Raw genomic sequence first — 142,454 nt, forward strand, 5'->3', positions numbered from 1 at the left:
TGCAGTCCAATGAGTGCTGAGGCATGTAGTGGATATCGTTATGTTCTTACTTCACAGATGATTTGAGTAGATACTGAGTATATTTACTTGATGAAACATAAGTCTGAATTATTGAAAGGTTCAAGTAATTTCAGAGTGAAGTGGAACATCGTCGTGACAAGAGGATAAAATGTCTATTATATGATCGTAGAGATGAATATCTGAATTACGAGTTTGGCACAGAATTAAGACATTGTGGAAATTGTTTCACAACTAATACAGCCTGGAACACCATAGTGTGATGGTGTGTCCGAACATCATAATTGCACCCTATTGGATATGATGCATACCATGATGTCTCTTATCGAATTACCACGATAGTTTATGGGTTAGGCATTAGAGACAACCACATTCACTTTAAATAGGGCACCACGTAATTCCGATGAGATGACACCGTATGAACTATGGTTTAGAGAAACCTAAGCTGTCATTTCTTAAAAGTTTGAGGGCAGCTTATGTGAAAAAGTTTAAATAGGCTGATAAGTTCCGATGAGATGACACCGTATAACTATGGTTTAGAGAAACCTAAGCTGTCATTTCTTAGAAGTTTGGGGCTGCGACGCTTATGTGAAAAAGTTTCAGGCTGATAAGCTCGAACCCAAAGCGGATAAATGCATCTTCATAGGACACCCAAAACAGTTGGGTATACCTCCTGTCTCAGATCCGAAAGCAATAAGGGATTGTTTCTAGGAATCGGGTCCTTTCTCGAGGAAAAGTTTCTCTCGAAAGAATTGAGTGGGAGGATGGTGGAGACTTGATGAGGTTATTGAACCGTCTCTTCAACTAGTGTGTGGCAGGGCACAGGAAGTTGTTCCTGTGGCACCTACACCAATTGAAGTGGAAGCTTATGATAGTGATCATGAAACTTCAGATCAAGTCACTACCAAACCTTGTAGGATGACAAGGATGCGTACTACTTCAGAGTGGTACGTAATCCTGTCTTGGAAGTCATGTTGCTAGACAACAATGAACCTACGAGCTATGGAGAAGCGATGGTGGGCCTGGATTCCATAAATGGCTCGAGGCCATATAATCCGAGAGAGGATCCATATATGAAAACAAAGTGTAGACTTTGGAAGAACTACTTGATGGTCGTAAGGCTGTTAGGATATGGGATTTAAAAGGAAGACGGACAATGATGGTAAGTATCCACCATTAAGAAAGCTCGACTTGTCGTTAAGATGTTTTCCGACAAGTTCAAGGAGTTGACTACGATGAGACTTTCTCACTCGTAGCGATGCTAAGAGTCTGTTGGAATTATATTAGCGATTACTGCATTATTTATGAAATCTTGCAGATAGGATGTCAAAACATTGTTTCCTCGACGATTTTCTTGAGGAAAGGTTGTATGTGATACAACCGGAAGGTTTTTGTCAATCCTGAAAGATGCTAAAAAGTATGCAAAGCACCAGCAATCCTTCTAAGGACTGGAGTAAGCATCTCGGAGTTGGAACGTATGCTTTGATGAGATGATCAAAGTTTTGGGTGTATACAAAGTTTATGTGAAACTTGTATTTCCAAAGAAGTGAGTGGGAGCACTATAGAATTTTCGATGAGTATATGTTGTTAACATATTATTGATCGGAAATGATGTAGAATTTCTGGAGAGCATGCAGAGTTATTTGGAAAGTGTTTTTCAATGGAAAACCTGGATTAGGCTACTTGAGTATTGAGCATTAAGATCTATAAGGATAGATCAAAACGCTTAATAGTACTTTCAAATGAATACATACCGTGACAAGATTTTGAAGGAGTTCAAAATGGATCGGCAAAGAAGGAGTTCTTGGCTGTGTTATAAGGTGTGAACATTGAGTAAGACTCGAAACCTGACCGCGGCAGAATAGAGAGAAAGGACGAAGGTCGTCCCCTATGCTTTAGACGTAGGCTCTACAGTATGCTATGCTGTGTACCGCACCTGAAGTGTGCCTTGCCATGAGTCAGTCAAGGGGTACAAGAGTGATCCAAGAATGGATCACAGGACAGCGGTCAAAGTTATCCTTAGTAACTAGTGGACTAAGGAATTTTCTCGATTATGGAGGTGGTAAAAGAGTTCGTCGTAAAGGGTTACGCCGATGCAAACTTTGACACTAATCCAGATTATTCTGAGTAGTAAACTGGATTCGTATAGTAGAACAGTTATTTGGAATAGCTCCAAATAGAACGTGGTAGGTACATCTAGGAGATGACATAGAGATTTGTAAAGCACACAGATCTGAAAGATTCAGACCCGTTGACTATAACATCTCTCACAAGCATAACATGATCAAACCCAGAACTCATCGAGTGTTAATCACATGGTAATGTGAACTAGATTATTGACTCTAGTAAACTCTTTGGGTGTTAGTCACATGGGGATGTGACCTTGAGTGTTAATCACATATCGATGTGAACTGGATTATTGACTCTAGTGCAAGTGGGAGACTGTTGGAAATATGCCCTAGAGGCAATAATAAATTGGTTATTATTATATTTCCTTGTTCATGATAATCGTTTATTATCCATGCTAGAATTGTATTGATAGGAAACTCAGATACATGTGTGGATACATAGACAACACCATGTCCCTAGTAAGCCTCTAGTTGACTAGCTCGTTGATCAATAGATGGTTACGGTTTCCTGACCATGGACATTGGATGTCGTTGATAACGGGATCACATCATTAGGAGAATGATGTGATGGACAAGACCCAATCCTAAGCGTGGAACTCCCGGATACCGTAGGGGTGCTTTGGGTGTGCCAAACGTCACAACGTAACTGGGTGGCTATAAAGGTACACTACGGGTATCTCCGAAAGTGTCTGTTGGGTTGGCACGAATCGAGACTGGGATTTGTCACTCCGTGTGACGGAGAGGTATCTCTGGGCCCACTCGGTAGGACATCATCATAATGTGCACAATGTGAACAAGGAGTTGATCATGGGATGATGTGTTATGGAATGAGTAAAGAGACTTGCCGGTAACGAGATTGAACAAGGTATCGGGATACCGACGATCGAATCTCGGGCAAGTATCGTACCGCTAGACAAAGGGAATTGTATACGGGATTGATTAAGTCCTTGACATCGTGGTTCATCCGATGAGATCATGGTGGAACATGTGGGAGACAACATGGGTATCCAGATCCCGCTGTTGGTTATTGACCGGAGAACGTCTCGGTCATGTCTGCATGTCTCCCGAACCCGTAGGGTCTACACACTTAAGGTTCGATGACGCTAGGGTTATAAAGGAAGTTTGTATGTGGTTACCGAATGTTGTTCGGAGTCCCGGATGAGATCCCGGACGTCAGGAGGAGTTCCGGAATGGTCCGGAGGTAAAGATTTATATATAGGAAGTCCTATTTCGGCCATCGGGACAAGTTTCGGGGTCATCGGTATTGTACCGGGACCACCGGAAGGGTCCCGGGGGTCCACCGGGTGGGGCCACCTATCCCGGAGGGCCCCATGGGCTGAAGTGGGAAGGGATCCAGCCCAAAGTGGACTGGGGCGCCACTTCCCCCTAGGGCCCATGCGCCTGGGGTGGGAAACCCTAAAAGGAAGAGTCCTAGGAGGGGAAGGCACCTCCTAGGTGCCTTGGGGGGGGGAGGGAAACCTCCCCTGGCCGCCGCCCCCTCCTCAGATGGGATCTGAAGGGGCCGGCCCCCTCCCCTTGGGCTCCCTATATATAGTGGGGAAGGAGGGCCTCTCAAGACACACCTTTGCCTTTGGTGCAGCCCTCTCCCCTCTCCCAAGTACTTCTCCTCTCCCGTGGTGCTTGGCGAAGCCCTGCAGGATTGCCACGCTCCTCCATCACCACCACGCCGTTGTGCTGCTGCTGGATGGAGTCTTCCTCAACCTCTCCCTCTCTCCTTGCTGGATCAAGGCATGGGAGACATCGTCGGGCTGTACGTGTGTTGAACGCGGAGGTGCCATCCGTTCGGCACTAGGATCTCCGGTGATTTGGATCACGACGAGTACGACTCCATCAACCCCGTTCACTTGAACGCTTCCGCTTAGTGATCTACAAGGGTATGTAGATGCACTCTCCTTCCCCTCGTTGCTGGTTTCTCCATAGATAGATCTTGGTGATACGTAGGAAAATTTTGAATTTATGCTACGTTCCCCAACATTGACGACACCACTCGGGTCCACCCGGAGGAGGTCACCGACGAGATGGTGGAGGGGTGGCTGTCGAGCATCACGGGGAACAAAGACAACCCCCGAGGAGCCAGGAGGGTAATCCTACTCGACAACTCGTATGAGGTGGACCAGGTATGTCTTTGTGCTCCCGACTGATATCTTGTCTTCTGCATTGGTCTTCTTTGAATAAGTCGATTGACTTTCGTCTTGTCTGTTGTTTTCCAGGCGAGCACCGAGATGTACTCGACGCCCAACCGGGCACAGGGGTCGACTGAGGAAGGGGAGGCGAGCGGAGGCGAGAGCGGGGACGACCAAGGCGAGTGGGAGTCCGACGGTGAGGGAGAGGGAGGCGACGACATCTTCTCCAGCGAAGGGGAGGAGGAGGTTGAACCCCCCCGCCTGGAGGGGCGATCCAAGCTCACCCACGATCCAGCACGGGAACGTGGCAAGGCGACTGCTCCTGTTGGGCAGTCGTCGAAACGCCCTCGGACCTCTTCTCCTCCGCCGACTGGGAAGGCTCCCAAGCATCCACGAGCGACGCCATCCAAGCCGCCCAAGGCTCTGCCCAAGATGAAGATAGTTGTTCCTACCATTTCCGGGTAATAATAAGACTTGCTTTCCTTTGTCGACCGTGGACGGATCCTTGGTCGATTCACTGAGCCAACTGATTGACTTTCGAGATTTGCAGCGGTGCTACTTCTGAGGTCTCCGCCAGGAACGACGACCAAGAGATGGAGGACGCTGTTACCTCCAACCCTGGTACAATTGCTGACGTCCTGCCTTTGAGTCGACTGAACCTTTATTGCAACTCTGGTCGATTGAATGTTTTCCTTGTAGCTCCTCCTCATGTTATCGACCTCCCAGACGATGAAGACAACGAACCGCTGAGAGTGAAGAGGAAGAAGAGGGCGTCGGCTGGCGAGACCTCACCATCCACTCCGGCGCCTGAGGCCGTAGCTCGGGACGATGGCGAACCCACTCGGGCTTCCGTAACTTTCGCCATTCCTCTGACGAGTGTGCAGCCTTCGGCGTCGACTGCGGATCCGTCTTCGCTTTTTGCTGCGTACCCCGTCCCTGAGGACCAAGCGGCTGCTGCGAAGGAGGCTGTTCGCCAGGCGGGGATCATGATGGAACAAGTGAAAGTGGCTCGGGAGGCTTGCCAGGCGGCTTACGACGCAAGCTCGGCTCTTCAGAGCAACGTCCAGGTCAGTCGACTTCAACACTTGGTCTGTTACGAGATGTTCTTTGAAGAATCTCTTTTTCGAAGATCTTTATATCTGTACACCCACTGGGTGTCAATTCTTGGACGAGTGGGGACACGCTACGTGCACCCACTGGGTGTAGTCCCCGAGACTACGGTGGACTGCTGGCAGTCGACTGTAGTCTTTATATTGAATTGTTGTAGCTGTATTTCTTCACTCGGTCTGATCGGGCCATATCGAATGGAACGGTATCTTGTCGACTGCGGGCAGTCGACTTTTTTTTTACAGTGGGGGCACGCTGAGTGCACCCACTGGGTGTAGTCCCCGAGACTACTGTCGAATGTTTTTGCTTCGGCTGTAGTCTTAGAAACGCCATCATTGTCTCTTAGTTACTCGGAAGCAACTTGTCTTGGACTCGACTTCGGGGGTCGGTCGAGTGGGATAGGAACCGGTGGGGGCACGCTAAGTGCACCCACTGGGTGTAGTCCCCGAGACTATGGTGGACTGCTGGCAGTCGACCGTAGTCTTACTATTTATTGCCTTTGTTGTTTTTTACTGAAATGATAACTTCTCCCCTTTGACTTCAGAAATCTTGTGATCTTGGAGCCCGCTTGGCTGACTTGGAGAAGCAGCAAATTCAGCTGAACCTTGATCTGGAGCTGGCCAGAACAGAGCTGCAGAGGGTCAGAGACGGCGCTGCAGGTAAGACGCCTTTGTCGACTGGTTAGTTTTTAGGCTTGAGTATCTTTCTGCTATTTCCGACTCGATCATCATTTCTTTGCAGACAAACTGAAAGAAGCTCTGGCGAAGAAGGATCAGGACTTGGCTGCTGCCCGTAAGGAGGCTGATGATAAGACCGCTCTGGCCACGCAGAAGCTGGCTTCGATCGACCAATTAGAAGGAGAGAATACCAGGTTGAAGACCGCTCTGAATGAAGCCAACAGGCAGACTTCACGTTGGAAGAAGGAGAACCTCATCTTGAGCGAGAAGATGGAAGGCATCGCTCGCAGGAGGGATGACCTGGAGAGCTACTTGAGGAGCTTTGCCAAGAAGTTGTACATCAAGCTCGAAGGTGCACATTCAGTTCCGACTGTTTTTTTTGTGTCGACTCAGCCTTATGAAAATTGACTCATCCCTGGATCGTGTATGCAGAGCTTTGCCAGAACTTTGAAGAGGAGACTGGGCGGATTGAAACAGGTTTGGATCCAATCAACTCTCCGGTGAAAGATGAAGCTGCCATGAATCTGCTCCGACTGGAATCTCGCATTGACGGTGTCGTGGATTACTTGGCTCGACTGAAGGTCGCCATGTCGCGGATCGACCCGGCACTTTGGCCAGAGTCTACGCTCCAGAACGATCTCGAGTCTCTGATGACTCGACTTAACGGAATCCCTGACCGAGTGCAGGAGTGGAAAAAGTCTTCTGCTCGGTGTGGCGCTGATGTGGCTCTGTCTCTGGTCCGCGTCCATTGCAAGGAGGCGCGGGAGGAGAAGCTGGCTGCCATCCAAGTTGCCAATACGAGGAAGCACAACTTCCAGGACTTCATGGAGACATTCATTGCTGCTGCCACCCGTATCACGGACGGGATCGACTTGGATGAGTTCGTCGCCCCTTCCAGTCCTCCACCTGAGGAATGAAAAACTTTTTACGCTTCACTTTGAATTTGCCTCGGAATGCCGAGTGTATTTTGTAACCATTAAACTCCGCCTTAAATTTGCCTCGGAATGCCGAGTGGAATTGTAACAGTTAAACTCTGCCGAGTCGAGGGCTCGAATACTTGATTTATCATTGAACATCTCTATGGATGATCCGTCGAGTGTAACTTGGTCTTCGCTCGAAATAACTTTGTATTTGTGGTGCAGCTCCGAAGGAGAAGGTAGCAGTCGATTTGCACCTCGTCGTCCTTGTGGATCGGGCTGCGTTCCGTACTTAGGCGAGCACTGGGCTGCAGCTAAGCCCCCGAGTGGGAGGTTTGCTCTCCACTCGGTAGGATTTTATAAATACTTAGGCGAGTGTCTGACTGCAGCTAAGTCTCTTAGTGGGAGAACTTAGGCGAGTGCTGGACTGCAGCTAAGCCCCCGAGTGGGAGGTTTGCTCTCCACTCGGTGGGATTTTTTCAAACTTAGGCGAGTGCCTGACTGCGGCTAAGTCTCTTAGTGGGAGAACTTAGGCGAGTACTGGACCGCAGCTAAGCCCCCGAGTGGGAGGATTGCTCTCCACTCGGTAGGATTTTTTCGAACTTAGGCGAGTGCCTGACTGCGGCTAAGTCTCTTAGTGGGAGAACTTAGGCGAGTACTGGACTGCAGCTAAGCCCCCGAGTGGGAGGATTGCTCTCCACTCGGTAGGATTTTTTCAAACTTAGGCGAGTGCCTGACTGCGGCTAAGTCTCTTAGTGGGAGAACTTAGGCGAGTACTGGACTGCAGCTAAGCCCCCGAGTGGGAGGATTGCTCTCCACTCGGTAGGATTTTTTCAAACTTAGGCGAGTGCCTGACTGCGGCTAAGTCTCTTAGTGGGAGAACTTAGGCGAGTACTGGACTGCAGCTAAGCCCCCGAGTGGGAGGATTGCTCTCCACTCGGTAGGATTTTTTCAAACTTAGGCGAGTGCCTGACTGCGGCTAAGTCTCTTAGTGGGAGAACTTAGGCGAGTACTGGACTGCAGCTAAGCCCCCGAGTGGGAGGATTGCTCTCCACTCGGTAGGATTTTTTCAAACTTAGGCGAGTGCCTGACTGCAGCTAAGTCTCTACGTGGGAGAACTTAGGCGAGTACTAGACTGCCGCTAAGCCCCCGAGTGGGAGGATTGCTCTCCACTCGGTAGGATTTTTTCAAACTTAGGCGAGTGCCTAACTGCAGCTAAGTCTCTACGTGGGAGAACTTAGGCGAGTACTGGACTGCAGCTAAGCCCCCGAGTGGGAGGATTGCTCTCCACTCGGTAGGATTTTTTCAAACTTAGGCGAGTGCCTGACTGCAGCTAAGTCTCTACGTGGGAGAACTTAGGCGAGTACTGGACTGCAGCTAAGCCCCCGAGTGGGGGGATTGCTCTCCACTCGGTAGGATTTTTTCAAACTTAGGCGAGTGCCTGACTGCAGCTAAGTCTCTACGTGGGAGAACTTAGGCGAGTACTGGACCGTAGCTAAGCTCCCGAGTGGGAGGATTGCTCTCCACTCGGTAGGATTTTTTCAAACTTAGGCGAAACGGATTCGCGGCTAAGTCACCCACTGGGGGATTTCGTATGCAAACAAAAGTGACAGCAATCATTGGAACACTCTTGTCTTTGATGAACTACAGAAGTTTCTCTTATTACATCTTTAGAGGAAGGAACTCAAGTGTAAAAGTGGCGGATCAGCTCCGCGTTCCAAGCTCGCGGCTCGTCGATTTGGCGATCAACATTGTAGAGGTGATACGCTCCGTTGTGGAGGACTCTAGTGACGATGAAGGGACCTTCCCAAGTAGGAGCAAGCTTGTGTGGTTTCTGTTGATCCACTCGGAGGACCAAATCTCCTTCTTGGAAGGCTCGACTCTTCACATGCCGGGCATGGAATCGACGCAAGTCTTGTTGATAGATGGTCAATCTGATCATGGCCATCTCCCTTTCTTCTTCTAGGAGGTTGACTGCGTCTTGCCAGGCTTGTTCTGCTTCATCTTCAGTGTAGAGTTCGACTCGGGGTGCGTTGTGAAGAAGATCAGTCAGCAGAACTGCTTCGGCTCCATAGACCAGAAAGAATGGAGTTCTTCCAGTCGACCGGTTAGGGGTGGTCCTCAATCCCCACAGAACTGACGGAAGTTCGTCGACCCAAGCGCCCGCTGCGTGCTTGAGATCACGCATCAGTCGAGGCTTTAGTCCTTTGAGAATCAGACCATTTGCTCTCTCGGCTTGTCCATTCGACTGGGGATGGGCGACCGATGCGTAGTCGACTCGTGTGCCTTGAGAGGCGCAAAAAGCTCTGAACTGGTCCGAATCGAAGTTTGACCCATTGTCAGTGATGATGCTATGAGGGACTCCATATCTGAATATTAGTCCTCTGACGAAACTGATAGCAGTGCCAGCATCGAGGTTCTTGATGGGCTTGGCTTTAATCCATTTGGTAAACTTGTCGACTGCCACCAGCACATGAGTGAAACCGCTCCTGCCTGTTCTCAGTGGACCAACCATGTCTAGTCCCCAGACAGCAAAGGGCCAGACGAGTGGAATGGTCTTCAGGGCTGATGCAGGCTTGTGTGACATGTTGGAGTAGAACTGGCACCCCTCACACTTGTCGACTATCTCCTTTGCCATCTCATTTGCTCTTGGCCAGTAAAATCCCGCTCGGTATGCTTTAGCCACAATGGTCCGAGAGGACGCATGGTGACCACAGGTTCCCGAGTGGATATCATCAAGGAGTATCCGACCCTCTTCTGGTGTTATACACTTCTGACCGATTCCAGTCGCGCTTTCTCTATACAACTGTCCCTTTATGACTGTGAAGGCCTTGGATTGGCGGATGATCTGTCGAGCCTCTTCTTCGTCCTCTGGGAGTTCTTTCCTTAGGATATACGCGATGTACGATATCGTCCAGTCGGGGGTGATAGCCAAGACTTCCATGATCAGGTCGACCACAGCAGGAACTTCGACTTCAGTCGGATCCGTGGCACTTTTCGGCTGCGGGGCTTCTTCTGTAAAGGGATCTTCTTGGACTGACGGCGAGTGAATGTGTTCCAGGAACACGTTGCTGGGAATGGCTTCTCTCTTGGAGCCTATCTTTGCCAAATCGTCAGCTGCCTGATTTTTCAGTCGGGGGATGTGATGAAGTTCTAACCCCTCGAATTTCTTTTCTAGCTTTCTCACTGCATTGCAATAACCAGTCATAGCCGGAATTCTGACGTCCCACTCCTTCATCACCTGATTGACCACCAAATCTGAGTCGCCATAGACCATGAGGCGACGGACGCCGAGTGAAATGGCCATGCGCAACCCATATAAAAGTGCTTCATATTCTGCTTCATTATTGGAGGAATCGAAGTGAATCTGGAGAACGTATCTGAGCTTATCTCCTCGGGGGGGGAGACTAATACTACCCCAGCACCGGAACCATTCAGCATCTTAGATCCATCGAAGAACATGGTCCAGTGCTCCGAGTGAACTTGAGTCGGAAGTTGCTGCTCAATCCACTCGGCGATGAAATCTACGATTGCTTGGGACTTGATAGCCTTCTTTGCTTCAAACTTGATATCTAGGGGAAGGAGTTCAATCGCCCACTTGGCCACTCGACCAGTTGCATCTCTGTTATGCAGAATCTCTGACAGTGGGGCGTCGCTGACGACTGTAATGGAGTGGTCAGAGAAGTAATGCGCAACCTTCTTCGTGGTCATATAAATCCCATATACAAGCTTCTGGTAGTGAGGGTATCTTTGTTTTGAAGGTGTCAAAACTTCAGACACATAATAGACTGGGCGCTGAACTCTGAAGGCCTTTCCTTCTTCTTCCCGCTCGACCGTAAGTACTGTGCTGACAACTTGCCCTGTGGCTGCAATGTAAAGCAGCAGAGGCTCTTTGCTGATTGGGGCAGCAAGCACCGGCTGGGTGGAGAGCAGAGCTTTGAGCTCTGCAAATGCTGCATCAACTTCTGGAGTCCACTCGAACTTGTCAGACTTCTTCATCAGTCGGTAAAGGGGCAACGCCTTTTCACCGAGACGAGAAATGAATCGATTTAGGGCGGCCAAGCAGCCTGTAAGCTTTTGGACATCGTGCACGCGAACGGGACGCTTCATCCGGAGTATGGTGCCAACTTTTTCAGGATTGGCGTCGATCCCCCGTTCGGAAACGAGAAAACCGAGTAACTTTCCACCTGGAACTCCAAATGTGCACTTTGATGGATTGAGCTTGATATCATACCTCCTGAGGTTGGCAAAGGTTTCGGCAAGGTCAGCTCGCAGGTCGGAACCTTTGCGTGACTTGACCACAATATCATCCATGTATGCCTCCACATTCCGACTGATTTGAGTGAGTAAACACTTCTGAATCATTCCCATGAACGTGGCTCCGGCGTTCTTGAGGCCGAACGGCATGGTGACATAACAGAAGCATCCGAATGGGGTGATGAAAGCTGTTTTGATTTCGTCGGGTCCATACAGACGGATCTGATGGTACCCGGAATAAGCATCTAGAAAAGACAACCTCTCGCATCCCGCAGTTGAGTCGACTATTTGGTCGATGCGAGGGAGAGGAAAATGATCTTTCGGGCAGGCCCGATTGATATGTTTGAAATCAATGCACATACGAAGTGACTTGTCTTTCTTGGGGACCATGACGACATTAGCGAGCCACTCGGAGTGGTAAATTTCTCGGATGAACTCTGCTGCTAAGAGCCGAGCCACCTCCTCGCCAATGGCTTGCTTCTTCTGGACGGCGGACCGTCGAAGATGTTCCTTCACAGGCTTGAATTTTGGGTCGACTCGTAGACGGTGCTCAGCCAGCCCCCTGGGAACTCCAGGCATGTCAGAGGGTTTCCATGCGAAGATGTCCCAGTTCTCACGGAGGAGCTGGATGAGCGCTTCTTCCTATTTGGAGTCAAGCGTCGTTGAGATGTGAGTTGGGGCAGCATCGGGGTCGGTCGGGTGAATGTGGACTGTCTTTGTTTCACCGGACGACTGAAAAGCTGATTCTGAAGCAGGCTTCTTGGCTCGTAGCAACTCGCTTGGATCGGCAGTCTTTTGGTACTCTTGCAGCTCGACCACTGCCATCTGAGCATCTGCAATCTTTGAGCCCTTCTGAAAGGACTCTTCCGCCTTCTTCCGATTGCCCGTAACAGTGATCACACCTTTGGGGCCAGGCATCTTCAGTTTGAGATACACATAACATGGCCGGGCCATGAAGCGTGCGTAAGCTGGCCTGCCTAAATGGCGTGATAAGCACTTTGGAAGTCCACAACCTCCAATGTCAACTTTTCCTTGCGGTAATTCTTTGAATCACCGAAAACCACATCAAGAGCGATCTGGCCGAGTGATTGGGCTTTCTTCCCAGGAATGACTCCGTGGAAACTCATGTTACTGGTACTGAGCCTGGACATCGGAATGCCCATTCCTTTCAATGTTTCAGCATACAGTATGTTCAGGCCACTGCCACCATCCATCAGGACTTTAGTCAGTCGAGTGCCTTCAACAATTGGGTCGACCACCAAAGCTTGCCTCCCAGGGGTGGCAATGTGCGTCGGGTGATCAGACTGGTCGAATGTGATGGCAGTCTGAGATCACTTCAGGTAACTGGGTGTTGCCGGGGCAACCATGTTCACCTCTCGGTTAATGACTTTCAGTCGACTTTTGCTTTCGACATCGGGAAAAATCATCAGGGTGGAATTGACTTGGGGGTATCCATCGTCACTGTCTTTCTTGTCCTCAACTCTGTCCGACTCTTTTTCCTTGTCCTTGGACTGCTTGCCTTGAAACTGCTGGATTAGGAGCCAGCACTGCCGAGTGGTATGTTTTGGGTAAATAAAATTACCCTCTTCATCTTTCTTAGTGTGGATGTGACATGGCAGATCCAAAACATCGTTCCCATCCTGATCCTTGACTTTCTTGGGCTTCCAGGTGCCCTTGGGTTTTCCCTTGAAGTTTCCCTGGGCTACGGCCAGGGCCTCCCAGGGGCAGCGGGCTCGGCCTTCCGCTTCTGTTTCTGACTGGAGTTCCCTCCGGTTTCTTGGGCGACTGCCTTGTGCTTGCCGCTCCGGAGTCGGTCCTCGTCTTCACCATTAGCGTACTTGGTGGCAATCTTCATCATCCGATTCAGAGACATCTCTCCAGTTCGACCGAACTTTAGATTCAACTCTCTGTATTTAACGCCTTCCTTGAAACCACAAACTGCTTGATGGTCTGGCACATTCTCAACCGAGTGATGCAGTGTGATCCACCTTTGGATGTACTCCCTCAGAGTTTCATTCGGCTTATGCACGCAAGACCGCAACTCTGTAAGGCCTGCAGGCCGCTTGCATGTCCCTTCAAAGGTTGTGACAAACACTCGGGAGAGGTCCTCCCAAGTGTAGATGCTGCTGGGTGCCAACTGATTTAGCCATGCTCTGGCTGAGCCCTCTAACATGAGAGGCAAATGCTTCATGGCCACCTCATCATTGCCACCGCCAATTTGAATGGCCACTCGGTAATCTTCAAGCCAAGTGTCCGGCTTAGACTCACCGGTGAACTTGCTGATTCCAGTCGCCAGCCTAAAGTTGGGAGGAATTACTACAGCTCTGATGGCTCGACTGAAACACTCTGGCCCTGAAGCATGTACTCTGCTGCTGCTGGCAGGCGCATCTCTGTTGTGGCCTTCCCGATGAGCTCTGTTTCTGTCAACCAATCCTTGAACGAGGATAGATCTCGCATCAAAGCCTGGGTCCCTGGGGTCGACTGGAATCCTTTGCCCAACACTGTGAGGGCGTCTGTCATCTTGCCGTTGAGGCGCATACGACCCACTCCTCGGGGGAGGGGTTGGCACTCGACGTCGATCATCACGATAGAATCGGTGATCATACTACTCATTTCTTCTGTACTGATCCTGCCGGTCACCACGTCCCTCATGCCTCGGGGGCGATCTCGGGCTGTGAGCCGACTGGACTGTATCCGTTGCAACGGATCGACTGTGGATCCTATCCCGTGACTGAGAAACAGCGGAATTCTGGTTTCCCGCCGCCCGGAGCAGCGCTCTGATCTGCAACAAGCCCCTGCCAGCCTCTGACTGGGAGGGCTGAATTGATTCTGCTATACGGGCTGCAGCGGCCAAATTCTGAACTGGGGTTCGATATACCTGAGGCGGCGAGAAGAGCCGACGCCGACTGGACTCGGGAGCTTGCTGACGTCGACTGGACTCGGGAGCTCGCTGACGCGTTTGCTCGTCGAGTATTCGCTGGAGATTCTCCAGTCGAGTGTGCTCGGCCAGATTAGCCAGGCGCGCGTCCTCCAAGGCCCGGGCCTCGGGGGTTTCTCCAACAATAGGAGTGTGGAGCGCGTCCATGTTCCGGCGGCGAAGCTCCTCTCGCTGTAATGACGTGAGAGGTTCGGGGAGATACTCGTCGTGGGGACGCGACGGGTCGCCCCCACCCGCGCCTCCGTCAGTGCGAGGGAAACCGGGGGGACTGTGTGTTCCATCGACCGCCAGAACCTCAGCCGCTGGGTCGCTGCTGTCGCACTCGGATGCGGTCTCCACGGAGCCAGTCGACAGGTCGAACAGGCCGTAGAGGGATTCGACGGGCTCGATTGCCGCGACTTGTGGGGCTGCCGACTGGTGGGCCACGGCATGCCTCACCCACCGCTGAAGTCTTGACCGACCGGAGCGCTTGCGCTGGTGGGAGACAGGGCGGGGAGACGACGCAGGGGTCGACCGATACTGGGTCGATGGCTGCCGCAGGAGGACGCCACGAATGCATGCGCGGAAGTGCGTCGCACCGCGGACGGGGAGCGCGTCGATGTCGAGTGGTGCCTCCTGAAGCCAGGCGGAGTCATCGACGATGAAGGTGAGCGCGCCGAGACGGATCTCGCGGTCCTCCAACAAAACTCTGCAAGAAAACATGATCAAAGGGATCGAAAAAGATCGCAACTTCTCCAACTAAGCGCTAAGATTCCTGCCCCACGGTGGGCGCCAACTGTCGTGGTTCTAACTCTGACAGTGATGTAGGGGGGTGAATATGGAGAGGCTAGATCTTAGCTATTGGGAAGTTGTTACACGCGAGGTTTACGAGTTCAGGCCCTTCTCAGAGGAAGTAATAGCCCTACGTCTCGGAGCCCGGAGGCGGTCGACTAGATTATGCGTGTATGGATTACAGGGGTGCGAACCCTTCATACTGAGGAGGGGGTGGCTTATATAGAGTTCGCCGGCCCCCTCCTGCCCTTAGTAATGCAGGGTTTAAGGTACATTTAAGGTTGGATGTTACTGGTAACGCCCCTAATAAAGTGCTATAATGATCATAAAGACTACTTAACAGCCGACCATTTGCCTGCGGAGTGACTTTAGGTCTCCTGGCAGTCGAGTGGTTGGCTTCATGATCGAGTGATAGCTTCTTGGTCGAGTGTCTTGAACCCGTCGAGTGGGATACCTTCAAGTCGATTGAAAGGTGACTTCTTCTAGGGATGTCCTTGGGTAGGGCTCTTTGGACGGGTCCGTGCCCCTACCCTAGGTACATAGCTTCATCAAGTAGCCCCAATAAATGGTGATTTGTGCAATGCCCTCCTTTATTAGTACATAATACTAGCATGTATTTTTACTGGCATGCCGGTGTGCATCAGTGCATGCATGCGTGGTGAGCTTGTGTTGTACGTGGTGTGCCTGTGAAGTCCGTGCGCGTGCCGCGGACCGCTGTCAGCGCTTGCCGCCAACTGCATCGGCTTCCGTTTGTTGAGGAACGTAGTAATTTTAAAAAATTTCCTACGCACACGCAAGATCATGGTGATGCATAGCAACGAGAGGGCAGAGTGTGTCCACGTACCCTCGTAGACCGAAAGCGGAAGCGTTAGCACAACGCGGTTGATGTAGTCGTACGTCTTCACGATCCGACCGATCAAGTACCGAACGCATGGCACCTCCGAGTTCTGCACACGTTCAACTCGATGACGTCCCTCGAACTCCGATCCAGCTGAGCTTTGAGGGAGAGTTCCGTCAGCACGACGGCATGGTGACGATATTGATGTTCTACTATCGTAGGGCTTCGCCTAAGCACCGCTACAATATTATCGAGGTGGACTATGGTGGAGAGGGGCACCGCACATGGCTAAAAGATCCAAGAGATCAATTGTTGTCTATGGGGTGCCCCTTTCCTCCGTATATCAAGGAGGGGAGGAGAGGGCCGGCCAAGGGGAGAAGGCACGCCCAAGGGGGGAGTCCTACTCCCACCGGGAGTAGGACTCCTCCTTTTTCTATTTGGAGAGGGAAAGGGAAGGAAGAGAAAGGAGGGAGGAAGGAAGGGGGGGCGGCCCCCTTCCCAATTCGGATTGGGCTTGGGGGGCGCGCCCCTCCCTTGCTCCTTTCCCCTCCTTTCCACTAAAGCCCATTAAGGCCCATATACCTCCCGGGGGTTCCGATAACCTCCCGGTGCTCCAGTATTATCCCGATCTCACCCGGAACCATTCCGGTATCAAAATATAGTCTTCCAATATATCGATCTTTACTTCTCGAACATTTCGAGACTCCTCGTCATGTCCGTGATCAAATCCGGAACTCCGACCTTCGGTACATCAAAAACTATAAACTCATAATATAACCATCATCGAACTTTAACCGTGCGGACCCTACGGGTTCGAGAACTATGTAGACATGACCGAGACACGTCTCCGGTCAATAACCAATAGCGGAACCTGGATGCTCATATTGGCTCCTACATATTCTACAAAGATCTTTATCGGTCAAACCGCATAACAACATACGTTGTTCCCTTTGTCATCGGTATGTTACTTGCCCGAGATTCGATCGTCGGTATCCAATACCTAGTTCAATCTCGTTACCGGCAAGTCTCTTTACTCGTTCCGTAATACATCATCTCGCAACTAACTAATTAGTTGCAATGCTTGCAAGGCTTATGTGATGTGCATTACCGAGAGGGCCCAGAGATACCTCTCCGACAATCGGAGTGACAAATACTAATCTCGAAATACGCCAACCCAACATCTACCTTTGGAGACACCTGTAATGCTCCTTTATAATCACCCAGTTACGTTGTGACGTTTGGTAGCACCCAAAGTGTTCCTCCGGCAAACAGGAGTTGCATAATCTCATAGTCATAGGAACATGTATATGTTATGAAGGAAGCAATAGCAACATACTAAACGATCGTGTGCTAAGCTAATGGAATGGGTCATGTCAATCAGATCATTCAACTAATGATGTGACCTCGTTGATCAAATAACAACACTTTGTTCATGGTTAGGAAACATAACCATCTTTGATTAACGAGCTAGTCAAGTAGAGGCATACTAGTGACACTCTGTTTGTCTATGTATTCACACATGTATTATGTTTCCGGTTAATACAATTCTAGCATGAATAATAAACATTTATCATGATATAAGGAAATAAATAATAACTTTATTATTGCCTCTAGGGCATATTTCCTTCAGTCTCCCACTTGCACTAGAGTCAATAATCTAGATCACATCACCATGTGATTAACATCGATAGTTCACATCATCATGTGATTAACACCCATAGTTCACATCGCCATGTTACCAACACCCAAAGGGTTTACTAGATTCAGTAATCTAGTTCACATCGCTATGTGATTAACACCCAAGGAGTACTAAGGTGTGATCATGTTTTGCTTGTGAGAGAATCTTAGTCAACGGGTCTGCCACATTCAGATCCGCATGTATTTTGCAAATTTCTATGTCAACAATGCTCTGCATGGAGCTACTCTAGCTAATTGCTCCCACTTTCAATATTTATCTAGACCGAGACTTAGAGTCATCTAGATTAGTGTCAAAACTTGCATCGGCGTAACCCTTTACGACGAACCTTTTTTTTCGCTTCCATAATCGAGAAACATATCCTTATTCCACTAAGGATAATTTTGACCGCTGTCCAGTGATCTACTCCTAGATCACTATCGTACTCCCTTGCCAAACTCAGTGGTAGGGCATACAATAGATCTGGTATACAGCATGGCATACTTTATAGAACCTATGACTGAGGCATAGGGAATGACTTTCATTCTCTTTCTATCTTCTGCCGTGGTCGGGCTTTGAGTCTTACTCAACTTCACACCTTGTAACGCAGGCAAGAAACCTTTTCTTTGACTGTTCCATTTTGAACTACTTCAAAATCTTGTCAAGGTATGTACTCATTGAAAAAACTTATCAAGTGTCCTGATCTATCTCTATAGATATTGAAGCTCGATATGTAAGCAGCTTTACCGAAGTCTTTCTTTGAAAAACTCTTTTCAAACACTCCTTTATGCTTTACAGAATAATTCTACATTATTTCCGATCAACAATATGTCATTCACATATACTTATCAGAAATGTTGTAGTGCTCCCACTCACTTTCTTGTAAATACAGGCTTCATCGCAAGTCTGTATAAAACTATATGCTTTGATCAACTTATCAAAGCGTATATTCCAACTCCGAGATGCTTGCACCAGTCCATAGATGGATTGCTGGAGCTTGCATATTTTGTTAGCACCTTTAGGATTGACAAAACCTTCTGGTTGTATCATATACAACTCTTCTTTAATAAATCTATTAAGGAATGCAGTTTTGTTTATCCATTTGCCAGATTTCATAAAATGCGGCAATTGCTAACATGATTTGGACAGACTTAAGCATAGATACGAGTGAGAAACTCTCATCGTATTCAACACCTTGAACTTGTCAAAAACCTTTTGCGACAATTCTAGCTTTGTAGATAGTAACACTACTATCATCGTCCATCTTACTCTTGAAGATCCATTTATTTTCTATGGCTTGCCGATCATCGGGCAAGTCAACCAAAGTCCATACTTTGTTCTCATACATGGATCCCATCTCAGATTTCATGGCCTCAAGCCATTTTGCGGAATCTGGGCTCACCATCGCTTCTTCATAGTTCGTAGGTTCATCATGATCTAGTAGCATGACTTCCAGAAAAGGATTATCGTACCACTCTGGCGCGGATCTTACTCTGGTTGATCTACGAGGTTCAGTAGTATCTTATTCTGAAGTTTCATGATCATCATCATTAGCTTCCTCACTAACTGGTGTAGGTGTCACAGAAACAGTTTTCTGTGATGTACTACTTTCCAATAAGGGAGCAGGTACAGTTACCTCGTCAAGTTCTACTTTCCTCCCACTCACTTCTTTTGAGAGAAACTCCTTCTCCAGAAAGTTTCCGAATTTAGCAACAAAAGTCTTGCCTTCGGATCTGTGATAGAAGGTGTATCCAATAGTTTCCTTTGGATATCCTATGAAGACGCACTTCTCCGATTTGAGTTTGAGCTTATCAGGATGAAACTTTTTCATATAAGCATCGCAACCCCAAATTTAAGAAACGACAGCTTAGGTTTCTTGCCAAACCATAGTTCACACGGTGTCGTCTCAACGGATTTAGATGGTGCCCTATTTAACGTGAATGCAGCTGTCTCTAATGCATAACCCCAAAACGATAGTGGTAGATCGGTAAGAGACATCATAGATCGCACCATATCTAATAAAGTACGGTTATGACGTTCGGACACACCATTACACTGTGGTGTTCCAGGTGGCATGAGTAGTGAAACAATTTCACATTGTTTTTAACTGAAGGCCAAACTCGTAACTCAAATACTCTTCTCTACGATCAGATCGTAGAAACTTTATTTTCTTGTTACGATGATTTTTCACTTCACTCTGAAATTCTTTGAACTTTTCAAATGTTTCAGGCTTATGTTTCATCAAGTAGATATACTCATATCTGCTCAAATCATCTGTGAAGATCAGAAAATAATGATACCTGTCGCGAGCCTCAATATTCATCGGACCACATACATCAGTATGTATGATTTCCAACAAATCTGTTGCTCGCTTCATTGTTCCGAAGAACAGAGTCTTAGTCATCTTGCCCATGAGGCATGGTTCGCAAGCATCAACTGATTCACAATCAAGTGATTCCAAAAGCCCATCAGTATGGAGTTTCTTCATGCGCTTTACACCAATATGACCTAAACGGCAGTGCTACAAACAAGTTGCACTTATCATTATTAACTTTGCATCTTTTGGTTTCAATATTATGTGTATCACTACGATCGAGATCCAACGAACTATTTTCATTGGGTGCGTAACCATATAAGGTTTTATTCATGTAAACAGAACAACAATTTATTCTCTTACTTAAATGAATAACCGTATTACAATAAACATGATCAAATCATATTCATGCTTAACGCAAACACCAAATAACACTTATTCAGGTTCAACACTAATCCCGAAAGTATAGGGAGTGTGCGATGATGATCATATCAATCTTGGAACCACCTCCAACACACATCGTCACTTCACCCTTAACTAGTCTCTGTTTATTCTGCAACTCCCATTTCGAGTTACTAATCTTAGCAACTGAACTAGTATCAAATACTAAGGGGTTGCTATAAACACTAGTAAAGTACACATCAATAACATGTATATCAAATATACTTATGTTCACTTTGCCATCCTTCTTATCTGCCAATCACTTGGGGTAGTTCCGCTTCCAGTGACCAGTCCCTTTGCAGTAGAAGCACTTAGTCTCAGGCTTAGGATCAGACTTGGGCTTCTTCACTTGAGCAGCAACTTGCTTGCTGTTCTTCTTGAAGTTCCCCTTCTTCCCTCTGCCCTTTTCTTGAAACTAGTGGTCTTGTCTACCATCAACACTTGATGTTTTTCTCGATTTCTACCTTCGTCAATTTCCGCATTACGAAGAGCTTGGGAATCGTTTCCGTTATCCCTTGCATATCATAGTTCATCACGAAGTTCTACTAACTTGGTGATGGTGACTAGAGAATTCTGTCAATCACTATCTATCTGGAAGATTAACTCCCACTTGATTCAAGCGATTGTAGTACCCAGACAATCTGAGCACATGCTCACTAGTTGAGCGATTCTCCTCCATCTTTTAGCTATAGAACTTGTTGGAGACTTCATATCTATCAACTCGGGTATTTGCTTGAAATATTAACTTCAACTCCTGGAACATCTCATATGCTCCATGACGTTCAAAACGTCTTTGAAGTCCCGATTCTAAGCCATTAAGTATGGTGCACTAAACTATCAAGTAGCCATCATATTGAGCTAGCCAAACGTTCATAACGTCTGCATCTACTCCTGCAATAGGTCCGTCACCTAGCGGTGCATCAAGGACATAATTCTTCTATGCAGCAATGAGGATAAACCTCAGATCACGGATCCAATCCGCATCATTGCTACTAACATCTTTCAACACAATTTTCTCTAGGAACATATCAAAACAAACACAGGGAAGCAACAACGCGAGCTATTGATCTACAACATAATTTGCAAAATACTACCAGGACTAAGTTCATGATAAAATTAAGTTCAATTTAATCATATTACTTAAGAACTTCCACTTAGATAGACATCCCTCTAATCCTCTAAGTGATCACGTGATCCAAATCAACTAAACCATGTCCGATCATCACGTGAGATGGAGCAGTTTCATTGGTGAACATCACTATGTTGATCATATCTACTATATGATTCACGCTCGACCTTTCGGTCTCCGTATTCCGAGGCCATATCTGTATATGCTTGGCTCGTCAAGTATAACCTGAGTATTCCGCGTGTGCAACTGTTTTGCACCCGTTGTATTTGAACGTAGAGCCTATCACACCCGATCATCACGTGGTGTCTCAGCACGAAGAACTTTCGCAACGGTGCATACTCAGGGAGAACACTTCTTGATAATTAGTGAGAGATCATCTTATAATGCTACCGTCAAACTAAGCAAAATAAGATGTATAAAATATAAACATCATATGCAATCAAAATATGTGACATGATATGGCCATCATCATCTTGCGCCTTTGATCTCCATCTCCAAAGTACTGTCATGATCTCTATCGTCACTGGCATGACACCATGATCTCCATCATCTTGATCTATATCAATGTGTCGTCACACGGTCGTCTCGCCAACTATTGCTCTTGCAACTATTGCTATCGCATAGCGATAAAGTAAAGCAATTATTGGATGCTTGCATCTCAAGCAATAGAGAGACGACCATAAGGCGTTTGCCAGTTGCCGATAACTTCCACAAAACATGATCATCTCATACAACAACTTATATCTCATCACGTCTTGACCATATCACATCACAACATGCCCCCTGCAAAAACAAGTTAGACGTCCTCTACTTTGTTGTTGCAAGTTTTACGTGGCTGCTACGGGCTTAAGCAAGAACCAATCTCACCTACGCATCAAAACCACAACGATAGTTTGTCAAATAGACTCCGTTTTAACCTTCGCAAGGACCGGGCGTAGCCACACTTGGTTCAACTAAAGTTGGAGAGACAGTCGCCCGCAAGCCATCTATGTGCAAAGCACGTCGAGGGATCCGGTCTCGCGTAAGCGTACGCGTAAGGTTGGTCCAGGTCGTCTCGTCCAACAATACCGCCGAACCAAAGTATGACATGCTGGTAGGCAGTATGACTTGTATCGTCCACAACTCACTTGTGTTCTACTCGTGCATATAACATCAAACCATAAAACCTAGGCTCGGATGCCACTGTTGGGGAACGTAGTAATTTCAAAAAAAATTCCTACGCACACGCAAGAAAACGAAGGAAACAGAAGATCGTCATGAACATATATGCATACAGAGAGAAGTGATATCGACCGCCTCTCCTTCTTCGAGAGATTGGTCGAACAACAAGTTCTCGTATATCTATCCGACACTACTGGCTACATATATACAATAATTATCTCTTACAAATATAATCTCCTAAATTACGGATGCATGGTCCACATAGTATTCTCCGTCTTCAGCGATCACGTGGTCAAGAAAGAATGCCGCCAATTCCTCTTGAATTGCTCGCATGCGATCTGGTGCTAGGAGTTCATCCCGCATCCGGAACATCTAATTTGAAGAAGGGGTCAATACATATATATATATATATATGAATGAATGAAACTCAACACAAATGATGATAAATAAAATAAAATTGTGAATATTGTTATTTACGCACTTCATATTGTTCGGCAGGGTAGCCCCGCTCACAGGTCGTGTGGCGGATGGACTCGCAAACGTAGTATCCACAGAAATCATTCCCTTGGTCCTGCCACAACCACTTTACAAGAAATGGAGGTCAATCAAACAGATAAGTAAGAATGCCAAATGGTATTGATGAAACTAGCGCTTGAATCAATAGTTAGGAGATGCGCGGAACATGCTACTATAGTACTTACTTTCGGGTGTCTAAATTGCAGCTCCTTCGGCAGTCCCAGAGCTTTTTTGGTGAATTTTCTCCAAACCCTGCCAGACAAAGAAAATAATTACTTGATATCAGAAATGAACAAAGTTGCTGATATGGTGGATAATGATCGATTTAACTTACTTCTGGAGTATTTGAGCCATGTCCGCATACTCCTGGGGATCTTTTCGTTTAGAGTCCAAGACAGTTACTACTCCCTGCTCAAGCCTAATCTCTAGGAGAATATAGTGGTATCTGCGCACGCATGCATAACTCATCAATTACATTACTATAACCTGGACTAATATATAAGGGAAACCGAATATGCACAAGACAGTAACACTCACTTGAAGTTGTAAGGAAAGAGTATTATATCTTTGTTTTCATTTATTTTGAATGATCGTAGCAAGTTGGCCTCGGTATCTGCGGCATGAAATTCTGTTGGGGAACGTAGTAATTTCAAAAAAAATTCCTACGCACACGCAAGATCATGGTGATGCATAGCAACGAGAGGGGAGAGTATGATCTACGTACCCTTGTAGATCAACAACGGAAGCGTTGACACAACGTAGAGGAAGTAGTCGTACGTCTTCCCGATCCGACCGATCCAAGCACCGTTACTCCGGCACCTCCGAGTTCTTAGCACACGTACAGCTCGATGACGATCCCCGGGCTCCGATCCAGCAAAGCTTCCGGGAGGAGTTCCGTCAGCACGACGGCGTGGTGACGATCTTGATGTTCTACTGTCGCAGGGCTTCGCCTAAGCACCGCTACAATATGACCGAGTTGGAATATGGTGGCAGGGGGCACCGCACACGGCTAAGGAACGACCACGTGGATCAACTTGTGTGTCTATGGGGTGCCCCCTGCCCCTGTATATAAAGGATGGAGGAGGAGGAGGCCGGCCAAGGCTAGGCGCGGCCAGGGTGTGGAGTCCTACTAGGACTCCAAGTCCTAGTAGGAGTCCACCAAGAGGGGAGGAAGGGAGAAGGAAGTGGAGGAGTAGGAAAGGTGGCCGGCCCCCTTTTCCCTAGTCCAATTCGGACTAGAGGGGAGGGGGGGCGCAGCAGCCTTTTTCCTCTTCCCACTAAAGCCCATCAAGGCCCATTACTTCTCCCGTAACTACCCGGTACTCCGAAAAATACCCGAATCACTAGGAACCTTTCCGATGTCCGAATATAGTCGTCCAATATATCGATCTTTACGTCTCGACCATTTCGAGACTCCTCGTCATGTCCCCGATCTCATCCGGGACTCTGAACTCCTTCGGTACATCAAAACTCATAATATAACTGTCATCGAAACCTTAAGCGTGCGGACCCTACGGTTCGAGAACAATGTAGACATGACCGAGACACGTCTCCGGTCAATAACCAATAGCGGGACCTGGATGCCCATATTGGCTCCTACATATTCTACGAAGATCTTTATCGGTTAGACCGCATAACAACATACGTTGTTCCCTTTGTCATCGGTATGTTACTTGCCCGAGATTCGATCGTCGGTATCCAATACCTAGTTCAATCTCGTTACCGGAAAGTCTCTTTACTCGTTCTGTAATACATCATCTCGCAACTAACTAATTAGTTGCAATGCTTGCAAGGCTTATGTGATGTGCATTACCGAGAGGGCCCAGAGATACCTCTCCGACAATCGGAGTGACAAATCCTAATCTCAAAATACGCCAACCCAACATCTACCTTTGGAGACACCTGTAATGCTCCTTTATAATCACCTAGTTACGTTGTGACGTTTGGTAGCACCCAAAGTGTTCCTCCGGCAAACAGGAGTTGCATAATCTCATAGTCATAGGAACATGTATAAGTCATGAAGGAAGCAATAGCAACATACTAAACGATCGTGTGCTAAGCTAATGGAATGGGTCATGTCAATCAGATCATTCAACTAATGATGTGACCTCGTTGATCAAATAACAACACTTTGTTCATGGTTAGGAAACATAACCATCTTTGATTAATGAGCTAGTCAAGTAGAGGCATACTAGTGACACTCTGTTTGTCTATGTATTCACACATGTATTATGTTTCCGGTTAATACAATTCTAGCATGAATAATAAACATTTATCATGAAATAAGGAAATAAATAGTAACTTTATTATTGCCTCTAGGGCATATTTCCTTCAAATTCAACCTCAGTTGCATCTATGAGATATGTGTTAATGAACCCAATATGACCGACTTGTCTTTTCTTCAATTCGGCGATCTTCAATCTGCATAATTAATATAGTGAGGATAATTATAAATACATGCAATGAAAGAGCTGAGCTATATGGAGAGACTTAATGACAGAAGTAATAGTACTTACAGACAGTAGCAGGTGACCGTTGGTTTATCGAGGGCCAATTGATTGAAAAACTGATAGAACTCCTCAAATGGAATAGGCAACAGATCAATTCCAACGAGGTCATGCTCCTTTTTAACTCTCACATACAAAGTACTCCTCCCCCCAGACTCTCTGCAGATTTTCAAGTACCAATCATGCAATCTTCGCATCATCGTTGATAGAGATCTTTCATCTTTGACGAGAGGCTTCCCGTACTCGTATCTGTGTATCTGCACGTCCATGAAATCATAATGTACATCGTCGGGCAGGTAATCTCCAAGATTGCTATAACCGGGCACCATCCTCGGATCGACGATGTCGCTAGGCACCTTGAACGGGGGGCACGATTGATTCCCTTGTTCGCCGAGCTGGGCAATTTGTTTCCCAGCTGCTCGTCGTTCTTTCATCCTTTGATCACTGACTGTATTTCCCGACCGCTCCGCTTTGGCTCATGTCTTTCCAATAATGCGCTCATAGTTACCTACTTATACAATGACCTCTCCTTCGGTCACCCAGCGACGGGATTATCGATTCCTCGCGTCGCGCCTACAGCAGCCGCCTGGCCTCTCTTGCTCCGGTCAATCAATTGCACAGATCCATTCGTCGCCACCGCAGCCTCGCCCCACTTCCTCCGCCGCCGCCCTTCTGCTCTGGCCAACCACCACTACTCCACCCACCAACCTCCCCTGACCACGAATTAGTAGTATGGTTTGTTCGCTCGCCGCCGGAACCAACCACCATCCCGATGCTCTGTTTTCGGTAGCCACTCTGTCGCTGGCATGATGAGTATATCAAATCAAACAAACGTCAATTAATTGCATCTTGTTCATGAGCCTGCAGGGCATCGCATAGATCCAGCGGTGCGTTAGGAAAGATATTGGTTTACCCTTTTGAAGAGAAGCATATATGAAGATGCATGTACTCGTTGTAGGAGTCGTCCAAGCCTTGGCACCAGAGGTAGCCCATGAGGCGCCGCTGACGAAGGCGCGCCACGCGCGGATACTCCGGCAGGATGGAGAACTTGTAGGCGGCCACGCCGTTCCCCTCGCCGAAGGCATTTTTTTGGTCCGCCGTGACGGAGCTCTTGTCGCCGGTCTCGCCCTCAGCCTCGTCGGAGAAGACGCAGGAGGCATTCATCATCGCTGGTGATTGGGATGGATAGGGCACAGTTTGGGGGAGTGAGCGGGAAGGGGAATACACAGCGGCGGCGGCGGGATTTTCTGCCTTTCACTCTTTTATGATGCGTTTGGTAGCCCACGTACACCCCAATCAGCCGTGCGCGAAAAAAAATATAACCTGTTTAGTTTTTTTTGTTTAGTTATTTTTTTGAAGGGAAATAGCCTTTATTCATTCAAAAACCACATTGAGTGGGATACAAGATTGGTCATGAGGCTGGCTAAGCCAAACATGACGACCAAAAGCTAAACTTAAAGCAAATCTAGCTAACTTATGAGCTTCTAAATTAACATGACGATCTTTAAAAGAAAAATTACATTGGAACGGTGATGATCTGGACTTTATTTCAGAGATGATCGAACCATAGGAGCCCTTGTGTTCTCTCGTTATGTCACCAATGACCTGCTTGCAATCTGAAGCCACAACCATTCGCTGAATATGAAGATCTTCCGCTAGGGCAATAGCCTCCCGGCATGCAATAGCCTCAAGTGTGGCTGGGTCCCAAATCCCCGCGATGACCAAAGTTGAGCTCCCAAAGAAAACACCATTGTTGTCCTGCAAATAGCTACCGCTGTTCCCCTTCTATGTGTCCGTACAGCTGCATCAACATGGATCTTGGCATAATTTGCTGGAGGAGCCTTCGGTCTCTGCCTGACCGTGTTAGTGTTTACTGTACTTTGGCGGACATGCTTTTGAACTCTAACCTGTTTAGTTATCTAGCTACATCAGATTCTTGCATTGCACGAAACTTAGGCCCAGTTCTTTTGAGTAGTTTATGGAGAATTTTGGTCTGATAAATTTGAAGCCAAAAGAACTAGACTTGACTTCTAAAATCTGGAAAGCATTCTCTAGAACCCTAGTGCAACCAAAAGCTCTCAAAACGCTTGATTTTCCCAGAATCTAAAGATTTTGGCAAGTCCCACCAAAGAAAACCTTTCAAAACAGAAGAGTACCCCTACCCCATCAAGAAATTACACCGGGAATGCCACTGCCCATCCACGCGCTGGACCAGAGAAAACGAGCGAGCGGACCGCTCGACCCCTGTTCGTATCGGGGGAAAGGAGTCCAGACGAAGCGAGGGCTAGGGAGAGAACGGGGATGGGAATACACAGCGGCCGCGGGACGGGGGCCACTCTCGGGAAATTCACTTTTTTTTGCTCCATCGAGAGTGGCGTTTTGGCTCTTAGGTGTAGATACATCTATTATGAAATAAGTATAAAAAACATATTTTAAAATGTTAAAATTTTTTGTGAAAAAATCCCACGTGTATATCCGGACATCCTATGTTCGCACACAAAATTTCGGTGAAAAGGGACATTTTTTGGCATTATAAAAAAGATTAAAAAATGCCTCGTGAATAGCTGTAATCAATCATCAAAAATTTTCTTTTTTACACAAGCCATTGGAAATACATTTTAGGGACATTCCTTGAAATTGCGAACCGTTTTGAAATGCCGTAATTTTTTTTATATTCCAAACTTCTTTCGAAAAGTATACCATTCTTTTCATTCCTATTTTTTTCAAAAAACAGGAATAATTTTAGCAAATCCAAAACAGTTTCCTAAATGCGAACATTTCTTTAAAAAATTGAACATTTTCTGGAAAAATGAATGTATTACTAAAAATGCAATTTTTTTTTGAAATTCCTGAATATTTTCTGAGGTCATGAACAATTTTGGACCAAAACATGGAAACAATAACCTTTTTCAAATCCAGAACATAAATTTATGACACTTTTTTAAATGCGAACAAAATTCATATTTCTATTTTTTTTGGAAATGCAAACAAATTTTGAAACATGTGAACATTCTTTGATATTGTGAATAAAATGTTGAAACCGCAAACATTTTTTTAAGAATGAACATTTTTCAGAAAATTTGTGAACAAATTTTGGAAAGGAGAACATAATTTGAAATTCCTGAATATATTTTGAAACAGAAATATAATTATTTGTAAACGTATTTTGAAAACAGGAACATTTTTTGAAATTTCTGAACTTTTTGAAACACGAACATTTTTTGAACTAGAACATTTTTGGAAATTCTGAAGAAATATTTGAAACATGAACGTTTTCTGAAAATTGTGAACAAATTTTGAAAACAAGAACATTTTTTGAAATTCTGAAGAAATATTTGAAAGTTTCAAACAAAATAAGCAGGGAAAACAAAAAACAAAAAGGAAAGAGAAAAAGAAAAAAAGGGAAAAATACTTAAAGAAAAAAAGAGAAACATGTTCAGGAACCTTCTAGAAGGTTCCCAAAAACAGAAAAAAAAACCTGACCGAAAACCTCTAGAAGGTTTGCAAAACCAGGATCGCTAAAAGGATTTAAATGGGCCGGCCCAAGCGGATCGATTGGTCGATTTCCCTATGCGAACCCCCGACAGTTCGACGCAATGAGCGTCCGCTAGGGAATTCCCTTTCTCGCTGAGTTGGGCCACAGCTGGTTTGTTGGATCAATTGGGCTACCAGTAGACGTCAAATTAGGCCTGGGCATTGCCTAACGGCTCGATCCCGAGAACCCGAAGGTCTAGTCTAAAACCCGAGAAAGCCTAAAATACTTTTTTCATTTTTATTTACTTTGCATATTAGTTTTAGTCAAAGTCAAACTTTATAAACTTTGCCAAAGTCTATAGAGAAAAATATTAACATATACAATAACAAACTTTGGTCAGCATTGGAGCTCTGCTGATGGGGCGGCGGCGGCAGGTGGAGCTCCAGGTAGGCAATGGCGTCCGCCCAGCGGCCTCGCTCCGCGAGCCTGCACAATTGGCGCAGGCTCATGTGCACGGTGGTCTTCAGCGTCACCCTGCACGCACAACTTAGGTTGACGTTAGGAACCAAGGAAGGAAGGATTTAGCTGCCTATTGAGAGGTCGGTCGTTTGATTACTCAGCGTAGGGCTGTGGAAGCTGATAAGTCTCAATCATATCTATAATTTTTTATTGTTTCATGCCAATATTCTATAACTTTTATATACTTTTGGTAACTTTTATACTATTTTTGGGACTAACATATTGATCTAGTGCCCAGTGTCAGTTCCTATTTGTTGCATGTTTTTTTGTTTCGCAGAAAATCCATATCAAACGGAGTTCAAACGGGATAAAAAGTTATGGGGATTTTTTTGGAATATATGTGATTTTTGGGGAAAAAGAATCAACGCGAGATGATGCCCGAGGAGTCCACAAGGCAGGGGGCGCGCCCCGGGGGTAGGGCGCACCCAGGGCACTTGTGGTCACCCTGTAAGGCGGCTGGTGCCCTTCTTTCGTCTCAAGAAAGCTAATATCCGGATAAAAATCGTGTTAAAATTTCAGCCCAATCGGAGTTACGGATCTCCGAAAACTTAAGAAACGATGAAAGAGCAGAATCTGAAGTGCAGAACAGAAGGAAATAGAGAGAGAGATCCAATCTCGGAGTGGCTCCCGCCCCTCCGCCGCTATGGAGGCCATGGACTAGAGGGGAAATCCTCCTCCCATCTAGGGGGGAGGCCAAGGAAGAATAAGGAGGGGGGCTCTCTCCCCCTCTCTCCCGGTGGCACCGGAACACCGCCGGGGCCATCACCGTGACGGCGATCTACACCAACAACTTTGCCGCCGTCATCACCAACTCTCTCCCCCTCTATGCAGTGGTGTAACACATCTTCTCCCCGCTGTAATCTCTACTTAAACATGGTGCTCAACGCTATATTTTTTTTTTCAATGATGTATGACTATCGTATGATGTTTGAGTAGATCTGTTTTGTTCTATGGTTTGATTGATGATCGTGATTGGTTTGAGTTGCATATTTTATTATTGGTGTTGTCCTATGGTGCTCTTCGTGTCGCGCAAGCATGAGGGATCCCCGTTGTAAGGTCTGCAATATGTTCATAATTTGCTTACGATGGGTGGCGTGAGTGACAGAGCACAGATCCGAGTAAGTATGTTGTTTGCGTATGGGAATAAAGAGGACTTGATACTTTAATGCTATGATTGGGTTTTACCTTAATGATTTTTAGTAGTTACGGATGTTTGCTAGAGTTCCAATCATAAGTGCATATGATCCCACAAGAGAAAGTATATTAGCTTATGCCTCTCCATCATATAAAATTGAATAACGATTATCGGTCTAGTTATCGATTGCCTAGGGACAAATAACTTTCTTGTGACAAAAAGCTCTCTACTAAAACTATCTTGATTGTTTCTTTATCTAAACAGCCCCTAAATTTTATTTACGTGCTCTTTATTATCTTGCAAACATATCCTACAACACCTACAAAGTACTTCTAGTTTCATACTTGTTCTAGGTAAAGCGAACATTAAGTGTGCGTACAGTTGTGTCGGTGGTCGATAGAACTTGAGGGATTATTTGTTCTATCTTTAGATTCTCGTTGGGTTCGACACTCTTATTTATCGAGAAAGGCTATAACTGATCCCCTACACTTGTGAATTATCAGAAGTCTTGATCCAAGAGGAAGGCGAGGAGTCGCCGGTGCCGGAGCCGCACCACGCAAGGATGCTCTGCCGAGCAGGAGGGCTTCTCGGCAGCGGAGGAATCCATGAGGACGACGCTGGCAGCGCTGGCGATCTGGGGGTTGGGCTTGGGATGGGGACGATAGGGAAGAAATGATATGTATATATGGACAGCGACCGGATGGGGAAGTTGGACTAGTATAGACCCATTTTACTTCGTGCCAGGGATGTGAATTATCGAATTGGGTCAGTTCGGTTTGGATATTCGGGATTTCACAGCCCGCACACAGGCAGGAGGAGTGAGACGGAAAACACTATAGGACACTCAATGCGTCATAAATGTCGAGGCTTCGCACACGGATATGCAAGCGAGCGACGGAGTGGGCTGGCCCATTAGCTAGCATTTGTATTTTCTGTACAGTTTTTTTCTACCGGTTTTGGGAACCTCTAGAAGGTTCCTGAACTGGTGTTTTGTCTAGTTTGTTTTCTATTGGGTTTTTCTGGTTTTCTCAGGTTTTCATGTATCGTTTGTTCTTATTCTTTATTTTTCACTTTTCCAATTTCCTTTCAAATATTTCAGTTTTTTGATTTTTTTGCTGTTTAGAAAAACTTCCAAATTCGAAAATTTTGTTCATATTTTAAAAAAATTCCGAATAATATTTTGTTCATGTTTTTAAGATTTGTTCAGACTTTTGAAATTTGTTCACAATTTTCAATTAGTGTTTGAAAAGTGAAACACGTTTTAAAAAATGGTTCATGTTTTTCAAAATTTATTCACTTTTTAATAAATTATTCGCCAATTTAATTTTTTTAAATTTTTTAAAATTGTCTGGAATTTCAAAAAAATTGTTCATTTTTTTCAAAAATTAAAAAATGTTCGCTTTGTAAGAAAATGTTCCATGGTGGCGATAAAGAGGTCCGTGTTACACTTCTAATATAAATTATGATTTGGGGCGACGGAGAGGTCGGAGTTCCATGGTGGCACCTCCAAGGAGGAGAATGATATCCGAAGACGCCGCCGCGGATTCGTGGTGTGCTGGTGAGCCACAGATCGAGGACGGCGTCGTGGAGGCGTCGCTCTGGGTTGCCCCGACGTGGGCAGACCTGACGCCGGGTTGCGGGCAGCGGCTCGACAATGTGAGGTGTCGTCCTGGCTGTTATGGTTGCACGGTGAGCTTCCGTTTTTTTTAGTTTGTGAGCTTCAGCTGATGGGATTGGCTCGGCTTGTACGCAGGGATTTGGATGCGGACGCGTCGGGTGTTCGTTGTCTTGTTCCGGATGAAAACCTAGTGCTGACCTCGGTGGCGGCGACTCTTTTTGTTTATCGGCGGTCTCTTTGGTTTATGTTTGTTAAAACACCAGAGTATCTTCTACATGTTGCTTCTTTGGTGCTGATCCGTCGGTTTGTTGCTGGCTTCATGTTTCTCTACATCGTTTCCATTGTTAGGGCATGTATAATGCATAGCCCCAGGGTGATGCCTCGCATGCCATGTAGGATCGGATATAGGTAAAGCAGGTTCGGATAGGGAAGCGGGATCCTTTGCAGGAGGCGGGTGCTTGGAGAGAAAAGTCTTGCCCGGTGTCAAAAGTTGAAAAGATTGGAGTGAAAAGTAGAGATACATGTATACTAGAGTCTTTATTTTCTATTGCTTAACGAGGTCCACTAGTGGTAGCTTACATTGGGGAGAAAAAATAAATATACATGCCTCAAACTACTTTTTATTATGGAACATCTGTATCCATATGCCACCATTGTACATGCCCTTAGAGCATCTCTAGTGGATGGTGTATATGGAGGTGAATGCTAAATATACACGATCAAAATCAAAAAAGCTTTCCCAGTGGATCGTGTATCAGGTCGTGCACCTATACACGTCGCTCCCACGAGCGTACCTGGCATGGGACTAAAGACGACCGAGCCACGCTCGTGGCCTCGCGCTCCCGCTCCCACGACCAAAAAAAGCCTCCCGCTTCCGCTCCCGTTCCTCTCCGGCGGCCTCCCCAAGGTCGCCGTCGCCCCTCTCCGGCCGCCGCCCAAGGTCGCCGTCGCGTCTCCTCTCCGGCCGCTGCCCAAGGTAACCATTTTTCCTTTCTCGCGAGCGGGAGCAGAGGGGCGGCGGCGGCACGCCCTGCAGCCCGATCTGGCGGCGGCGCCGGTGCCGGCGCGCGCCCTGGTGAGAATAGAGGGCGGGGACGGGGGGCTGGGCGACGAGTGGGGGCTGGGCGGCGGAGCGGTGGGGGGAGGGGGGAGATGCAGGGGCGGCGGCTGGGGAGGAGGGAGATGCAGGGACGAGCGGGGCGGTGGTGGGGACGAGCGGGGCGCCGTGGGGAGATGCAGGGACGAGCGGCGCCGGGAGGAGATGCAGGGGAGATGCATAGCTCTTTGGAAGGAGAAGAAAATAATTTTTGCTTATCAATTTGATGCCAGATTGTGGTCTAAAATAGCTGTGCATTGGTTGCTTGCAGATGGATACTGACCAAAGCTTCTTGGACATCCTTGATTTTGGTTACACGCAAACACAACTAGAAAGTCCAATTGAAGAGCAGGCAACCCCATTAACTCAGCATCGTTCTGCAATAACAGAGAAAGGAAAATCCAACAAAAGCAAAATTTGGTCTAGTGATGAGGACAAGGTTCTCATAGCAGCATGGGCAAATACAAGTTTGGATATTGTTGGGACAGATCAAAACCGGGATGCTTATTGGGATAGAATTTCAGAGTACTACAACACACACAAGGAATCATCATGACCGGAGCGGAATGCTAATGCAATCAATTGCCGTTACACAATGATTAACAGAGAGACCTCTAAATTTTGTGGTTGCCTTCAGCAGATTTTAAATAGGCAAGAAAGTGGAAGGACTATACAAGAAAAGGTATGCGCCTTTCTTGTAATTCTGTATGTGATGTGCAATATTCTATATGTGTTGTGCTTATTTTAACAACATATTTATATGTGCAGACAAACGATGCACACATTTTGTTCAAGGAAATGGATCTTAAAAAAAAGAAGCCTTTCACACTGATGCATTGCTATGTAGAGTTTTTGAAGTATCCAAAGTGGCAGACAAGAGAAGTTGAAACTTCTCTTAAGAAACAAAAGAAGACCATTGATGCAAGTCCGGGCACAGCCACCAATGATCCGGCTGATGCATCCTCGGTACGTACTGATGCTACCTCGATACACACTGATGCTCTTGAACATGAGAAAAGACCTGATGGTGTGAAGAGGGACAAGAGAGGTAAAGCTGATGACAGTGCTTGCAAGCTATCATTAGAAACTGTGTGGGCAGCAAAGCTAGAGAAGGATGAGATCAAAGAGGCGGCAAGAAATGCTCGCTATGCACAACAATTGGAATTGCGAAAAGAGGAGATTGCACTCAAAAAGAATGAGGATGCACGAAACGAGAGGGAGGATGCACGGAGACAGTTTGAATTAGATGAGAGGATCATGCTCATCGACACAAGTGGTATGACTGATGTTCAAAAGCAGTTCTACCAAGCTAAGCAGAAGGAGATCCTTGCTCGCGGCCTAGGGTAATGTGAGCTATATGTTGTAGTTGTAAGAACTATTTACTGCTTTCTGCTAGTTGAGGACATGGATTACATCACTCATTGCATAAATATTTTTATTGATAGCTGCATTACAAAGACATGGATTACTCGTTTCCAAACTTTTGCCACACATGGTCAATTAGATCAAGTTTAAGCTGATCATGTTCATCGAAATTTCTAATCCGATGAGTCATCTGAATAAAAGAGCTTAGTTCTTCCGCATGAGTACGAGAGACTGTGACTCTTTCTCCCATTGCCTCAAAAGTGCAGCTTTGCCGACCAGTTTGTCGCTCCTCTTCAACTATCATATTGTGCATTATGACACAAGCTTTCATGACATCAGTGATTTCTTTACGTTTCCATCCTTTAGCAGGTCCACGAACAATGGCAAAACGGGATTGCAGAACTCCAAAGGCTCGTTCCACATCTTTCCTAGCCCCCTCTTGCTTCTTGGCAAAAGTTTTATGCTTTCTGCTAGTTGGAGCTGGTATGCTCTTCACAAATGTTGCCCACCGTGGATAGATACCATCTGCAAGGTAATACCTCATTGTGTACTGATGGCCATTGATGCTATAATTCACTGAAGGAGTTTGGCCTTCGTCTAGCTTTGTAAAAACAGGAGAACGTTGAAGAACATTTATATCATTCAGAGACCCTGGTAAACCAAAATAAGCATGCCAAATCCAAAGATCTTGTGAAGCAACTGCTTCCAAGATCATAGTGGGCTCGCTCACATGGCCTTTAAATATGCCATGCCATTTTTTGGGGCAATTTTTCCACCCCCAGTGCATGCAATCTATGCTCCCTAACATACCGGGAAATCCTCTTTCCTCCCCTATTGCAAGTAACCTAGCAATGTCTTCTTCATTTGGAGATCTCAGGTACTTTTCCCCAAAAACTTCACAAATTTTGATCACAAATTTCTTGCAAGACTCTAAATTAGTAGACTCAGCGGACCGGATGTACTCATCAACATAATCAGCTGCTACTCCATATGTTAGTATCCGCATCGCCGCGGTCATCTTTTGCAAAGGATGTAACCCAAGAGCTCCAGAAGCACTTCTTTTTTGCGTAAAATAATCATCATAGTCATGCTCAAGTATACCATCAGCTATGCGGTTGAACAAAGTACGCGAGATCCTAAATCTGTGCATAAAAATTAAATGAGACAGGGAAATGAAAAAAGGACCAAAGCAGAGAAGTGTACTAATTATGAACCTTCGTCGAAACAAATGTTCGGGAAAGCGAGGAACTTCTTTGAAGTAGTCGTCCCACAGAAGAAGAAATCCGGCATCTCTTCCTCGATCGATTGACTGACGTCCATGCTTGGAACCGCCATGGCGTCGAGCGTTCTTCCTCTCTTCCTCCTCGCGCTCGGCGAATGCTGCAAGTATGAGTTCATCGTCGCCAGACGAAGATGACGAAGAACTCATGTCCCAAGTGGATGTGTTCATTGTGTTGCGTGAGAAACGATAGAAAAATCTAGGTGAGGAGAGAAGTGTGCTGGAAGAGGTGGTAGGAGTGGTTTATATAGATCGGAAATATGGCCGTTGGAAATATAGCCGTTTGAAAATATAGCCGTTGGAATATACACGTCCTAATTTACACGTTCCACTGAAAAACTGGAAGGTGTATAATTTAGCAAGGTGTATATGGACGTGTATATGGAGATATACACGTCCAAATTTACACGTTCCACTAGAGATGCTCTTAGCCCCCTCCACTGATCGATCATCCTCACCATGAGAGGAATCAGAGTCAGTCAAACTTCTTGTGTTTTGTTCAACGATTTGTCAAGGATTTTCTTGGACATGTCATCAAACCCTTTCCCGTCGTAGAACTGCAGATCCCACAAAGTAGTTTTGCATAATAGCAAACTATTCCTAGCCAAAAGCATATTGGCAACTAGCAAGGTACAACCATTTTTCCTTACACAAAGGAAAGCCACATTGCATAATCTATGAATAAATCTTTTGCAAAAAAGATAAAGAAAAAGTACACTAGGAACTGCACATAACCTAGTACAACAAGGTTTCACACACAAGGTATTGCAAGCCATAATTCAGCAAGCCAATATGGCTTAGATGGAAAGCCTGATCGGGTCCTATCCAGAGTCAAGAAGAAACATGTATCCATCTGGTATTTTTGCCAACACGCCTTAACATTTCAATGCGGTAAAATTTCTTTGAAACTCATCTTGAATCAAAACATGTCATCAACAGACAGAAATATTCTGAAGCGCAACAACAGAAGGGAGACAAAAGGCACGCGAGTCATGACACAACCAGTGCAAAATCTGCAGTTTACGAACAGAGTCCCGGTCTACCATAATCTCTAGTTTTACACGCGAGGATTCAACAGTACTGCATGATAAACTGCATCCAGAAACACACAATCACTGTCAGGCGGGCATCCGGTAACAAGCAATCTGGCGTCGATAAGGAACCATGCAAGTCTCCTTGCCCTGTCATTCTGCTCTACTGGCCCGCAGGGCCAACAAGAACACCCTGGGCAGAGGCTTCCTTCATGCTGCCTTCTTCATTGGCGCTGTTGTCGCCCTTCCTGATCCTGATCTTGTACTTGAGCTCAAACTCGGTGATCTCTTGCTTCTTCCTCTCCAGAGCCTCCTTCATGCGGGCGACGACCTCTTCAAGGCCCTCCTTGTTGCGGTGCACGGCGGGCAAGACTTCCCTGATGGTCCTCTCAACCAAGACCCCGCCAATCATCCTGTAGCAACGCCTTGTGGGGTCCAGGGGCTCTATTGCGCCAATCACAAGGGCGTGCTCACTGACTTCCATTTCCAGCTCCGTGATCTTGGTGTAGAGTTGGTTCATTTCAGTGCGCATGTTGGCATAAGTATTTGCGACTACTTGCTCATTTATGGGTTCTTTGCCATCGCCACCTGCTCTGCTTGCCATTTTCCTTGTGATGCGCTAACAGCAAAGAAAGAAACCTGCAGAGAGAAAATGAACATTCTTTTTAGAATCAAAACTAGGTGAAAGTGCATTGCAGCGTCAAACTAACCGAGTGAGAGTGCCTCAAGAGATAATTTTTCAGGAGCCAAAGAAAATAAATAATAGTCCCAAGTCCTAACACACAGTTGGCAATAATCACCATGACTTAACACTCAGAAGACAAATATACTGCTGTAGTAAGAAAATTACCAAGGGCATCACAGGCAAACATATTGCTGAAGCATACCAACTCCGAGCAATCTTGAAAAGTGTACTGAAGCAAACAACCAATGCAGTGTTTCCAGAAATACCACGAGAGAAAGCTGATGTTTGCACAGGAAATATATAAAGAATCCATCCAGTCATAAACTTTCTACACATTCCATACACAATGCTGCCCTGAATAAGTTTGATAGTTTGCTATCAATCTGATTCAACTAAAAGGCAAAACCTAGCTATTTTGGGCTATTTCATCCATTGGAACTATAATTACTTCTGCTGTTCTGCGGTTCTGTTTGGCACAATAAATTATGAGAAAACCTGTTACTGCAGCATAGCAACCCTACCCAGCAACCAGACACCTTGAGCTTCGAAACCCGATCCAGATTTGCGCCCCAATTCGTCTATTTGGGAACATCGGAACGAAATCCTTCTCCCCAAGCGCTAGGATCATATGCCTGACAACAGGGGAGAAGACCTAGCGGCCCGCCCGTCGCGCAACAGCAGCTCTTCCTGCTCGCTGCGGATGCACGCGCGCATCTGAGAGGACTAAGGGGAGAGAGGCCTAAGAGAGGGGAGACGCCGATCCAGGCCCGGCCGCCACCTCTCGCCGTTCCGGGCCAGGGCACGGACCCCTCCTCGTCTCCCCGGAACCGAGCTGCTTGCCGTCAGAGGGGAAGGAAGCAGCGGGCGCGGTACCTTTCGGCCGCGGTCAGAGAGAGGGGGGATATGGACGAGAGAGTACGGGCAACAGCAAGGCGCTCGCCGTCCACGAGCAGCCGTCCGGCCCCGATTCGAGAGAAAGAAAGGAAAGAGGACGAAGAAAGAGAGGAATCACCTTCGCGCGCGCCGCCGCCGATGGGAGATCTCTCAGCCGCCGCCGCCGCCGCCGCCGCCGCCTCCTTTCTGTTCGTGAGTGAGAGAACCCTATTGTTTTCCTCGGCTCAGTGTGTTCTTGTTTTCCTATGTGTTTGGTAACCTTTTTTCTTAGGGGTTCCTATTTTTTTGGTACCTGATCACCGGCCTTTTTCTATTTCGACAATCTATCCAGTGCAGGAATAGAGCTAGGTGTCACATCTATCAGTTCTTCACGGATTATAATTTAGTTGTTGTGTCAGTAAAGAAAAGCAGATGGCTGATTTTTGATGTGGTGACTTGAACATCTTCTTCTGTTTTGTTCCATAATATTGGTTTAGTTTCATCAATCCTTTGAATTGAGGCAATTCTCAACCGATTTTCCTTCAACAGTTATCAAATCTTGTTTTTATTGGTGAGTATCAGTTGTGGTCTTCAGGAGAAGTGCAGCCTTCCACGCAGCGGCAGCTGCATGCAGGGCATCGACGGACAGCGTGGCGTCGCGATTCGAAGCCCTGCCCGCGCTAGTTAGAGTATAGCTAACCTGCTCGAGAGCGAGTTCTCCGTATATTTGCATATTCGATGGCAAGGCTAACACACGGAACTGACACGAGCCGTACTAGCCCAGGCGAGAGGACCAAAAACGACCGCTGCAAGAACACTGTATAACGTTAATACTTTTGCGCCATGCCTGTATTTAACAGCATGCAGCTAGACCGATCGTTGGCAACCTCATTTCCCCAGGACGCAGAAACGCCTCGTCGCACCCATCCATTGCCGTTGTGCCGAGATGTCCCATAGCTCCTCGTCGGTGCGTCGTCTCCGGGCAACCCCCGCTGCCATTGATCTTGTGTCCAAGGTGCCCCGGAACCAGGACGATGTGGTTTGTGTCCAGAACAGACCGGAACCCCGGCATCCAGTTCTACAAATGTTCTAACCAAACAGTAAGTTTGACTGAACTTTTGTAGCATCTCGTTTTTCAGTTTGGCTTAATCATTCAGTCCGCGGGAAAATGCAGGACGGAGGCCCATGCGATTTTTGGTTCTGGGAGGACCAGTACGCCTTCTTCATCACTGGTGTTGGCATCAACCTTCTCATCGAGGCAGCTGGAGGTGGGAGCAACGTCATGCTCGGGATGGGCCGCGCCATGGATGACGCATAGCAGCTAGGAACACGATGATGATATGCCTGTTCATGCTCTTTGTGATGCTTGCCAAGGCAACCGGCGGGCAGTGATGAAGCAGAGCAGATGCCCTGGATGAAGAAGGCGCTGAAGAGTCAGCTGCAGAGTAAAAACTAGTCTTGGAAAAAATTGTAGGTTGTGCACCCAGCCGGCAGAGGGCAGACTTGCTTGTACCGTGTTGTGGAAGAGAACTAATGTAATCATGCTCCGTAATGTAACCTTCAATTAGCGCGTGGATCCCACACGCTGTCATTCACCACCTGCCGATGAGGGTGTAGATAGAGACGTGTACTGCCAGAACTAGCAGCAACCGCGTGGTCAAAAAGTGGCTCGGCCGTGTATCAGAACAGCGTGTTACAGGCGGTACCGACGTAGACCCATCCGCCCACCACGCGTGTGCACCACCCAAAATTAATTGCTGCACCCACACCTCGCCTTCCCCTCCCCTGCGGTCACTACTGTAGAGGGGTCGCCTCCATTGCAGCGATGCTTTCTTCGATCTTCCCAGGCGACGGAGCACGCTGGGATCGCCGAGCAGCGAGGTATTATTCCACCCACTTCTATGCTTGGTTGCTCGTGCGCCAGTCTCTAACAAGCCTAACCCCCAGTACATGCTCCCCATTAGGTCTTGCGGTTTGGCTGATGGAAGAAGGGGAACATCAACCCGGACGGCTGATGCAAACTCCGGCCTCCATGGATAGAGAGGTAGAGCAGATGGGAGACGAAGGAGAAGCAGCAGTTCATACTGGATCAGTTCAGACGGCGTCATCAACCAGGTCCACATCACACACTTCCAGAATTGCTATTCAGAAAGTTATAGATGTGGTTGGTGCATTATGGATTACAAACGATTCTTGGTCGAGGAGATTGGTTTTGATGGTGTGCTGCGCATCCCCATGATTCAAAAAATCAACCTGAAGTTCAGCAAGTTCCTCATGAGCAAGGTCGTCGTGAAAGATCACTGTATTATCTAGAGGGACGGTGGAACGCCGATTACATTCTACCCGGAGGATTTCCACAAAGTTTTCAGCATCCCATGTGGAGAGCAAGACATACACGGAAAGGATGCTGAGATCACACCTGAAGCAATCGAGTTCATCAGGAACTCTATAGGTTGGGCTGACAAATCTGACCGCAGTTTAAGCTCGGTCGAAGTGTTCATCGGGAAGGAAATAACTGAACTATCAAGCCGATTAGAGAAGGACTGCTTCAAGATGGCGTTCGTGGTCTTTGTGATGGGTAATCTGTTTGCCCCGTGCACCAAGCACGACCACTCGACCATCGACTACTGGGGTGCCATCAGTGATACCAACAACATCGCACTATTCAATTGGTGCAAGTATTCATTTGAAGGTTTATTGGAAGCAATTGCTAAACTGAAGTTGGAAACAGATGCAAACATATCTGTCAACAACTTGTCCGGGTGCCACCTTTTTCTGCAGGTAATTGCCTCAAAACAGCCAATAGTCAATACCAAGGAAAACAGAATCACCATGTTCATTTTATGTTTATATACACTGCTAGTACACTGGAAGGGCATTGTTCTCTAACTTTTTTTTTCAAATTTGTCCCCTGAGCAACAGGTTTTTGTACTAGACAATGTAGATCTGGGCATTCTCAACTTGAAGCAGACCAAGATACCACAGATAGAGTTGTTCGACGGGGCGACCCTGAAACGGATGATCCTAATGTGCTCAGTAAGAAAGGACGGGAAAAACATTTACATATTACCTGAGGTAAAAAGAACACCATTCTATGCTTAAACACAACAAAAATATATGCCAAAGGTGCTTGAACACATCATGATCTAATCTTGAAGTGAGCTCTTGCAGGCAAGACACGGGACTGCCGTGTGCTACACCAGACACAACTATGTAAATGTGAAACACGCCAAGAGAGCAATAGAGGACAAGGCAGAAGGTTCAGCAAATATGTATGCAGTGGTGACACACAACCCAGATGTCGGAAAATAGGGGAACTACGTCAATCCTAAATCAGCCATAGGACAACTTGCGCACACCCCAAGCAGCCTCGACACATTCAGTGCAGGTGATTATGCTCGCTGGATCCAGATGCAAAACCCAGAGCTGGTGAGAAGCTTTTTTCCGAAATTCAAATGGTTCAGCAAATATGTATGCACTGGTCACCAGTGTCATGTTTTTAACGACGGACCCCTGGTGTGGAACATTCGCCCGCCGGAATGTTTTCTATATGACATATCGACTTTCTAATTTTGCAGGCCGCGTCTCCCTTAGGATGGGCAATAAAAGAGCACAACGCAAAGTGCGTGCACATCGCAAACGGAATGAAAAGGGACATTGCAAATGAGAACATCCGATTGGTGAAAAAACTGTTGCATCTTTATTCCAGCAAGCCAGATATTGAAACCCCCGCATCAAGTGTAGCAGATCATGCCCCTCCGCCCATCCCTAACGTCGCTGGCGAAGGTACACGGCCCACAACCCCGCCCGCGTTCATCACAAATTCATATATCATTGGGCCGCTCGACTCTGTGCTTCAAGCCTATATATGTGTTATGCAACACGGCACGATGTGAGGGAAGCACCGTCTAGGCTCGGCAAGCATATAGTGGGGAGAAGGCTCGAGTTGTCGACTCCACCCTCAACTATTATTCAGAATGCCAATGTAATGTGCACGTCCAACGTCGGCCAGTCGTCCACAACACCCGTAATGGGCCATAAACGCTCATGGGCAGACCTCGCGCCTGGTAATAGTACTTCTTTTTTGCCGGGTGTAGGTGGTGGTTGTGAGTTTGGGGCGGGTTGGTGTGGTGGTGTTCATTGGGGCACGTGGGGCGCCGGGCAGGCGTGAACATCTTGACATATGTGTAGAAGTGGGGGGGGGGAGGCCGCCTAGGTCATATGCTTCTTTCTGATACTATTTTACAATCATAAGCACAAGATAACGATAAATAACCCATGTCGACAGATGCCCCATCATTCGAGCTGGACACAGATGGCAACGATGAGGCAAGCACACCTATCAAGAAGGATGGAAAGGCCGAGCCGATTTCACCTACTTCGGCAACAAAGATAGGAGACACTGAGGGATACACCGTATTTGGTCAAGTGAATGACACGGATATAACAAAGAAGAATGTGACTCATACTGGGTTCCCCAAAGACCCATGGTCCACGAACCAATTGGTGCGTACACACGGCCCAACTATACGGAAAGCTATCAGAGATTGGATGCGGTCAAGGACGCCCTCCGACCTATCAAGGTAACCACAAACACAATGCAGATCATTTTCAAGAGTCACTAGGTAAGTGCATTGCGACGACCCGGTATGTTGTGCCGATAGACTAAAGTTTTTTGCATCACTCTCACAGGGAATGGGTCTCGCATCCTGACCCGCGGATAATCTCAATCAGTGGCAAAGCAATTAAGTCACAAATATGCGATGGTTATGAAATTGACCACGAGCTCGGGTCATTGGTCATACATCGGATGGGACAAATGGAGGCGCACGCTCACCGTGCAACGCTGAATGAACAATACCGGTTGCTCCTTGAGCCCGACTTCTCGGTACGAAAAGTTTCTCTCCAATTGTAGTCATATTTCGAGCTCGGCCATGAACTAATCCTTTTCGCCTTTTCTCCAATTGTCATGGACCAGTGTCACGCAATTGCAGGGGAAGACACTACGAGAATCATGTCAATACAAATACAATTCACTGGAATCGGAGTCAAGTGCAACATTGCAAACTGCCGGATGGTAATACTATACAACACTGGTCCATTGTACACCCACAATATGGGAATTTGATCAACATGGCACGATCACTCCCCCATGAGAACTGAATCAATCGATTCTTTGACACACCCCCCTCTTGTATTTGAACATGTCGAACAGGTCACGGTCCCTGCAGATATGCAACATGGTTGGTGCTGCTTCAACTGGGACATGGTCAACAAGGTGATAACCATCATGGACCCAATGGCATACCAGACCGAGGATGCATACTGGAAAACATCCCTTATATACGCTGCCGACAAACTTCATGACGCGCTGTTCGATTGCATCGAAGATTTCTTCACCGAGTGGCACTGCAGCTGGATGTTCTGGAGGAAGAAGACCCCCTGCTGTCAACCACAACATTCACCAGGTCCACCACTGCCCCAATAGCATGCCATACTGTATTGACTACTTCTTCTGTCAGTTATGTTGTTAGTTAGCCTTTGACCACGCGGAGGAAGAAGACCTTTTGGCTGACCGTATTTTAATTGGACCACTGAACACACATGCAGGGCTGAGAGTGCCATCTGTGTCATCCACCTACTCAGACATTTTAAAGGGACCTCACTGGCAAAACCACTTACTAAGGTTAATAATTCAGACGCAATCTTTGAACTACACACACTTGACCCTTGGAAACTAATCTAATTCATGATTGCCCATATATACAGGCAACTATTACCGCTGAAAGGGACTCACTCCTCATCGAGATGATACACATGGAAGGGAACACTGCCACGCTCCAGCTTGAAGGTCTAGACACGGTTGCCAATGCGCTAAACGACACGATGAAGGAATCAGAGGCTCAGTAGTAATGTAGCCAGGAAGGTCTTAGAAATAAAACGCTGAGAGCGATAAAATATTTGAACCGCGGTACTAAATGAATATTGGTGGTGGCAAACTGAAATGTGCTCCCTCCAGATTCTTTGCTTTGAGCTGCAATGTTTAATGAACAATTATGGTGGCAATTGTTGGGGAACGTAGTAATTTCAAAAAAATTCCTATGCACACGCAAGATCATGGTGATGCATAGCAACGAGAGGGGAGAGTGTAATCTACGTACCCTTCGACAACGGAAGCGTTTTGTTGATGTAGTCGTACGTCTCCACGGCCCGACCGATCAAGCACCGAAACTACGGCACCTCCGAGTTCTAGCACACGTTCAGCTCGATGACGATCCCCGGGCTCCGATCCAGCAAAGCGTCGGGGAGGAGTTCCGTCAGCACGACGGCGTGGTGACGATCTTGATGTTCTCTTGTCACAGGGCTTCGCCTAAGCACCGCTACAATATGACCGAGGTGGAATATAGTGGAGGGGGGCACCGCACACGGCTAAGGAACGATTACGAAGATCAACTTGTGTGTCTATGGGGTGCCCCCTGCCCCTGTATATAAAGGATGGAGGAGGAAGAGGCCGGCCAAGGCTTGGTGCGGCCAAGATGTGGAGTCCTACTAGGACTCCAAGTCCTAGTAGGAGTCCACCAAGAGGGGAGGAAGGGAGAAGGAAGTGGAGGAGAAGGAAAGGTGGCCGGCCCCCTTTTCCCTAGTCCAATTCGGACCAGAGGGGAGGGGGCGCAGCAGCCCCTTGGCCCTTTCTCCTCTTCCCACTAAAGCCCATCAAGGCCCATTGCTTCTCCCGTAACTACCCGGTACTCCGAAAAATACCCGAATCACTCGAAACCTTTCCGATGTCCGAATATAGTCGTCCAATATATCGATCTTTACGTCTAGACCATTTCGAGACTCCTCGTCATGTCCCCGATCTCATCCGGGACTCCGAACTCCTTCGATACATCAAAACTCATAAACTCATAATATAACTGTCATCGAAACCTTAAGCGTGCGGACCCTACGGGTTCTAGAACAATGTAGACATGACCGAGACACGTCTCCGGTCAATAACCAATAGCGGGACCTGGATGCCCATATTGGCTCCTACATATTCTACGAAGATCTTTATCGGTCAGACCGCATAACAACATACGTTGTTCCCTTTGTCATCGGTATGTTACTTGCCCGAGATTCGATCGTCGCTATCCAATACCTAGTTCAATCTCGTTACCGGCAAGTCTCTTTACTCGTTTCGTAATACATCATCTCGCAACTAACTCATTAGTTGCAATGCTTGCAAGGCTTATGTGATGTGCATTACCGAGAGGGCCCAGAGATACCTCTCCGACAATCGGAGTGACAAATCCTAATCTCGAAATACGCCAACCCAACATTTACCTTTGGAGACACCTGTAATGCTCCTTTATAATCACCCAGTTACGTTGTGACGTTTGGTAGCACACAAAGTGTTCCCCCGGCAAACGGGAGTTGCATAATCTCATAGTCATAGGAACATGTATAAGTCATGAAGAAAGCAATAGCAACATACTAAACGATCGGGTGCTAAGCTAATGAAATGGGTCATGTCAATCAGATCATTTAACTAATGATGTGATCCCGTTAATCAAATGACAACTCTTTGTCTATGGTTAGAAAACATAACCATCTTTGATTAACGAGCTAGTCAAGTAGAGGCATACTAGTGACACTCTGTTTGTCTATGTATCCACACATGTATTATGTTTCCGGTTAATACAATTCTAGCATGAATAATAAACATTTATCATGATATAAGGAAATAAATAATAACTTTATTATTGCCTCTAGGGCATATTTCCTTCAGCAATTACATTTGGCGTAACTATGTGCAAAATAAAAAACCATGTAACTTATGATTTTTATCCGTTTTTCACAATGCAATCAGTCGAGGACATAGAAATAAATCCCCCCCTGGGAGAATGTTTTTCAGATGAGTGGTGGGGCAGTGACTGAATGAACCAGCATTTTCAGCAAAACACTTGGGTTTTGAATATCAGCCACACCTGGGGCCTGACCGAGTTAACCAATATATACTAAATGATCATGTGAATGGAAACGCCCGTGGATCGGGTGTGGCAGTTCTGAATTACGGAAGGAGATGGCCGGTGTGCACATTTCCTCGTTTGTACTGTAGCCCATCCGGCACGATTTTTACTGTGACACATCCAATCCAAAAAGCCCCAGAAGTCCCAAACCTCCCCATCATTTATGCAGAACACTACTAAAAACACCCAACCAGAGCACAATCACACAGCTAAGTTGTGGTAGGATTTTACCCAAAGCTTTTTCTTGTAGGTTTCCTCCCACACAATCTAAAATCTTTTATACTTTTTTAGTTATGATCAGGGGCACAACAAAGAATTGGCACCAGAATGATATACACACGTAGAGATCTCCACACACATCGTCATTCATCTGTTATGCAACCAGAGCACTATCACACAATGAATGCAGTTTCCAAAACCACATGTTTGCAATCCTACCTCCCACATTTGTCAATAGCAAAACAAACGCAGTACCAGTAAAACACAATAATAGCTTCACACAAACTAATGTAGCAGGATTCCCATATACTGACCCATATCATTACAATAATTTAGGTTCAGAAACACTTGCAAGGCAATCACAGGGTGGTCGACAATATGCAGAATATTACAATAATTTATGTCCCTCACACTAGAAGCATGGAGTAGCAGATATGTTCATAGATCGAAGACACGACGACCCCCCTAAGATTAATCATGTGGATTACTGAACCACAACGAAACCATCATGCGCCTACTTGCAAAATACATAGCGCCGGGAGTCTTTTGATTATTTCCAGGATGTCACTTATGGTTCGACACGACAGGGCACACTGCCATCGTTACCCACCATCGTGAGGACAGCCCGAAGGAGCTTCTTCTTCAATGCAACTGAAGCAGTCTGCGGCACATTGAACGAGTTAGTGAGACGACATACTATACACGCACAAGCATGGCTTAGGACAAAACCCCGACACACACCTCAGGGATGTTCTGCGGGTGCTGGCCAGGGACGAAATTGATGATGTGGTGCACCACCTGCATCGCCGTGTCCGTGCTGCACTCGAGAAAAAAGAAAACGGGTTCAGCTAGTTCAGCATAGCACTCGAGAAAAAACAATGATTCTAGTTCAGCTAGCCGAACATACCACTCAAAGGCACATGTAGCATGGAAACAATATGTCCACCCATTCTGCGGCACCTTCCCCTGCCCCTAGAACGTGTCACCACACTTCACAAATGCATCAAGTAGGTCCCCTGCATTTCGCAGGTGTTTAGCTTTCATCTTGCTCTCCCCTGGCTTGCAAATGTTTCGATCAATGATATGGAGGACCCTGCAAAGGATGTCAAAAGCGTAGAGACTCCACCCCTGATCCAGGTAAACAACGACCAGCCCCTGTTTTTTTGGTTAGTCAAACAAGGGGAGCCAAGTCAGTAATGCAAGAGTAATGAGGGTGTACCACATACGAAAGCATCAAAGACGCCAACAATAGCACTAACCAGGACACAGGCCACCCCTAGTGGTAGCTGAGTAAACATAGCATGGACGTCCTCACTCCTCCAGCACGAGTTTGTGTATGCAAATTTGAACTACCCACATGAGAGAATCACATTGAATCAAGAACTGGTATACTCAACGAACCAAAGGAAAAAAAATGTAAATTTGAGTACAGCAACACTCACCGCCCAATCCAGTCCAATGATTAGTCTTCCTGATGCCAGGGGACAGATCCCCAAACGCAGGATTGATTCCAACCCCTTCTTTGCAAGTGTATTATCTATACAGAACTCTTCTATCACTTCCTCCCCAGTCATTTTCAGTAGAGATGGATGCGGATGCTTGAACCACACCCTGCACAAGGAGTTCCATTTTTTGAAAGGGTCATGATATGATATATGGAGGTCCAAAGGGTCACACAAGGTTCAGTCCAGTTAGCATCGAAATCAATGGCGAAACAAATGGAACCCGGTTCACATACCTAGAAAGATCATTGAACGTCGAATCCGTGGCCCTTGCATAGAAACGCTCATCCCTTCTCTTCCCCTCCATCTCAGAAACAGCTACTCCAATTGGGTTTGCAATCGAGTAGTCTGTGGTCATCCTGTAGCATTTAGCTGACGGGCTGCACCAAACCATCCAAGCAAGGTGCTTTGCGCGAGCTCTTGACACATACAAAAAAGGCAATCTTGACACAGTCACCAACAAATCAAATCGATTCAACCAATCACTCATGTATGTCGAAATGTAGCAACAATAGGAACTACAGAATTGTGGTAGGGGGCACATACGGCGGGGGTGCAAATTTGCAGTAGGGGGAACGACCAATTGTTAGGCTCATGTCAACATCCACCGGGGCGACTTGCCCAACAATTGGTGTCCCGTTTATGAAGTCCCGAACATCATTCCCCAAATTTAAATCAAGACGCCTAGCAACATTCCCTACAAAAGAAACAGTGCCACATCCGCAAACAGTGAGATTTTGAGTTGCCATTGTATAAACATTTTTCACACGACCGCGCGGAGAGACTGGTTGATAGGAATCTTACCAAGTCCATTGCTGGCTGAACCACCTTCTCTTAGCGAGTTCCGTCGATTCAAGTCAAGGCTATCTGGGCTTGGGAATGGTCCAAAGAGGTGTCGTGCACTAGGCATCATATCAATGTGCCCACCAGGAGCAAAAGCATTCCCAACATTGTGCTCCACAGCTACAACATAAAAAAAAAAATTCACTCTCCAGACCAAAAACTTGTTCTAATCATGTCTATTCATGGTATGTTAAAAAACAGAGCAATAACTAAGGGACTCACCAGAGGGAGCACCAAAGCTGCCCACTAAGTCCGTGCCAAGTCGCTTCCGAAGAGTTGGGTTCACGAGCCTACTAGTGGATGGCCCTGTGAATATGACCAGATTAGGATATCTGTGTGACCACCCGGCATCAGGTTAACAAACATAACAATGTAGAGGGCATGATGCACAAACCTGCTGCGTAAGGCACATCCGCTTTCCCTTTAACATCATGAGGAACATCCTGACCGCCTGCTGGAATGAATTCGTTAGGCAAGATACGGCGCACAAAATAGATTCAAATGCACATTGGTTAACGAGCCCGCCAACTAACCATGATCAACATTGGTGCCCCTCGCGTCAACATTGCTATCAACGAAGCAAATCTCACCACCAATGACACGCAACTTGACATCTCCAACTTGTGAAATTGCACAACCGAGCATCTCATTGACTGAATTGACATTGTTTTCATTACGATTGTCGATCATCGCAAGCACACTAGTCATACAAGACTCAACGTGGTTCCTCAAATTCATATTCTCCTCACCAACAGAGCACACATGTGCATGCATGATTGCACTCAGATACTCTACCACCTGCACAAGGAAACAGGTCCCATCAGAGGATCAACACGCTGTGAAACGGAAAGACATACAAACAGCAAATTTACAATAGGAACATTTTTAACACAGGACATACCTCAGTTTGCCACCCCGGTAAATCAGACAAGGAAACGACCTTATCAGACACGACGACAGTGGCAGGAGCACCAACATTGAGCCTGGGAGGCAACCCGGGGTTTGTCGATTTGTCAGCATTTTCCCCATCATGGACAGCCCTCAGCTGACAGACACAAGTAAAACAAAAACGGTAAAAGAAAACATCAGACCAAGGGCTGTCAGTCAGTTTGACACATATGCATTTGCAAAGAGGATCAAAATCATCTCATATCAGCCCGATGCTCGACTTACCCCGGCCCTCCCGTACAGCCTGTGCCCTCCAATACTTCGTCCAGAAGCGTCGACACCAGCTAGTAGATTGAAGTCTTCGGCCGTGTACTTCGTTATGCGGGGGTATCCTGGTTCCAGCCCCCGCCCGGCAGCCATCGCGTCAAACGTGATGATCTGGGACATATCATATTTGAAGGTGACAAGAAACAATGTCAGTTGTATTTTTTGTATAGCTATCTTAAGAATAGGAAGGTCAATGGCGCATCAGTGCGTGTACCCGAGGGACCATCAGGAACCCCTGCAAGTGAACCGTCGTTGCACCGGCAGTCAGCTCTTGGCGCATTTTAGCCACACCAGCCATGATAACAGCCTTTATGTACCCACACCAATCAAACTCGAACATCTTGGATGGATCACGCATAGCAACAAACACCTCTGGGCTTATTGGATCATCTCTGCGATTAACTCTTGGGTTGAACAAGCATGCAGTACAGAGAAGTGCTAGAGCAGCACACTGCCTGTTGGCCTCGAAATCAATACTCAAATCGCCAGGTGAACCAAGCACGTCCTCTAGCATTCTTAACGTGATCCTATCGAGTGTTTCGTCAAGGCCCAAGGCGACGCACACGTCCCGCAGGATTTCCCGATCCGCACAGCTCGGCTCGTGCGGGAATGGGATCTCTCTGTCACCTGTCCCCAACCTAACGACATCCCTAACAAAACTAGAAGTCAGCGGACGTGAGCTGCCATCGCCCATTCGCACGGATTTCCTACCAGGTTCTACCCGAGTTGCATTCCAAAAACTGTACATTCACAATTTTTGGGAGCGATAGCATGGCGCCAAAGTCTTTCTCAAGGAAAAGCTTTTTTTGTGACTCGTTCAGGCGAGCAACAACTGCATTGACTGTCCTAGGAGAAAGATAGTTCATAACCCGGATTTTGCCGCAGTTCGCATCAGAGTCGCCGCTCGCATCTTCCTCCACGGGCGCCGGAGGGGCGCGCACCGTATCGTTCGCGCTCGGCAGCGTGGACGAGTTGCTGCCGGTCGTCGCAGCGTCCCGCGGAGCAGGATCTGCAAGCATCCAGCATGAACAAAAGAAAGAGATGCAAAACGACGGCACAACGTTCAAAGGGAAGCATGAACAAAAGAAAAAACCCACACAATGGACGAGGGGATGAGATGGAGTCTGTACCTGGCCTTCGTGATTTGGTCTCGACCAACCAGCGCTAGATCGGCAATGGTATGAACTAGGGGCCGGGGCAGAGCACGAGTGCTACTTGTTGGCGCGGGCTTGGCGAGGACGTAGCGGGACCCAGGACGTCCAATCAGCCGTAGGGGGCGCTCGTAGTATGCGGCGTAGCTCTTGTAGCTGTTTCAGGGGGCAGGAGGAGTGCTGAAAGGTTTAATGACCGCTAGCGCACAGTCCGTCGGGTAGTCTCTCCAGTCAACGCACACGCACACCACCACACGTTTAGCTTTGGTTCACCATTAAGCACCGGTAAAAGTGCTACAACTTTTATTCCAAAAGAAAACGCTTAATACACTGCTTACAACTAACCAACGACATCAATGAGTACACCAACATAAGCAAGCTACGATGTCGCACGCTTTTTAGAGCATTTTTATTGCCAGGACACTACAATGATTCGGTTCTCGCCCCCGTCGATCTGCAGTACCAGGGCGCCATAGAAGCTCGTGAGCCCTTGAGCCAAAGTAAAAACAATGATAAGAGCAGAAATCTACTCACCCAGAGGGCAACGTCGTCGTCGTCGTTCCAGGGGTCGCCATGCTCAGATCCAGCGCCCAATTTCTCGCCGGCACAGCGCGAACAGGGGGGAGGGGATTGGGAGGAGACACAGGACAGGGCCCAGGCGTGGGGGTAAACGCACGCTTTCCAGAAAGCGTGCCCTGCACAGCAGAGTAAAGAAAAGAAGATACGTCACGCCGCTCTACGAAAAGGGCCCGTCCAAGTCAGAGCCGAAACCCACAAGACCAGCCGCTGCATCTCACTTACCGCACTTGAAATGATTTCAGCGCACGGATCACCTCAATTGGACGAGCGGCAGGATATCTACGATCAGCTGCCGCTGCGTCCAGGAAGGCCGCTCTCCGGTCTTCAGAGCCTATTATGACGGGGCATTTGTAAATATCCCGTTGCCTTACCGGTGATTTAGTGCAAATTTCAAGCTTTGCTAAGCAACAATGTAGTCCAAGGAATAAGGTGACAAGTATGCTTTTTGATTTTCTTTTCTGTTAGCTTTGTATCTTGTTGTCATTTCATTATACTAGCAAGTATTCCTTCATAATTATATAAAATGCCTTTTGAATGTTTTGTTTCTTCTAATGTATGGTTTTCATTGGCCTCCTTCTTCTTCGTGATCCCTCTTTCTTCATCATTTAAAAAATTAAAAATCACCCGCTCATCTTAAAGAGAATGTATTTGTTTCTCATTTTGCTCCTCCTTCATTGTGCTCCCCTTCTCCGTAGCCCCATTCCACAACCTAGTTTTGCATTGCTAATTACCTCTCTAAAACCCCAACTGATGGTCTAAGAAAAGACCCACTACTACTCCTAGTAACTAGTTTAGGTAGTAGTTGTGGCCACAAACTCGGTACTTCGGTAGTGCTAGATGGAAAAACTCGGAAGTACCAAGGCAATGAAAAACTGACAAGTTGAGTGGCAATAGTGCAATACATGAGGATTTTGGTTGAGGATCTTATCTTTGGGTTCAAGCACCCCTCATTATTGTACAAAATGTCCTGAACTCAAATATAAATCTTGGCTTAACCAAAAGACTATAAAGTACTCCCTCCGTTCCTAAATATAAGTCCTTGTAGAGATTTTACTATGGACCACATACGGAGCAGGTGGGCAACCACTTGAAGGAACAAAAAGTAGGTGATGTTGCCACTCAAATATGAGAACTGATTTTCTACAATAAATTTGAAAAAATATTGGTACATAATTGGTTTGTTAATTTAGTTAATTACCAAAACCGAATAGAGGTTCATAAGATGCACTCTTGGTTTTTCAATAGTGGATAATATATAAAAAGTCACGAAGGTATCAGTTAGAACTGACATTTGCAACAACGTCAATATATCAAGGATGCATATAATCAAATATTTAGAAACTAAAAGAGAAAAAGCAACGGTGATTTGCAACAAGTAGCAACACCGACCATCCCTTGACGCACATGGATGCAAGAATGATTCTCCAAAAGCAGCACCTTCATGAAATAAACAACGCACAAGCGCTGCCTGTTGCCGAATCCAACCACTTAAAGTTGGATCATAAATTAAAGATCACGTGCGAGCAACATCCAGCCAATGCCTTGAACAAGGGAATAATGTGACACCGTCGTTGCTAATAAACCAATTAAGGCCAAACATAGGTGTTTCATCACAAAGCTCGAGACTAGACACTCAAGAAAGCACCACCAAACACAAAGTCACATGTGTTGTCGCTTTCACTTTCTAATCCAAAAATGATGATGCCGGCGTGCACGACTTTGACGTGGACATTACCAACAAGAGTGGCTTGTGGAGCAAAGGGCACCCAAGTAGCAAATGGGACACTGATCACATATCGTTTAACAAGAGAGGAAGGTCAATAGCACAGCCAACATCCCACATTGGGGATGCTTTGATAGCCTCGCACCCCTATCACAAGTGATAGCAAATATAGATCTAGGAATGACCATTGGCCTAAGGCGGATCAACCACATGGGCCACTTCGCCACAACAACGCCTCACACTACCACGATCTGCCACCGGCAGCTCCGCTAGCACCGCAAAAACAACTCGCATGGACACAAGATAGTCGGATTGAGCCACGAGAAGTCGCGGGGCTCCACACACGAGGCCAAATGAGACCCGCCATGCCATGCCGCTAATTTCTACTAACATCCACTGTTTCCACTTGGGCACCTCCACTGAGAGGATCCCACCGTCCTCTTCACCGGCAGCAACCTCCAAAGGCAGCATATGAGAGGGGAGAGATGATGATGTGTGTGGGGGGGGGGGGGGGGGGGGGGGGGCTAGGGCTTGCCCCTGGAGGGGGCGACACTAGGACGCCGGATCAACACTTATCCATGTGTTAACATAACAAAAAAAAGCACACTAGTGTTTTTCCTTTTGATATGTTTCAAACTTTCAATAATACTATGAACCAAACTAGCGTTGTTACCTCTGACTCTAACTAACAAACATGTTATAACCCAACAAACCAAACACCTAACATTTTCTTGATTTTCTTGCTTTCCAACCTGGCGTAGTGACATTACCGAAAAAGGGTTTCCTCCCACTTTGTATTCCAAAGCAAACCATCATTGTACACATCGCAATGCTGGGGCGAGCAGCACATCACGCCCAAAAGAAAAAGAAGAAGAAACAAATGCCAACAGCGGCAGCTCGACAAAGCGCGGAAGACCCGCGACCACTGCACCCTCCGGAAACAAATCACCACAGCCTGAAGCTCCGATCTACCGCGTACCAAGCAGCACCTCCAAGAAGGGATGCGACGCCAACGACACTGCTGCCCGGACAAGTCCTAGGGTTTCCCACAGTACGCGGAGGGAGGTGGGGGATGGCTACTACCGACACCCTCCAAGAAGGAATAGTGGCACCCGCCGGTGTCACCGCATCGGAGCCGGATGAACCGGCAAGGATTTCTCCTGCACTCCAAACCCCACCGTCCAGCCGGAGCCGACCAACCAAACCACAGCCCAACACCATGCGCCATCACGGTTGCGCCGCCACCCACGTCGTCTCACTGCGAGCACCAACACGAGGCCAAGAGGACCGGAGAGAAGAACCAAGCGATGGGAGCAGCATCACCAAGGCCGAGCGGGAGGGAACCACCTCCACCGCCGTCGTGCCGTCGCGGTAGCCGACTGGACATGGCAGCGGGGCATACCAGACCACCCCTAGCCCGGCCAGGCCCGCTAAACCCCGCCGGCCACGCTGCAGCAGGCTGGCGTCGGCGCCGCCAGCACCCCGCCGTTCATCGCCGCTCCCCCACCTCCCGGGAGTCACGCCGCAGACCCGTCCCGGGCCCAGATCTGGGCCGAGAGCCGCCGCCAGGCCGCACCGCTGTGCCACCCCGCCGCCAACGACGGCGCCACCGCCCAGCCGCCTGCCCACGCGGTGCCGGGGAACCCTGCCGCCAGCCAGACCGCTGCTGCCTAGGAGCACCCCTCGGTGCAGCTCCGCCCCATGCCGGAGAGCCACCGGGAGGGAAGGTCAGGGGGCCGCTGCCACCAGCGTCCCCGGGGCCAGGCCGGCCACAGGTGCCAGCGATGGTGGCGGGGAGGAAGGGGAGAGGGGGGCTGGAGGAGGAGGAGGTCGCGCGCGGCCGGTCGCCCGCCGGGGCGACGCGGTCGCGAGAGGAGAGGGAGGGTTCCTGATACTTTTCACATTAAGAAGATGAAGACGTCGCGTAGTGACATTCAACCAACAAAGAAACATGCTGCTAACTCCAGAGCGCCATTCGTGGAACCCACTTAAGCAAAACAACATAAAGGATAATCAGTAGGGTACAGTACTCGAAGAAGAACACTGCGAATCTCCCATGAACAAACACGTACGTGATCCCTAAGCATGCCTAAACAAGTTCATATACACAACTACATCAACTGTGGCCTACAGTATAAGTATGTCCAGAGTCTGAAACACTCCCAAGGCACCTTTCCTCAGCTGGCATTTTGTGCCTGGTCCTGCTCAATGAAGTCCAGCGCTTGCTCCTTGGATACCACGTCGATGTAGCTCACTCTGCTCTTGTGCGCCACACCGTATATCTTATCCGCAACTTTCAGAATCTCTGGCCTGAATGTGGTTGCGATGAACTGGGTGTCCGCCATGTCAGCCAGACGTCGCACCACATCTACAGCAACACTTAAGGAAAACATCAATAAGCTTCCTCCGAACGCGATGAACATTTGAACAAATATTACAGAGACTTGGTTAGAAAAACAGGCACATCAAGATTCTTCTATGGTGATGATAAACAGTCAAGCCAAAGAAAAAAAATTAAGGATACTGCCGACGGCTGTTCTGTACTGAGAATCCAGAGCGGCGTCGATCTCGTCAAAGAGGTAGAACGGAGCCGGATCACATCGTTGGATGGCAAAGATCAGTGTCAATGCCACCACTGTCTTCTGTCCCCCGGACAACTGTTTCATGGACTGAGTGTCTCCCTTGCCAGTGAAGGAAACCTGAAACGTGATTGAGCACGATCATCCAAACAGGGCGCGATCACCATAATAATTCAGGAATAGCATCACAACATCATCTGGATTTTTATGATGGGGTTAGAATATATTTCATGAATGCATAGAAGACCTCTGCAAAGAACACATGCCTTGACTTTCACGCCAATGTATCTGTCGATTCTCCCTTTAGGATCTGCTTCACGAGGCCCGTCCTCATCATTGTCATCGTCCTCGGCATCACCATCCTACAAAAATCGAGGGGAGTTAGGAAGTCTGAGAATATAATTTATCTTTCAAACACACATGTGAAATAACAAAAATCAGAGTGTTCAGAGAAACCCCAAAAGATTAAGAAGATTCTTCTTATAAAGAAGTATACGTAATGGATAAGAAGCCAAAAGTGCAAGAAATAGAACAAAGGTTGGTGGGCAAACAAAGGAAAAGAAACCTTTTTCTTCATCATAACCAAGGCTCCATGGCCACCTTGCACTAATTCAGAGAACACTTCGCGGAAGTGCCTTGCAACTCCTTTAAATGTGCGTTCGATCAATTCATCCTTTTTTTGGTCTAAAAGCGATATCAAGTCTCGAATTTTCTGCCATTCCAAGCAGCAGATTTTATGAGATTACAGGCTTAGGATGATCATAATGGAAACAGGTTTTACTGATCAAAAAGCTTACCTTGTCACCAAGGGCAAGTTCATCCCGTCTTCTCCGCAGTTGATCGCGTTGTTCATTGAAGTTCACATACTGGTCAAGAGCCTTTTGGTTGACATGACTAAATTGCTTCAACTGCTCATTGCGGTCATGAAGCAGCTTCTGCAGCAGCAGCCTATCTTTTCCCTTGTACCTATATTTTTGCCAGGAAAAAAGATGAGCTAACACGGTATCATCGCACCGCCTTATTTATGTGCTGATAATCACTAGTACATGATAATGAACCATACGAAAAAAAGGGCTCCACATTGTGCAACTGACTCAGCAAGTTTAGCAGCTTAAGAAAAATGGAAACATACTTTTCAAAAGCATCAGCGGGCAACGAGCCCAAATCTCGCATCTTTTTCATACACTCTGCTTGCTTGGCCAGATGCATTCTCCTTCTGTTCATCAACTGTTCCAAGTCGTTCGCTGCATCTTGCACAGTCTGCTCCAAATTAGCTTGAACCACCTGTGTTTCATATGTACACGTTATATAACAAGTCAACATTATACAAATTAAAACCCCGGAAAACAATCTTTCTGTATAAGTTACCTTCAGATCATCCCTTTGTTTTTTCAGTTGCTCCATCTTTCCCATAAAGTCATTAATTGCATCAATATTAGCTGCCCAAATTAAATATCATTTAAGGGTTAAGGCGCATCTCCATCTAGTAAAACACAAAAGTGGAAGAAAAGTCAACCGATGCTGATATACCCTGCAGAAGTGTAGTCAACTCATCAAGATTGCTCTTCGACTGTTTCAGCTGTTGCTCTTTTGATTTGACTTCAAGAGACAAGGCTTCAGAATCTGCAGATGAAATTATCGCTTCCAGCTCTTCTTGACGCCTCGTCAGATTAGTTGATAAATTGGTCTCCAGTTCTTCTTTTCTTGTTTCAATCTGTATTACATAATAATTTTCACTTTTGTTAGAGCTAATAGACTTCTGCTTCTGTACAAGCATGGTTACAAAGCTTCATTAGACAACCTCAATGCGATTGTTTTTACACAAGAGAAACTTCTCCTTCAATGCAGCAATTTCAGGATTCAATCGCGAAAGGAGATCTCTTTCTTCTGATGTTAGCTGGTCAATCAGTTCTGTTCCCATCTCATTATTTTTCGTTGCAATGCCAGATTGGATTTGCTCAATTTGGTTGCGGATGTTGTCGAGTGATTTTTCCTGCAAGGTAGAAACTATAAGGCTAAGGCTACATTCCAGACACAATTACAGCAGGAGTAAATAAGGATTCACATATGTAAGGACATCTAGACCAATACTAATAATACTCCTTAACAAAAAAAGAAGGGGAGTCTACCATCAGCAATGAAGAAACAAAGTAGAACTGATTAAGTACCTTCTTTCCAAGGGCTTTCTCAAGTAATCCTTTTTGCTTCATTGCCCTGGTAATATCATCCTTAAACTGTTCCAACTCCGACTTGGCATGATCACGTTCGGCATCCACTTGTTGATGTTTGGTAACTAAATCCATGATTTTTCTATGTATATGTATGGGAAGTTAAGAAAGAGAACTCGTGGATGTATAAGAGTTTTCTTGCAGATAAACAGTAAACATCTGGAGAACTTATCAAATTTTCTTCACACATTCAAATTATTTTGGACATGGAGCCAACAAAATAGAAGCAACCAACATGAAGTTTATTTTGGACATGGAGCAAACAAAATAGAAGCAAGCAACATGAAGTCGTAAGTTTCAGTAAACTGTGGTGTACTGGTAACTGAGTACGCACACATCCATATGCTTTGATCAAGTGTAAGGCGGCACAAACATCAGATCATTCTGCAATAGTGGTTAAACCTATGTAGGGTTCATACTTATTTCTATGTAAATAGTGACAATGAGCTCCAATGCAAGCAACGAATCTCAGATTAAAATGTGGAATGAAAAACCTGAACTATTTTGCCCGCCAGGCCTGCGGTAAGAAGCACTAGCAGATGTATATTTAGCTGCAGCGGACGTACTACAAGGAAAGAACATGTAGTCTTTGCACTAGACTCTTGCAGGAGAAATAGGAATATCATTAAACCAAAGCAGGATATCTTGCAGCTCTTTTCCCAGATTATGCAGATGCACTGTCTTTTCCTGGATTGTTGTTTTATTGTCCCTAATTATTTTTACATACTTCAATCTTGAGCGCCTATAGTCAAAGAAACCTCCTGTCATACCACCATCACTTGAAACTTGATCACCTGAGAATAATCGGAGTGTCGATTTATGTGTTAACAATAATATCATTACAAGGACAAGTCAAGAGGAAGAGTTTAGAGCTACCATCAAGTGTGATGCAATCTAGATCATTGCTGCGTGCAACCCTGGTCGCAGTTTCCAGGTCCCGGCATATAACTGTCCTACCAAAAATCTGACAGAAGTTTCAAAGTTGGCTAAAAATGGATTGTATGAAGGTGAAAAGAAGTGCAACTTTGAAATAATAAGTTACCAAAAAATCTAGCCTAGGTGATTGTAGGAGTGAAGCTACTTAATATGGATGAGGATGGGTCACTGGTAAGCATGTAGAAATGCCATAACCACCCTAAAAAAGTGCTCTAAAAGGTAAACATGCACAAATGGAAACATGGGAATGAAGAGACCAATATTTCGAAGCAACACAAGACCTTATTATATAGTTTTTAATAAGACTCCAACTGACACCCTTGGGTGCCATGGAAGCACCCCCCCCCCCCTTCCAGTAATGCAAAATAATTTTTACTATGTACTTAACACTAGTTATCTGACAAGTTAATGCTATTTTAGGACTATTTGTTGAGATTATGATGATGTTTAGACCAAATTATAGTATCTATAGTGTAAATTTTCAATATCAAGGACATGCAAGACATCACCGAACAAGGATATTCATATACAACTATTAGATAATTTGACATGGCACTTGTAACTCGAGAGATTTTTTTGGGTGCCAAGACACCAAGCAAACAAAGGCAAGATGGATACACGAGATGACAATAAAAAGGAGGCATTCAACGCAAACTAAGGGTAAAATTGACCAGAATAGTAGAGCCTGAACTAAATTAACCATGATAGCCCAATAAAAGATGTATTGGAAGGAGAAAATAACAGAAAAAACTTGAATCACCAGTTCAAAAGCGGGGCGATGCTCGGCACGGTACTTTAACCTCTTCAACAGTGGAACAAAATCAGAACTTTGTGGAATATTGACGCGCGGAGCATACACTCTGTTCAGTGGTATGAAAGTCACCCGTCCATCTCTATCTTCCTCTTTGTCTGATGAAGGTCCATCTTTACCTTTCCTCCATATATCAATTATATCCGTTGATATGTCGTCATTTGCAACCACCACATGGAACAAGCTAATTCACATCAGTAAAGAGTAGGTTATTCAACAGTAAATGGTGAAATGGAGGGAAAGGGATTCAAGATAAGAGGGCAGTTGAGGACCTATTTCCAGCAGCGACCTCAACAGCTGTAAAAAACTTCTCTTCGCAGTCAATTAGTTCTATTACTGGACCAAAAACTCCTTTCAAACCACGTTCCCTGACTATTTTGCTAGCGTAATTCAGGCCTCTCCTGGTATCCTGTGGAAGAAAACAAAATTAGCACCATGCAAAAATAGCTTTTAAGCGGTCCTTGCAGAGAACAATTAGCAATGCTACAGTATATGCCAAAAGAGGTGATCCGTAACTTAAAATCCGAAGATACTAAACGCAAATTGCAAAACAAAATCAGGTTTTTTCTGTACTATATATTGCAGAATCTGTGTACGTCTGTTCTTACTAGGGGTGCAAGAGGCATTCCTCTTCGTCCCGCTGAACTTACCAATTAGCTCATAATTTTCTGATCACTTGCCTAAAATTAACACTACATTGTATTATGGTATTGTCCACCGGCCCGACTGCTTGCGTTCCTAGGAGAGTATTTTTGATTTCTTATTCAACAATTGGAGGTTGTTTATATGTTCCTGACTAGCATGAACCAGCATCAGTAAGAATGCCTCACTAGAGTGAACACACATCAGTATATCGCATTCTCAAGAATCAGGCTAACCAGCAGCAACATTATAAAATAAAAATCATTGAAATTTTGTAGTTGAAACAACCAAGCAATGCACAATCAAACTAGAGAATATAATTTTTTTTCAGTTATAATACGGCATCCTGTCCTGGAATCATTTATAGATGTGTATACATGATATGCAATATGCAAGTACGTACATAGGAATAATAATAGAAACCCTTGGAAAGTAATACATCAGAACCACTAATTAATACGTATTAATTAACAAAAAATATGTACAAAATGATACATTTGGCATACCCTGGGTGTGGCATAGTCAAGACTCTTCTGTGCCTTCACAATATCTTCCTTTAGCCTATCGATTTCAGCTGTTACGCTATTTTCCTGCTTCCACAATGATCTGTGACATTTACTTTCTACTTAGTATATAAAGTCTAAAGCAACACATCTTCAATCAAATCACAAAGTTGTAGATGTTAAGAAATGTGCGCACTTCCTTTCATCTTGAAGTGCATCTTTCTGCTGCATAAAGTCATTATAATCCTTTTGTCTGTTTGCAAGAGCAGACTCTAACTTGCCGGATTCACTTCTCCGAGACTCGATGTAGTTCGTCAAGCTATTAATTTCACCTGTAAGTTTCTGAATCTCTTCTTCGAGTAAGCTTTCCTGTCATAACAGAAAATCCAATTGATGAGTAGAGTAGCACATCAAAACAAAGGTCCAGAATGAAACTTGAAGCATCAAACAGGTCACTGGTTCAGTACCTGCTTTTTATTTGATGAAAGTACACGCTCGAGATCATGAATTTCTTTCTGAAGCCACTTATCTCTGGCAGCCTCATTCTTAAACTGAGTTGCCCTCCCCTGCTTTTGGTACAATACGCTCAGCTGCTTCTCGCGGTCCGTTATGCTATCCCCACAAAGTGTGACGTGTCAAAATGAATATCCATCAACAGGTAAAATTTATCTGTTATGTTTTACCTTTTTGACATCTCCTCCTCTTCCTGCAATTTGGCCTGGTGTGCATTACTAATTTCGGCCAATTCAGAATTTGACCTTTCACTCTCTTTCCTCATACTGTGTAAATCCTTCGCAGCTTCATCCTAACGATCGAATCCTTTTAGTGTGGAAACAAAACAAAATTACTCAAATCCATGAAAATCTAAAAGTGCGGAATACCTTTGCTCGTTTTTCATTTGAAATTCTGTCTTCTATATCTCTCAGATCCAGTTCAATCTGAGTAACTAGCTTTAGTGCTTTAGTACGCTTCTTCTCGGCATCTTCCTTTTGAGACTTGATTTCATCTATCCCTTCTGTACAGACTTCTATTTCTTTATCAAAACTCTTGACCTTCTCACGTACATCTGCCACTTCATCATCCGCATTAGACAACATTTCAGAAAATTTTCTTCGATCATCATCCATCTAACAAGAGACAAATCAAATGAAGTGAGTAGAATAAGCATTACATTATACAACAGGATCGATGTTTTAAATAGGTTGGATCTAGGGTATCTCCTTTTGGAGACAATGCCTTGTGCAATGGCTAAGATCCATGGAGTTAACATTCAAATTGATAGAGCGTGTATTATGGCACAGCATGAGAATGCTTACAAGACTGTGCGGAGAAGCATCTTACACATTTCCAGAAATGCTACTGAAGGAATACAGGTGTTGTTCAACAAAGGAAATGGAGAATATCATCCATTAACAATTGTTTGTCTTCAATATTTATTTTTGTTTTTGTTGTGTCACTTAATTCATAAGTCCACAAAAGTGGGAGCTCATGTTATGTGTCACTATGCTTCATATAGTATTTCTAGTTTTCTAGACTCGAGTTTTCTGAGCATTGATGAGGAGCTCCAACAATTGTGGAAGACAGTCAAACAGTGATACTCAGGTGATCGTTTGAGTGGGAAATGTTAATGATGTGTTCAGCCTTCAATCATTTTGTAATGAGACTATTCAAATTTACCTGACAGAACATAATAATATCCAAGGTGAAACTATGTAACAGAAGGGAAAGACTTACTGAAACTAATTCGTTTTTAGTATCATTCAGTTCATGGTCCAACAGATTATACTCAAGTGATCTTCTTTCTTTGTCCAGCTCCTGGTACTTCACTAGTTCGTCTTTCTCTTCATCAAGTTCTCTCAATCTTTCCTCCAGGTAGTGGACAGTTTGACCAATCTGCTTCCTTTTATGGGCTGTTAATCAAATAATTAATGGACGTCTCAACACATAGAAAAAATATACAGATATTTTTTGGTGATTTAAACTCGCCTGTTTCTTGCAATATTTTCAAGCTCTCCCGACGCCTATCTTCATAAACACGCGTACCACCAATCTCTTTGAGAAGATCCAGTCGTTCAGAATCCTTCATTAGAGTAAGGGATGCAATCTACACATGAAAACTTTGTTAATATCATATTTGGACACATCACAGGAACAATCAGATGAAAACAATATTTACCTTCCCCTGCTGGACAATATAGTATGGATTAGAACGAGAGAAGCCAGCACTCTCCAGCAGGTTCATGACTTCAGTTTTACTGAACATGGTAGCAACAAGTGGGTCTCAGCAAGCGACAAGATACAACACTACTAACCAGTGTATATCATAAGACATACTCCGTCCGAAAAAGCTTGCCCTCAAATGGATGTATCTATCACCAAGTTAGTGCTAGATACATCCATTTGAGGGACAAACTTGGGACAAGCTTTTTCGGACGGAAGGAGTACCTAACATGTTTCCCATCCAGGTAGTATTCATCCTTCTTTGAAGAAACCGTCCTCCGCAGGCGTACCTCTTCTCTATCAACCTGCAGGAAATTGTACAGTTTAGAGGATCTTCTGAGTCTCTAGAGCAGCCATATAGGTGGAGAGGAAAGTAGTATCTGTAATGATTTGCACACACTCATGCTGAATAAATCAGAGGACTTACTGGAATACGGTTGTCCGAATTATCAAACAGTATCTCGACAAAGGCAGATATAACCGAGTGTCCAGCACCTTCCTGGAAATGGACACTAGTATCAAACACCAGTCACTTGTTTCGACTATTCAGATTTGATCGAAGAAAAGACGAGACATACATGGAGAAGAGCTCCCCTATCCTCACTGCGCAGGTTCTGAAACATGTCGCTTAGGACAAAGCGTATAGCTAGAGCATTTATCATGGCCAAATTAGGAAGAAAGCAGCATGTAAGTGTCAACAAGCATAAGCAAGAATAGTAATTCAGCATAACCGTGCGTTTGAAAATATTACCGTGGAAAAAGTTCGATTTGCCAGATCCATTTGCACCAACTGCGACAAACAGTTAAATCAATGAAATTCATTAAGAGCACAAAATTATGCAGTGGACTCCGAAGTGGATTTCTATCATACTTAGAATTAAAATTTGATACTTCACCGATGTGTCAATCGGGAAAGATTTGAAATCAGTACCATCATGCCAATAATGGAGGCACAGAAGACTAATATGTTTTAACCAACAAAAATCATTGGAGGAACACATTTAATTAATTTAATTTGAACCGTGTACGCAAGTTTAGAGGAGATTGCTAAAACTCAGAGTAGCAATTAGACATTGAATTGATTCTTGGATTAACAACTACTGTAGTGTTGATCATTGCTACAAGTCTGCAAGTTGCCAATTTGATTGACGGGCTGATAGAAACAGCATTTAAGTTAGCCATGAACCAGCTTTTTAACCGAGAAGAACCTCGGTACTCTATAGCTAGCCAAGTTGGTTAATTACAGGGAGGAATATGTTTGGATTACCAACTACGTTAACTTTGGGGCTGAAAGGGTCAGTTGAGGTCTCCTCCCTGTAGCTCTTAAACCCTTGAATTACCACCTGCGTAGACAGCCATTAATTACGTCAAGATGAAGCAGTGATATGACGGCAGTTGCCCAGCAGAGTTACCTTCTTGATATACATGGTTCAGATGGGGAGCGAGAGAGAGATCACGCCACAATTTAATTCTGCCAAAGATAGGACGATCAATCGTGAGCACAGCATCCAGGAGAAGAAGTATACTAAAATTCTAGCAAATGAGTGCAACTGCCGCGCGCACCAAGGTGGTAATGTTTGGTTCAAAACCGCAAGGTGGCGACGGCGGCGGAAACGCGGCGTCCCGGAGAGGAAGAACGTACGGTAACTGCGCGTGATCGTGGCCACGCGCGCGCGTGAGAGGCGGAGGGTGTTGGTGGAGGGGGTGGGAGCGCGCAGCGGGATGGAGGCGTCGGCGATGACGCTTACGATGCACGGCACGGTTGCGGCAGCGCTCTAGGGCATCCGGCCGGTGGTGGACTGGACTACGGGAGGAGTTGAGAGCCACGATGGTAGTAGACGACTCGCGAGGAAAGAGGAAGGAAAGGCACGGGAAATCAGGACGGAGGAGAAAGGAAGTTACGGCAAAAGAGGGAGACTTAATTTGGCTCCAGAGAGCAGATAATTTCCTTTTAGCATATTTTTATCCAATGCGGTAAGCAACCTGAAAACAGACAATGTCAAGAAATGAGTGCACCGTTCGTCGTAACTGAAAACAGACATTTTTCGTGTCCCTTGCCTCGGTGAACCAACACGTGGTTCGATGGTTAGGAGGGTGGCTGTATGGTGCAGAGCAACTCATCGGCATTACCATGAACCTATATCAACCCCATAAGCTTTAACTCGACTAACGATAAGAGCTCGGGCACGCCCATCGTAACTGAGGTACATAAACTCTCACCCATTTGAACTCCCTATGCATTTTCAAACAATCAAATCGATCTTATTCGGGAACCAACCTATGGTTGAATGACTTCGTAAATCTTAAGATAATATGCCTCTCGGAGGTGCTCATAGGACTAGGGTATGCGTTCATAGGGGTGAGTGTATGCATGTATGTATGAGCGCTTTGCGTTTGTACTGTGTTAAAAAAAATCAATCTTATTCTCTTTTTTTTAGGAATTATGCTCTTTATTTTGTCCTACACCTTTTTTCCCCTGGTGATTAGGCATGTTAGAACAATATAATTGTATTTGTGTTACAATTTTTCCATGTCTTATGTCCTACTAATTTTGTAGACAATCCAAATAAAAATTCTAGTGAGGTTTTTAATAATAAGCTAGAATAACGTGACTGGGACTATCATGGAATGGAAAAACGTAAAGTAGTGTACTGTTGTAATTTCATCTTTGAAACTTTTGCATTGTAGTTTACGTAGATCCTGAATGTATTTATTGAACTTATGACATCATCACACTTTATTAAGCTATATATACAACCTACTTCTCAAAATTTGGTTATATAGTATACAGTATTTTTCAGGGTTTTACATCCCTGCTCGGTAAAACTAGAAAACATGGCAAATTCTTAACTGGCAGGTGCATCCAACACGAGGTCAAATGCAGTGAAATTGTGCAAGGAGAAACCATCGAGCCATTCACGGAAGGAGCTTGGGATGCTTTGGCAACAATTTATTATTTCCAACTCAACTCGAAACAAAAAAGTTGAGGGCTGTACACTCAGGCAATAGTTGATTAGTTGGGAGGTGAAAGGAACACTTTTTCTAGTAAAGTGTCTTAGCAAACATCATCTAGTAGGTCCTTCGATCTTCTGCCTCAGCTGTTCATAGTTTTGCAACTCCTCCATTGACAATGACGGCGAGATATCACCCAACACCTGCGTAATATGAGAACTAGTTAAACTCCTAAGATACGACCGAAGAGATTTTTATTGTGCTTTCTGAAAAATGATTTGAATATTACCGTCATAAAATCTTCAGTCTCGACAATGACTTCTTCTGCACCGGCGTCGTTATTTCTCGAAGGATCAGCTTCAAGCGTTTTGACCTTCAAATAAAGCGTGTAAGTCCGACAGAGCGCAGCTATGAAAAACATAATGTGCGGCAGCAGGGATGTACAGCTACTCACGGAACGCTTAGCAGCATGAAACCATGCATCCGCGCATAATGCATAAATATCGGCACCAGTGAAGTTTGGAGGACAGTGCTGAGCAATCGACAAGAGAGATACATTCTCGTGTAGTTTGTACTTGCGAGTCTGTGCTTTCAGTATCCTGCATAACAATTATAGAGAGATCATAGTTTAGTTGAAACGAACCTGAAATTTGGTGAAAGAAAGAACTACCGATGACTACCTTTCCCTGTATGATGCTTCAGTATTTACACCAATGTAGAGAAGCTTATCAAATCGGCCAGGGCGGAGAAGTGCAGAATCAAGAAGGTCAGGCCTATTGGTAGCCCCAATAATGAAGAGGTCCTAGAGAATAATTTGGAAAATGGTTTCCTTTAATGTTACTGCATCTTGAGAATATAGGTTAAAAAAAGGCATATCATAAATGAGGAAATAACCTGGCTGTTATCACTTAACCCATCAATCTCCACCAGCAACTAGTAATAAAGAGATAAAAGGGGAAAGTGAATTAGATGACCCTAACATTGAAAATAAAGAGGGAAAACTGAGACAGCCAGTCACCACCTCATTGATGAAGTTAATTATACCTGAGAAACCACTCTATCCATCACACCTCCAGAATCTGCAGAGGATCCTCGTGCAGGAGCAAGGGAATCAAGTTCATCGAAGAAAATTACACATGGGCGTGCTGATCTAGCCTGAAATTGACAGTGAAAAACTGAAAACTTAAGTATATGTGCATATTTTCATGGCAATTACGTGGCTTGTGCAGATGGATATACCTTCTCAAAGATGTCCCTGACATTCTTCTCTGATTCTCCAACATACATGTTTATCAGTTCTGGACCTTTTACACTAAGAAAGTTTAATGAGCACTCAGTTGCTACTGCTTTCGCCAGTAATGTCTAAGAATACAGAAGAAAACATCCTAGTGAGCATGTATCATGTTGCTGTTGGATACAGCTATCTCTTGACAAATGGGAATGAAATTCAAAAGAAGTATAAAACTCACTACACCTACCTTCCCAGTGCCTGGAGGTCCATATAACAGGACACCTGATCGCTTTGGCAATTTAGAAGAAAAAAGGTGCTTGTACAACAGAGGTAACTGAATACCAACAAAAGAGAACACAAGTTAGCAGTTTCAAACCAAATGAACCAGCTTCTGGTATAACCAAACCTTATTTGCATCGATAGAATGCAATATCTTAGCTCAGAGATTAATTAAGTAAAATTTACCTGAATTGTATCTAGAATAACCTTCTTCACTTCCTCAAGCCCACCAACATCCTCCCATTTGACATCAGGAACCTATAGCACAAAAGAGAAAACCAAATCAAGGACTTGCAGAAAGCAAGCTAAAGCTGACATGTATGGTTTCATGGGTTGTACAGAGATGGGCCTGAAATCTAGAAGATGTTAGATATTGGGAGCCAGGGATTAGTGTTTTACTTTTGGTGTACCCAATGCAGCACGATTCCTTTTCTTAGCCCGTTCTAAGGAAGACAAAATATCTTCTTTACAGAAATGATTTTCTTCTTTCTGAGTGGTAGAAGAGCTCGTGGTAGGGGCATCCTCAAGCTCATCATTGCTGCTTTTCTCCACTGTAACTTTATGCGCAAATGACACACCAGCATCTGCGACCAATGCAAGTATATCCCTAGGCATGAACCCAGACGTTTGGACTGATATATCTTTTACAAACTTGTCATCGATACTCTGAAAATGAAACCATATAAGCACAAAAGTTTAATAAAAGCATAAAACTTCATTTCTGGTTCAATAACAACAACAAAAAACACCTCATCAGCAACTGTTGAGACACCATGGAGTGTTTCAGATATCAAGTTCTTCCTCTGGTCTTCATTTATAGTCTTCATGTTGACCTCATGGCGGAAACATCGCCTAATTGATTGCTGCATTCCTTCAGCACTGTCTGCAGTTGCCACTAGTATAACTTGAACGGAGCTTACACATTCAGGTTCCACAAGGTACTGAAAACAAAGAGGTTCAATAATAAGGTACTTGATAGTTGATACAAAGATGAATTTATATCCTAAGGGCTTGTTAAAACCTAAAAGCTTGGGGAACAAAGACCTACTGAATTTCCAATCACATCCCTTGCTGGCAGCGAGTCTTTCACAACCCAACGCTGTCCAGTGTACTGCTTAATGACAGACTCAACATTTGCTGCAATGCCAGATTGCTCAGACTGTGGGCCTTCATTGGAGGATGTATTCCCAATTGCATCAAAGTGGCGAAGAAGTATTATAGAAGGAGAATACCTTCAAAAAAGAATATTCGGCAAAAAAAGGAAACAAAGTAAATACCATCGCCTGGAAAAAGTAAAACGAACTAAAAAAAACAGTTTACGAACTAAAACAGGAATTAATTTTCTGTAGAGATAACAAAGGACAAAAAGATGAGTACTTCTGAGCTTCTTTGAAGGCAGCCACAAGTGCAGCAGATGCCCCGCTTTCTGATGATGTCATCAGATCATGACAGCAACACTCAACCACATGCATACCAAGATGGTTCGCAACATGCTTGACTACCGTTCTTTTTCCACATCCTGCAACCCCAGCATTTGATTTGAACAAAAGTTCAGTTCAAAGTCGAGTAGTAAAATGTGAAAAGGAATGAGACTACAATTAAAGTGCAGTAACCTGATGGGCCGTACAAGAAAGTGGAAAACTTGATCCTCGGTAAAATGTTTGAAGGACATAATGCTGGTGCGATGATGGATGCTAACTGCTCCACTACTTCGCCATGCAAAGGGACTGAATCATCATTGGCAGAAAAGAAGCTGCAGGGAGGGATTGGAGCAGAAGCACTTCCCCCAAGGACAAGGGCTGTTTGATCACGGTTAACACGAAGAATCGGCTCATTTGATGGTTCCATGCCGGTTACCTGGTGAGTAATTACAATATTAACACCCAATACTTATGGATAAAAAATGAGAGCAAAACTAAGCTAAGAGGATCTGAATGAAGAAAAGTGGGTAATTTACCTTAAAGTATATCATGCTAGGAGGATGCAGTCTATCATTCTCCTTATTGCACGCTAGGCAAGAGATCATGCCACAGTTCCAGTCATTATGTATGCAAAACACATCCCCGCTTGCTAGGAACCTATCAAACTTGAAGTGTTCATTTAAAGCTTGATCTATCATATCTTGGTAGTCACTTCCTCCAATGGCTGAATTTATCTTTAGGGAAGCAAGCACACCACAATCAGGAATCCTCACAACAGAAACCCGTAAGTGCAAAGCATGTTTAGGCACTTGTGGGCATGGGAGAAGTTCTAGGTGAAGAGAAATACCAGTCCCACTACTAGCAGAACCATCCTCGAAAACTTTAGAGCAAAACTTGAAAGGTTCCTCCCCTTTCTGAATAAGAAGCTTGAGACCGGAAACATGCACTCCCAGGTTGAAAGCCAAAAGTGGGCTAACATAAGCAACATCTTCATCCAAGGGTGCAAAGCCGTTAGCTGGAAATGAACAAGTAGGTAAGAATCCCATCACACGATCAGAGGAAGAGGTTGAGGCCACAGGTTCAGGATCAGGATGCTCTCTCTTGGACTCATCGAGGGATGGCCGATCCAATACTACTGCTTTGACAATCCTCCCAACATTGTTGTCGGTATTCTTGACAAGCACCTGCAGATTAATAGCTGTTTATTACATTTAGTCTCAACAAAAGATATTCCTATCTACCAATTTGAGTGCTGAAAATTGCAAAAACGAACAGGAGATATATCAGTTACAGTAACATATATGTGCCCACAGAGATCATTGCTGTAGCACCAAAGTAGTACTACACATATTGAGTGTATACTTGTCACTACAGCTCAGTCAGACTACAGAAATCAGCAGGCGCCACCCAGTTCATCTACAATTATTAATTGGAACCAAATGTATCCATAATTATTCAGACAGACATGCAGCATGACCACCCCCGAAGTCGACGAGACCAAATTCACTCCTCCTACAAGCACCAGATGTTTCACAATTCATCCCCCAAGTGATCGAACCCCCAGCCCGGCCATCCAACCGACACCCACCCCTGGACCGGAATTCGATCCGAGAGACCTCGAACGGGACCACGTACCGTCGTGCCGGTGACGACGGCCAGCCGGCGGAGCGCGGACGCGGGGAGGGCGACGAAGGACGCGAGGTCGCCGAACTCGCCGCCGCATCCGGGGCCGGAGGGGCGGTCGGGGAAGCGGAGGACGCCGGCCCTGAGGCGCACCGGCTCCGGCGGCGGCGGGGCCGGCCCGCGGCGCTCCCCCGGGAGCGAGTCGAGGAGCGCCTGCGTCGACGCGAGCACCAGCGGCTTCCTCCGCGGCCGCCTCTCCACCATGGCCGCGGCCCCCCGGGGAGAGGTAGAGAGGGAGCGGAGAGAGTCGAGAGCCCACGGGGACGGGAGGAAGACGGGACGGGACGAGACCGTTTGACTTGGATCAGCACGACGAAATAACGGAGGAGAAATTCCAAGACGAGACGTGGCGGCGGTGTGCTACCGTTAGATTAACTGGTGATTGCATCGGAGCTCCACTTGTATCTCACTCAACCAAATCACTGTCAAAACGTCTTATACTACTATTTAGGAACAAAGAATACTCCCTCCGTCGGAGGGAGTATTATTTTAGAGAAAAATAGTAGGGAAAATCTCTATCGAGCCATTTTATATTTTATGATGAACGAGAGTTAAAATTTACAAGCTATCAAGTCATGGTTGCTAGTTTTCGAAGATCTTCCCATTTCTTTGACGCTATATTCTCTAGCAGCCAATGATGATGACTTCCGTAAAGTGATCATATGAGTAACTATGTGGTGACTGCATTAATCGTCTCAAAGAAATTGATGTCACTTTGCTCATGTATATTTAACGCTTAATACCTTATAATGTGGAGATAAACGTAAGTTGACATGTAGATCATGAACCATCTAATGTCTGACCTATGCCCGGATGCTTTTCAGCCACATATTTTGAATCATATAAATGCGACACTTAATTTTAGTTAGGTTGGCTAACCAATAACTTAATGGTATATCTGATGTAAATACCGCGATACTGATTCCCAAATATCATGTTTATCTGGAAAAAAACTAAGATTTTCATGGTACTGGCTCCGTGAATGTTTTCAAGAAGCATCTGGTAAATGGAATCTCATTTTTCAGTGAAAAAATAAATATTTTCATGATGTTAATTATGGATAATATGATGATACTAACTCTTGGAAATAATGTCTCTTTCAAGAAAAGAAAAGTGAGATGTCAGCCCAAAGCCCTGGCTCATGCTGGGATAGCTGTATAATTCATTTCAACATGAGAGCAATGTTCATAAGTTTAGTGTTAATAAATCCCTAGCACCTCAAACTCTTTCAGCTACCACCATGTGGTATGTACGCTTTAGCACTGCTCCCCCCCCCCCCAATGGCCTTAACTTTGTATGGGGGCCTTTTGAGTCTCATCCGATAGAAGAAAAACAACATAGAATACAAAAGGGAGACCAGACACACAACATTAGTAAGTAGCAGTTTGCCACCCAAGGAGAGTCACTTATTGCGCCATAGATCCACACGATTCGCCCCCTTCTTCATAAGGAATTTCTAGTTCAGTCATGTCAAGTTCCTATCATTAGTGCGAAAAAACCAAGTAGGTGATCAACAACTTGGTTAGTTTGTAGTTAAACAAATCTACAACCCTTAATTTGTTGGTCTATAGGATTGGTCCCCAGCAAGGTTAATCTTAAGGTTTGGCACATATTCAAAGCAAAGGGCAAAATATTTTAGGTTGTCGATATTGGGAAATATTCCTTTAAGAGACATATTAGGAAATATTACTTTGGGGAAATCTTTGGAAAAATATTTAGCCTTTCCAGTTCCTAGTTCATGTATTCCAGAATGATGGAATATGCACTCACATACAAAACTAAATGATGGTGTTTGCTTGCTCCTAACACTAACAAGTAATGGAGAGACTATACATTGTTTGAGTAGTTAGGGATGTAGTATAATCTTTGTGTAATAGGATCAAACCTCAAGTTCTGCATCCTTTTTGCCACGAAGTGGAATATCTTTTTAGTAGTGAGCAACATGCCAATGGATAGCATACCCGAAAAATATATAAAGGGTAAAACTAAAATGAAATGGCCATACCTTTGGACATCAAGATGCATATTGTGATTTTGTTAATCTTAACCTTTTGGTTTTAGCTTTTCAGTACGGGATAAATTAGTTGGTATGTGCATATGATACATTAGTGGGTGCATTCGAGCATGGGAATGGGACTATTGTATCCTACACATTGTATCAGGATGTACAATCCGACCCATAGTATCCAAGGATTACCTTGGGTCTAGGCCAAAAAAAGCCTTGTCTGATCCCCTTTGCCGAAGTACCGGGGGAAATCCCGGAGTCTACGACACCCTGGAGTATCGGGATGGTGTCCGGAGTCTCCAAGTGCGGGGCGTTCATGTTGCCTAGGTCTGACCCCATTTGACCATGCTGGAACATGTACACTCGGAGTCTCATTTTTAGTGCGGAGTCCCAAGAACTGTTTTTATGGTGGATTTTGGGCCTACATATTTAAATCATTATCCCAAGTGGAGAGATGTAACACTTCGAGCTAAATCATGTCCATTCCCCCATATTTGCCCCCCTCACTCTCCTTTGCTCCGATTTGCTTCATTACTCGAGGGACTCAGAGGGAAGCTTACACTTCTTACCAATTAAAGATACAAGCACCCCTCTTTTGACAAAGCTTTTGTGAATTGATAATTTTTTTCACCACGTCCCTCGATCTTGTTACTCTTGTAGTTTGGAAACTCCTAGGGGGTCGATGTTACTGGGTGAGACACCAATTTTTTGTTGTCCCGGACATTTGTAAAGGTTGGAGGTCACTTCAAGGCGTACCTTGAGCTCAGACTTTGTTTGCCGAGGCTCAAAGGAGGGGGGAAAGGTGGGACTTTGTATCATTGGTGACATTTCGTGTTCCCCATGCCTCTCCAATGAAGACTCGTTCCCCTCCAAAGAAGTAAATTTGGGACTAACCTTGGTCTCGGTGCCTTGTGGCTATTGCTATCCTCGCTCTTATTTGTGCTTAGTTATCTAGTTTGGTGTTTCCGTATGTCTTGCTAGTTGCTTTGTGGTGTCTCGTCCAATTATACATTTTGTGAAATGTTTACCAGTGATCTTGAATTTGCTAAGAAAATATTAAAAATTTACCGCAAAAAAGAGAAAGCATTAAGATTAGGGAAAAGTATATTTTTTGTCCCTCAATTCTTTTGGAAGTATAGAATTGGTCCCTCAACTCCAAAACCATCAAAACTTGGTCCTTGAACTTCTCAAACCGGTTAAGTTTAGTCCCCAATACCGCTTTGGATGGTTGCTGTCACGGTTTTGTGTAGGACCCACTTGTCAGCTGTTGGAAAAAGAAATAAGAGGAGCACTAAAAAATTATTGCGGGTGTGGGGATCAAACCAGCGTTGTCACGCTCACCCTAGCCAGCTAAACCCACACCGATATATACTTAGGGATTGGATTGACACTTTATTAGTAGTACATAATACTAGCATGTATTTTTACTGGCATGCCGGTGTGCATCAGTGCATGCATGCGTGGTGAGCTTGTGCCATACGTGGTGTGCCTGCGAAGTCCGTGCGCGTGCCGCAAACCGCTGTCAGCGCTCGCCGCCAACTACAGCGGCTTCCGTTCACCCCGTCGGCACGATGCAGCTAACAGCAACCGTCCGCCATGGCTGCAGGAGGGCCTCGTTCTTGGTCCAGCCAACACGAGTTCGCCAGGGCGCACTTTGAGCTCGTGGCTTACGTCCAGCAGCTTTGCACTTGCATCGCCTTCGGCGACGGGTGCAACGTGGACACATCATCCACGGTGTCCATCACTACTGCACGCGGTTGGAGGTCACACGCACGCACCTCGTGCTGATGCAGAAGCTCAAACTGGACCGGTTGGCGTCATTCCTGGAGCGGCTGCAACTCATCTTTGATCTTTTTGTTTATTTTATATATTGTACGTTTTTATTTACTCAACTCTTTCAAATTTTGGCCAAAACCCAGGCGACATTCAAGTTTTGGTCAAAAACCGTGGCCACGTCAGACAAGAATCATAAAAAGCGGTATGGGGGATGAAAGTTATCCGGTTTGAGAAGTTGAAGGACCATGGTTTGCCGGTTTTGAAGTTTAGGGACCATTTCTATACTTTCAAGAGAATTGAGGGACGAAAAATATACTTTTCCCTATTTTGAATCATATAAATGCGACACTTAATTTTAGTTAGGTTGGCTAACCAATAACTTCATGGTATATTTGATGTAAATACCGCGATACTGATTCCCAAATATCATGTTTATCTGGAAAAAAACCTAGGATTTTCATGGTACTGGCTCCGTGAATGTTTCCAAGAAGCATCCGGTAAATGGAATCTCATTTTTAAGTGAAAAAATAAATAATTCCATGATGTTAATTATGGATAACATGATGATACTAATTCTTGGAAATAATGTCTCTTTCAAGAAAAGAAAAGTGAGATGTCAGCCCAAAGCCCTGGCTCATGCTGGGATAGCTGTATAATTCATTTCAACATGAGAGCAATGTCCATAAGTTTAGTGTTAATAAATCCCTAGCACCTAAAACTCTTTCAGCTACCACCATGTGGTATGTACGCTTTAGCACTGCTCCCCCCCCCCCCCCAATGGCCTTAACTTTGTATGGGGGCCTTTTGAGTCTCATCCGATAGAAGAAAAACAACATGGAATGCAAAAGGGAGACCAGACACACAACATTAGTAAGTAGCAGTTTGCCACCCAAGGAGAGGCACTTATTGCGCCATAGATCCACACGATTCGCCCCCTTCTTCATAAGGAATTTCTAGTTCAGTCATGTCAAGTTCCTATCATTAGTGCGAAAAAACCAAGTAGGTGATCAACAACTTGGTTAGTTTGTAGTTAAACAAATCTACTACCCTTAATTTGTTGGTCTATAGGATTGGTCCCCAGCAAGGTTAATCTTAAGGTTTGGCACATATTCAAAGCAAAGGGCAAAATATTTAGGTTGTCGATATTGGGAAATATTCCTTTAAGAGACATATTAGGAAATATTACTTTGGGGAAATCTTTGGAAAAATATTTAGCCTTTCCAGTTCCTAGTTCATGTATTCCAGAATGATGGAATATGCACTCACATACAAAACTAAATGATGGTGTTTGTTTGCTCCTAACACTAACAAGTAATGGAGAGACTATACATTGTTTGAGTAGTTAGGGATGTAGTATAATCTTTGTGTAATAGGATCAAACCTCAAGTTCTGCATCCTTTTTGCCACGAAGTGGAATATCTTTTTAGTAGTGAGCAACATGCCAATGGATAGCATACCCGAAAAATATATAAAGGGTAAAACTAAAATGAAATGGCCATACCTTTGGACATCAAGATGCATATTGTGATTTTGTTAATCTTAACCTTTTGGTTTTAGCTTTTCAGTAGGGGATAAATTAGTTGGTATGTGCATATGATAAATTAGTGGGTGCATTCGAGCATGGGAATGGGACTATTGTACCCTACACATTGTATCAGGATGTACAATCCGACCCATAGTATCCAAGGATTACCTTGGGTCTAGGCCAAAAAAAGCCTTGTCCGATCCCCTTTGCCGGAGTACCAGGGGAAATCCCGGAGTCTACGACACCCTGGAGTATCAGGATGGTGTCCGGAGTCTCCAAGTGTGGGGCGTTCATGTTGCCTAGGTCTGACCCCATTTGACCATGCTGGAACAAGTACACTCGGAGTCTCATTTTTAGTGCGGAGTCCCGAGAACTGTTTTTATGGTGGATTTTGGGCCTACATATTTAAATCATTATCCCAAGTGGAGAGATGTAACACTTCGAGCTAAATCATGTCCATTCCCCCCACATTTGCCCCCCTCACTCTCTTTTGCTCCGATTTGCTTCATTACTCGAGGGACTTAGAAGGAAGCTTACACTTCTTACCAATTAAAGATACAAGCACCCCTCTTTTGATAAAGCTTTTGTGAATTGAGATTTTTTTTCACCACGTCCCTCAATCATGTTACTCCTGTAGTTTGGAAACTCCTAGGGGGTCGATGTTACTGGGTGAGACACCAATTTTTTGTTGTCCCGAACATTTGTAAAGGTTGGAGGTCACTTCAAGGCGTACCTTGTGTTGGAAATATGAGCAATTTACCAAATGATTTTATTAACAGAAATATTAGATAAAGCATGACTAATATAGCCGCGATAAAGCAAATCATGCAACCTGACGGCAGCAGCTCAGAGATGGAACGGATGGCGAGGGAAGGAGTAGTTCTGGTGCGTCTCTCTGGGAGGAGCGACCTCCCTTTTATAGGCGCAAGAGAAGGAGGCAAGTGGGAAGCGACGGGAGGCGAAACGAAGAGACGGAGGCAAAGCGAACAGCCAGCAGCCGAAGGGTTGCACGGTTCGCATTCGAACTCCACTTTCACAAAAATCTTTTCAGCTTCCGTGTACCCATAGTGCATGGCAAAAATTTAGATATCGGCTCGGCTCATTCCCGCAACCCGCGGCGCGGTGCGGCGTGTCGAGGCGTGGCGAGGCGGACGGCAGAGGAGGAGCACGCGTGGATATCCCTCTTGTTCTCATGCTCGTACAAGTGGGGAAAGAACCTCCCTTATAAGGAGGTCCAACTCCCACTAAACTAGCAATGTGGGACTAAACTTTAGTAGTATCCCTTGCCTTGCACAAATGGGCTAAGTGGGCCTCTAGGATTTATTAGGAATTTCTGAAATAGTTATTGGGCTGTCCAAAATAGACTAAATTCCAGCAATCCCCCACCACATCCCAGAGGCACACAAAAATTTGCTTTTGGTTCCAAAACACTGTTTTATATATCGGTACTGCAGTGGAGACTGTTAAGTTGAACTTCCACCTAGAACTCTATGCTACACTAGTAAGCAACTTGAACAGTGGACTGGGTCTTGAACTGCAAGTTTTCTACGAATCTAGCTTCACATAAAGCCTTGACCGGTACGTGGCTACCGTGGGTCTTCCCCGCGGGTGGAGCTTATGCGTCATACTCCGTGACCTTTCATGAGTTTACTAGAGAGAACCCTACTCTCATAGATTGTGATGTTTGACAATCAGACTCATATAGGTGTGTTCTTCAAAAGATGTTCTGCAGGATAACATCTCTGCTTAAATAAGCCACTTAGAACACATTAAGATATACATAAACCTGCCATGCAGATTAGGGGAGTATTGCATCTTCATGGAGTGGTATTGTGAATAGTAAGGATACTCTCCTCTCAGTTGACCAACAGCTTGTCTTCCACATCTAATTCACGGGATCTCCGATCACAAAGAATAGGTTACCACTGTGAACAACTCATATTGTGGGTCTCGTACCCATCTCCCTCGATGCATTATCTATCACATTACGTGATAGCCCTTAGTAAAAGGATCTGCCAGATTTTTAGACGTTTGGATATAATCCAACGCAATAACTCCGGAGTTTTTCATTTTCCTGACAGACTTTAACCTTCTCTGAACGTGTCTTGATGACTTCATGTTATCCTTTGAGCTGCTCACTTTCGTGATCACAGTTTTATTGTCGCAGTTCATAAAGACACCCGGTACAGGTTTCTCAACAACCGGCAAGTCATTCAAGAGCCGGCGAAGCCAATCTGCTTCAACCGTAGCTGTATCTAGTACTGTGAGTTCTGCTTCCATTGTTGACCTTGTTAAGATGGTCTGCTTGCAAGACTTCCAAGAAACAGCGCCACCTCCATGAGTGAATACATAACCGCTCGTGGCCTTTATCTCATTAGCATCTGAGATCCAGTTTGAGTCACTATACCCTTCAAGCACCTTTGGATGCCCGGTGTAGTGAGTTCCATAATTTATAGTGCCTTTCAAATAACGCAAAACTCTTTCTAGAGCTTTCTAATGCACATCTCCTGGTTTTGAGACAAACCGACTCAGTTTGTTAACAGCAAAAAAGATGTCAGGTCTTGTAGCACTTGCTAAGTACATAAGCGAGCCAATAATCTAAGAATATTTCAATTGATCTCTAGCAATTCTTTGATTCTTTCGAAGTAACACACTCGCATCATATGGTGTTGGAGAGGGCTTGCAGTCACTATAGCCAAAGCGACTCAAGATCTTTTCCACATAGTGAGATTGAAGCAATGTAATCCCACCATCATCGTCTCTCAACAACTTGATGTTCAGAATGACATCAGCCACTCCTAAATCCTTCATCTCAAAACAACGAGATAGGAAATCCTTGACCTCCTTAATAACATTCAGATTTGTTTCGAAAATCAGTATGTCATCAACATACAAGCACAGGATAACTCCCTCGCCCCCACTATGGCGATAGTACACACATTTATCAGCTTCGTTCACAACAAAGCCTGTAGCTATCAAAGTTCTTTCAGACTTCTCATGCCACTGTTTGGGTGCTTGCTTAAGTCCGTACAAAGACTTCAACAACTTGCACACTTTCCCTTCCTGACCATCTAGTACAAATCCATCTGGTTGTTCCATATAAATTTTCTCGTCCAACTCTCCATTTAGGAAAGCAGTCTTAACATCCATTTGATGAACGAGAAGACCATGCGAGGCAGCTAGTGAAAGTAGAACTCGAATAGTGGTCAGTCGAGCCACAGGTGAGTAAGTATCAAAAAAGTCTTCACCTTCCTTTTGGGTATAACCCTTAGCCACGAGCCGAGCCTTATACTTTTCAATAGTACCATCAGGCCTAAGCTTCTTCTTGAATACCCATTTGCATCCTATAGGTTTGCACCGATAAGGACGATCAGTTATCTCCCAGGTTTCATTCGCCAAGATGGAATCCATCTCGCTACGAACCGCTTCATTCCAGTAGTCAGCATCTTCAGATGCATAGGCCTCTGAAATAGAACTGGGAGTGTCATCTATGAGATACACAAGAAAATCATCACCAAAAGACTTTGCAGTCATCTGTCTCTTGCTCCTAGTAGGAACTTCATTGTTCTCCTCCACAGGACTTTCAAAGTGTTCCATCGAAATGGCAGGTTCGGTAATTGTAACTGGTTCCTGATTCGATGAACTAGGCATCTCCTGATTAGATGAGGTAGCCATATCCTTCATGGGAAATATATCTTCAAAGAAAGTCGCATCATTCGACTCCATGATCGTACCGACATGTATGTCAGGTACTTCAGATTTTACAACCAAGAATCTATAGCCAATGCTATGAAAAGCATATCCCAGGAAAACACAATCCACAGTCTTTGGCCCAAGCTTCCGCTTCTTTGGAATTGGAACATTGACTTTCGCCAAACAACCCCATGTTCGTAGATAAGAGAGTTTTAACCTTTTCTTCTCCCATTCCTCGAATGGAGTTATCTCTTTGTTCTTTGTGGGAACTCGGTTTAGGACATGACATGCAGTCAATATCGCCTCCCCCCACCATGCCTTGGAGAGACCCGAAGTGTCTAACATGGCGTTAACCAAATCTGTTAGAGTACGGTTCTTTCTTTCGGCCACCCCATTTGACTGAGGTGAATAGGGAGGCATCCTCTCATGGATTATACCATGTTCCGCACAAAAAGCATCAAATTCATTGGAAAAATACTCTCCACCACGGCCAGACCTAAGCCTCTTGATTTTTCGATCAAGTTGGTTTTCCACTTTAGCTTTATAGATCTTGAAAAAGTTCAAAGCCTCATCCTTAGATTTCAGAAGATACACACGGCAGTATCTAGTGGAGTCATCAATTAACGTCATGAAATATTTCTTTCCACCTTTTGTTAACACACCATTCATTTCACATAGATCTGAATGTACGAGCTCTAGTGTTGCAAGATTTCTCATTTCCGCAGTCATGTGAGACTTACGAGGTTGCTTAGCTTGCACACACACTTGACACTTAGATCCCTTAACAGTGGTGAAACTAGGGATTAAGTTCAACTTCGCTAGTCGCGACATGCAACCAAAGTTAACATGACAAAGACGTGAATGCCACACATTGGATTCACTATTGTTGCAAATATGATTAACAACTTTATTGCAAACGTCTGATAAGGATAAACGAAACAGACCTCCTGACTCATAGCCTTTACCAACAAAGGTTCCATACTTGGATATTACAAATTTATTCGACTCAAAGACAAGCTTGTAGCCATCTCTACACAGAAGAGATCCGCTAACAAGATTTTTATTGATGGAGGGGACATAATGCACGTTCTTCAGCCGCACGATCTTCCCCGAAGTAAACTTCAGATCGACTGTGCCAACACCACGAACAGAAGCACTTGAACCGTTGCCCATCAGCACGGTTGAAGTCCCTGCGGTCTAATAAGACGGAAACATGGAAATATCACTGCATACATGCACATTAGCACCCGTGTCAATCAACCAATCAGGAGAATGACATACTGAAAGAATAGTAGGAAATATACCATACCCATCATCCTTCATGTCAGTGTCTCCGATGACAACATTAGCGGTCTTGCCGCCTTTCCCAGGGTGACGCTTGTCATAGCGATTAGGGCAACTAGGAGCCCAATGATCAGGATCTCCACACACATGACAAGCACCTTTCTTCTTGTCATTCTTCTTCTTGAAGTTCGTGTGTTGCACAGCCTTATTCTTCCCATCAAACTTTGCTTTACCATCAAACTTGCCCTTGTTCTTGAACTTGTGGGGCTGGAAGTTCTTCTTCTGTACCAGATTGGTACTAGATCCTCCCTCAATACCTCGAGCATGTGTGTCCTTTGCTCTCGCCTTTTCTTCCACATCAAGAGTACCAATGAAGGAGGAAGCTTAGTTCCTCCATGAAGGAAAACTCCTGTCTCTTATGCTTCAGTAAGGTAGCAAAGTTCCTCCATGAAGGAGGAAGCTTAGTGATGATACCTCCGACAACAAACTTGTCCGGTAGCATACAACCGAAGTGCTCAAGTTCTCTAGCAAATGACTGTATCTCATGAGCTTGCTCAATCATGGAGCGCTCTTCAGTCATCCTGTAATCATAGAATTGCTCCATGATGTACAGCTCAGTGCCAGCATCCGAGACCCCAAACTTGGCCTTAAGTGCATCCCACATATCTTTTCCATTATCAATTGACGCATAAGCATCAACTATGTTCTCACCAAGAACACTCAAGAGAGCAGCCTTAAACAGAGTATCCATTTTCTGAAAAGCTTGTGCCTGTTGAGCATCAAGCTCTCCTTCAGGTTTGCCGAGAGTGGCGTCATAGCAACTCATAGTTTGAAACCATAAGACTGCTCTTACGCGCCACCTCTTATAGTGGATACCCTCAAACATAGGAGGTCTCATGGAAGCAGCAAAACCACTCGGGGTAAATTGCCTATAATAAGGTTTTTGGATTGTTGGAAATATGAGCAATTTACCAAATGATTTTATTAACAGAAATATTAGATAAAGCATGACTAATATAGCCGCGATAAAGCAAATCATGCAACCTGACGGAGAAAAAGTAAATAGCATCTGCATATATGAACTTGAACTGAACACATCTAGGACAGACACTAGATCATGTTGCATATATGGAGTAGAACCTAACACATGTAGGGCAAGTACTAGTACGAAAAACTGTGGCAGGACATCTGACAGAAAGAAGAAGAACACATACGGGACAGCAGCAGAAGCACTGGACTTGGGGTCGACATCCTCTCCAGCCATGTCGTTGCTGAGGTAGTCGACGTCGGGGAAGAAGTCGTCGTCGGGGAAGTAGTCGTCGGAGTCCGTGATGAAGAAGCCAGTAGTCGCGCAGAGCGCTCCCCAAAAACCTTATCACCCTTCTCCCGTACATGACTCAAAAGGTGCGGTCTCGGAGGCCTACTGTCCCGACGTGCAGTGCATGCCGCAAGCCGGGATGAGGAAGACAGCAGCAGCTCAGAGATGAAACCGATGGCGAGGGAAGGAGTAGTTCTGGTGCGTCTCTCTGGGAGGAGCGACCTCCCTTTTATAGGCCCAAGAGAAGGAGGCGAGAGGGCAGCGACGGGAGGCGAAACGAAGAGACGGAGGCGAAGCGAACAGCCAGCAGCCGAAGGGCTGCATCGTTCGCATTCGAACTCCACTTTCGCAAAAATCTTTTCAGCTTCCGTGTAACCTTTCGCATACCCATAGTACGTGGCAAAAATTTAGATATCGGCTCGGCTCATTCCCGCGGCGCGGCGAGGCGGGCGGCGGAGCAGGAGCGCGCGTGGATATCCCTCTTGTTCTCATGCTCGTACAAGTGGGGAAAGAACCTCCCTTATAAGGAGATCCAACTCCCACTAAACTAGCAATATGAGACTAAACTTTAGTAGTATCCATTGCCTTGCACAAATGGGCTAAGTGGACCTCTAGGATTCATTAGGAATTTCTGAAATAGTTATTGGGCTGCCCAAAATAGACTAAATTCCAGCACCTTGAGCTCAGACTTTGTTTGCCAAGGCTCAAAGGAGGGGGGAAAGGTGGGACTTTGTATCATTGATGACATTTCGTGTTCCCCATGCCTCTTCAATGGAGACTCGTTCCCCTCCAAAGAAGTTAATTTGGGACTAACCTTGGTTTCGGTGCCTTGTGGTTATTGCTATCCTCGCTCTTATTTGTGCTTAGTTATCTAGTTTGGTGTTTCCCTATGTCTTGCTAGTTGCTTTGTGGTGTCTCGTCCAATTATACATTTTGTGAAATGTTTATCAGTGATCTTGAATTTGCTAAGAAAATATTAAAAATTTACCGCAAAAAAAGAGAAAGCATTAAAATTATGGTAGCATATTCACCCTCCCTGTGGTCAACTCTTTGATCCTAGAGATACCCCTCATCTCTTGTTGCTTCCAAGACAACAACACATACTTTATGCATATCTCACAAAAAAAAAGAGCATACTTTATGCATAAAAAAGACAGAATCTTCCAAGTTTTTACTCCTCGTTGATAACGATGTTCCACACCCCATGGGTACAAGACATCAAAGCGTGAACGAAAAGAACAAGTATAGAGTGGGAGGAGAAAACGAGGAAGGAGACAGGTGTGTGTAGTCATGGCACATTGACAAAAAAGAACAAAATTGAGAGAGGAATGGCAGCTAGCACAACAAGGCTCGAAGGCTCGAAGCTTCCTTGGGTAGATATAGTCAGGCCATAGAATAAATTTGCCTATACAATACTAGCTGCACTAAGTTTTGCAAGACTTTCTCCCCGTGATGGTTAAAGGAGTAGCTTTTATTTCTATGGATTCTAAATTAATTACACTGTCCACCAAAATTTAATCAGAAAGATTTTGCAAGATTTTTTTGCTTTGCTATGCATCAATTTTGCTCATTATCAGTATACCAATAATCAAGCGTCAAAATAATTGCACTATAATAAAAGGTCAAAAATTGCAAGATTGCCACCTGTATTCCAATGATCCAATCTGAGTATAAATAAACCAGACAAACACTGACGTCACAGCACCTGCCATTGATTCCTGCATGATAAACAAAGTCAGATCCACCAGCAGCCTACCCACCGCAGCCCACAAGTTTGCTCCACCAACAACCTTCCAAGAAAAGTCGGGATTCTCCGAGGAATCGGCCATGACCGACGCCGGAGCAGGCCGGCGCATCACCGTCAGGTCCGTCTCCTGCCGCGGGGTCAAGTCCTTTGTCCCCTTCCAGAAGCCGCCGCTCTACGCGGCCGTGTCCCTCGGCGGCCGCCGGGAGAAGACGCCCGCCGACCCGGACGGCGGCGAGAACCCGGACTGGGACGACGCCGTCTTCGCGTTCGACGTCGACGGCGCGGGCGCGGGAGAGGCCGGCGACGGCGGGCTCCTGCAGTTCGAGGTCAAGGCGCAGGTGCCGCTCCTCGGCACCAAGCTCGTCGGCACGACCTGCGTGCCGCTGTGCCATCTCGGCGGCGACGGCGGGGCGCCGCGGCGCGCGAGCTACCAGGTGCTCGCCCCCGACGGTAAGCCCAACGGCAGCCTCAGCTTCGTCTACGCCTTCACCGTGGGCGGCGCGTATCAGCAGCCGCAGATCTACGGCGCGCCGGAGCAAGACCTCGGCTCTTGCTGCGCGCCTCCGCCTCCGCCCCCGTCGAGCTCGGCTTATCCAGCTCCGGCGGCAACAAGCTTTGCTCCACACGGCAGCAGCTACCCTCCGCCGCCGTCGAGTTCGGCTTATCCAGCTCCGGCGACAACAAGCTTTGCGCCGCACGGCAGCAGCTACCCGCCACCACAATCTCCATTACCGCCAGTGTCCTCACTGTATCCGTCGCTACACGACGTTCTGCCGCCAAGCAGCTACCCTCCGCCGTCCAATTTCGGACCAAACAGTAGCTACCCGCCGCCGTCGGCACCGCCGGCCACTGCATATCCGCCACCGCCGCCGCCGTGCACAGCCTGCCCGGCTCCTCCGGCACAATACATCAGCAGCTATCCGCCTCCACCGCCGAGCTATTATCCTCCTCCACCACCGAGCGGCTACCCACCTCCAGCGCGGATGAACCCGGAGTTCCCGGCTTCCAGCTTCCCCCCTCCAGCCAGCAGCTATCCGCCGCCGCCGGAGTCCGGCTCAGAGTTCCCTGTACTTTCAAGATCAGTTGATCGTGCATCGCCATACGTGGCGCCGATGTTTCAGGACTCCGCCATCACTTACCCGCCGGTGCCTACCGCCGGCTCTTACTACCCTCCGCCGGGGACACGGCACCGCGAGGAAGGGGCGAGTTCGCCGTACTACTACCCTCAGCCTGGGACTCGCTACTCGTAGGAGGAATCTTGCAGATTACTTGGTACTTGGACTTTGGGATGCGTAGCAAATCACAAAGCAATGACCTTTTGTTTATAGCACAAAGCAATGACTTTGTAATCGCAGTGATTTCCAGCAAAGAGTGTGGATTTGTTGTACTCCCTCCATTTTTATTTATTCTGCATATTAGATTTGAGAAGTAAAGTTTGACTAAATTTATAAAAAATAATATGAACATTTATTGTAACAAATCTATAGGTTGTAAAAGCACTTTCAATAATAAATCTAATGGTATTGATTTGTTATTGTACATATTAATATTTGACTTCGATCAAATCTAATACGTGGACTCAATAAAAACAGAGGGAGTACTACAATACAAACGTGCCCTCTGTCTAGACCATTTTGTTTGTGTCAAGAATCATGTTATTTTTATATAGAAATTTCTATCTTTTGTTTCTTTCAAACAAGAGAACTTTTGACCTTCAACTTTGCACGTCAACTATACAAGAGTGCCACTAACTGCATAAAATGTTTCCGATTTTTCTGCTGAAATATAAGTTTGTCAAAATTTAAATTTCAAATGAATTGTATTATTTAAAAAAATATGTTGCGCCAAAAAACATCCGAAAACTTTTCTGCATATTGTAGTACTTATGTGATGTTGATCTACAAAGTTTCGAGTTCAAATGGTCTTTATTTGGTAGAGAAAAAAAAAGAAGTTTGGTTGCATGAACTTTGATGCAAAAATGTACGACGAGGACCGAGGATAGTGGGTACATTGGTATGGAGGTAGCACAATCAGAACTTTCCATTTTCAACAATTCTATTTGCTCACAATCACAAGAAATTTGTCCCAAGATATAACACTTAATTTGGTTTTATTTGATTCATTTGTTCTTTATTGCCACGTGCTCGCAAGCACTCATGTTTTGCTCTTAAAATTTTGCAGGAGGCGTTTGGTAGCCTGCATTCCCTAGCTAGGTTTGCTGGAAGCAAATTCGACTCGTTCGGTAACTTGTCTTTACTGTTTCGCGTGCATAGCACGAACCTTAAAACACCTTCCAGCCAGATCAGTGAGGAGCAACCAAAATCGGTTGTTTCATCTCAGCTAGGCTCGCTGCATGCATGGGAGGGGAATGCGATGCCTAGCTCATGCGAGCAGGAAGATGGCGCGAGCCCGAGCATGTTTCCGAAAAAGCAACATGAGGAATTGGGTCTCCTCCTGCCGAATTAGTCGCTCTATTTAGCCCCCTTCGACTCACCGCCGAAACCTCCTCCACCACCCCCCTCCTTTGATCTCTACGTCCCACACAGATTCTTTGCCGACGAGCGGATAAGCGGCGCATCTTCTCTGTCCATATGTAGATAGCGGCGGCGATTTGTCTTCTTCCTCTTCTCGCACCTATTTCGCGCTCCACTCGGCTTCACTGATGGTTCTATGTTTGATCACTCCCTCATCCCTACTTGTTCAATCTTAAATTTGTGAGCATGTGATAGGAGTAGATCCGTGAGCATGTGATAGCATTGTAGACTATTAATCTATGAGTATGTGAGGTAAAATAGAAAACCTATCAAGGACACACCTTTGCCTTGCGCATAATCCACTTGAGCTAGATGATGACGTTCTTGACCTTCTTAACTTGGACCACCTTTCTTGATTCCGCACGCTCGATGAAGACTAGTAGATTGCTCCCCCATACTCCACTACGGATGAGCCACTCTTCAGCACATCTTCACAAGTCCATTGTGGTGACAATGGACGGCAAGTTTCAAGCACGTGATCTCTTCGTGATGTTCCACCTGAACTTGCACAACGCAACCTTGATGACGATTATCACTTGATGTCATCCTCCATGGGTTATATGAGATCTTCCTCTTGATGCAAGCCCATGGAAAAAAATACCTAACCCCACATAGAACCACCACACAAATAGATCATGGGTTAGTACACAAAAGTGTAATGAACAATGCTTACCATACCGTGAGATCACTTGATCCCACTCGGTACATCTTCTACACTTTGTGTGTTGATCAACTCGAATCCATTCTTTGTACTTACTCTTGACCAACCTTATATCTTTTCTTCTCTCTGACCAATCTTTGGATAACTCCTTGAATAGCACCTTGGTCAACACATAATCTTCTTCTGAAAACCTTAAAACCAACAAATGGTCTTCAAGCAATGCCTATGGAGAAACCCTTCAAATATAACTCAAGACAACCATTAGTCTATAGGAATTGTCATCAATTACCAAAATCAAACATGGGGCACCATGCTCTTTCACCTGGTATGGTGTCTGGTTGGATCCGAGCTTTCAACAAGGCTGGTGTCCCCCCACCCTGATCGGAAGGAGGGCCTCCAGCTCGACCTCGGCTACTAGATTCATCATGGCGATGGAGGTGCATCAAAGGATTTGCATGGAGCTGGTAGTTGTAGATGGGGACCATGATGGTCAAGGATGGTATGGTGGTTATGGAGGAATTACGATGCCCAGTGTGGACGGTTGGTCTTCTATGACAATCCATTATGTCTTCTGGCCGAATGTTGGCCAAGTTATTCCTCATGACCATGTTGCCACAAGGGAGGCCCTCTGGATGGAGGCCATGGCCTGGTGCCATGGAGGTCTCATTGGCCCAAATTGTGTCGTCCCTGGCGTTGGCGAGATTGGTTGATTTAGACCGAACTGCATTCCTTTTTCATTGTAAGGGCTTCTCTTTGCAAAAGTTAGGGTTTTATGTGTATTTTTATCTTTACTTTGGGTCCTGATGTAATATATTAACCACGTTTAGACATACAACCGGATGGCAGACGGCATCCACGAGTTCGCGAACGCCAACATAACGAGAATTAAGCCTAGCACGATAATTAAAGTAACAATAGTTAGTGCATTTTCAGCTTCGTGACGGATGCGGATGGCGCGGACGCGTTCGTCCGCATCCCTAACCACGTTCTTATATATTTGTGTTGCAAATATAAATAATTTTCTCTATTCTTTGTATCCAAGTTAACGAAGTTTAGTTTTTGTAAAATCATGGTTGACTCTCAGGGACTCAAATGTAATTTCTTTCTTTTGGGGGTTTGTTGTATCATTGATAATACTTAATGGATCTCGGGTGCTTTCCACAAAAAAAGTTCCATATGCATTTATATTTTAAACTGCAAGTTGTGCGAATTAATCTGTGATTGGATGGTTAAGAGAACAGTCGTATTCTCAGCCTACCAGGGTTCAAATCTTGGTGCTCACATTTATTCTGAATTTATTTCAGAATTTCTCACAATACGTGTTCGACTCAGTCGCTCGGAGGTGCTCATTGGATAGGCTATGCGTGTGTTTATAGGGGTGAGTCTATGTGCGTGTATACAAGTGTCTGCTACTGTACTGTGTTAAAAAATAAAAAAAATAAACTGCAAGGAGTATAAAAAGTTGTGGCGTTCCAAACAGATAAAATTATTTCCGAACTATACTGTCAGTCAAATGCGAGGTCGCTTCTTGTAGCTGCAAACCAAGCTTGTTGACGGCCGTGTCAGAATTCCCATCCGCCATGGCGCTCTTGTCCCTCCTCTCCCACTCCAGAGCACGCTCCTCCGTCCTCCGGGAACCTCTCCGGCAGGGGGGCCTCCGCGCCCTGCTCGCCCCGTGGGCTCCCCCGCCTGTCCATCCGCACGACCGCGCCGCCGGACACGCCTGCACGCCCCCTTCCACCGAGCTCTCCCCTCCTGGTCGCGCCCTCCCTCCTCCTCTCGACTGGACCCGCCTCGGGAGCCGGACAATCTCTTCTGGTGTTGGTAATGAGCTCTATCTTGGCTGGATTTGGATCGGTTGTTCTGTGAGTTCAAGTGATCTTTCAGTTTTGTGAAAGTTAGTTGCGGATTTGTTTTTTGCGGGATGCCCTACTAATCTAATCAATCTGTTATCCATTCCCATCCCAGCAACAGTAGAATTATTGATACATGAATTCGTCACGTATAGTGTTTAGTATTTAATTTGATTGCTATTACGCCCTGCACCCCCCAACTCTTAGAGTTTCAGTTGTCAGACGGTTATTTCTTGTTATCGAACCAAGATTGATATGGCTCCGCCGATTTCTACAGATCTACAGAATATACCCACTCGGTGGCGAAATGTAGGGGACATTTTTATAGTTTGAACACAAACCCAATGGTATCAAGTTTGTATGGCACAACCTAACCCATGTGTAATTGGTTTAGTTATTGTGCAAAGCATGAATTTGAACAACCAAAATATTCCTGCATTTTGCAACAGAGGGAGTAGTTTTTATTGGAATGAATAAAGTCTTATGGTACATGATGATACCCAGGTACGTCCCTCGCTCAATATGGATTGACAAACCATACTCTGACTTCTCAGAGAAGATCCTATTGGACCTTGTGTCCACAACATTCCTCTTTTGGGCCTCCAGCTGGGATAGCAACAAAAGAAGCACAACATAGTGTGAATGATTCGTTTGGAGTTCAACGACGCACTTTTGGTTCTGCGGCAGAACCCATCCAGAGGAATCCAGACTATTCAGTGCTAAATTCTGATGACGTTTCTTACTTCAAGAGCATATTGGGTGACAATGGAGTCGTTCAAGATAAAGACAGGGTGGCTGTTGCAAATGTCGATTGGATGGGTAAATACAAGGGTGCGAGTCAGCTACTGCTTTTACCAAAAAGTACTAATGAGGTATTTCCGTCAGCTAGTCAAGTGGAATTTTAATTTAACACCAAGTAGTTGGAATTCCATTTTCGGGCAATTGCATTAACAAGTAGTACTGAAGTGGCAGTAATCATTTTAATTGTTTTAGCCTGATTTGTAGTGGTTGCATGGTGAACTTCCTGTAATATTTCTAATGACCCTACTGCCCCTTAAATTTTCGTAGTTTAGATGTCAACTAAGGTGCGATTATGTTTGTTTGGTTGTAGAACAATGTTTGTAAAGTTGTAGCTTACGATTTATGTTTTTGGCTTATCATGGTCCATCACACACTTGCATCCAGGCTATCAGGCTATTCCAGTTACCAAGCATGTACTTTTTGATGTATTCTTACATGAAGTAACTAGTAATCGTACAAATTGTTCATAAAGTAATTAGCATCGTATGCATTGGATGTCTCATGAAAGCCATATTTAGTAGCAATAGAAAATCAGCTTCGGCAGAATGTAGCGCTTCATAAGCAAAACACTGTAGCCTCTGGATACATAACAAACAAAATAGCATACATCACTCTAGTGACCTACGCTAATAAATATTTTCCGAACAACAATGCATTTGCATGGAATGCTAATAATACCTCATGCAGCAAACTAGGATTATAATTTAGGACTACATTTCTATTTTCATATTGCTCGGTTATATCTAGTTTTCTACCATTCCTGATCCGACCCAACATAAAATTAATGTGAAATTTTGTTATTCAACCATTCTGTTTTACAGGTTTCTAAGGTCCTTGCTTACTGCGACTCAAGACGATTGGCGGTAGTTCCTCAGGGTGGAAATACAGGCCTCGTTGGTGGCAGTGTTCCAGTTCATGATGAGGTAATTATGAAGTTCCTTTTAATGATAATATCAGTTATATCTTTATTTTGCTACCACAAAATATTTGTTTATTTCTTATCTTAGTATCAGCGGTAGAGTACTTTAGATAAATATCCTTCTTGGTATTCTCTACTTCCTTTCTGTTGCGGCGTGCCTGAATTGCAGGGTATACTTCTTCACCAGAATGAACTACTTGTATTTATTTAGATTGATCAATCAGATTGATTAGAAAATCACCGGAAAGATTACGATGGCATTGATTGGTGCTTTGAATTTCCATATTCACGTTTAGCATTATCACTACAGTTTTGCTGTAGTTCACGTACCTGTTCAAATACTTGTTGATGTGTTTTTTCTGTTCATCTGTCTTAGACTTCCATTTTTTTTAAGTATACTGCTTCTGAGATTTCCATGTTACTGCTTTCCTTACATTTGGGCCCGAGATCACAAGGTTTACTCCCTTTGTCTGCAGGTGATTGTCAACCTTGGTGGTATGGACAAAATAATCTCATTTGACAATGTGGGTACAGTCTCTTTGTTTGGATTTGATGTCGTCAATTCTATATTTCTATTATCCATCCTTTCTTCAAACATAAGTTGTCTATATCCATAGTTCATGGAAAATCTTTGTATAATTTCATGAAAGAGCTGTCTGCTGTCAGGTAAATGGTATTCTTACTTGTGAAGCTGGTTGTGTGTTGGAGAACTTAAGTACCTTTGTGGAAAATGAAGGGTAAAGTCATCTTCGGTATTCCCTCTATGATTCTGTTATCATTCGTGGTGCATACGTCTTGAATTGCATGCGTTTGATTAATAAATAATATGTTTTCTTTTGAGTTGTTGGGTTACCATTGACCCATAAATATTCATAAGTTTGTTGCTTATGCAATATCCTTTTTTACGGGATCCCTACTATTATAATCACCCATGGATTCAATGTGTGCCAGTACAGTGATCGCTCATATAATCTTGTCATCACAGTTTACTTTTATATACGATCAGATATGTGCCTGTTATTTTGAATAGAAAAATACCTAAGATTATATGTATTCCTTATATTCAGGTTTATTATGCCTCTTGACTTAGGGGCAAAAGGTAGTTGCCAAATAGGAGGGAACATTTCAACTAATGCTGGCGGCCTCCGTTTCATTCGCTATGGTTCACTTCATGGAAATGTACTTGGTAAGTACAAGTTAAACCTTATGTTTACTATGTGCACAGATCAATTATTTCTGAAGTCTCATGTTCTATATCTTGTTTAGCTGAACGAAGAAAGGGCTTATGTGGAATACAGTATTTGTGTTATTAAATTTCTCTTGAAAGGAGCAGGAATATGTTTGCTGTTTGAGTAATTCTGTTGCAATATAAGTTGCTGAAATTACGATGCTCCATCAAGAGAATCTTCTAGAAAATTTCAACTTATGCAATGTTTAAGCCTGGAAATAGCTGGATGATTTCTTGAAAGTACAAAGATGGTTAGCTCCTCTGTATTTTATTTTCTTCTTATTCAGGTCTTGAAGTTGTCCTAGCCAATGGAACTGTTCTTGACATGCTTACTACTTTAAGGAAAGACAACACTGGATACGATCTGAAGCACTTATTTGTTGGTGAGTATCGAATACAAACTATTTCCCTTCTTTCTGAGCATGTTCATTAAATATGACTTATATCAAGCCGTTAGTAAACACATGATTGATGGTTCAGGAAGTGAAGGCTCCCTAGGAATAGTCACTAAAGTGTCAATACTTACACCTGCAAAGCTACCTTCAACTAATGTTGCATTTCTTTCCTGCAATGACTACATGAGCTGCCAGGTCTCTTGCAAACACTCATTTTGTATATCTAGGCATTGTTAGCCCTTGCTATCAAATGTACAGTATGATCTTTACTATAGTGATTACTGCTTTTCATGTTCCCAGAAATTGCTACTGGCAGCTAGGAGGAGCTTGGGTGAGATTCTTTCTGCATTTGAGTTTATGGATCGTCAGTGTATTGATCTGGTACTTACTTAAACAAAGTTTCAAAGAAAACTGCACTTCATAGAGAAGAAACTGCATGCATGTACTTTCTTGAACAGTAGGATGTGTTGAATTTTTTGTTATGTACTCCCTCCGTCCCATAATATAAGATCGTTTTACAGCTTGTAAAACGATCTTATATTATGGGACAGAGGGAGTACTTAGCAAAAGAAAACAAAATATTGTTTTGACTGCGTTGTACATGAAGAAATGTTCCTCATTATCTTGCCTGATTCCACATTTAATTTGGTAGCTTGTTGGTTTTGAAGGCTATGACGCATTTGGAAGGAGTTCATAATCCTTTACCTGTCTCGCCGTACAAATTTTATGTTCTAATTGAGACCACAGGAAGTGATGAATCATATGACAAGTAAGTTTTGGTAGCATAACAACAGTTTTCAAACATTAAAAACACACAAGCTATGCGGAAGATCAATTTGTTCAAACTCTTAATTGATAACCACTTTGTGAAGGTGAAATCCTGCTTGGCTTACATTTATTTTATCTTGGGTTTATTGTGATGAAAATTGTCAAATTACATATGCTGCCTACTTGTCTTATGTTACCTTTCTTTTGTAGAGCAAAACTTGAAGCTTTTTTGTTGCGTTCAATGGAAGATGGCCTTGTAGCTGATGGAGTTATAGCACAGGATATTAGCCAAGCATCTAATTTTTGGAGAATCCGCGAGGTTCTCCACCATACATGAATCTTTAGATTTTGCCAGTGACTAATATGGGTAGCTTTTAAGTTGATAACGATCGACACTCATCAGACGGCTAGTGTTCTATTGAAGCAACACAAGGTTGTGGAGGAGCAACTTCAACTTATAGCTAGAACACTTTAGAAAACATTACTTAAGAATTCAACATTCTACTCATGGCTAGAAGACTCTAGAAAACAGTAGCTAAGGTTAAGAAGACAAAATAAATACTAGACTGCAGTAGTATCTAGAAGTAGTCAAACAGTTTTTTGACTTCTGATTCTTTTTCCTTTTACTTGTCTCTATTGTTTCTCATCATCTATGTTGCTGTTTAGTAATATAGGTTATCGATGTGTAAGCTGATATTTGATGGTTAACGCCGAGTCTCTGATATCATATAAATTAAAATGATAACCTAGGAAGTGCTCGAAAAATATCTTGGTATGTTAAGTTTGGCCTATCAAACTATTTGGTTTCAAACCTTTGGAAGTGAAATTTCAAGTATGAAACACCAAACCAAATAAAGTCAACCTTTATCCATTGACATAATGTGTGGCAAAAAAAATCAATTAAATGATCATGTGTTGCGGTTGCAGGGTATATCAGAGGCATCTGTAAAAGTTGGTGCAGTCTACAAGTATGACTTGTCCATACCTGTAGAGAAACTATATGATATTGTTGAAGAAATGCGCAGCCGTGTTGGTAAATTTTCATTTTTGAGCCATCAGTGATCTAATCTATGAGTTGCTAACATAGTTCCTTGCTTTCCTAGGTGATACGGCAGAGGTATTGGGTTATGGTCACCTTGGTGATGGGAATCTCCATTTAAACATCTTATCAAGCAAGTACAGTGACAATGTATGTCTGATATGACATGGAAATAGATCATTTACTTAGGTCTGGCTTCAGTTTCTCAAGATAGGTATGCGGCTACTTGCTTATTTTGTTACCTTCAACGAAAATTTCAGATTCTGGCACAAATTGAACCATTTGTCTATGAGTGGACCGCTGGCCACAGAGGAAGCATTAGTGCAGAGCACGGGCTGGGGCTAATGAAAGCTGAGAAGATTCACTACAGCAAGTCACCAGAAGCAGTAAGTATTTAAATACCATCTTACCACCGCTTGTGTTTGCGCACAAATTGTTACTTCAGTGCTATATAGAAGTTCAGAGTTAAATCATTATTTCAATTTGTGAATAAGGCTATGACTAGGGTGCACTTCAATGTTAGGTGTAACAATGTCCTATTCTTGACTATTTGTGCATGACATATGTATGTGTTGTGCCGCATTTTCATGAGAGAAATTTGGTTTAGCCTTTATGATCTGGAGGCATTCTCTTGTTAGATTTTCAGTTATGCTCACTTCCCTACAACCCTGGAGGAGGAGCGCTTGCTTTTTGTGCAATGTTGGCAATATGTTTCAGTGGAGCTCTGCCTTATTCTTCTTCTTATAATCTTAAAGAACAATACTTTATTTGTTTCTTGAAAAGAAAAATTTCCAGTTGTGTTCCAACCTTTCTACTAGTTGGCTGGTAATTTATGCTTGACAGAAAATGTTGTATTGTGATCAGGTGCAGCTGATGGCTTCCATCAAGAAGTTAATGGACCCTAACTCGATTCTAAACCCATACAAGGTTCTACCTCGGTCTGCATTGTCACCGGAGCAGGTAGCCTTCTTTTATTTACCCTTCAGTTGAGTGGATCTGAATTACATTTTCCCAATGTTTTGCCCTGATTCACGTATCGGTTGCTGACACCAACAGGGTAACTGATTGAGCTTGTCGCCTGCCAAATCAACTTCAGAGAACAAGTGTTAACTTGGATAGAAGAGATCTGTCTGTACCCAATAAAAGTAGTCAATAAAATTCCTGTTGTTGTCAGCGTCTGGAGTGTTGTAAACAATTATTCAGATGGACATCAAACTAGGAAAAAACATCAATTAAGGCCATGTACAACCCAGGCGCTTGCACAGGCACCTCAGAGAAAAAAAAACCTTTTTTGTGAGATTAGTTTACACAGGTGCTTCGGAAGGGCTACTCTCTCTCTCTCTCTCTGTGTGAACTTTGCACGGGAAAAATATATCTGATTCTCTAACAAAAACATGATTGAAAAAGAAAACACAAGAATAGCAGAAGAATGGTGCTCTGTTTTTCACAATCATAGTGATCTTATGTGGCAGTTCAAGTTCAGGGTAGCACCAGTAATTTGTAGTGTAGGACCCTTATTATTCAGGAAATGAGTTGCAGTGGTCTTCAACAATCGCTCTTCGCACCCATGATCTGGATGGATAGCAGCAAGTAAGCAAATACTTAGATTGCCGACGTCACCAAAACATTCTGCATATTACCTGCAAATGAATAAATATACAGTGCTTGGGACCATATGAGAAGCGCCACCATCCATTAACAAAAATCTCAAGCTCCCTCCAGTAAACAAAATATATGTAATCCCTATCATCTTGGCACTAACAAATTCCAGAATGTACTACTAATACATGCTTATTTAGATTTGTAGATGTAAACCTACTGCATATAACATTCACTGTTAGATCTTTACCAGACGTCATATAAAGTAAGTGTTGAAAATATTTGTGCTCACTGAGCACGGTTTTTCTAAGGACGAGCTACAGGGGTGTTTTCTTTTTCTGACATTTTTGCAAAGATGGAGCAGATCCGAGCTATCAGCACGTAAAACACTGGCTGTGGACCTGCAAGTCTTTGAAGCTGGAGCCGGAGTTGCGTCCAGGAGCTTGGCACGGTGATAGTAGGAACCTCCGGGGACATGCATGACTTTCTCCCCTGAAGAGATTTCGTGTCTCGCTCAATTTCACATATTTTTGAGGCGGCAATATCTACCTCATTCGATTCACCTTGGATTTCTAAACTAATGGATAGGGCTACCGTATAGCGAGTAAGTGCTTTCGTGTTTGGTAATGGAGATGAAGGGAATGCTGCTTTCTTGGGGGCACTTTTGCTTTTCCTAATGGTGCCTACTATGGGCATGCTTGGGTTTCCTTTTTTTCATCAGGATATTTTGGAGCCTTCGAGAACCCGAAAAAGAAATGACTTGTAGATCCTATAGTGGGCAGATTTAACCTATCTGCCGGGTGCCTGAGTGTCGATACAAACAGCTTGTAAATATCTCTCAAAACAAACATTACTGAAAAAAGCTCTCAATATAAACAACTCTGTATAATATGGATATTTGATAGATATATGTTCTAAAGCATATATACATAGGTTCAAACTCCGGACTGGACAAAACTGACTCCAATATCTATGGCGCTAGACGATTTAGCAAAATCTAACATGACTTAAAACTAGGATAGAACTTAAACTCCACTATATATGACGGTAGATGGTTGCTTCAGCATCACTTCCAATGTTCAAGAATCGCTCCCAAACTTGGACATAAACCTCTTCTTTTCCCTTATCTGAAAGGGAAGGGTAAAAATTATCAGAACAAAAATAAACAATTAATCAAAATATCCCAGTTAGTTATCATCTTCATGTAATTATTTTGCACGACAACTTCATACAATAGTTGACAAATCTAAATATAGTAACCAAGAACGACTCTAAGCATACAATGGGACATATTGCTCAAGAGAAGGCAAGAAAGATATATGGTGATACCAAGAACGTGGACAATTGATGCTTGATAGCCACTTCAATAACACGGGGAAATAAGGTTCTCTCACCTGATTGTTATGTCCACACTTCTTCTTGCGGCAGTTGGTGGCCCTGAGGGGTAGGCGTGCATAGCACCTTCAACGCAATGACGAAAAACTTAGATATGTCACAAATTATGAGTACAAAAGCAAAGTATATACAATCCTGACTAGAGTGCTAGATTGGCAAAGAAAAATTTCTTTCGAGAAGAGTACTCATAGATATGTCAAGATCATAAAGCAACCATGCACATGTTAGTCTTAGTCGTTATATTCATGTGATCTTACATGTAGATCCATGCAAAATTTTCTTTTAAATATTTTATTTCTTTTTATATGTTTTGTAACTTGACTCTAGCCACACCCTAATTAATGATCTACATGTCAACCATCTAGTCAATTCCATTGTTCATAGAAAGAAATCAGCATCAAACCCAGGCAAACCGAAACCGCTCGTGAGTTTGAATTACAATCTATTAACATTGAAGGTGAGAGGCGCCTCAATCAACCTCTGTCTGACTATCTATTCAAATCTACACCTTAAACAACAAGGACACATTTATCTACACATGCATATCTCAAAGAAAGCGGAAGGTCACCGTTCATGAGCTGCATACCTGCGGCAGACTAGTTTGTTCTCATTGTACTTTTGAGCAAGGATGCGGAGGTTGGGCTCGAGGTTCTTGGGGTATTGACCTCGGCTGCCGCCGCGGAGGCGCAGCACGAGGTGAAGCGTCGACTCCTTTTGGATGTTGTAATCGGCCAAAGTGCGGCCATCCTCGAGCTGCTTCCCGGCGAAGATGAGGCGCTGCTGGTCCGGCGGGATACCTACAGCAGCAAAACACAAACTCGCACAATTAGTTCGTCCCTTATGAATTGGTTTATGTAGATTATCTATCGATTTTTCAAACAAGAAGCATATCCCACGGCAGGTTAACACACAGGAACCAACAAGCAGCCGATCCAAAGCTATCTAACCTCGGATAAGCAGAAAAGTTTTTATCTAGCTCAGAGAGAGACAACATGGAGGATGCTAGCTATGAAGAACAAGAACAAGAACAAGAAGAGGAACAACATGCAAAGCTAGGTTTGAAGCAAACGGACGCAACGCCGGCGAAGACGTACGATCGGCCGGCTGGGTAGTAGAGGGGAAGAGGCGGGTGTAGTGATTCGTCGTTCACATATATATGTACCTTCCTTGTCCTGGATCTTGGCCTTGACGTTGTCGATGGTGTCCGAGGACTCCACCTCCAGCGTGATGGTCTTCCCGGTCAGCGTCTTCACGAAGATCTGCATCTTGCCGTACGCTCGATGGCTCTCGATCGTTCTCCTCTCGCCGGGTTGTGCTTGGTGGTGTTGGTATCGACCGCTGCGTGATGGACGTTCTTATATACGCAAGGGAGCCAAGGGAGGTGACGGGGTCGCTACGACAAGCCCCGGAACCCTAGCAAGGGAGGCGTGGCCGCCAAGAAGCTCGCGACTCGGTCGGGACTCGGGCACCGGTTCTGGGCTTCTGGACGGCCGAATGCTGTCCTCTTATATAAACGTTGCACCCTTGTTGAACCGGCCCATTTAATTAGTGATATTAGGGCAACACAAACTCAAAATACAAATTTCACGATAGCAAACGATATCTAATTTTTAAAAAAAGAAATTACAAAATAGAGAAAAAAAAATACTACGACATGACTATACACTCCGTCATGGGAAAGAAGACGGTGGGGCTGGCAAATGCGCTGTTGCATGGGAAACATTGTGCCGACCAAAGTGGGCAGGTGGGCTCAGTGTCACAGACCTGCGGTGGATGAATGTGGCCCTTCAAGCGAAGTGGCTGTGGTTGTAACGAGCAGATCGATCTAGACCATGGACGGAATTCAAGTTCTCCGTCCCCGATGAGGCAAGAGGCTTGTACCAAGCGACAGCTAAGGTGACCGTGGGCGACGGACGCACAACACTGTTTTGGGAGGATAGGTGGCTCAACGGATACATGATACATGAGCTAGCCCCTCTCATCTTTGAGATGGTGCCAAAGCGGATGAGGTGCGGTAGAACGGTGGCGGAAGCTTTACAAGACGCATCATGGGCTCGTGATGTCGGCCCGGTCATGAACGACAGAGCGCTACTCTAGTTTCTCGAGGTTTGGCCACATGTGGATAGCACGACTCTGGATCCACAACGACCGGATCAACTTGCATGGTCATGGGAGAAGGATGGCGATTTCTCGGCAAGGTTAGCCTATGCGGCCATATTCGCGGTCCTACAAAGTTCATCGACAAAAACCTACACATGGGCATCGAAGGCACCCTTCCGCTATCGATTCTTCGCATGGTTGGCCTTGAGGGATAGAGTGTGGACCTCGGACAGACTGGAACGACGCGGCCTCCCGTACCAGGACACCTGCCCGTTCTGTGATCAAGATGATGAAACAATTAACCACCTCCTGATACAGTGCGTTTTCACGAAGGAAGTTTGGACCAAGGTGAGTCAGGCGGTGGGCATGATGGGTGCGACACCATCGAGGGTGACGAGCTATCAACTTGGTGCACAAGACCAATATTCAATGGAAAGCATGCCAAGACCCTACGGGCTGTACACCTGCTAGTCATATGGGAGCCATGGAAGCACCGAAACACAATTGTGTTAGAAGGCATGAGTCCAGACATGCAGCATGTCTTACGACGGATAGCCTCCTAATGTGTGGCATGGAGGCAAGCGGGCATTCTACATGGAGACATTCAGATAGAATTCGTAGGAATAGATGGGTGGACCGAGGGCGAGTAATCTGTTAAGATGATGTGGGATGGAATGCGTTGTATAAGCATGTTGTAAATAACCGCGGTCGGGGCTTCTTCCCCTCTTCCTCTCTTAATATATGATACGCAAACTCGTGCGTATTCGAGAAAAAAGGCTAGAAAGTAAGATATGAAAACATCATCCTTCACATGAAAAAAAGACTTCCTCCCTATAAATATAACCAAGCAATCATTCAAGGGATAAACCTCCCATCTCTATGCATATCAGTAATGAAGTGTATAGGTTGATAAGGATATGCATCAAATCTTCCTCCGTGAAATCCATAGGATAAAGATGTGCAAGCTTAACCAAGTGTCATGTACAACTTACAATTCAAAGAATGCTCTACAACCTACAATTCAAACAATTCACTTGTTATGTTTCCGCTAATGAAATCAAGCATATCCTCACTCCTCAGTGTCATCTAGAGCTATTTCTATTTGAAAACGAATAGCGGCTACACATTCAGTTGGGAGTTTCACAATGAATCGAATGAACAAATCAACTATTGCAATTTCAAAATTGAATGGGGATTCACCTTAGGATAAGAGATTGAGGTTATTGGAGAAAATTGCTGCACTAGTACGCCCCCCTCCCCGATGTCGACAATTGCGGTGGCCACAGTTGCGAAATTCACCATGAGGGGCTCCGGCGTCGGTGTCTCCCTCACCTGGCCATGGCTCGCCATTGGCAGAGGGTCACACTGCCGCCTCGTCCGTAGGAAGAAGAAACAACTTGGCGACTGCGTGAGCCTCTCTCGTCTCATGTGTGTGTGGCTGGCTGGTTTGCTGGCTTGCTGCCAGGATCGTGAGCTGCTCCCGAACTGAGCCTATTGGGCCTATTGGCTGGTGTTTCTGTCATATACTCCTTTCGGTCCTTTTTACTCTGCATATAAGAATTGTCTGAAGTCAAACTTCATGAAGTTTGACCATATTTATATGAGAAAATATCAACATCTACCATGTTAAAGTTATACAATATGAAAATTTAAGTCATGACGGATCTACCGATATTGATTTCACATTGTGAATGTTGGTATTTTTTTCTATAAAGTCGGCCAAACTTTATGAGGCTTGACTTCAGACAAATCTTATATGCGAACTAAAAAGGACCGGAGGGAGTAATATGTATATAACTATATGCAGTTCTTTTTGCAAAAACAGTTGGGGGGAGGGTCATCACCGCTGGAGAAGGGTCATTTAGAGGGATGGCCAGGGCAGAGGCGGCAAAGAAGCAAAGCCAGCAGTGGATGATGGGGGACGACGATGGCTGGTGTCGAAGGGCGGGTTTTCGGCGACAGGAGGAAGACGAAGGCAACAGAGAAAGAGTGAGAAGACAAAGGTGCAGTAGAGGAATCAAATGGAACTTGAACTTTCTCCATACTAACAGGCACTCTTTTTTATACAACTAAAAAAATCACCGCAAATAGTGTCACCGTGATTAGTGCTTCTGCCCGTCTGTCATGCATTTTTACAGAAGACCTCCTTATCTTTTGAAGAATCAACCCTTAGTCCATCTTTAAGTGAAAAACTATTTTTATAGTAAACCCCCTACATTTTGTGATAATTAACTTGCAGTTCACTTTTAAGTGACAGAACAAACAACTTTTTTGTTTTTGCATAAAACCACCATACAATTTCTGGTAATTAACCCGCGGTTCAAGTGACAAAACATGTTTTTTTAAATATCCATATCTTTTACAGCCTAACTCCAATGTTAACATGTTATATATGAAGCAAAATGTATAGAATCCGAATATGATGTTATTTTACCTATTAACCATTTTGTAAATACTATTTAGAGTGAAACCTTAATCAATAGTGCATGATCCATGTTTCTTTCGTACCAGTGCCGATCTGGATTGCAAATGACCACCTCGACAACAAAATTGAAGATGAAAAAAACCATCGATAACCACACATGCATGCCTTTGCAAAACCTAAACCTAGCAAGGAAAAAAAATCATCTTATGCCAAGAGAGACGACTTAGGATTAACCACATTCAAACGAGTTGTGGTTTTGTAAGCACTAAGATCATCGTAGGTGAGAATAGGACGGAGGACAAAAGGCAACACATGTGATGTCATGTTGAAATAAAGAACCTGGATCTATTGGGGCCTTGACTCATGATTATTGGGTTAGGGGCATGTGGTATCTTTATTTCCGTTGCAACACACGGGCTCTTTTGCTAGTATTACTTACGTGCTTTATTTTGGTTTACCCAATTAACAATCAACGATGTCAATGGGAACTTTGTTAAGAAGGGAATGATAGTCTTATGACCATTATGGAAACTCCTAATGTATGGCATCGTGTGTTTGGTCCTAAGTATGTACGAACATTCCATACAACTATTCAATAATCTATTTATACACTTAAACCTAAAAAATATATATACTGTTTATACACTTTTTATTAGCTACTCCTAGTACATTATTTATTTATCCCCTCTTAACAAAAACTTTAAAAACATGTTTAAAAAATAAGAAATTTAAATAAAAATAAATATTAATCATGTATTTAAAAAGGTCATCATGTATATGAAAATATTCAGATTGTCTTGAAAAATGTTTGTCATATATTGGAAGTGTGTTCATCATGTATTCGAAAAATTCTACGTCAAGGCGAAAAAAAACTAAAAAGTTGGTCAAAATAGTGTGAATGGTGTCTTGTATATAGCAATATTCTTTTTTGCCCTGAAGTCAACGATGGGTTTTATAAGTGGAAAAATACATACTAGTGCAAAAGAAAGTGAAGTTATTCCAAAAAAGCTTCTGAACTTTTTTGACTTTTTGTATATTTTTTCAATTAGTGGGTGTATTGTATATACTCCCAGGAACCAAAAGTCTGCACCCAAGGGAGGAAGTAGTATGAAAACCTTGCAAAGTAGTATCAATCTGAACCTCTCGACACAATAGAAGTATATGTACCTTTTTTTTTTTCTGAAATGCGAGTGAATTATACAAGTACTATCTATAATATAATTTTTTTGACACTACTTAATATCTAAGAATTTTTGTCACAATTTATCAGATTTAAAAAATCCCAATTTTAAAAATTGCTAAGTAGTACCGCCTGAACCGTGTAATTTCCCTGTCTCTTTTCTGATGTTGAATCCACGCCCTTTCACATGGTTGTTGTAGAATGTGTGCGTCTCCACTTGTGAACCAACTTTCCAATGCCTAGTTCTCAAAAAAAAAAAGAGACTTTCCAATGCCTATCTAGCGCCCGTTGCTGGTATTTAGCATGCTCAATGTTCATCTCTGCTTCACCATCATCACCCTGGCCATCATCCCCTCCAAGACCATCGACATCCTCCTACAAAATTACAAATAAACACATGTAGGTTGTCATCACTTAGTTCATATGATTGCGTGCCCTACAATATATTCACGACCCTGGCTCATGTTATTGGCGAATTACTAAAAGTTATGTTGCTTATTCTGAACATCCACATCTTTCTGTAGATTAAAAAAACAAAGACATGTAAGTTGTCATGCGGTTGTTTGCCAATAAAAAACACAAATCAACCTACACGCCACTTACGTTCTCAGTGCATGCACCATCCTCATTGATTTGAAGTCCTTCGTAGGTAAGTTATCATATGACAACCATGATTCGTTGTTGCTACTATATCCATCTTCGTTAGTACAATCGTTATCGCTACGACAACCATTACCGCTACTGGTGTCGTGGTTCTAACTCTGACAGTGATGTAGGGGGGTGAATATGGAGAGGCTAGATCTTAGCTATTGGGAAGTTGTTACACGCGAGGTTTACGAGTTCAGGCCCTTCTCAGAGGAAGTAATAGCCCTACGTCTCGGAGCCCGGAGGCGGTCGACTGGATTATGCGTGTATGGATTACAGGGGTGCGAACCCTTCATACTGAGGAGGGGGGTGGCTTATATAGAGTTCGCCGGCCCCCTCCTGCCCTCAGTAATGCAGGGTTTAAGGTACATTTAAGGTTGGGCGTTACTGGTAACGCCCCTAATAAAGTGCTATAATGATCATAAAGACTACTTAACAGCCGACCGTTTGCCTGCGGAGTGACTTTAGGTCTCCTGGCAGTCGAGTGGTTGGCTTCATGGTCGAGTGATAGCTTCTTGGTCGAGTGTCTTGAACCCGTCGAGTGGGATACCTTCAAGTCGATTGAAAGGTGACTTCTTCTAGGGATGTCCTTGGGTAGGGCTCTTTGGACGGGTCCGTGCCCCTACCCTAGGTACATAGCTTCATCATTAGCCCCCGAATGGATCGAGGTTAGAGTGGGGAAAGAGTTGGGGATCTTTCCGGCTGGTTCTTCGGGCTACACGAGTGCCTCGTTTCGGGCCGATCGTCACGGATGACGTGATCAACCTCTTTCAGTCGCCTTGATCCATTCTAGGCCTTTCGTCGAGTGAATTTCTTTGCTTGTGACATGCAGAGTGTCGGCGCGAGCGAGGTCTTCTGTTTTTGGCAAGTTGTTCTGCGGCCCGCGGATGTCGCGGGATTCGGATTTTGGGAAGCGCGCGGGACGGGAGCAGCCGCAGTAATCAGAAGCGGATAAAGCGGAAGCTCCTCGATCTCCGCATTGCCTTTTTCGCCACGTACTACACGCGTGTCTGCTGCGGGATTTGACTGGATAGCCTGGGCCTACCAGTCAGCCACTCGGGAGCGGCCCCTTATAAGTTGCCGGCTCGGGGTTTCCAAGCCGTGCGCTCTCTTCTCCTTCCTTCTTCCTCTCTCCCTTGCCAGTCCTCCGCTACCTCCGCTCTCACCCTAGCGCCGCGAGCCCGTGCGAGATCTCTCGGCGACGATGGTGAAGGGCAAGACCACGCTTTGGAGCGCGCGAAGAAGGCGGCGGCGGCGGGGAAAGGGAAGAGGTCTGCTCGGGGCGGATCCTCCTCCAGGACCGCTCTGCCCAAAGGTTGGATCCAGGGCGACTGGATGCCGTCGGTGCTCCGGCAAGAGGATCTCGACGACATGGTCGAGGGGGGAGTCATTCCCCACGAAGCTGCGCGTCTTCCGGGGGGAGAGATCGAACCTCAACCCCGCGACGGTGAGTGCGTGCTCCTAGCCACCCACATCGACCGAGGGTTTTCTCTGCCGCCCCATCCTTTCTTCCGGAGTTTCCTGAACTTCTTCGGAGCGCAGCTCCACCACTTCACTCCCAACTCCATTGTCTACCTTGCTGCTTTCATTCCATGTGTGAGGCTTTCTTGGGTTGTCGACCCCATTGGGGACTCTTCAAACACATCTTTACCTGCCGTTCTCAATCGGTCAAGAAGGCTAAGTCGAGTGACGAGAGGACGCAGGTGATCCAGCTGTGCGGGGGCCTGGCGATCCAGACGAGGGGAAGAGTTGTTTTCCATCTATCACCTTCCCGGAGTCGGTCCGTGGCTGGCAGTCGACCTGGTTCTACTGCAAGGACGGCGACCCCAGGACAGTCGACTGGTCTCCTTTTTTCCCTCGACCGAGCCGAGAAGCCTGCCTCTCTGAAAGTCGCGCCGGAGGAAAAGGCCCAAGTCAAAGTGCTGGCAGGTCGAGTGGTTGAGCTTGTCCGCGAGGGTGTGACTGGTATGGACCTGCTGGAGGTCTTCCTTCAAAGGCGCATCCAACCGCTCCAGGCCCGCGACCACCCGATGTGGCTATCGGGTCATACTGTTGGAAATATGCCCTAGAGGCAATAATAAATTAGTTATTATTATATTTCCTTGTTCATGATAATCGTTTATTATCCATGCTATAATTGTATTGATAGGAAACTCAGATACATGTGTGGATACATAGACAACACCATGTCCCTAGTAAGCCTCTAGTTGACTAGCTCGTTGATCAATAGATGGTTACGGTTTCCTGACCATGGACATTGGATGTCGTTGATAACGGGATCACATCATTAGGAGAATGATGTGATGGACAAGACCCAATCCTAAGCATAGCACAGATCGTGTAGTTCGTATGCTAAAGCTCTTCTAATGTCAAGTATCATTTCCTTAGACCATGAGATTGTGCAACTCCCGGATACCGTAGGAGTGCTTTGGGTGTGCCAAACGTCACAACGTAACTGGGTGGCTATAAAGGTACACTACGGGTATCTCCGAAAGTGTCTGTTGGGTTGGCACGAATCGAGACTGGGATTTGTCACTCCGTGTGACGGAGAGGTATCTCTGGGCCCACTCGGTAGGACATCATCATAATGTGCACAATGTGAACAAGGAGTTGATCATGGGATGATGTGTTATGGAATGAGTAAAGAGACTTGCCGGTAACGAGATTGAACAAGGTATCGGGATACCGACGATCGAATCTCGGGCAAGTATCGTACCGCTAGACAAAGGGAATTGTATACGGGATTGATTAAGTCCTTGACATCGTGGTTCATCCGATGAGATCATGGTGGAACATGTGGGAGACAACATGGGTATCCAGATCCCGCTGTTGGTTATTGACCGGAGAACGTCTCGGTCATGTCTGCATGTCTCCCGAACCCGTAGGGTCTACACACTTAAGGTTCGATGACGCTAGGGTTATAAAGGAAGTTTGTATGTGGTTACCGAATGTTGTTCGGAGTCCCGGATGAGATCCCGGACGTCAGGAGGAGTTCCGGAATGGTCCGGAGGTAAAGATTTATATATAGGAAGTCCTATTTCGGCCATCGGGACAAGTTTCGGGGTCATCGGTATTGTACCGGGACCACCGGAAGGGTCCCGGGGGTCCACCGGGTGGGGCCACCTATCCCGGAGGGCCCCATGGGCTGAAGTGGGAAGGGATCCAGCCCAAAGTGGACTGGGGCGCCACTTCCCCCTAGGGCCCATGCGCCTGGGGTGGGAAACCCTAAAAGGAAGAGTCCTAGGAGGGGAAGGCACCTCCTAGGTGCCTTGGGGGGGGGAGGGAAACCTCCCCTGGCCGCCGCCCCCTCCTCAGATGGGATCTGAAGGGGCCGGCCCCCTCCCCTTGGGCTCCCTATATATAGTGGGGAAGGAGGGCCTCTCAAGACACACCTTTGCCTTTGGTGCAGCCCTCTCCCCTCTCCCAAGTACTTCTCCTCTCCCGTGGTGCTTGGCGAAGCCCTGCAGGATTGCCACGCTCCTCCATCACCACCACGCCGTTGTGCTGCTGCTGGATGGAGTCTTCCTCAACCTCTCCCTCTCTCCTTGCTGGATCAAGGCATGGGAGACATCGTCGGGCTGTACGTGTGTTGAACGCGGAGGTGCCGTCCGTTCGGCACTAGGATCTCCGGTGATTTGGATCACGACGAGTACGACTCCATCAACCCCGTTCACTTGAACGCTTCCGCTTAGTGATCTACAAGGGTATGTAGATGCACTCTCCTTCCCCTCGTTGCTGGTTTCTCCATAGATAGATCTTGGTGATACGTAGGAAAATTTTGAATTTATGCTACGTTCCCCAACATTGACGACACCACTCGGGTCCACCCGGAGGAGGTCACCGACGAGATGGTGGAGGGGTGGCTGTCGAGCATCACGGGGAACAAAGACAACCCCCGAGGAGCCAGGAGGGTAATCCCACTCGACAACTCGTATGAGGTGGACCAGGTATGTCTTTGTGCTCCCGACTGATATCTTGTCTTCTGCATTGGTCTTCTTTGAATAAGTCGATTGACTTTCGTCTTGTCTGTTGTTTTCCAGGCGAGCACCGAGATGTACTCGACGCCCAACCGGGCACAGGGGTCGACTGAGGAAGGGGAGGCGAGCGGAGGCGAGAGCGGGGACGACCAAGGCGAGTGGGAGTCCGACGGTGAGGGAGAGGGAGGCGACGACATCTTCTCCAGCGAAGGGGAGGAGGAGGTTGAACCCCCCCGCCTGGAGGGGCGATCCAAGCTCACCCACGATCCAGCACGGGAACGTGGCAAGGCGACTGCTCCTGTTGGGCAGTCGTCGAAACGCCCTCGGACCTCTTCTCCTCCGCCGACTGGGAAGGCTCCCAAGCATCCACGAGCGACGCCATCCAAGCCGCCCAAGGCTCTGCCCAAGATGAAGATAGTTGTTCCTACCATTTCCGGGTAATAATAAGACTTGCTTTCCTTTGTCGACCGTGGACGGATCCTTGGTCGATTCACTGAGCCAACTGATTGACTTTCGAGATTTGCAGCAGTGCTACTTCTGAGGTCTCCGCCAGGAACGACGACCAAGAGATGGAGGACGCTGTTACCTCCAACCCTGGTACGATTGCTGACGTCCTGCCTTTGAGTCGACTGAACCTTTATTGCAACTCTGGTCGATTGAATGTTTTCCTTGTAGCTCCTCCTCATGTTATCGACCTCCCAGACGATGAAGACAACGAACCGCTGAGAGTGAAGAGGAAGAAGAGGGCGTCGGCTGGCGAGACCTCACCATCCACTCCGGCGCCTGAGGCCGTAGCTCGGGACGATGGCGAACCCACTCGGGCTTCCGTAACTTTCGCCATTCCTCTGACGAGTGTGCAGCCTTCGGCGTCGACTGCGGATCCGTCTTCGCTTTTTGCTGCGTACCCCGTCCCTGAGGACCAAGCGGCTGCTGCGAAGGAGGCTGTTCGCCAGGCGGGGATCATGATGGAACAAGTGAAAGTGGCTCGGGAGGCTTGCCAGGCGGCTTACGACGCAAGCTCGGCTCTTCAGAGCAACGTCCAGGTCAGTCGACTTCAACACTTGGTCTGTTACGAGATGTTCTTTGAAGAATCTCTTTTTCGAAGATCTTTATATCTGTACACCCACTGGGTGTCAATTCTTGGACGAGTGGGGACACGCTACGTGCACCCACTGGGTGTAGTCCCCGAGACTACGGTGGACTGCTGGCAGTCGACTGTAGTCTTTATATTGAATTGTTGTAGCTGTATTTCTTCACTCGGTCTGATCGGGCCATGTCGAATGGAACGGTATCTTGTCGACTGTGGGCAGTCGACTTTTTTTTACAGTGGGGGCACGCTTAGTGCACCCACTGGGTGTAGTCCCCGAGACTACTGTCGAATGTTTTTGCTTCGGCTGTAGTCTTAGAAACGCCATCATTGTCTCTTAGTTACTCGGAAGCAACTTGTCTTGGACTCGACTTCGGGGGTCGGTCGAGTGGGATAGGAACCGGTGGGGGCACGCTAAGTGCACCCACTGGGTGTAGTCCCCGAGACTATGGTGGACTGCTGGCAGTCGACCGTAGTCTTACTATTTATTGCCTTTGTTGTTTTTTACTGAAATGATAACTTCTCCCCTTTGACTTCAGAAATCTTGTGATCTTGGAGCCCGCTTGGCTGACTTGGAGAAGCAGCAAATTCAGCTGAACCTTGATCTGGAGCTGGCCAGAACAGAGCTGCAGAGGGTCAGAGACGGCGCTGCAGGTAAGACGCCTTTGTCGACTGGTTAGTTTTTAGGCTTGAGTATCTTTCTGCTATTTCCGACTCGATCATCATTTCTTTGCAGACAAACTGAAAGAAGCTCTGGCGAAGAAGGATCAGGACTTGGCTGCTGCCCGTAAGGAGGCTGATGATAAGACCGCTCTGGCCACGCAGAAGCTGGCTTCGATCGACCAATTAGAAGGAGAGAATACCAGGTTGAAGACCGCTCTGAATGAAGCCAACAGGCAGACTTCACGTTGGAAGAAGGAGAACCTCATCTTGAGCGAGAAGATGGAAGGCATCGCTCGCAGGAGGGATGACCTGGAGAGCTACTTGAGGAGCTTTGCCAAGAAGTTGTACATCAAGCTCGAAGGTGCACATTCAGTTCCGACTGTTTTTTTTGTGTCGACTCAGCCTTATGAAAATTGACTCATCCCTGGATCGTGTATGCAGAGCTTTGCCAGAACTTTGAAGAGGAGACTGGGCGGATTGAAACAGGTTTGGATCCAATCAACTCTCCGGTGAAAGATGAAGCTGCCATGAATCTGCTCCGACTGGAATCTCGCATTGACGGTGTCGTGGATTACTTGGCTCGACTGAAGGTCGCCATGTCGCGGATCGACCCGGCACTTTGGCCAGAGTCTACGCTCCAGAACGATCTCGAGTCTCTGATGACTCGACTTAACGGAATCCCTGACCGAGTGCAGGAGTGGAAAAAGTCTTCTGCTCGGTGTGGCGCTGATGTGGCTCTGTCTCTGGTCCGCGTCCATTGCAAGGAGGCGCGGGAGGAGAAGCTGGCTGCCATCCAAGTTGCCAATACGAGGAAGCACAACTTCCAGGACTTCATGGAGACATTCATTGCTGCTGCCACCCGTATCACGGACGGGATCGACTTGGATGAGTTCGTCGCCCCTTCCAGTCCTCCACCTGAGGAATGAAAAACTTTTTACGCTTCACTTTGAATTTGCCTCGGAATGCCGAGTGTATTTTGTAACCATTAAACTCCGCCTTAAATTTGCCTCGGAATGCCGAGTGGAATTGTAACAGTTAAACTCTGCCGAGTCGAGGGCTCGAATACTTGATTTATCATTGAACATCTCTATGGATGATCCGTCGAGTGTAACTTGGTCTTCGCTCGAAATAACTTTGTATTTGTGGTGCAGCTCCGAAGGAGAAGGTAGCAGTCGATTTGCACCTCGTCGTCCTTGTGGATCGGGCTGCGTTCCGTACTTAGGCGAGCACTGGGCTGCAGCTAAGCCCCCGAGTGGGAGGTTTGATCTCCACTCGGTAGGATTTTTTCAAAAACTTAGGCGAGTGCCTGACTGCAGCTAAGTCTCTACGTGGGAGAAAACTTAGGTGAGTACTGGACCACAAGCTAAGCCCGAGTGGGAGGTGCTCTCCACTCGTAGGATTTTTTCAAACTTAGGCGAAACGGATTCGCGGCTAAGTCACCCACTGGGGGATTTCGTATGCAAACAAAAGTGACAGCAATCATTGGAACACTCTTGTCTTTGATGAACTACAGAAGTTTCTCTTATTACATCTTTAGAGGAAGGAACTCAAGTGTAAAAGTGGCGGATCAGCTCCGCGTTCCAAGCTCGCGGCTCGTCGATTTGGCGATCAACATTGTAGAGGTGATACGCTCCGTTGTGGAGGACTCTAGTGACGATGAAGGGACCTTCCCAAGTAGGAGCAAGCTTGTGTGGTTTCTGTTGATCCACTCGGAGGACCAAATCTCCTTCTTGGAAGGCTCGACTCTTCACATGCCGGGCATGGAATCGACGCAAGTCTTGTTGATAGATGGTCAATCTGATCATGGCCATCTCCCTTTCTTCTTCTAGGAGGTTGACTGCGTCTTGCCAGGCTTGTTCTGCTTCATCTTCAGTGTAGAGTTCGACTCGGGGTGCGTTGTGAAGAAGATCAGTCAGCAGAACTGCTTCGGCTCCATAGACCAGAAAGAATGGAGTTCTTCCAGTCGACCGGTTAGGGGTGGTCCTCAATCCCCACAGAACTGACGGAAGTTCGTCGACCCAAGCGCCCGCTGCGTGCTTGAGATCACGCATCAGTCGAGGCTTTAGTCCTTTGAGAATCAGACCATTTGCTCTCTCGGCTTGTCCATTCGACTGGGGATGGGCGACCGATGCGTAGTCGACTCGTGTGCCTTGAGAGGCGCAAAAAGCTCTGAACTGGTCCGAATCGAAGTTTGACCCATTGTCAGTGATGATGCTATGAGGGACTCCATATCTGAATATTAGTCCTCTGACGAAACTGATAGCAGTGCCAGCATCGAGGTTCTTGATGGGCTTGGCTTTAATCCATTTGGTAAACTTGTCGACTGCCACCAGCACATGAGTGAAACCGCTCCTGCCTGTTCTCAGTGGACCAACCATGTCTAGTCCCCAGACAGCAAAGGGCCAGACGAGTGGAATGGTCTTCAGGGCTGATGCAGGCTTGTGTGACATGTTGGAGTAGAACTGGCACCCCTCACACTTGTCGACTATCTCCTTTGCCATCTCATTTGCTCTTGGCCAGTAAAATCCCGCTCGGTATGCTTTAGCCACAATGGTCCGAGAGGACGCATGGTGACCACAGGTTCCCGAGTGGATATCATCAAGGAGTATCCGACCCTCTTCTGGTGTTATACACTTCTGACCGATTCCAGTCGCGCTTTCTCTATACAACTGTCCCTTTATGACTGTGAAGGCCTTGGATTGGCGGATGATCTGTCGAGCCTCTTCTTCGTCCTCTGGGAGTTCTTTCCTTAGGATATACGCGATGTACGATATCGTCCAGTCGGGGGTGATAGCCAAGACTTCCATGATCAGGTCGACCACAGCAGGAACTTCGACTTCAGTCGGATCCGTGGCACTTTTCGGCTGCGGGGCTTCTTCTGTAAAGGGATCTTCTTGGACTGACGGCGAGTGAATGTGTTCCAGGAACACGTTGCTGGGAATGGCTTCTCTCTTGGAGCCTATCTTTGCCAAATCGTCAGCTGCCTGATTTTTCAGTCGGGGGATGTGATGAAGTTCTAACCCCTCGAATTTCTTTTCTAGCTTTCTCACTGCATTGCAATAACCAGTCATAGCCGGAATTCTGACGTCCCACTCCTTCATCACCTGATTGACCACCAAATCTGAGTCGCCATAGACCATGAGGCGACGGACGCCGAGTGAAATGGCCATGCGCAACCCATATAAAAGTGCTTCATATTCTGCTTCATTATTGGAGGAATCGAAGTGAATCTGGAGAACGTATCTGAGCTTATCTCCTCGGGGGGGGAGACTAATACTACCCCAGCACCGGAACCATTCAGCATCTTAGATCCATCGAAGAACATGGTCCAGTGCTCCGAGTGAACTTGAGTCGGAAGTTGCTGCTCAATCCACTCGGCGATGAAATCTACGATTGCTTGGGACTTGATAGCCTTCTTTGCTTCAAACTTGATATCTAGGGGAAGGAGTTCAATCGCCCACTTGGCCACTCGACCAGTTGCATCTCTGTTATGCAGAATCTCTGACAGCGGGGCGTCGCTGACGACTGTAATGGAGTGGTCAGAGAAGTAATGCGCAACCTTCTTCGTGGTCATATAAATCCCATATACAAGCTTCTGGTAGTGAGGGTATCTTTGTTTTGAAGGTGTCAAAACTTCAGACACATAATAGACTGGGCGCTGAACTCTGAAGGCCTTTCCTTCTTCTTCCCGCTCGACCGTAAGTACTGTGCTGACAACTTGCCCTGTGGCTGCAATGTAAAGCAGCAGAGGCTCTTTGCTGATTGGGGCAGCAAGCACCGGCTGGGTGGAGAGCAGAGCTTTGAGCTCTGCAAATGCTGCATCAACTTCTGGAGTCCACTCGAACTTGTCAGACTTCTTCATCAGTCGGTAAAGGGGCAACGCCTTTTCACCGAGACGAGAAATGAATCGATTTAGGGCGGCCAAGCAGCCTGTAAGCTTTTGGACATCGTGCACGCGAACGGGACGCTTCATCCGGAGTATGGTGCCAACTTTTTCAGGATTGGCGTCGATCCCCCGTTCGGAAACGAGAAAACCGAGTAACTTTCCACCTGGAACTCCAAATGTGCACTTTGATGGATTGAGCTTGATATCATACCTCCTGAGGTTGGCAAAGGTTTCGGCAAGGTCAGCTCGCAGGTCGGAACCTTTGCGTGACTTGACCACAATATCATCCATGTATGCCTCCACATTCCGACTGATTTGAGTGAGTAAACACTTCTGAATCATTCCCATGAACGTGGCTCCGGCGTTCTTGAGGCCGAACGGCATGGTGACATAACAGAAGCATCCGAATGGGGTGATGAAAGCTGTTTTGATTTCGTCGGGTCCATACAGACGGATCTGATGGTACCCGGAATAAGCATCTAGAAAAGACAACCTCTCGCATCCCGCAGTTGAGTCGACTATTTGGTCGATGCGAGGGAGAGGAAAATGATCTTTCGGGCAGGCCCGATTGATATGTTTGAAATCAATGCACATGCGAAGTGACTTGTCTTTCTTGGGGACCATGACGACATTAGCGAGCCACTCGGAGTGGTAAATTTCTCGGATGAACTCTGCTGCTAAGAGCCGAGCCACCTCCTCGCCAATGGCTTGCTTCTTCTGGACGGCGGACCGTCGAAGATGTTCCTTCACAGGCTTGAATTTTGGGTCGACTCGTAGACGGTGCTCAGCCAGCCCCCTGGGAACTCCAGGCATGTCAGAGGGTTTCCATGCGAAGATGTCCCAGTTCTCACGGAGGAGCTGGATGAGCGCTTCTTCCTATTTGGAGTCAAGCGTCGTTGAGATGTGAGTTGGGGCAGCATCGGGGTCGGTCGGGTGAATGTGGACTGTCTTTGTTTCACCGGACGACTGAAAAGCTGATTCTGAAGCAGGCTTCTTGGCTCGTAGCAACTCGCTTGGATCGGCAGTCTTTTGGTACTCTTGCAGCTCGACCACTGCCATCTGAGCATCTGCAATCTTTGAGCCCTTCTGAAAGGACTCTTCCGCCTTCTTCCGATTGCCCGTAACAGTGATCACACCTTTGGGGCCAGGCATCTTCAGTTTGAGATACACATAACATGGCCGGGCCATGAAGCGTGCGTAAGCTGGCCTGCCTAAATGGCGTGATAAGCACTTTGGAAGTCCACAACCTCCAATGTCAACTTTTCCTTGCGGTAATTCTTTGAATCACCGAAAACCACATCAAGAGCGATCTGGCCGAGTGATTGGGCTTTCTTCCCAGGAATGACTCCGTGGAAACTCATGTTACTGGTACTGAGCCTGGACATCGGAATGCCCATTCCTTTCAATGTTTCAGCATACAGTATGTTCAGGCCACTGCCACCATCCATCAGGACTTTAGTCAGTCGAGTGCCTTCAACAATTGGGTCGACCACCAAAGCTTGCCTCCCAGGGGTGGCAATGTGCGTCGGGTGATCAGACTGGTCGAATGTGATGGCAGTCTGAGATCACTTCAGGTAACTGGGTGTTGCCGGGGCAACCATGTTCACCTCTCGGTTAATGACTTTCAGTCGACTTTTGCTTTCGACATCGGGAAAAATCATCAGGGTGGAATTGACTTGGGGGTATCCATCGTCACTGTCTTTCTTGTCCTCAACTCTGTCCGACTCTTTTTCCTTGTCCTTGGACTGCTTGCCTTGAAACTGCTGGATTAGGAGCCAGCACTGCCGAGTGGTATGTTTTGGGTAAATAAAATTACCCTCTTCATCTTTCTTAGTGTGGATGTGACATGGCAGATCCAAAACATCGTTCCCATCCTGATCCTTGACTTTCTTGGGCTTCCAGGTGCCCTTGGGTTTTCCCTTGAAGTTTCCCTGGGCTACGGCCAGGGCCTCCCAGGGGCAGCGGGCTCGGCCTTCCGCTTCTGTTTCTGACTGGAGTTCCCTCCGGTTTCTTGGGCGACTGCCTTGTGCTTGCCGCTCCGGAGTCGGTCCTCGTCTTCACCATTAGCGTACTTGGTGGCAATCTTCATCATCCGATTCAGAGACATCTCTCCAGTTCGACCGAACTTTAGATTCAACTCTCTGTATTTAACGCCTTCCTTGAAACCACAAACTGCTTGATGGTCTGGCACATTCTCAACCGAGTGATGCAGTGTGATCCACCTTTGGATGTACTCCCTCAGAGTTTCATTCGGCTTATGCACGCAAGACCGCAACTCTGTAAGGCCTGCAGGCCGCTTGCATGTCCCTTCAAAGGTTGTGACAAACACTCGGGAGAGGTCCTCCCAAGTGTAGATGCTGCTGGGTGCCAACTGATTTAGCCATGCTCTGGCTGAGCCCTCTAACATGAGAGGCAAATGCTTCATGGCCACCTCATCATTGCCACCGCCAATTTGAATGGCCACTCGGTAATCTTCAAGCCAAGTGTCCGGCTTAGACTCACCGGTGAACTTGCTGATTCCAGTCGCCAGCCTAAAGTTGGGAGGAATTACTACAGCTCTGATGGCTCGACTGAAACACTCTGGCCCTGAAGCATGTACTCTGCTGCTGCTGGCAGGCGCATCTCTGTTGTGGCCTTCCCGATGAGCTCTGTTTCTGTCAACCAATCCTTGAACGAGGATAGATCTCGCATCAAAGCCTGGGTCCCTGGGGTCGACTGGAATCCTTTGCCCAACACTGTGAGGGCGTCTGTCATCTTGCCGTTGAGGCGCATACGACCCACTCCTCGGGGGAGGGGTTGGCACTCGACGTCGATCATCACGATAGAATCGGTGATCATACTACTCATTTCTTCTGTACTGATCCTGCCGGTCACCACGTCCCTCATGCCTCGGGGGCGATCTCGGGCTGTGAGCCGACTGGACTGTATCCGTTGCAACGGATCGACTGTGGATCCTATCCCGTGACTGAGAAACAGCGGAATTCTGGTTTCCCGCCGCCCGGAGCAGCGCTCTGATCTGCAACAAGCCCCTGCCAGCCTCTGACTGGGAGGGCTGAATTGATTCTGCTATACGGGCTGCAGCGGCCAAATTCTGAACTGGGGTTCGATATACCTGAGGCGGCGAGAAGAGCCGACGCCGACTGGACTCGGGAGCTTGCTGACGTCGACTGGACTCGGGAGCTCGCTGACGCGTTTGCTCGTCGAGTATTCGCTGGAGATTCTCCAGTCGAGTGTGCTCGGCCAGATTAGCCAGGCGCGCGTCCTCCAAGGCCCGGGCCTCGGGGGTTTCTCCAACAATAGGAGTGTGGAGCGCGTCCATGTTCCGGCGGCGAAGCTCCTCTCGCTGTAATGACGTGAGAGGTTCGGGGAGATACTCGTCGTGGGGACGCGACGGGTCGCCCCCACCCGCGCCTCCGTCAGTGCGAGGGAAACCGGGGGGACTGTGTGTTCCATCGACCGCCAGAACCTCAGCCGCTGGGTCGCTGCTGTCGCACTCGGATGCGGTCTCCACGGAGCCAGTCGACAGGTCGAACAGGCCGTAGAGGGATTCGACGGGCTCGATTGCCGCGACTTGTGGGGCTGCCGACTGGTGGGCCACGGCATGCCTCACCCACCGCTGAAGTCTTGACCGACCGGAGCGCTTGCGCTGGTGGGAGACAGGGCGGGGAGACGACGCAGGGGTCGACCGATACTGGGTCGATGGCTGCCGCAGGAGGACGCCACGAATGCATGCGCGGAAGTGCGTCGCACCGCGGACGGGGAGCGCGTCGATGTCGAGTGGTGCCTCCTGAAGCCAGGCGGAGTCATCGACGATGAAGGTGAGCGCGCCGAGACGGATCTCGCGGTCCTCCAACAAAACTCTGCAAGAAAACATGATCAAAGGGATCGAAAAAGATCGCAACTTCTCCAACTAAGCGCTAAGATTCCTGCCCCACGGTGGGCGCCAACTGTCGTGGTTCTAACTCTGACAGTGATGTAGGGGGGTGAATATGGAGAGGCTAGATCTTAGCTATTGGGAAGTTGTTACACGCGAGGTTTACGAGTTCAGGCCCTTCTCAGAGGAAGTAATAGCCCTACGTCTCGGAGCCCGGAGGCGGTCGACTAGATTATGCGTGTATGGATTACAGGGGTGCGAACCCTTCATACTGAGGAGGGGGTGGCTTATATAGAGTTCGCCGGCCCCCTCCTGCCCTTAGTAATGCAGGGTTTAAGGTACATTTAAGGTTGGATGTTACTGGTAACGCCCCTAATAAAGTGCTATAATGATCATAAAGACTACTTAACAGCCGACCATTTGCCTGCGGAGTGACTTTAGGTCTCCTGGCAGTCGAGTGGTTGGCTTCATGATCGAGTGATAGCTTCTTGGTCGAGTGTCTTGAACCCGTCGAGTGGGATACCTTCAAGTCGATTGAAAGGTGACTTCTTCTAGGGATGTCCTTGGGTAGGGCTCTTTGGACGGGTCCGTGCCCCTACCCTAGGTACATAGCTTCATCAACTGGCATATCCGGATTCTTACTCCATTTAAACACCTCACTTCCAACACTGCACAATAGCGACAAAGGAATCATATCTCAGTTCAAATGCAAAATTGATGACACGGAGTGATGCTGACGAAAAATTAACAAGACAGCCATCACTCTAAATTATTTTTTGCACCATTTCGATACGTAGTCGATGGTTTTGATGGAAAACCTACGGTGGCGGGGGTCAATGTCACGCGAGAAGTCTGCGACTGACAGTTCTCGCTGGCGGCGAAGCTGCAATGCAATGCGATGTGGTGCCCCAACCTGCTCATCTTGACGGCGGCAGAAGCTTCAATGCAACGGGCTGTTTTGGTGTGTGGGAGATGACCCCGCTGATCTCGCCGACCGTTATCCTCTACAAGGTAACGATGGTACCTCGTCAGTGCGGTAGGCGGCAACACGGGACATGAGGGCGACTGCGATGGAGGGGTGCTGCATTGCTCACATAGTCTAGCTGTCAAATCGGACGGTTGCACAACGCCTCATCCAATGGCTCATGTCGGATGACGCGTGGCCATTGAATATTTTGTATATAATTGGAAAGCGCCACCAGCTCTAACTTATAGCCATGCTCGACAGCTTGAACTGCCTATGACTATCATGCATTCATACAAAATAATTAATCAGTTTGATTCCATCATGTGTTGCTATGACATCATATCCACGTGTAGCTACGATTTGCTCATATACTAGTATCATACTAGTGTATGAGTCCACAATGCCCAAAGAACAAGAAAAGTTCAATGAGGTGCAAACGCAAGAATTAAAGCGACAAGGACAAGTGCTAGGATATGATCCCGATAACTTAGTGCATGGCACAATACTAGTACATTAATTATTTAATATGATACAATATCATATTGATATAACATTCTCTTTCCTCATTTAATTGTATGTCGCCTCATCTAAAATGCCCGTGACCATATAAAAAGTGCCCATGCACTTAAAAAAATGGTTGTGTAAGAAAAATGTTATGGATTTCAAAAATCACCATTTTTTAAACGTGTTCATCTAATTCTAAGAAGTGTTCATGTGTTAAAAACTGTTTGTAGTCTGAATAGGTGCATGGTGTAGCTCGCGTAGGCCAACCCTCATGTAAGCTCAACTAGATTGGTTTTAAAAGTATTAAATTTTCGTTGGAGCGGTTCAATGATATAAGTTTGTCGTGCGGTGGCCAAAATCATTGCCTCCTAGTGGGCTATTGATTTAGCCGACGGGCCAAGTGTCAATACACAACAACTAGTAAATATTTAATAAAAAGGTGGGGTGTGACTAGCTCTCTTCCTACATCATTTGATTTCGTGCGGAGATTCGTGGTGACTCTTTTCTTTTTTTCAGTTGATTAAGCAAACACGTAAGAAATCAAAATAAACAACTCGTATAAATCAGGATATTTGATAGATAATATATTCCAAAGCATCCATAGGTTCAAAATCCAAGAGGACTATCAACTGGACAAAACTTAGACTCCAATATATATGACGACGCTAGACGATTCAGCAAAATCCAACATGACTTCAAACTAGGACAGAACTTAAAATCCAGTCTATATGGCTCCAGACGCATTTCCAATGTTTAAGAAGCATTCGCAAACTTGGACATAAACCTCTTCTTTTCCCTTAGCTGAAAGAGAAGGTAAGAAAAATCATTACTAGAACAAAAGTTGTTCAGTTTAAGTTATCATCTATATGTAATTATTTTGCACAACAACATTATACAAAGCTGACAATAGTAACCAAGAACAACTCTAAGTATGCAATGGTGACATATTGCTCAAAAGATTAAGACCGAACAAGATATTTAGTGTTATGATAACCAAGAACAGCTGAACAGGACAGATGTTAGCCTCTGTGTAAATGGGTAAAGTACTTCAATAACACAGGGAAATAAGGTTCTCCCACCTGATTGTTATGGCCACACTTCTTCTTACGGCAGTTGGTGGCCCTGGCGGGTAGGCGTGCATAGCACCTGCAAGGCAGTGACTATTTGAGACAAGTCTAATGATTAATCAGTGACTTCAATTTAAGCATTGATGAGAACTCTGTTAAAGCTTTTAAGTTGCGAGGGAGTACTACACACATCTTAATTAATCATGTGCATATCAAACATCTACTCCCTCCGTCCCATAATATAAGAGCGTTTTTGACTCTAGAGTAGTGTTAAAAAACGTTCTTATATTATGGGACGGGGGAGTAGTTAATTCTATTGTTCACAGAAATCAGCCATTATAGCAAGCAAACCAAAACCGCTGGTCAGTTTGACTTTCAATATATAACCGCAAAGCAAAGAAAGGGGATGATATTGAAGGTGAGATCGATCAACCTCTGTTTGGCAAAACGCTCTTAACAACACGAACATTTGTCTACACATGCATAAACTAAAAAAATAAGCAAGATAAAAATTCATGCGCTGCATGCATAGGCACCGACCCATGAAACAGGAGAATACCTGCGGCAGACTAGTTTGTTCTCATTGTACTTTTGAGGAAGGATGCGGAGGTTGGGCTCAAGGTTCTTGGGGTATCCACCTCTGCTGCCGCCGCGGAGGCGCAGCACCAGGTGAAGCGTGGATTCCTTTTGGATGTTGTAGTCGGCCAGAGTGCGGCCATCCTCAAGCTGCTTCCCTGCAAAGATGAGGCGCTGCTGGTCCGGCGGGATACCTACAGAAAAACAGAAACTTCCACAATTAGTCCTTCCCTGAAGTACATCCAGAGAGAGATGATAAACCAATCTGGTCCATGTACGTCCTACCGCAGGTTACCACAGAAGAACAAACAAGCCGATCCAAACCTATCTAACCTCGGATATGTAGAAAAGTCTTTATCTAGCTCAAAGAGAGACATCACACACGTCGATCTGCTCTGTTTCAGACCGTGATTGTCGAACAAGACAACATGGAGGATTCTAGCTATGAACTAATTAAATTCAACAAGCGTACCAAGACCATATTAGTAGTGAGGTGCGCATGGTAAGACAAACTAGGCGGGTTTTAAAGCAACTAGAGTATGCAAGATCCGATGCAACGCTGCTGAAGACGTACGATCAGCCGTCGACTAGACGGAAGAGATGGCGTAGTGATTCGTCGTTCACGTATATGTACCTTCCTTGTCCTGGATCTTTGCCTTGACGTTGTCGATGGTGTCTGAGGACTCCACCTCGAGCGTGATGGTCTTCCCGGTCAGCGTCTTCACGAAGATCTGCATCTTGCCGTGTCGTGGATGGCTCTCGTTCTCCTCTGGACGGGTTGTGGTTGGTGTTGGTATCGACTGCTGCACGCGTGATGTCCTTATATAGGCAGGAAGCCGAGAGAGGCAACGGGGTCGCTACGGAAAGCCCCATAACCCTAGCTTGCAAAGGTAGAAACGGGAGGCGTGGCCGCCAAGAAGATCGCGACTCGGTCGGGGCAGCGGTTCTGGGCTTCTGGACGGCCCTATGCTGTCCATAACTAAACCTTGCACGCTTGTTGAACCGGTCCTTTCGGACAAATGGCCCAGAAGGCCATATTTAGTGATTTTAGTCTTGCAATTGATTTATTTTCACGTTTGCTATTCTTTCAGGTTTCAGGCAACAGTCGATTCTGTGTGAGGCGCAAAGCACAAACAGGGGACGATGAGGTTGGCCGCAACATCACTGATGGCGGTGAGGTGGAGCTTAACGGGTGTGGGTATGATGCGATGCCGGGAAAGGGAGGGGTGGGGGGGAGAAGGGGCATTTAGAGGGTTGGCCAGGGCAGAGGCGGCTTGGGCATGACAGGTGGCAAGGCAATGAAGTCAGGGTGGGGCATGGGGGACGATGGTGCCGGTGCCGAAGGGCGGGTCGACAGCGGCGCGAGGAAGACTAAGGCGGCAATGGAAGAGGGAGGAGAGCGAAGACGCGATGGAGAATCAACTGAAACCTGAACTTTCTTCAGGCAACTGATTAATAGACACTCTTTTCTTACCTTACAACCAAAACGAACCACAACAAAAAAGTTGACATATTACATATGTGTTTAGTTTTGGTTTACCGTATTTAACAATCAACCGTGTGAATTAGAACTTTTTGTTAAGAAGGGCATGATAGCCTTCTGAACATTATGAAAACTCACACTGTATGGCATCGTGTGCCTATGTATGTAAGTACGTTCCATATACCCATTCAATCTTATATTTATACACTTTTATTACCTTGTACATTATTTATTTATCCTAGTACATTATTTATTAATCCCATCATTTTTTAGTAATAACATTTTTAAGTATTAATAAATAAATAAATATCTTTTGTAAAATGTTCATTGTATATTTGAAAAATGGCCACCATGTATATGAAAAAAAAATTCAATTTGCATGCTGAAAAATGTTTGTCATATAATAGAGGTATGTTCGCCATGTATTTGGAAAATGCTCATTGTATATATTTTTTTAAATGTTCATGTCTACAAAATTAAAATAAGAATAACAAAAGGAAATATGTAAGTGGCAACCGTGTGGCAGATTGCAAAACTGCCACACCCTCCCGATCTCCTTCCTTTCCCGCACGTCCTCGCTATCTCTTTTCTTTCCTCGCGATCTCCTTCCATTCCGGCACGTCCTCCCGATCTCCTTCCTTTCCCGCCCTCCTGATTTCCTTCCTTGTTACGTCCCCACGCGCCTTTCAGATTTTTGGGCAAAAACAATGCTTTAAATGGGATTTGATCTTTGGTCTGCAGGTAATCAACAAAGGGAGCCAACCATCTCACCTATGACACTCATTGTTAACCAAGCTAAGGAAAATACTGTTTTTGACATGTTTTGCCTTTAATATTTTATCACTGAAAAACTTTTGTTTCACCTATCAAACCTGACACATAAACTTTTCCCGTGGTAAATTCTCCATCACCACCACGATAAATGACGCACCACCAACATGATAACTTTTGTATACCACACGGTACATTATGTGTAAGTAGCATGGTCATAAGCATTGAAGGCGTGATAACTTTGGTGAAAGCATCGTGGTAACTTTGATCATTGGGAAAAAAATTATTGAACCCCGGCCCCGGGTAATTTCTATAAATAGCACGATAACATTCACGCCATAGACCTGATAATTTAGATACAAACATCGTGGTAACTTTAACCATTGGGGAAGAAAAATGTGAAAATATACCAGATAATTTATGTGTAAATAGATGGTAATATACGCAATGCACATCTGATAACTGAGATAGAAACACCATGGTAACTTTGACCATAGGGATTTTTTTTTGAAAAGATACTCCGGTATCTTCTGTGTAAATAGCACGGTACTATACCTCCCTCCCTTGGTATTTTTATGTGTAAATAGCATGAAAACATATGCACCGCGATAACTAAACACCATGATAAGTTTTTGACCCGTGGGGGGAAATTTTGCTGAAACATACCCTTGATAAACTTTGTGTAAATAGCATGATATTTTAAGCACCGCGGGCTTGATAGATTACCTAGAATCACCATGATAACCTTTTGTCCCGGGAAAAAGTTGTTCAAAACATTCCCGATAATTTTTGTGTGAATAACATGATAATATAAGCACCGCATAACCGATAAGTTACAATATAAACATGATGGTAATGTTTTACCAAAGGAAAACAAGTTGTTAAAAACATACACTCGCCTCGCGAGGCCTCTTAGATGAACACAACACATGATGTGCCACAGAAAAGCCACATAATGTTTAGTGTCATGAGGAGGCACATGTGCTCGTCGGTTGGCCCAGAAAAACGGCCCACTTTGACCCGCTATAGGCGTGATAAGTTACGGAAAATCATCGAAAAAGTTATGAAAAAAGTTACCGAAACACACCCAGGTTTTTAAGTGTAAGTACCATGATGATATACGAACTGTAGACCTGGTAACTCATGTACAATCCTCCATGGTAACTTTGACCAAGGACGAGGTTGATATACGCATATCCTGATAACTTATGTGTAAGTACCACGGTATTTTACACATCCAAGACCTTATAACACAGTGGTAACTTTGAAAGGGGTGTAGTTGTTGAAACATAGTACCTGGTAAGTTCTATGTAAATAGCACGGTAACTTACGCAACACAGGTCTGATAACTTGCATGCGAATACCATGGTAACTTTGTCCCGAGGGAAAATCGTGGTAATTTTCTGTACTTTTTTGTAGTAACACAATTGTAAAAAAAAGATCAAAACGATTAGTTTCTTTAGTTTGAGCAACAAATACCTAAGTGTGAGGTTGTTGTGGTGGCGCGCTTTGGTGCCAAGGAGGTGTGGGTTCAAATCCCACATGCGCAATATTTTTTATCATGTGGTAGACATGAAGAAGTGGCAATTTTCTCGAAGGTGGGCGCGTGAGATGTGCGGGAGAAGCAGGTTTCTCGGGCGAGCCTGCAAGGTCGTTCGGGACAAGGTGGGGTCGAAGAAAAGGGGACCGTGTGGTATTTTAAAATGAAAGAAGTAGAAGTGTGGCAGTTTTGCTTATATGGCACACATGTGCCAAATATCACAGTCCATAACAAAAAAAGGAAAAACCAAAGAAAATAATGAATCCAACCATAAATAGGAAAAATTAACAAAAACCAAAGAACATGCCCTAAATCGGGAAAAATATAAGAGTAATAAAAAGAAACCAAATTGTAAAAAACCAGCCTAGGGAAATGGCAAAGGGGTCTACCCAAAAGATGCTCGATTGACAAGATATTTTTTTTAATTTGGATCTTGTGGAAAAAGCAGTAAGATGAGTCCCCTCTTCTTGCGGCGAGAAAAAAACCCAGCAAAATTTTCTTGTGATGACAAGTTGCGCTAGCTACCAGGGGGGCTTGGTGGTAACCTTTGAAACCGGAGCCCTTGAACTAGTTATTTTGGCTAAACTAATGTATATTATAGTTAATTCAAAAATAAAATAAGTAAAAGTATTCTTTTGTTATAAGAAAACTTGCACATATCAAAGATTAATATTCATGTACTTCTAAAATTTTTTATTTTTAAAGTTGTGTTCACATATTTTGAAATGGATTTCATGTACTCTGTTTTTTTACTTCGCATATAAGATTTGTCTAAGTCAAACTTCATAAAGTTTGACCATGTTTGTAGGGAACAAAATCTTCATGTATTTTCCGAAAAATGTGTAATTTCAAAAATATGTCCATACCTCTAAAACATATTCTTGTAACTTTTAAAAGTGTTGACAAAAATGTTCAAATAATTGAAAAAATATTCACCTATTTTCTTTCCAGAAAAGTGTTTATCTAGTTTTTTTAAGTGTTTACATGTTTAAAAAATGTTTGCTTATTTATCAAAAGTATTTATATTCAGTTTTTAAAAAGGAATATGTAAAAATAAATATTAATATAAAAATGAAAGATAAACAAAAAATTAATAGAAATGGAAGACGAAAAAAGAAAACAACAAAACCGATATGAAAGGAAATGCAAATGGGCCTCGGTTATGTAGCTCAAGCGTGGGGAATTTGATGACATATAGCAGGTGAATAATGAGTACCAGAAGATTCAGCACCTACAGAAATCCATCTCCCTATACTACGATGATGTACCTCTGAATCAGGTGCCACAATCTAGCTAGTCTTGCTTGCCACATTTACATTCAGGTTCAGGTGTCCATGCTTTGTAATGTCTTGTAACTGTATAGTTTCCGAATTCTGCAACAATGAACAGATCCCGAGTATGGCCCCTTCCCTTCCCGGGGATGAAATGTACCCGGCGACGACAGAGTCGTGGTGGAAATTTCATCTATAAATCTACGGCATGACCTGATTGACACGGGCTGGCAGTATGTATGGGGCAACAAGCATGAATTCAGTGAAGGTGACAAGGTAATCTGATTTCACTACTGGAACTCTGTTTGGCACGCACATGGACGGCATTTGGTTTCCTAACAAAATGGGCACCAGATAGAGATGTGCAGCAGCAAATGCAGAGTTGCAAACATTAATTTGGACAACGAAAGTTTGCATTTCATGTAATTAATTAGCAGGAAATGCTGGCCTGAGAAACTAGATTCAACCATAGCACATGACAGAAATATAGGAAGCAAGAGCACTACTTGACTTCATCATCATTCAAGCTAGCTAGTAGATCTCAAATACTTGATTTCATCATTCATGGAAGAGCGAATTGCAGTACTACGACAGAAACTAGTAATGCAAGAGCAACTAGGTAGCATCATTTAAACTAGGATGAAACTTTATATCCGAGAAAGACTCGAACCAAACTGTGAACTCCCGGTTAATCCAGCTATGGCATGTCACTTAGGTCATGTTTCCAATGCTTCAATGGAAGCGCAGCTTCTCCTTGGGCCTGATGTCATTGCTGTGGTCGCACTTCTTCTTCCGGCAGTTTGTTGACCTGAGGGGCAGGCGTGCATAGCACCTGCAACGCAAAATCATGGACAAGTTAGGATATACGTACACACTCTTGTGAATGACCATAGCTAGTACTTGTGGCAAATAGAGTAAGGCATCAACTAATACTCCATCCAAATGGAGTACTTGATTAAAAGTATGCTAATAAGTTACTTTCCTGGATCCAAACCACACAGAGATATGATCTACATACGCAATCGATCCCCATCCAACAGACGACAAAACAAACATCGTAATTCACAATTAAGCTTCTGTCATGCATAGACATCCAGATACAAACGTATGTAAATAACAACAGCATATCCCAGCATATCAATGTATATGGTGAAAGAAATAGTCCATCTACACCTCAACTAGCGCTTGATAAAATCATAAAAAGTACACTAATAAGCTAGTAGTTATCTGGATCCAAACCACAGACAAAGATATGATCCCCATTGAACAGAGCACAACAGAAACATGGCAATTCACAAGCTCATAGACACCCAAAGTTGCAGACACAAACATGCATGTAACAGCGGCATATCGATGCACAGTGAAAGAAATTGTCCAAGGAGTAGTAACATACTTGCGACACACAAGCTTGTGCTGCCTGTACTTGAGCGCAAGCGCGAGCAGGTTAGGCTCCAACCTGAACGGGTAGCACGAGCCCCTGCCACCGCCGACGAGGCGCAGCACGAGGTGAAGCGTGGACTCCTTGTGGATGCTGTAGTCGGCCAGGGTGCGGCCATCCTCGAGCTGCTTCCCCGCGAAGATGAGGCGCTGTTGGTCCGGCTGGATACCTGCAGTTATTGAAACCAACATAGCGTCCGCAGTTAATTTGGCACCACAAGACGTCCGCAGTTAATTTGGCACCACAAGATCCAGGCGGATGGCCTACAAAAGGAGCCTAATTTGTCCTACCCCGAGGTCAATTGCAAGGCAATCCAACATATAAGCTAGCGGAGAAGCCATGATATTTTCTAACCCAAAAATGCTCGTCACGGAGGACGATCTGCTCTGAATCGGGGCAAGATCATCGAACAAAGCAGCAACAGAACCGACGCCGGTGAAGGCGACCGGAGGCCGTCATGGGCGAAGGCGGAGGGCGCGTACCTTCCTTGTCGTGGATCTTGGCCTTGACGCTGTCGACGGCCGCGAAGCTCTCCACCTCGAGCGTGATGGTCTCCGCCCTCAGCGTCTTCACGAAGATCTGCATCCTTGCCGCCGGTTGCTGCCCCTGCTCTCCTCTCCCCCGCTCGCCGGGTGGTGATGAAATGGTGAGAATGGAAGCGCCGCGGACGTGGGTGCGCTTTTGTAGGAGGAAACGCAGCCGTCAAGAAAACCCTGAATCCCTAGTGAAGCGAGGCCGCGAAGGCCGGAAGTCGGTCGGAGGAGCCGTTGTGGCCCATTGAAGGCCCAACATCTAAGGCCGCTTTCATTTTCTTTCCAAACCTAATGATCTGACCATGTCTTAAAAGCAAAGTCGTCCATTTTTTGCTGAAATTATTTGGCATTTATGCATTCCAAACAGGACTCCTATATCCGCAGCATCCATGAGCTTTATTTTTTGTAAAACAAATTGAGTATTTATTGGCCAATTAATATCTCGTAATTCCAGTTACAAAATAAAACATGGTAACTAATACGAACAGTCCAACCTTGCAAAGTATCAATCCGAACCTCTTGACACAATAGAAGTATTTGTACCTCTTTCTGAAATGCGAGTAAATTATACTATTCATTATATATAAAATATTTTGCGGCACTACTTAAGATTTTAAATTTCTCTTTATCATAATTTATTGGATTTAAGAAAAGTATCCCCGTTTTTAAAAATGCTAAGTAGTACCACAAAAAAATTAAACTAATAATTTGTGGTTCAAAAAAACAGTTAAACGGTGTTACAGTTCTGTCCAGACAAGGTAACTTGTGCAAAATTTCTTGAATCTGGTAAGTTGTGTCAAGGAAATTTTTCATACCATTAATAGTCTCATTTACTTTTACCGCATTAAGTTGACGGTAATATAGTTGAGTATAACTGCATAGGACCAACACTTGTCTTAGATATTAATTATGCATCATGTTCATCTCATAAGCATTGCCTAAGCAGCAAGTCGCATTGTATTAAGGATTAACTAGATCAGGAATGGCGCGCGTTGCTGCGCCCGTGTATTAGGAATTTTGGATGAAATAGATTTGCAATTTTTTTTTGTAAAAACATCTATTTTGTTTATATATATATATTTTTAGGATGTTATGGGCCACGTAATAGAATTTCTTTATTTCTTGGGTTGTTGTGGGCCTTTTTTTGTGAAGTGCACACGCAGTCACATCAATAGACCATGGTTTTCTCAAAAAAGGAAATATTATATGTGGGCCTTTAATGAAATATTATATGTTTATCAATGGGTGGCAATAATAAAGTTCTTATGGCTTTTCATTTTTCATTCTTGATTACGTATTTGTAACTGATGAGTAAAAAACTTCTTTTAAAATATTATGTAATGACCACTTGTTTTCTCGAACACAAAGGAAGCAGAAATGTGTGTGTGCTTGTCCCTGTCCTGCACCACAAAGCAATTGCTGGTTCCGTCTTCTCTAGGCAAATCGTCTGCACCAAGATAAAGATCAATGATTTAGTCTTTGTCAGCTGCTCTGGATCTTGCCTTTTTGAAAATCAAATATGGCAAATCATACTTTTCAGTACTATTTTTATTATGTTTCCAACAACTGTTAGGCCTGGACAGATTTTTTGATATTCGATTTTTCTGCTTGGGCTCGCTGTTGTTTGTTGATCCCTGAAATTGTAGTACTTGGGGACGACAGGGTCGTGTTCCAGGAAGGGGTACAGGTTCTGGCTGCCGTCCTCGAAGTTGTTCTCTTTGCATGCAACAATTGCAGGCATATCCATTCATTCGTTGATGAACAAACATCACTGGAAATTCAAAGGTTACTGTCCTAAATGTGTATGCCTATGACCTTTTTTAAATTAAGTGTCTCGTGTCAAGAGAAATGTACGCTCAATGCTCATGTCTGAACATTACAATTTAGATTGTAGATTTTTCTACCATAAATGGAGGGCATGTACGAAAGTTGCAGTATGATTGTGTTTATTACTTGGATCTCAAGTAAGCAGAAGAGCTTTGTCATTCCCATCTCCTTGTCAACCGCCTCATCTTGACAACACTACTGATATTGGCTGCACGAAGTTGATTTATGTATGATCCTCTCATCTAGATCCAGGTCCATATCAAGAAATTGATTATAGCTGAATAAAGTCCAATAACATTGGATCGAGATGTATACAAGTGAAGAGCACATCATGTTGTATATAGATGAAGCAAAGTAGTACATACTAATTAGATCATACAAGAGATCCAGGTTAGTTCACCTTGTCATATGGTGTGCAAATATTTTTGAATTTACATGGGTAACATTGCCGCATTTTATACATAATATGCAAGTACCGAACAAAATTTGATATATTTGAAAGATCTCTTACTGGGATGAATAAAATTACTCTGTAGAAAGCACCAACTGGGCTTCTTATACATCATTCACATTTCAACTAACTGAAGCACAAACTAATAAGAAGCATGTTGTCTGTGTGAAGGAGCTTTGCCAGATAATTTGAAGAATGCATTCCCATTAAAACAGTTTATACAGGATGGGTATAGTGCAAATACTATAATACAAGAAACATTGCTGCCATTGCCTCTTACATGTGCAAGTACCAAACAGAATTTGACAGTTGTCAAAGATCTCTTACTGGAAGAAATAAAATTACTATGTACCAACCAACAAGTGAGCTTCTTATACACCATTCACCTTTAAACCAACTGAACCACCACCTAATAATAAGCATTCTATCTATGTGTGAAGCACCTTGCCAGAGAATTTGAAGAAAGCATTCCACTAAACCGTCAGGATGTGTATAGTGCAAATATTGTAATACAAGAGACTTGTATGATGCCATGAAAAAGAGGTGCAGGATTACATATGTACCCGCACAAGCTGGCCTAGGAATCGGCCGCGACGATGACGCCATTGTCGAAGATGAAGGAGAGCGTGGTCGTCTCCTTCTTGTGGTTCACCATCTCCTTGGCCGCCTTCTGGAATTCATCAAACTGCCACCGGGAAACTACAACAGGGTGCAAACGGATCAAAGGCCGATGGATTGCGGTGTGAGGAAAGGGGGTCAAGGGAGTGGGAGGCTCACACATGCGTTGAATGTGGGGAACTCTGAGGGCGAGTTGGTCGACGGTGTCGGCGGAGAAGAGGCCACCGAACTTGTCGCTGCCGGGTGTGGCGGCACCGAAGTGGTTCTTGAGGGTGGAGAGTGTCAGGCTCCATCTATCTGAACCTGAAAAGTGTCGATCTTCAGTTAACTGGCGCGCATCTAGAAACCCTTCGTGGGATCAAACAGCTGTCATCGCTCGATCAAAGCCTCAATTGACAGCCGAGATGTACAATCTTTTAACCTCTGAATGAAGATAATCATTGCAGTACACATATTTGGTAGACAATCTTTCAACCACTGAATGAAGATAAGAAAGAGAGGTTGTCAGTCCCCTAACGAAAATATAATCATTGCAGGAATGGTAAAGGCATGCACTTGTTAATCTTGGGCTCATCGGATACGGCTGCTGCAATGGTGCAGACGAGCATTGCGCCGCTAGACCATGGCTAGGGTTTCATCAGAGTGCTTGCAAGAAGAAAGATAAAGCCAAGGTGTCTTCCATATTGTACCAGTACTTAAAAAAGGTTGCAATCTTGTAATGGAGAAATATAAATTCAGGGGAGATAACAATTGCAAAACCTCGTAATTAGGTTCTTGATCAGTTAGCACACTTTGAAAACATGGAGATATGAGGTATGGCAGTTCATGGAAACTAATTACCTGGCTAGCAGCCGTTGTAGATTGAAAAATTCCTTGAACCAAAATATGAGAACCAGCCAAAATATTCGCCGGAATCATTTGACCAGAATTGTGCTGAACACCAATTAAACTTTGTTTCATGCAGAACTCATCATCATCCTCGCATTAGTGCAGAAAAGAATTGAGCAGAGTCTACCGGTTGTTCCATGTCTTGAATAAGAAATCGATCTGCACAAATAACAAGGAGTTGGAGAATGTGCAGTGCAACAGTAAAATAATGGTTATATTTTTATGAACTGCAGAACACCCACACGACTGCTTGTAGTTGGTGTCCACCCCTAAACTGACAGTCGACCAGCATGTGCAAGTAACAACTTCCTTTCTTCCCCGTTGGCGAGACGAACAACAGCCAGCGATTGGACAAGGATTTCCATTGGCGTGGAGGACCTGCGATCCGGTGGTGGTTGCGGACCTAGGATCCGCCCAAGGTTGAGGTCGGTAGGATGACTCGGGAGGGATGGGTCTGCTCGCCTATCCCCTCGTGGCGCCTCGGTTGGATTAGTTCCTCCTCTGACTGCCCCACGAGTATGGTGGCGGCGCCGCCTGTGTCGTGGTTGAAAGAGGGAGGAGAGATGGGGCTGGGAATCGAACGGGAGGGACAAGAGGTCAGGGTTAGAGAAACGAGCGCTCACCGGGAATGGGCTGGCCTACGGTCCAGTTAACCATAGGGCGCCGTTTCGGCCTGTGGAGCAGCTGCCCATAGGACAGTAGGCCCAATATTAACCATGTGCGGGACAGATCGCTTCACACAGAGATCGAACGACCAAAAACATCCAGATCATGAAATCGGACGGCCTAAAACGCGAATCGCTGAGAGGGCTCGCTTTAGGTGCGGTTATACTGTTCTTAATTTGGATATTTTGTTAAACACTAACCCTATTTTATTTGCCATTTTATTGAATGTTGAATATCTAAACCCTTGTGCCTTTTGGTGTTCTACCCCAAGACTCACCTTGATACTTTGCACATGTCCTTTTTGTGATATTTCGGTGCTACCCAAATTATCTCACATTTTCCCCTCTCTTATGAACCACTTCTAGTTCAATCCCGTTTATCCATCAAAATGGATTTATTTTCTAAATAAATTATAAATGCGCACCAAATGGGTTAATTACTTCTGTGTGGCCTTGCACCAAAATCTAGCCGGTCCTCCCACAATAGAAAATTGGGCTTGCAAAATCCCAAAAGCTCTCTCCACATCTTTCTAGCCGCCTGCTGAGCATTGTGGAAATCAAGATTTTTCTTACCTTTCTGTTTTTTCAACGGCTTCACAAATGTTTGCCATTTTGGGTAGATGCCATCCGCAAGACAACAGCCATAGTTGTATGTACGGCCATTTGCTACAAACTGCACCGGTGGCAGTTCACCATTTGCAATCTTATTCATCAGTGGTGACCGGTTGACAACGTTGATGTCATTCAAAGATCTCGGTATTCAAAAAAAGCATGCCAAATCCAAGTCTCTTGATGGGCCACCGCTTCAAGGATTATAGTGGAACCCTTTTTTTGGACATGGAATTGCACATGCCATGCCTTAGGACAATTCTTCCAACTCCAATGCATGCAATCTATTGAGCCAAGCATACCTGGGAAGCCGCGAGCTTTGTTCATCTCCAATAGCTTTACGGCGTCTTCAGCATTGGGAGATCTCAAATACTCCTGGCCAAACACTTGCACAATTCCGACTGCGAAGCGCTTGACACACATGATGGCTTGGCTCTGACCCATGGCCAAGTGATCATCAACTAGATCAGCGGGGATACCGTATGCCAACATATGCAAAGCGGTTGTCACCTTCTGAAAGGTGCTATGCCAGAGCTCTCCGACGACATTCCTCCTTTGCTGAAAAAACCGGTCATGGCTCGCTAGTTTCTCTGCAATGCGCCCGAACAACTCAGTGCTCATCCTAAACCTGCGACGAAAGTACGACTCGGGGTATGTGGGATTCTCCACAAAATAATGCCTGATCAATCTGTTGTGGGCATCGATCCTATCCCTCCAATTTTTTTGCCGACCCATAACCGAACCACCGTGCTTCAGTTTTTTATTGATGTGCATAGCTAGGATCATTGCAAGATCCTCCTCCTCTTCCATATCAAATTCTTCTTCGAAAGAATCATATGATGAACTCATCTACAATGTTCAATTTAAACTAGGCTATAAAAACTACAAACAACATGCACCAAATTCATGTAAAAAATGTGAAGTTGAAGCAATACATACCTCGCGGGTGTTTTGTCGAACACCTTGCGGGCGCCGAGCGGCAGTGGGCGCCGGGCGCTATTCGTCGGAGAAGCCGCGGCGATGACGGGCGGCGGTGACTAGAGGGAGACGGGGGAAGCTGCGGCGGCACGGGGATAGGTCGGGGAAGCGCCGGAACGGTCACCGGAAGAAATGGGGTGGCGCGGGCGGCGGCGGCGCCAGCGACTGGATGGGGCAGGTGGAGTTGCAAGCAAGCGCTCGATAGTCTAGCGCGCTGGAGCGGGCGCAGCAAATAAGCGGCGCGCGCTGGCGTTTCGGCCGGCGTGCTGAACTGGATATGCCGCACACGCGGTTTTTGCGCCTCCGCTGGAGCGCCCGAAGCGGTAGCGCGCGCAAAAAGCACTAATTTTTTGACGCAGCGCTTATATAGCACGGCTGTTGGAGATGCTCTTAGTATGGTCTAGAAAGGCTAAATTTTAAATCATTTGGAGCTTGTTTACTGCCCCAAATATTTAATATACAATCATTATACTTTAATTAATAAAAATGTTTTTATTAAATAAAATTGGTTTTGGGCTAGCCATGAGCGTAATTAACTAAATTGCGCCTGTAGGGGTACCCTCTCTCCCCTAGGCCTAATAGCCCATCTTTATAACCAGCAACCCCATGGAAACACTCCCCAAAGACACACACAAACAAACCCTAACCCTAGTTAGGGCTCCAACTGATCTAATACCAGCCACCACCATGTCTTGAGATCCTATCGCCAAGATCATATCCAGACTGGCGCGCCGCTGCCCTAATCCATGAGCCCGTACAACACGAACCAGATATGTGTGTCGCTGCCGTTTTCCATCGGAACTACTCCACCTCATAACTTGGTCGCTGGAGCCGCCACTTAGCACCGACAACCCTTTGGTGGAACCACGTAAAATATATCGAGCAAAGCATGTTCTTTAATATTATGATATGATTTTCTCCTTTGAACAACCCCCCCCCCCAAGCTTAAGGCAAAGCTTCATGCTTGTTTTGAGAAAAAAAATTCTCTAATTATGGCATGTTGTTTATGATGTGGCATATATTCTCCCATAAAAGCATAGATCATAACCTTGAAACTTATTATGCTCATAGATGGGACATTATTGAATTTAGCAACCCCTCCTAGCGAGGAAAGAAATAGCTTAAGCATAAAGAGAGGGAGACTAGTGCCATTTTTCTTAAATAGTCTAGCAAAATCTTCAACTTTGTGGAGATGATCAAAAACACTTTAACTATCCAATCCGTGAAAGTTTAGAGTTTCATAAATTTTAATAACTTTTGGTTCCATAGGAAAACCATCAGCATCATCTTCAAGATATATAGGAGAGGCAGAAAAATCATCATCGGGTAAAAACAAGTCTTTTAAATCTCTTCCTTTAAATAATTTTTCCAAAGAATATGGATCTTTATCAGCGTCACATTCTCTAATAGCTTTGGCAAATAACAATTCAAGTTTAGGGGATTGGTTGGAGTAGGTGGTGTTCTCAAAATAGGAGTAGGTGGTGTTATCAAAGTGGGAGCGGATGGTTCATCTTCAAGTATTTTCTTATCTTTTAACATAGCAAAATGACCATCAAGTAGTTCTCCCAAAGGAGGAGATTCAGTAGCTATGACAATATGGTGGCTGTAGTTGTTTATGCAAAAAAGCAGTTTCATGAGCAATTGCGAAGTATAAGTAACTTAAAATAGCGTTAAAATGTAGGCATAGGGATGGATATTGGGATGTTTCATGGGTGACTTCTAAATGCCAAAGACAATCCATGTGGGTCACTTCCTAGGTCATGTTCTAGATTTATTGTAGGCATGCATCCCATAACTTGAGAGACATGCTTAACAAGAACTTGACTCTCGTCTACACTCATACCCTCCCTTGTAAAGGGGTACTAAGAGAAAACGAAAGTTAATTAAAGTGACATTAGGGTCAACTGAAACAATGCATTAACACACTATGAGTACATGTTATTCTCAAATCAAAGCCATTCCCTTTGATATACTAGTCAGTCAGTCTCAGGGTCTCTGGATCAAATTTGTAATAGGTGCATATGACTTGCAGTTACAATCATGAAAAAGTAGACATAAAAGACATAATGGTTCAGATCTAAAATCATATTACTCGGGTCCTAGTAATAAGCATTGGTCACGGCAAAGTCATAACAACATCAATTCTCAAACAATTTTCACACTAGGAATCATCCCCACATCAATATGAAGTCTAATACATGATAAATCGCATAGAATTCCCATCCACCCCATGTTCCTATAGCGGATTACTCACACATCATTGTGGAAGCATGATGGTGGTGATGGAGAAGGGGTTGACAGTGGTGTTGGTGAAGAATTGTCCTCTTCAGAGGAAAACCCTAGCCTCCAGCAACCCTTTGAACAAAAAATGATGGCGGTGGCGTCTCTACGTGACAAAAAAGATCATCGGTAATTTGAAGGAGGGTTTTGGAGAAATATAAAGCCAGGGGCACCAGAGGCTGGCCAAGGGAGCCCCGCAGGCTATAGGCGCCTGGTGTAGGTGCTTTGGGGCCCTGATTGCCAAGGGGGGCGCCTATGCAATGTGGGTCACCCTCTAGTTCTTCCGATTGTTCTTTGTGTAGATCCACGGAGTGCTGCAGTACCTCTAGATCAGCATGTGTGGATACCTCGGAGGTGTATTCTTCTTCGACACTAGATCGACGGATCACTCCAAAGAAATTCTCACGGCTGGGAGATACAACCTAGCTACGGAAATCGGCGAAATTTCACCAACTCCTCCTCTACTTCTGTTGCATGAATCATTGGTAGGATAATGGTCACTTGTACCTTCATAGTGTTTGTTGGTGTGATCGTGCGCCAATATTTTGTTGTTGTTGTTGTTGTTGTTGTTGTGTAGTACATTCCCTTAGAATCGGTACTTGCATGTTTCTTTTGATGGCCACCTCTTGCATGGCTTGGTTAGTGTCAAAAACGCTCTTGTATTATGGGACGGAGGGAGCGGCATTTATATGCCCGTGCCAAAATGCTAACCAACATCTTTGAGAAAATAAAATAGGGACGCGGTTTTTGTCCTTCGCGTTCCATTCATAGTGGCAATCCAGTCCGCTAGCGCTAGCATGTGGATTCGCGTTGCATGTCGGCCAGGACAGAGTGGGACCGATGACTGCTCTCGTATTCATCTGTATCTCAATTTATCACCCCTCCACTCCCACCGTATTCCACAGTAACGGGCCCCCCTTCCCTGCCCCCACCACCACACTACCCCCTTCTTCCTCATTTGTCTCTAGCAAAACAGAGCATTGACCACGAGCTGTTCTTTCTCAGCATCAATGGCGCCTAGGAATGGCTACACAGGAGAAGGAGGGAGCTCAGTCATATCCACAGATCTAAGCCATGGCAGTGTTGAATCAGGCGAATCTCTTCAGGTTATGTTTGCTCCCCTCTCTTTTCCCACTCCCCCTTTTTTTGGTCAGATCCGCTTCTTCTTAACCTCTTTTCATCTTCTGATCTGCAGCCCGTCCAGCCTACGGCCGATGTACCTCCAGAAGAGATTCCGGATCCAGAGTTCTTCGGCATAGATACTTCCTCTCCACATAGGTGCCATCACGAAATGCGTCCAGCAAGAAAAGTGGATTTCGTCTACGCGGCCACAGGCAGGAGGTTCCTTGGATGCCCTCTCTCGGTGAGCATTTAGTATCTGATTCAATTATCTAATTTTTTGCATTTCTGTTTGCAGACATTCAAATTTCTTCTATATCATCCCAATTTTATCTGTATGCAGGGACCTGATAGGTGCTCCTGGTTCATGTGGATAGATGAAGCATGGGGTCCTGTACTTAGCCGTTCATTAATACAACTCTGGGATCAGGCTCTCCTGGACTCTGAAAGAGCAACAAGGTTGCAGACAAAGAAAAAGGAAATGGAGCAGGCATACTTAGAGTTGTGGACTGAGAGGAGCAATATGGAGATTGAAAACCAGCAGGTGGTCAACAAGTTGAAGACCACAATACTCGACACTGAGATTAAGATGTCAAGGAGGTTGGAATTTCACATTAAGATGTGTGTGGCATTTATTTCTTCAGCTGTTACCCTTGCTTCAGTGCTCGCTTATGTGCTGTCTGCACACTAGTGTAGTTTGTTGCTGATCATGTATGTGCTGAATTAGGATGTTTCGCCACATTGTATGACCATTAAGTTACACCATTATGTTTTATTCTATATGTGCCAACTTAGTTCTAGTTTGCAGAGCCCGAATTAAGTTGTTATTTATCCCTAAATATTTTATTATTACCTCCCTTGGCAAGATCACTCATGTTCGATTTTGTTTCTATTGGCCGCGTGCAAGAATTGTTTTCCATTGAAAGTGTTGCATATTAGAGCTGCAAAAGTACTCTTGCGAAAAAGCAAGAAGTTTGTTAAGTTCTTGAGATGATACATATAAAGTTCCATAGGCATTTCTTCAATTTTTACGCTTTGATAAGTATACAGTTTGTTGCTTCCTGTCATCAGTACCCATTTTAAAACAAATCACTAGAGTTATCCTTTTTTTAATATTTCGACTACGATGGTGCTTATGCAATGCATATTTTTCTGTTTAATCCAGGATGTTTTCCGAAGTCGCATATGTACTGAGGGGGAAACGGTTCATTCTCTTTCCCAACCAGGTTAGCTGAAGACCACTGCCAACATATAGTGTACTATTTCCAATTATGAAGTTTGGTCGCATTATACCTATGCTTCATTTGGATCATGCAAATATCCGTGGCAAAACAAAGGATTCGACCTCAGGGCCATTTTCACTGTAAACCTCATGATTAAGAAGGTACTCCGTACTCCTCTCTTCCCTTTATAAAACCATCAATCAAACGCATTCCCAGTACTTTAACAATGTTGTATCAACATATTCAAGTTAGTTGCCTATTTCCCAGAAAAGGTGATTAATCAGATCGTAAACTTATTCCATTCATCCTAATGACCAGGGGCGGTGCCAGCTATCTGGCATGGTTTGGCTGCTGCAACACCTACAATTTTCTGTAAAAATACCTAGTACAATGCTTCCAAATTTACAAATTTAAAACCGCTTAGGTTCAGTTCCTGTTTGGATTTGTTGGTGGATTTGATGAATTTTTACGTAGGGTCAGTGATCTCATGACTGTAGGACTCTACACCGACTAGTCAGCTTGATAAACTGGTCGGAGACTTGCAAGTTGTTGCTTTACTCCACAGACGAGCAAAAACATAAATATACTATCCGGACCGCTATGTCACTATTGCCAAAATACTAGAAAGCCGAAACCCTCGTGAAGTTTTGATCATTCATGGAGGCGGCAAGGCACGCAGTAGAACACATTGAACTGATAGCGGCTACCGTTGGTGATCAGTCTGGGCCAGACAGTGAGGACTCTAGGATCCAAGGACAACTAGGCTAGTGTGTCACACTGATAATTATATATGGGTTCCACCTTTATAGACTCCGCCATATCTACAATTTATTTCTGCCTTCTGAACTGCTAATCACCCCTACTGTTATGTGGTATTTTGAATGATGCCACATTGGTCCGTATGCGAAACAATTAACTGAGAACAGCTTGCAAATTTAATAAATTAACATGTTCACCAAGTGAAAGCAAATTAATTCTGATCACATCATAGTTTTAAAGACCAAATAGTTTGGGAAGTTCTATGAATTCTCTTCCGAGGCTAAACAAACATTCAATTCAAGTAGTCCATCCACTCCCGGCAAAATAACTTGTTCATATTGTCCTTCTTGCGAACAAGTCAATCCTTGATCTTGTCGTTCTTGCGAATAAGGCAATCCTTGTACCTCGCAGGCAGATGACCAATATTACCTTCAGAACCAAGCAAGTCCACAAACATGTTCATCCTAGCATGCATGACACCGTCACCCTGCGTTTGTTAAAAAATTAGTTATAGGTAGCAAATCAACATGCTAACCCACTTGTTCTGCAAGCATCTTCATTGTTGGAAATTCCTTACCGGGTTCATGTCCCTTTCAGTTTAGTTCCCATCCAATTCCTTCCAAAGTGAGTAGCATATATGCCCGTGTCTTCCCTGAAAATCATGTCAAATTCAGAATGTCAGTAACTATGCTTATGAATAGACATGATTACATAAAGTAAGCATTATTCACACAACAAATAATTACTTTCTGCATATCCCTGTTGCCAGGCCCCTTGGGAAGCATGTATTCCACGACCTCATGTCTGGCTCCCATCCAGAGAAGAATGACTTTATGCATATCTCTATAGCCTTGTGAAGCTCGTCTGCAACCTTCCTGTGCCTGAGCTGAATTACCTTATCAGACTCGTCACCATTGTTCATTGTTGGGTCGAGGACAAAAATCTTCGCCCTTGGAAAGTCCCATATGTATGTAGACCATTTGAAGTCGAACTTAACTGGCAACACAACAAGTTAATTGGAAAAAAGGCACTGGAGTTTATTAAAGAAACATTATTTATCAAATCTTTTAAATCACTTTTGTCTTTTTAAAAGGTCACCTCGGTGCACTTGTGAACCTCGTAAGTGATATGCGGCCCCACGAACATGTCCTTAATGTACCTCAGCTTTGAAATGTTGTCTCCTCTGCTAACATGGTTCTGCATGTTTCGAATTTATGAGTAACACTTAGCTGAAGCATGGAATTTTTTGTATTGATCAATGATTTCAACTGAAGTTCCTCACCACAAAATCTGGCTCCAGCCAATGTCGCCAACATCCTTCCCCTTTTGCAGCAGCAAAGACCACATCCATCTGTTGGTACCTTCTCATCACCAATGTCATCAGCACACTATCCACCTCACCACCATCGCGTAGCATCTCACGGAGCCGCTCCCCACTGATGTCCATGTATTTTGGGTTGGTGCTGATAATCCACATGCTGCACAGTTGAAATAGAACATATTGCGGTCAACAAACTAGGCTTTACCAATGGTAAGGATGAAAAACAAACTCGAACTATGGTTTTTTCCTGCTGAGAGCTTACTCTTTTAGCTTGTTCGCGTTCTCCCTATAGAATAGCTTGTATATCTGCACTACATTCGCTGGAGCTCTAGTAGGAGGGTCATAACCCATTACAAAGGGAGACCTTGCATATTTCCCAGGCCTCACCACCCTCTTTGGCTGAGGCTGTGTGCTAAATGATCCCTGTGACATAGTGACGTTGAGGTTGATAGCCGCCTCCTCTATCTCCTCCCTGATGTCAAGCTCGACAGCAGACATCTGGCGGTTGAGGCTAACTGGAGAAGTCCTTAAAGATGTACCTGCAAATACTTGGTTTGGTGCTGGAGTGGCAACAATCTGCATTCCTGAATCTGCATGGCAAACACGGCAAGGTTAGCACGCAGGTCATGACCTAACTGTATTAGCTGTATCTATTAACATTTAACCCCAGCTGGTAAAAGAATCACGGTTACCTTCAGGAGTTTGCATCTTGGTTGCTGCAGAACCAGGCGTGCTGTTTGCGGAAGCAACCGACACGTCTGAAACAAGTTAGTAAATGAATTAGCTTCCCCGATTCATTATTTTTCCAGTCACAAAGGATGATCCATCATACTGATTTTAAACCATACCGTTGGACGTTGAAACGGCTGTAAAAGCATTCATCAAGTCCATCTTCCTAAGACCTGACATTACAACTTTGAACTTCCCATGCATCTCTGGAGGATCTATTGATAAACATCCACCTAAGTCCTCATCCTGTCCTGAAGGAACTATTGACAATTGATTATTTTCAACACCATCCTTTTGGTTCTCTGCAGCTTCATCAGTTCCTGTTGCTATTTTTGGAGAGCATATAACTTCATTTCTTGCCGCCCCACACACCACTGACATCTCCAAGTTGTTCCCTGTAGTATTGTCCAACAGCCATGTCACATTGCCAACAATCCCACTGTGCAACCTACTGTATTCATCTGCTGCTTCAATCAGATCATCTATTGCTTTGTTTGCTTCTTCTTGAGCACCTTCAGATTCTTTAGAGCTCTCTATCCTTGCCCTCTTTGGTGTGGGCCTCCTTGATGTAACAACCTTCTTTCTTTTCACACCTACTTTGCTCTTTGCCAATGGTTCCACGTTAGCGGAAGCTCCCTCTGCCGACTCTATGCTTAGTGCATTCTCTGCATCCCCTTGAACCCCTTGAACATCTGAGAAATTACACAACAAACGGGTTAGACAGTTGACAGTTTTTATTCTAAGAACAAACATAATTCTATTTCTTGCGAATTACAATACCTGCTTGGGTTGAATAATTGGGCCTTTGCTTTCGTGCCCTCATTGCATCAGTTATCTGGTTGATGTCTGCAATTATCTTCTCAGTTTCTGAGAGTATTAACCCGTTAGTATCATTGACAATCTCATCCCATCCTTCTGCGTGTCTCTTGTTTAATCTTGCTCCCTTCCTTGATGCCTCATTTACAGCTGTCTTGCACTTGTTGGAGTACTGCTCGACCTTGTTGATAATAATACCTGCAAACTGAATTTTATCAAAGTTTTCCCGATAAATGATGTCAGTTTATGTTCCAGATATTACTTACTCATCAATATATTTGACCTATATCAAAACTTACA

At 45.2% G+C, this 142,454-nt stretch overlaps 8 protein-coding genes, 1 long non-coding RNA gene and 1 pseudogene across 10 annotated transcripts; 2 read left to right on the forward strand and 8 right to left on the reverse strand.

The window, feature by feature from the left end:
* Window positions 1-33,653: 33,653 nt before the first annotated feature.
* On the forward strand, window positions 33,654-35,287 carry LOC125537857 (annotated as a pseudogene).
* Window positions 35,288-36,901: 1,614 nt separating this feature from the next.
* Window positions 36,902-38,910, reverse strand: LOC125539702 (probable prefoldin subunit 2). Its single transcript, XM_048703210.1, has 2 exons — window positions 38,755-38,910; window positions 36,902-37,696 (listed from the first exon to the last, which is right to left on the reverse strand). The coding sequence occupies exon 2, from the start codon at window positions 37,659-37,661 to the stop codon at window positions 37,221-37,223; it is 441 nt and encodes a 146-aa protein (XP_048559167.1). The 5' UTR covers window positions 37,662-37,696; window positions 38,755-38,910; the 3' UTR covers window positions 36,902-37,220.
* An 8,211-nt stretch (window positions 38,911-47,121) lies between these two features.
* Window positions 47,122-51,738, reverse strand: LOC125534075. Its single transcript, XM_048697373.1, has 15 exons — window positions 51,537-51,738; window positions 50,621-51,415; window positions 50,365-50,517; window positions 50,093-50,236; window positions 49,725-49,989; window positions 49,586-49,642; window positions 49,414-49,497; window positions 49,153-49,311; window positions 48,895-49,045; window positions 48,585-48,767; window positions 48,289-48,457; window positions 48,106-48,195; window positions 47,754-48,001; window positions 47,588-47,663; window positions 47,122-47,507 (listed from the first exon to the last, which is right to left on the reverse strand). The coding sequence occupies exons 2-13, from the start codon at window positions 51,152-51,154 to the stop codon at window positions 47,819-47,821; spliced, it is 2,172 nt and encodes a 723-aa protein (XP_048553330.1). The 5' UTR covers window positions 51,155-51,415; window positions 51,537-51,738; the 3' UTR covers window positions 47,122-47,507; window positions 47,588-47,663; window positions 47,754-47,818.
* A 4,251-nt stretch (window positions 51,739-55,989) lies between these two features.
* LOC125534076 (structural maintenance of chromosomes protein 3-like) lies at window positions 55,990-65,205 on the reverse strand. The gene is made up of 29 exons (XM_048697374.1): window positions 65,191-65,205; window positions 65,046-65,121; window positions 64,530-64,568; window positions 64,357-64,424; window positions 64,206-64,277; window positions 64,004-64,083; window positions 63,735-63,813; window positions 63,545-63,662; window positions 63,293-63,468; window positions 62,440-62,685; window positions 62,242-62,363; window positions 62,026-62,170; window positions 61,755-61,927; window positions 61,562-61,661; window positions 60,686-60,822; window positions 60,533-60,597; window positions 60,363-60,499; window positions 59,543-59,630; window positions 59,311-59,460; window positions 58,607-58,758; window positions 58,240-58,431; window positions 57,969-58,152; window positions 57,807-57,877; window positions 57,571-57,722; window positions 57,236-57,404; window positions 57,004-57,150; window positions 56,705-56,800; window positions 56,384-56,558; window positions 55,990-56,227 (listed from the first exon to the last, which is right to left on the reverse strand). The coding sequence occupies exons 1-29, from the start codon at window positions 65,203-65,205 to the stop codon at window positions 56,037-56,039; spliced, it is 3,615 nt and encodes a 1,204-aa protein (XP_048553331.1). The 3' UTR covers window positions 55,990-56,036.
* Window positions 65,206-66,713: 1,508 nt separating this feature from the next.
* LOC125539703 (peroxisome biogenesis protein 6) lies at window positions 66,714-71,644 on the reverse strand. Its single transcript, XM_048703211.1, has 16 exons — window positions 71,297-71,644; window positions 70,198-70,845; window positions 69,854-70,097; window positions 69,618-69,759; window positions 69,289-69,472; window positions 68,990-69,181; window positions 68,640-68,906; window positions 68,427-68,498; window positions 68,209-68,295; window positions 67,970-68,092; window positions 67,775-67,885; window positions 67,625-67,663; window positions 67,411-67,532; window positions 67,185-67,329; window positions 67,020-67,103; window positions 66,714-66,933 (listed from the first exon to the last, which is right to left on the reverse strand). Exons 1-16 carry the CDS (start codon window positions 71,546-71,548, stop codon window positions 66,844-66,846), a joined length of 2,802 nt encoding a protein of 933 aa, XP_048559168.1. The 5' UTR covers window positions 71,549-71,644; the 3' UTR covers window positions 66,714-66,843.
* Window positions 71,645-89,381: 17,737 nt separating this feature from the next.
* LOC125539704 (probable D-2-hydroxyglutarate dehydrogenase, mitochondrial) lies at window positions 89,382-96,192 on the forward strand. The gene is made up of 16 exons (XM_048703212.1): window positions 89,382-89,711; window positions 90,245-90,612; window positions 91,363-91,464; window positions 91,937-91,984; window positions 92,127-92,197; window positions 92,528-92,646; window positions 92,976-93,071; window positions 93,169-93,278; window positions 93,384-93,464; window positions 93,752-93,852; window positions 94,062-94,170; window positions 94,779-94,884; window positions 94,955-95,040; window positions 95,151-95,276; window positions 95,755-95,850; window positions 95,947-96,192. The coding sequence occupies exons 1-16, from the start codon at window positions 89,468-89,470 to the stop codon at window positions 95,953-95,955; spliced, it is 1,872 nt and encodes a 623-aa protein (XP_048559169.1). The 5' UTR covers window positions 89,382-89,467; the 3' UTR covers window positions 95,956-96,192.
* Window positions 96,193-97,373: 1,181 nt separating this feature from the next.
* On the reverse strand, window positions 97,374-99,228 carry LOC125539706 (ubiquitin-like). The gene is made up of 4 exons (XM_048703214.1): window positions 99,047-99,228; window positions 98,471-98,681; window positions 97,884-97,950; window positions 97,374-97,616 (listed from the first exon to the last, which is right to left on the reverse strand). Exons 1-4 carry the CDS (start codon window positions 99,147-99,149, stop codon window positions 97,569-97,571), a joined length of 429 nt encoding a protein of 142 aa, XP_048559171.1. The 5' UTR covers window positions 99,150-99,228; the 3' UTR covers window positions 97,374-97,568.
* A 20,504-nt stretch (window positions 99,229-119,732) lies between these two features.
* Window positions 119,733-121,624, reverse strand: LOC125539705 (ubiquitin-like). Its single transcript, XM_048703213.1, has 4 exons — window positions 121,470-121,624; window positions 120,819-121,029; window positions 120,272-120,338; window positions 119,733-119,993 (listed from the first exon to the last, which is right to left on the reverse strand). Exons 1-4 carry the CDS (start codon window positions 121,570-121,572, stop codon window positions 119,946-119,948), a joined length of 429 nt encoding a protein of 142 aa, XP_048559170.1. The 5' UTR covers window positions 121,573-121,624; the 3' UTR covers window positions 119,733-119,945.
* Window positions 121,625-126,304: 4,680 nt separating this feature from the next.
* LOC125539709 (ubiquitin-like) lies at window positions 126,305-127,983 on the reverse strand. 2 transcript variants are annotated; one of them, XM_048703217.1, is made up of 3 exons: window positions 127,821-127,983; window positions 127,357-127,507; window positions 126,305-126,732 (listed from the first exon to the last, which is right to left on the reverse strand). In XM_048703217.1, exons 1-3 carry the CDS (start codon window positions 127,921-127,923, stop codon window positions 126,633-126,635), a joined length of 354 nt encoding a protein of 117 aa, XP_048559174.1. In that variant the 5' UTR covers window positions 127,924-127,983; the 3' UTR covers window positions 126,305-126,632. The 2 variants fall into 2 exon arrangements, with proteins under 2 accessions (XP_048559174.1, XP_048559173.1); XM_048703216.1 differs by having other exon boundaries at window positions 126,308-126,732; window positions 127,294-127,507.
* Window positions 127,984-130,338: 2,355 nt separating this feature from the next.
* Window positions 130,339-132,221, reverse strand: LOC125539710. The gene is made up of 5 exons (XR_007296963.1): window positions 131,898-132,221; window positions 131,608-131,814; window positions 131,189-131,244; window positions 130,927-131,070; window positions 130,339-130,848 (listed from the first exon to the last, which is right to left on the reverse strand). It is a non-coding gene; the product is annotated as an uncharacterized LOC125539710 (long non-coding RNA).
* Between the last annotated feature and the right edge of the window lie 10,233 nt (window positions 132,222-142,454).

This window comes from Triticum urartu, chromosome 2, assembly GCF_003073215.2.
Source record: "Triticum urartu cultivar G1812 chromosome 2, Tu2.1, whole genome shotgun sequence".
Classification (NCBI taxonomy): Eukaryota; Viridiplantae; Streptophyta; class Magnoliopsida; order Poales; family Poaceae; genus Triticum; species Triticum urartu.

What these genes read in the sequence shown, in the direction of transcription:
- LOC125534075 (XM_048697373.1), bottom strand. Translation starts at nt 51,154, where the DNA reads ATGTACAGTTTTTGGAATGCAACTCGGGTAGAACCTGGTAGGAAATCC. An exon ending in GGGCACCAATGTTGATCATG is followed by an intron (nt 49,643 to 49,724) that starts GTTAGTTGGCGG and finishes TCATTCCAGCAG; the next exon opens with GCGGTCAGGATGTTCCTCAT. An exon ending in GGATGTGCCTTACGCAGCAG is followed by an intron (nt 49,498 to 49,585) that starts GTTTGTGCATCA and finishes TCATATTCACAG; the next exon opens with GGCCATCCACTAGTAGGCTC.
- LOC125534076 (XM_048697374.1), bottom strand. An exon ending in ATCGCCCCGCTTTTGAACTG is followed by an intron (nt 59,631 to 60,362) that starts GTGATTCAAGTT and finishes AACTTCTGTCAG; the next exon opens with ATTTTTGGTAGGACAGTTAT. An exon ending in ACATTGGCGTGAAAGTCAAG is followed by an intron (nt 56,559 to 56,704) that starts GCATGTGTTCTT and finishes ATCACGTTTCAG; the next exon opens with GTTTCCTTCACTGGCAAGGG.
- LOC125539704 (XM_048703212.1), top strand. Translation starts at nt 89,468, where the DNA reads ATGGCGCTCTTGTCCCTCCTCTCCCACTCCAGAGCACGCTCCTCCGTC. An exon ending in AAATAATCTCATTTGACAAT is followed by an intron (nt 91,985 to 92,126) that starts GTGGGTACAGTC and finishes GTCTGCTGTCAG; the next exon opens with GTAAATGGTATTCTTACTTG. An exon ending in ACCTTTGTGGAAAATGAAGG is followed by an intron (nt 92,198 to 92,527) that starts GTAAAGTCATCT and finishes CCTTATATTCAG; the next exon opens with GTTTATTATGCCTCTTGACT.
- LOC125539703 (XM_048703211.1), bottom strand. Translation starts at nt 71,548, where the DNA reads ATGGTGGAGAGGCGGCCGCGGAGGAAGCCGCTGGTGCTCGCGTCGACG. An exon ending in TTTCTTGTACGGCCCATCAG is followed by an intron (nt 69,760 to 69,853) that starts GTTACTGCACTT and finishes CTGGGGTTGCAG; the next exon opens with GATGTGGAAAAAGAACGGTA. An exon ending in AGACTGAAGATTTTATGACG is followed by an intron (nt 66,934 to 67,019) that starts GTAATATTCAAA and finishes CATATTACGCAG; the next exon opens with GTGTTGGGTGATATCTCGCC.
- LOC125539705 (XM_048703213.1), bottom strand. Translation starts at nt 121,572, where the DNA reads ATGCAGATCTTCGTGAAGACGCTGACCGGGAAGACCATCACGCTCGAG. An exon ending in AAAGATCCAGGACAAGGAAG is followed by an intron (nt 121,030 to 121,469) that starts GTACATATACGT and finishes GTTTTTCTGTAG; the next exon opens with GTATCCCGCCGGACCAGCAG. An exon ending in AGTGTGGCCATAACAATCAG is followed by an intron (nt 119,994 to 120,271) that starts GTGGGAGAACCT and finishes CTTCTCTTTCAG; the next exon opens with CTAAGGGAAAAGAAGAGGTT.
- LOC125539706 (XM_048703214.1), bottom strand. Translation starts at nt 99,149, where the DNA reads ATGCAGATCTTCGTGAAGACGCTGACCGGGAAGACCATCACGCTGGAG. An exon ending in CAAGATCCAGGACAAGGAAG is followed by an intron (nt 98,682 to 99,046) that starts GTACATATATAT and finishes TTGCTGCTGTAG; the next exon opens with GTATCCCGCCGGACCAGCAG. An exon ending in AGTGTGGACATAACAATCAG is followed by an intron (nt 97,617 to 97,883) that starts GTGAGAGAACCT and finishes CTTCCCTTTCAG; the next exon opens with ATAAGGGAAAAGAAGAGGTT.
- LOC125539709 (XM_048703216.1), bottom strand. Translation starts at nt 127,923, where the DNA reads ATGCAGATCTTCGTGAAGACGCTGAGGGCGGAGACCATCACGCTCGAG. An exon ending in CAAGATCCACGACAAGGAAG is followed by an intron (nt 127,508 to 127,820) that starts GTACGCGCCCTC and finishes CAATAACTGCAG; the next exon opens with GTATCCAGCCGGACCAACAG. An exon ending in CACAAGCTTGTGTGTCGCAA is followed by an intron (nt 126,733 to 127,293) that starts GTATGTTACTAC and finishes TTTGCGTTGCAG; the next exon opens with GTGCTATGCACGCCTGCCCC.
- LOC125539702 (XM_048703210.1), bottom strand. Translation starts at nt 37,661, where the DNA reads ATGGCAAGCAGAGCAGGTGGCGATGGCAAAGAACCCATAAATGAGCAA.